The sequence below is a fragment of the Lynx canadensis genome, chromosome A3 (assembly GCF_007474595.2).
Source record: "Lynx canadensis isolate LIC74 chromosome A3, mLynCan4.pri.v2, whole genome shotgun sequence".
Taxonomy (NCBI): Eukaryota; Metazoa; Chordata; class Mammalia; order Carnivora; family Felidae; genus Lynx; species Lynx canadensis.
In genome coordinates, this window is record NC_044305.1 from 35,689,313 (window position 1) to 35,833,491 (window position 144,179).

A 144,179-nucleotide genomic window follows, 5' to 3' on the forward strand; every position below is an offset into this window, starting at 1 on the left:
GGGCTGAATACGTAAATATGAGGACATTAACACATAAATGCCACTCAAGGTTCTAGAACTGGATAAAATCACCAAGAAGTGAGTGCATAGATAGGAGAAAAGGTACGTGACTGAGACTATAGAGCTGGGAAGATGAAGAAAAGCCAGAAAAGGAGAACGAAACTAAGATCCTTCTGAGTGCTAATTTAGTAAGCAGGACACCTACTGAGATTGTTAATTAAGAATGTAAGAGATGAAGAAGAGTGGAGGAAACCAACTGATGCATATATATGTTCAGTTTGACATACCTTGATCCTACAGATGAGAGTATTCAGTAAGAAGCTAGGAATATGACTCAAGCTCATGAGAGAAGATGGGACTGATAACATAAAATTAGCAGTCCTACATACATAAAGAATGCTTAAACTCAGGGGGCATGAATCAGATTCTTTTAAGATAACATGTGAAGGAAGGAATAGGACATTGGTTCCTATTTTCCTACCATGAAGACTACAGGAGTCCAAAAAACTCAGTCAGAATTCTCATGTATTAATTTAGAATTAAAATAGAATGGCTCAGTCAGTTAAGCAGTTAAGTGTTGGACTCTTGATTTTGGCTCAGGTCACGATCTAACGAACCATGAGATCAAGCTCTGCCTCAGGCTCTTGCTGACAGTGTACAGCCTGCTTAGGATTCTCTCTCTCCCTCCCTGACTACCCCTCCCCCACTTGTGCATGCTCTCTCTAAATAAATAAAATTTAAAAAAATTTAGAATTGAGATAATAATTGCTTGTACATATATCGCAGAGAATTGTGAGAATAAAATGAGACCATGTGTGTGATAGTGCTTTGTAATTTGTACAGGCCTTTACAAATGTGAGCTGCTAAATTTTCTTCTCTTTGGCTTAGAGTGCAAAAGTTTTCATGGTGGAGAGTCAGGACACATTACATGGACAAATGGAGCTCCCAGAGGGCTTGTGTGGAGCTCAGGAAAATGAACAGCTTAATCTGCTGGGCGCCACAATTCTGCTGCTTCAACTCATTTGCTATGGAAAATGAGGAGTCAACAAACAAGGGAGAGAAACAGAGATGGGGGCACTTCATAGAGCACTTTAAGAAATGGAATGAGCAGTACAGAGTGTCAAGTGAAGGCAGAAGTTAAGAAAGATGGGAAGTCCATTGGAAATGACCAGGAGATCATTGACATTACCTGCTGAGATATTAAACTGAATAAATGTTCTGGTGTTAGGTAGCAGAATTGTGCTGTCTTTCATGGCCAAAACCAATCGAATAGTTTCAGATATCCTTTGTACATTCCCAGACATATCCTGAATTATTCACCTTAACCCATCTCACCATGATTTTCACTGCCTGAGTTCCTGGCTCCTGGAATAAATTCTTTTTTATTTGTTTATTTATTTATTTATTTATTAAATAAATTCTTATTTAAAATCTCCTATCGTTCCCTCAAAACCAATGGCCAACCTTGCTGTTCTGTTCTGACTTCCTCGACTGACTCTTTCAAGTACATTTTGACTGCATCATCTTGACCCAATTCTTATTTATGCTCCTTATTTGGTATTGATCTCTAAATTCCTTCCTTGATTATACTTGGCACTCTTCTCCTTTAACTCTGTTGTTTCTGTTTACCCCAAGTAATCATCTTGCCAGCCTAGATCCGTTTCTTGGAATTCATCCCAACCAAACCTTGTGGTCAGTGTCCATAGACTCATCCCATTAGCAATGGAACCCTAAAGCTGTTAATGAAAAAAGTCATACACAAGCCAAAATATGTTGAGGCAGAGAGGTTAGCTGTAAAGGGAGGATCTGATAGTTAATTTTATGGGTCAACTTGACTGGGACACAAGGTGCCCAGATATTTGGTCAAACATTATTCTGGGTGTTTCTGTCAGGGTATCTTTGGATAAGATAAACATTTAAATCAGTAGACTGACTAAAGCAGATTACCCTCCCTAATGTGGTCAGCCTCATCCAATCAGCTAAAGGCCTAAATAGAATAAAAAGTCTGAATCTCTGCTCAGCAACAGAAAGTTCCTTCTACCTAATTGCCTTTAAACTGGGATACTGGCTTTTTTCTGTCTTCATATTCAGACTGAAACAACATCTCTATCCAAGGCTCAAGTTTGCTGGCCTTTGGACTGGTACTACACCATTGGCTCTCTTCGGTCTCCAACTTCTGACTTACACTGCAGATCTTGAGGCTTATCAGCCTCCATAATCATGGAAGCCAATTCCTTATAAGTCTTTTTGCATACACACACACACACACACGCACACACATATATATACATACATATACATACACAGAGAGGGGCAGGGAAAAGAGAATACATGTGTGTGTATTTGTGTGTGTATACATTCTATTGGTTCTGTTTCTCTTTCCCTGGAGAACCCTAATACATAGGGAAGGAGTCTGATGGGGCTGGAAGAGTCTGTACTAAAGCATAATGATTATAAACTTGAACCATGGGGTTCAAATTCCAGCTGTACCATTTATTAGCTGTGCCTTTAGTCAGGTTATTTAGTCTTCAGTTCCTTCCTCTGTTTTACCTAAACTCCAATATGTGGCAAGCATATGGAAGGTTTTAGATGTTGAATAAATGAATGAATTCAAACAGATGAAGAAACCAGGGCCCAGATGAGTTAAATGATACATATCTAGTCATTAGCTAATGAAAAAAAAAATCAACCCTCCATATTAAAGCAGCAGTTATGAGTCATTACTTAGAGAAAGTTAAAAGTCTCATCAAATTGATAGATTTATTTTATTTAACCAATACTTCATAGTGTCAGATACGATGATTCTAAGTACTTCACAATTGCCTTGTGAGTTGATTATAATTATTGTCCCCATTTTACCTATGAGAAAACAGAGAGATGACAGAATAATAAGATTCTTAAAAGATTTCCTGAAGGAATACTGTGATCTCTTTCAAATAGCCTTTTTAAGTTTCACTAATTTTGACTATTATGTTCTCCTTCCTTGTATCCCTGGTTGACACAAGGTTCTTCCACCCTCCTTGACCACAGGCACATCTTGGCATTGGAGAGAGTTCTAGGGTGCATTCATGTACAAAAGAGAGCCTACAATGTAGATGTTTTAAGGAATAGGAGCATGGAAGCACCTACCCTCTTCTGGCTGATGAGGACTCTCCTCCTTTCCTACAATGCTGTTCTTTGTAAAAACCAAAGTATTATTTAAAACTCTGGGTGTGCAATCTTATTTCTTCTCTACATGGCAAGCCAGAAACAGAAACCAATACTCCTGGTTCTTTTTCTACTTCTCACAAACTATGGCCCTACCTCAATGGCTTCAGGTAATAAGGAAAACCTGGGGAGTTTAGAGCTACAGCCCTTAAGCTTTCACCAGGTACTATTTATTCACTTTCTGTGACTGGGGTGGGGGCTGGGGTAAGGGCTGGAAGAACATGTAATGAAAATGCGGTAAACACACCACGTGGAAAGTAAACCAAGGAATCAAAACAGTTGATCTGTCAAATTGTATATTCTTGTGCCCAAGCCTTGTGCCTCATGGTGTTTTGAAATATAGTCACAGGATGCCAGGCCTATCCCAAAGGTGGCCCTTGGAGAGGGGGGGATTCTGAACTGAGCAAGTAACTAAACTATTTGCAAATCGACTTTGGAAAGATCATATGATATAAAGTTTTATTAAAACTTTTATTATTATACTTTTTGAAGTAGTAATTTTTTAATCAATCATACATCTTGTACCTTACCTGGGAAATACAAGCTAAATACCTTGATCTGGACCTATTACAAACTCGAATACTTTGGGGCATGGTGTACCAGAAAAAGCTTTCAGAGACTGAATTAGCATAGTGTAAATATCCATCCAGCAGAGCAGGTAATTTTCTCATTACTCATCAAATGAGATCCTAACCATTAGTTACTCTACATGTTGGTTCTTTGTGTTGGTTCACAGGCAGCTGAATCATTTCAAAGCAAATTTTCCATCACCTTTCTTCTGTGGTTTAGACCTTTATAGACCCTGAATAACTTAAATCTGTTGGTTCCCTACTGGTAAGGATGACTATTGATATATTTTTTTTTAATCAAGCAATGAGAAAACCCTGGGGGTAGGGGTGGGGTGGGAATCTTATTATCATATTAAAAATATATTTAGGGCTATCTGATCATCCTTAGTAGACTTATATTTATCCAGTGTTTATGTCTCAAATCAGACTCTGCTACCTTTCCCAGAGCAAGATGAAGAACCTCCTAACCTGTATAGTTTTCAGCCTAAGCACAGGAGAGTGGAAAATGTTGCCACCATCACAAGATAATCCTTTGGGCCTGTGGTATTTTCTGTGAAGCTTTGAATCAGTCTCACTCTTTCCTCTTATGTGTAATATTTAAAGATGTCAGTGTGGGGCATCAGCAGTTGAAAATTCAGAATACCAAACCGGTCCTCCCTGGTGACTACCACATCACTTTTGCCTGCAGGATGAGCCTTAGTCAGTGACGTACTTCCTTTATTTATTTGTCCTTTTAAATCTGGAATATCCCCCAAGTCCTCCATTCTTTCACAAAACTTTCTGCATGAATGACTTCCAGTCTGAGGGCCTTACACATATTTTGTTTCTCCTCACTGCAGGCTTTTCCCCAGGAAGATTCTATGTGCTAAATAAATGCCACATTTTGGAAACAAATCCTGACTCTAAAGGATTTTGTAGTGACATTGCATTTGTCACCACTTCCCTGAGCCCATTCCAGCTTGCTTTATAAAGAAAGTGAGAACTGTAACTAGAAATTTTATTGCCAATTAAGTATCTGAGGACCGTGCAGATTTTCTTCTTCTTTATTGTATAAGAATCTTAAATGTTTAATGAATATTTCAGCAACATGCCTTGTTTTAGGAATCCAGCTTTAATAAAAACCCAAACAGTATTTGTTAATTATTATTGAAAACATTAATATTTCAAAATACCCTTTGGGTCAGGGAATCTTTAAGAAACAATGACTTCTACTTATTTCAATTAAAGGCATCCTTTATTTAATTCTTACAGCTCTGCTGGCTCTAAACGCCCCCTTATAACTCTGCTTTCCTTCTTTCTTTTCCTAGGATTCTCTCTACAATAGCTTGCAATTAAAAACTTGAGCTTGGTTCTCAGGCCAGATAGCCGGGTGTGCTGGGGGTGGGGGGGTGGGGTGTTTGTGTGTGTATGTGTGGTGGCAGGGGTGGGGGCAGTGCGTTGTTTTTCCGGACTCGAGACCAGGATTTTCCATCGCCTGAAAGAGGCCATCAAGTTTCCACATTGCGAGGCACGACTTCTAATCGCATCCTTCCCGGAAAAGTACAAACAGTTCCTCAGCCGAGGTCCCCCACCTCCCACGCGCTCCCCAGCTCTCCCTCCCTGCGGAGAGCCCCGCGACAGCCTCCCCAACACCTGTGAATCATCCGAGAGGCTGCCACCGCGGAACCATTTGCATACCCCACCACCCGCCCTCCCTCAGTGCCTAATACACAACAAAGGAGGACAGTTAGGATTATTGCTTTATGATTATTATTGTTAATCTCTCATATGACCAGCACAAGTAGCTTTTCTCTCCCACGCCGTTTTGAGCGGCCCCCAACCTAGCCTGGGTTTGCGCACTGAGTGAACCACCAGAATTTTGTAGTGTCCCAGAGGTCCTTGAATCCGCAGTCCTCCACACTCCCCTTGGAGGTCAGGACGGTCCTATAAGGCGCGTATGCGACTCTGTGAACTATTCCTAAGAAACCCCAACGTAAAGCCCCAGGCTCCGGTTGCAAATTCAACCGAAAACCAGCGTCATCGATTTTGCCCTTTATAAACAACTCTCAACTCCAAGGCTTGAACTCCAGCAAACCCACGCTGGTTGGGTTAACTACTTTTCCTTCCCCCGTCTCCCAATTCATTTTATATCTCCCAGAGATAATTGCTCTGACGTATTTTAAAATAACGTGTACGAGTCTGTCTCCCCAACTGACCACATTAATGCAAACTCCAAGCACTCGATGCTGCTTTGATAAAATGAAGAATTCACTCATAAAAATAGCAGCCCACGTAGCCTGGCCATATATGGAGCTGGCAAGGGTTGACAGGGATGCCCCTTCCGAGCCGCTTCTTTAGAAAAAACAAATTGCAACTGAAATCTTCTCGACTCCCTCCCCGCCCCCTTCTACTCCTCTGCCTTCCCCTCCCCTTCCATGACTCAATCAAAGACAACTCAGCAGGGAGAAAAATTATATATATCACATGTTTATCGCATATATAACACACATATAATATATGCACAGATACGTATGTACAGACACACGCACACACGCAGAATATCAGAAAACCAGTCGCGAGATAAATGTATTTGCCCGAGCCCGGGTGTTAAAATGGAGTCATAAGAATCGTCCCGTTCAGGTGTTTATAAAAGACTACAATACAAAGGTTTGCAGTAAAGCGCCCGGGGAGCTGAGTCAAGCAGTCCGCACATCTCGGCTCCTCCCCTCCCACCACCAGCTTCCATCCTCCCTCCGCCCTCCCCTCAACACACTTCCTCCCCGCCCCTCCTGAAGAGGGCTATTAAAAGCTGCTGACGTCAAAAGGGACGGCCATCTTTGATGAGGGCAGAGCTCACGTTGCATTGAAGACGAAACCTCGGGGAGGTCAGGCGCTGTCTCTCCTTCCCTCCCAGCCCCGCGGCTCCTCCACACTTGCGACCTGCAGGCGCCGGGCGAACACCACCCTCTGAAGAAGCCAAGGTAAGGAGCCTCCACCTCAGGTCGTGGTTCTGGTTTTGGATGGCTGCATACCCAGAGGGGACCACAGCCGCGGAGACCAAGTGAGCTTGAGCAAATACAAGTATTTGTGCACCTAGGGTGCGGTATTCCGTGTGTGCGCGTCGGGATAGCTCCTGTCTGGGGCTTTATAAAGTATTTTCGAGGTGAGCTGCTTAGGGAAGGGAGGAATGGGGACACTGCAGATGGAGCGATGGGGAGGAAGCGCAAGGATACGTACCGAATAATAACTTACTCTTTCGAAACAGTAGTGGGACTCTCTCTCTTCCATCTTGCGATGCAGTTTTCAGAGGTCTTTAGGCTGCTGGTTTTTTTTTTTTTTTTTTTTTTTCTGTAGACCAAAACAAACAAACCCTGACGTTCTGACCCTGTTAGTTTGACTATTGTCGTTAAGGCGCTATTATCCAGGGAAGAATTAAGGAGAGGGCAGGTTGTGGGAGCTGGGGAGGCGAAAGGAGAAGGGGGAGTTCCCGCCCCGGGCTAGCTGAGCTGCAGCAGCGGCAGCAGCCTCCATGCCCCGCGGACTTGATTTATGCCGCCTGCTCCACGTCAACTGCAGGCTGGCGGGAGGCGGGCGGGTCGTGCTGTGTGGGAGGGCTCTGCGGAGGGCTGGCGGGGGTGGGCTCGCCTCGGGGACTGCGGCGGCCCGCAGTCAGCACCCTGGACAGCAATACCGAGGGACCGCACAGGCGCCCGCGACCTTTCAGCACCGCGGACAGCGGTCGGCAGCAGCCCCGCATCTACCTGCCGCAGAGATGCCTGGCCAGAGCTGGGTATTCAGGGCTGGAGGCCAAATTGCCTCTGTGAGACCCTGGTCTCACAGAGACTCCCTCATAGAGAACGCATAGTAGGTTAAAATTTTTTAAAAAGGGGGAAAAAAATCCTTCCCACAGGACTCCTTTGCAGGTAGTTACCTGCTCCCATCCTCAGTTCCTGCATAGCTTCAAAAAAATGAGTCTACTTGTGGAAAATTTCATGTTACCTTCTACCCCTTTTTTAGGTAGGAAATAAATTTTAAAAAAAAATCTGCATTCATTCTCCAGTCGGATATGAAGGGTTTTGTTTGTTTTTGTTTTTAACACAGAGTATATTTGTCTACAGACCGCGGGTGCACATGAATGAGGTATATATGAAGATGCCAACATGATCTGTTTACAAAAGTGATATATTTCCATATATATTTCTATTTGATAAAAAAAATATATGGGGGTAGAATCAACTTTAAGCAGAATCAACTTTAAAAATGAAACCCACTACCTCTTCCTTCTCCCCCATCCTTGTAATTAGGCATGAACATAAGCACACACTCACACAAATACATCTCTGAGAAATATTATTGGTCCTGTAGGGTGTAGATTTAATCTCCTTGGCCATGGTTTCAGAGTGAGTGGAAGTGTTTCCTATGGACATTGGTTATCTCAGGCTGATAGTTTTTGATTTTGACATCATTAAGACCGGTTTTCCTCAGGAAAATGCAACTTTGTCCTTCAGGGTAATGCAGGTGTTAGATTGAAACCGGACTCTGACCTAAAGATCTACTGCAATTTCTATTATGGCACTGCGGGATTTTGCTGAGGCAGTGATAAGTACTTTAACCATTTTCTACTCTGAGGCTTGGGGCCTCTGAGTGAACACAAATTACCACAGGGATGTTTCCTGCTGTTTGATATAAATAAAATAGGCATAAAATGACCAGGAGCAAAACTGTGCTATTTGAATAGTTGTTAAGTAAGAGTAACAGCGTCATATGTAAGAATATATGCAACGCATTAAAGAAACGCTGTCATGATCCTTTGAAAAGCCTCACAATAAGATCTTGGATTGTTTTTGTTCGTCATAACTCTGATTATTTCTATACTAGAGCTGCTAAAATGCCCTGTCCATATAGATAAGATATTTTCATTCCCAGCTATTTATTTCCTAGTGTTTCTCAATTTTATAAATAACCATGTGTTTCCACATAAATATATGTTTATCTATTACTATATATGGATGTAAAATTAATTTTCAGGGGTATGTAACTGCGTGGAGGAATTTTTTAACTCTGCAATCCGCAAACGAAATAAACAACTGTGTTTTAGTGATGGGAGGAGGGGAGAAAAAAAGGGTAGGAGGCTTTTAAAATGCTTTGACTTCATGCTGCATGTCCAGACAGCTCTGCGTAGTTGCGTCAAATGAAAAAGCCTAACGCTGCCAGAATTACGTGCTTGGACATTAGTAATTACCGCTGGGTTTGTTTGCTAGTGGAAGACTGGGGGGGATGGGGGGTGGAGGTAGAAGACCGCAGTGAAGCTGGCAAAGGGCACATATTTGGGAAGAAGTGGCGATGTGCACAATTATGGAGCTAATTCTAGAACAGCTTACTGAGAAATTAAAGGAAAACATAATTTAAGCATGAATTTAACATTTATATTATTGATAAGCTTCAGGGGGGAAATGAAGAGATTTTTCTATTTTAAGTTTAAAATTTTAAACATCCAGGGCAATACGGCAAGAAGGGGCAGGAACAGATGGACACAAGGATGTGCCAGGAAACATTCATGCAGACCCTCTGATGCTACCTGCTTGTTTGTTCATTGGCATTTTCTGCATTATCACCTTGGCATTCAGAATACGAAACCATTTATAATCTCCTTAACCTCTCCATGGTAAAATCTCCCAAGAATTTACAATTTTTTTCTACTCTGTTAAACATGTACGACCACACATACACAAACACAATAAATTGCCCCTTAATTAGCTTGTCTAAAGACATTCCTAAACTCTAAGTGCTAACCCCAGAGTGATGGTTATCAACCAGAAAACTGATATTTCTGCCAGTGGCACCTCTTTTCATAGCAGCCAGCCTTCAGCAGAACATGTAGGTTTTGATGATTAGTAGAAATGAGAGGTAACTTGAGAAAGAGGTTGAAAAAGGAGACATGAAGGATAAAAATAGATAAATCTGCTTTTTATATGATGCACTATGAATAAACTATTTTTCTCCCATCATGGAACTGCTTTTCAGTTCTATAAAGGTAAGAAAATTGGTGTTGTCAGCCTCAGCGTAGATCCATTTCTGCAGTGTCACCCCTTGTCAGCAAGGACCAACCTAATAGGAAGATATTGACCAATCAGTGAGTACCAGATACATAAATGAACCCCATGGAGGATATAAAGTCTCATGTTTATATGGTCTTTGACCTCAATAAGTTTAGCATGTAGTAATCTTAGTAAAAACAATAAATAATAAAATCAATAAATAATACCAGAATGAAAATATAATACAACAGTGGAAGAAAAATCATGAGGGAATATATAATTATTTGCCAAGTGAATGTGACCAGAAATAAGGAAGGTAAATTCTGAGGAGGACATTGTTGCAGTGGACTCGAATGATCTGAGCAAGGAGGCAGGACTCCAGTTGGCTTTTGGAGGTTGAAGGAGAGATCTTCTCAGTAAAAGTTACAGCGTAGGCAGAACTACAGGTAAGGTAAGCCCAAGTTATGGACAGCAAATGCCATCCATTTGAGTAGTAGGGAGCTTACGTTGAGGAATACACTGGAACAGAGACTTGATGCCTTCTATGGAAGGCCTTGAATATACCATGCTGGTAATTTGGTGTTTTATCGTCTAAAGTTGATGTCAGAGCAGAAGCCGATATAATAAAGTAATCAGGTCCTTTTTAACATCTGAGAATTGCTATTCACAGATTGGATTATATATTTCTTCCAGAAATAGAGGGGAGTAAATTGGTATAAAGGATGATTAATTAAAAGAAAAAAGAAGTAAGTCCTCATTGAGGCATCTTTTAAGATCCCTTTCAGGATACGCATGGACTTATGAGTCCTGCCCAGAAGTTAACTGTAAGTTTCAAAATTTTCATTATTGACTAGAACAAATTATACAAGATGAGCACCTACCAGAGAGATTGAAAAGCAGGTCAGGAATCCAGGAATTAGAGGTACCAAGAAAGTACACTTGAATAATAAACCTGCAGAACACTCTCTCACACCTTCTAAGTATTCTGTATTGTCAAATACATTGGCTACCTATATGAAAATAGGTGCCAGTTTTTCTGTGCATGTTTCAGGCAGCATGACGCACAGAACCAGCCCCAAGTGGCTAAAACTGAACAACAACAAAAGAGCTGTAGTAAAAATGTGGAAAACTGAGGTGAGTTAGACAGAATATAATATTTCTTTCCCTACTATCCTTGCTGACTTTGGCCGAGTACCCTCACTCCAGGGCTGGCTCAAGGTCTGAACTATACCTATTTTGTTTTTAATCTTGTGGTTACTACTTGCACAGCAGAGCTTCAGAATTCCAAATGCAGACAGAACTGCTGAATTGAAATTGTCAATGGCTTCATGTGGAGGAATAAGTGGTGGTTGCAGACATAGATCTTGTCGCTATTTCAATTCTCACTCTGAAGTGTCAAGGGACTATCCTCATCTGTTCTTCACCAAAACACTGGCAGGAGAGACAGCCTTAGGATAATATGTTGATTTCCAAGCTGATTCCCTGGGGGAAATTTGGAAATAGTGACATTTCAGAGGTCAAACTGGTAGTTCTTAAACTGAATGCAGAGGGCCTTCCAAGTATCCAGTAAGAGGGAGGGAGGAGACACCATGTAGCATTGAGGAAACAGGACATGGTGAGTGGAGAAAGACTTTTGAAAAAAAATTAGTTGTAAAGGGGAAAGGGATTTCAGAGAAATTTCCAGAGAGTTCTAGCTGCAGCTTCAGAATTACGATCATTGCTATAACAATAATTGCTACACATTTCTGCATAATTTTCTTCACAAGGATTTCAGTGCACTTCACCCAATGTAAAACTATAACCAGTTTCTGATTTCTAAATGAATAATGCAAGCCACAGTTATGAGTTCATATATGATATTAGATAACATTTAGTAAGCTATAGATCTGATTAAGAAGAACAGAGATACCCAAAGCAGTGATTCATCAGAATGGGCCTATCGGGGAGAAGAGTGAGCCACTAATTCTAAAAGCTTTTACCTGTACTAGTTCACGGAATCTTCATAACACCCCCGTAACCAGGGTACCATTATTATTTCTATTTTACAGATGAGGGAACTGAGGCAAAGAAAGGGTCAAAAACTTGCCTAAGATCACAGAGCAGAGCCAGGATTTAAAAGCAATCCCTCCGAGTCCAGAGACTAAGCTATTAACTACCTATTATGTGACCTCTTGCATCATCCACATTTTTCATATTGGTCAAATCAGGCACAGAGAATGTATATGATTTCTTTTCCAATATCTTTTCCCCCCTCAGTTGGGCTGCAGGGCATGATGTCAAGGATGCTTGCTGATCAGGAGCCAGGAGACCTGGTTCTAGCCCTGAAGTCTGCTTGTAATTTCCTGTTTTGGAATCACACTGTCTTTAAAAAAGTCACTCAACCACCATTGAAAGTCAGTCTGTTCATCTGTAGAATGACAGAACTGGAATAATATTTTCCAATATCCCAACCATTCAGAAGTTAATGAAATCAGTGCTGAAAACTCTGGGTAATAGATCTGGGTCCAGTGACCTGTTGGTCTCAGCTGGCACTGCCTTAATATTGCTTCAGTACCTGATTCGACTCCCTCCCCCATTATAAGATTAATTTACATCCACAGCCTTGCTCCTCCTCCCCCTCTCTCTCTCTCTCTCTCTCTCTCTCTCTCTCTCTCTCTCTCCCCCAATAATTTCTTTGACACCATTTTTCTGAAGCCTTTCCGGTCAGATTTCAGTAATCCTGGCCTTTTCTCCAAAGCCCTGATCTGAGCCATTGCTGTTGTGGGGATCTTCTTCCATCTCAATCAGATTTATTGCTGTCTGTCAGACTATTTCCTACAACCTGCTTAAACTTTTCATAATTCTTTTTCCAATCTAATTAGCTGGGTCCCCCCCCCCTCTTTCTAGACCCCCTTTTGATGCTCTCCTGTGTCTGACTTAAAACAATTAGCTACTATTGTTTCATTTCTCCTCTCTCTTCTTCTGCCACTTAGAAAAAGAGAAATGGACACTTTCATGGGATCTGTGAGCTCTTAAGTACTTAAAAAGTAACAATTCCATATGACCTGAATCACATGATGTTAGTAGCTAGCTGAAAAACTAATCAAATTTGAAGGATGGGCTAGGGGTGGGGAGGTAGAGTAACATTTCCAAAAAGCTTTGAGGTCAAGGGACAGGAGAAGGGGAAGCTTTAAAGCCTAGGCGATTTAAAGTTCAGAGGCTAGCAGCTGGCAGTACAACGTTTATTAATTAAACTCATAATCACATGTGAGTTAAAGTCCTGTGTTCCAGAAAAGCCATGTTCTCCTTGCTGCTACAATCCCATTCCTACTGCAATATTTCAGCATCTTTTTACTGAAGTAAAGCATGATATTACAAGAGGAGATCCTAACTGTTTTTCTTACCGCTGCTGACTCACAGAGGTTAGCCTCAGTAGTGATTAACTGATGATAAGAATTAATCTGTATCCCCAAAAGGAGACAGGGGGAAATCCTGTGTAAGGGTTCATGTTTCCTTTTAAATGCTTAACAGTCATTCTAGAGAAAGTCAAAGTGAATTGCAATGCCAGCACCGGATTGATGCTGAATGACAGCTGCACTAGGTTTATAGATTGTTTTCTGTGGTCATGGAAAAATATACATGATCCTCTTAGCTGGTAAAGGAAGCCAAATTCTGTTCCATGTGAAGGGGGAACTAGAACAACTCACTAATCTTTTCTTTTGCTTTTGGGTTTTTTTGTTGTTCTTGTTGTTGAACTGATTTGGTTCCTATTACCCAAACATGGCTAATTCTCCTGTCAGAAATTGAGACTGTTTGCACTTTCTGCTGACTCACCTCATCCATCTTCCAAAATGGTCCCTTTTATGCTTGAAGAGCAAGGTTATATTCCTGCTAAAATGGGAGGTTCTGCAAAATGACCATCTGGTCTCATCGCTTCCGGTATCCAAATAACACCAGTCACAGATTTTGAACTTGGGAGATGACTTTTCATGCCTGCAGGCTTGAGTGAGTGGCTTCTATTCTTTACTGATGGCAGCACATCAGAAAATGAAAGCCTCATAGGTACCCCCCTGGCCTCACCCCTATTTCCGAGGAATACCTCGAAATACCTCGGTATAGCTCTGAGAATTCTGCAAGTTGGGCAGATTCCTTTCCAATGGAGAATCTTAGACAAAATTGCTGATTTCCTTTCTTCATATTCATCTTTTGTACAATTTCAAAAAATAATGACTGAAAAATTGCAAAGCAGTCTATTTCTTAAATTTCTCTGCAGCTAGTCTGAGGTTGGTCTGACAGCTAGCTAGAAGTAACTCACACTGAGGCTTCTCCATCAATAAACAGAAAGTAGAGGGAAGTAAATGCCTGTGAGTCTGCCAGGAAGACTATGTAATAGTCCTGTCAAGTGAATTTTTTATTTTAATGGGAAAGCCTATTGTAACTTCACTTAACACTAGAAATAGAGATAGCATTCCTGATTTAGGCCAGAGAAATTGCTGAACATATCCACTTTTTCCTGTTTCAAGATGACTATCCCTGTATTCCTCAAACATAATCAGCTGTCATTATGGCACTCTTAATTAATTAATTAATTCAACAAATATTTATTGAGCATCTGTCATTTACCAGGAAAACACTGTACTGATTACTATAGAGCAGTAAATTAAAAATGCATGTTTCAGCCCTCAGTGCATTTTTCTGGGCATCCCCTTTTGAGGTATTATTATTTTAGAAGACCTGTTTCACATGGTATCCCTTTTTGAATCTAAGATATTAACCCAACTTAGAAAAGAACTTGGTTCTCTATTCAGTATATGCAATTGATTGAAGGTTTTTACTGAGTGATCAGTATCCAGAGAGAGATTGCTACATCATAAACAGAATATGTATTAAGAACCAGCCTCAGCCATCGAGGAATTTAGTAAATATCTAAGATATTCCCTTATGTAGATTTGTCTCTATTGACATGACAATCAACTAGGATATCACTAAAATTTTCTTTAAATATGTGTCTGTATTCCTGTATCCCCATCTATTAGAACCTCTTCCTATATAGATCATTCCCGCCACTCATGGGGAAAACAGGTCAAGCTTTGAGGAACATGGTACCTCCTAGGCCAGAAAAAAACCTAGCCATGACTATAAAGTTCGTGGAGCAGTACAAGAATAAGGTGACAGTGGGGCGCCTGGGTGGCGCAGTCGGTTAAGCGTCCGACTTCAGCCAGGTCACGATCTCGCGGTCCGTGAGTTCGAGCCCCGCGTCAGGTTCTGGGCTGATGGCTCGGAGCCTGGAGCCTGTTTCCGATTCTGTGTCTCCCTCTCTCTCTGCCCCTCCCCCGTTCATGCTCTGTCTCTCTCTGTCCCCAAAATAAATAAAAAAAAAAAAAAAAAAAAGAATAAGGTGACAGAGAAACAGCAGCATCTTTTTGATGACAGGACTTCCCAAGCCAATTCACTTCCCTCCTTTGAGAACTCTGTCTTGTTAAACAAGGTTCAGTGATTCAGGATTGAGTAGAAGTGTGTGTTAGTCCCCCAACTCTTGCTTTTAGAAAGTTGCCTCTTCTTACCAATGAGCAATGCTCTCATCTCCCTTATATGATTTATCACAGTGCTTTGTAATTACATATTTATGCATTTCTCTTCCTTAACAGACTATAAAAGTTTTTGAGAGCAAGGGCAATATGTTAACCATCTTTGAACCCTTGGTACCTGTAACAGTGCCTGTCACACACCAGGTATACAGGAAATGAATGGGAATACCAACTGCCCTTTTGCAGAGAAAAGAATTCTACCACTGTAAGTAATTCCTCCTTTTATTGACCAAATGTTATGCTTAAAACAACTTGGGAAGGTTGATTCACCCTAAATGTTGGAATGAAGTTATGTCCCAAGGAAGCATTTTTGTTCACCCCCTACTAGCTGCCAAATTTCAGCAAATAGTTATTTTTCGGACCTGCTTTTTTATCTCCTGTGAATCAGGGGTTAAAATGCTAATGAAGAATCAGGTGATGCTCAAGCAAAGCATTGATAGGAGCAGATTTATATTCAGAGATGAAAAACCATTGCCTGTGAGTGATTTAAGTCAGTTTCACATACAGAACCAAGCTATTTGACATATATCAAATACACAGTTAAAAAAGAGAGAGGGGCAGAGAGAGAGGGAAACACAGAATCCAAAGCAGGCTCCATGCTCTGAGCTGTCAGTACAGAGTCTGACGTGGGGCTCAAACTCACAAACCGTGAGATCGTGACCTGAGCCGAAGTCAGATGCTTAACCAACTGAGCCACCCAGGTGCCCTGAAAAAAGAGAGTTTTGATGCCACTGCCCATTCCTACCAGAGTCACCAGGGGGATAGATTGGTGGCTTCAGCTAACTCTTATTTTCAGGGTCACATATTTGCTGCTTCTCTGTTAGAATGATGGCATAGGGTATACAAGAGCTCCATGGTGAGTTGTCTTCCCAGAAAATGTCCTCAGACACATCAGCTTCTAACTTTTCCTTTCACGTATCCAGTGTTCTCTTGCCTAGGGGAGAAAAATAAACTGGGGCATGACATGGTAAATCACTCCCATTTGTCTTTAAGAAAAAGCTGTTATCAACTAAGCATTGAATTTTGCATTTCTTTTTCCTAGTCCTTCTCATGAAACAAGTCTAAAACCTCTGGCCAGTTACCCTGCACCCTACTTCCTCCAGCTGGGAACACAGATACCACTTGATAACAATAAGAAAAAAGTAACTGACTTATTGATTGTGGTGTGGTGCACTAGACCTTTGGCATCCATTATCTCATTGAATCTCTGTGGCAGCCTAAATTCTAAAAGAGTTTAGAAATCTTATCTCCGACTGCAAAGTCTATGTTTTTTTACTAACACCTTGTGAATTTTCCTATGAGTTTCCCCATGAGTTGCACGTAACCCATTGAGATCTTGTAACAGAAAGCATGCTCCTGACATGTAGAACATGAGTCAGCAAAATCCAAAGAACTCAGCCCTCTGGACTAAAAAGTCAAGTGAGAAATGTTGGTATGAGTAACCAGGAGAAACTAAGTATCCGGAGAAGCTCATTGAGTGCTGGATTGAGAGAGATGGTTGCGTACCTGGCCCATTTCTGCCACTTCAGTTTTATGACCCTGACCAACTTACGTAACCTGAACTGAGCCTCAGTTTTCACATCTGTAAAAAGCAAGCAATAAACTGCCATGCATATGTCACGTGGCTGTCATGGCACATAAAGGAGCTAAGGCTTGTGAAGTGCTATTCCCTCCACTAGTCTGGGAGCAAGGGAGGAACTGTTGTTATCATGTCTGTTAGCCGTCATTCAGCATACCAGATTTCCAGGGTTCTTTTTTGCAAGTTATGTGAAGGCCATTCTTTTCCTCTTTATAATGTTGAGTTTGCTTAAAGAAACAGGTCTTGGTATCGCATTATTTTTTAGCTTGAGCAGCATGCGTGATAAATTGGGAAAATGTGTCAACAGTCGGATTTTTCTGTTTGGGGGAGGATTTTTAAAAATGCCTCTGAATAGCATCTCTGCTTTCAAAGTGGCTTGGTGATTCTCAGGATAACGTCTGGAGACCAAAGAGGCTCAGTTATGGTTTAACAAAATGCTAGTCCCCTCTTGCTCAGTGCCTTGGGATTTAAGGCCCTTAAGGAGTTAAAAAGAGATGGTATGCAAAATTTCCTACTATTCTTTAGCTTAAGAAAAAGAAATTTGCTGTAAGCTATTTAGCGAATCATTTTTAAAGCTACATCTGTTGGCTTCATTTTGTATTCAGCTTTGTGTTAGATTTTTTGTTGGGGAGGGTTGCATTCCTTACTGAATACTGTATGTCTGCATGTGTGTTTTTGTATGTGCACACAAGATATACAGGCAGAGAGGTGCAAACACAGACTCTCGCAGCCAGCCTTGTGTACAAGATTCCTACGTGTCTCACCTCATTGTCAAAACCTTTAGTTTTATTCATAAACCAATAAATAGAAAGCCTGCACAAGCAAATTATATGAACTGCAAAATGTATGCTCCTGAGTTGCCTTCACAGAATGATTTCTTTTCAAAGTTGGAAAAGCCCCCCAAGACAACACTAACTGTGGCCGTGACCTCAGATTCTGCTTTTTGGGAGAAGTCCTGTAAATCTAGGTCTATACAGAATAGGACAGGTCTCTGTGAAAAATTTTTAAAACCATTATTGTGTTTTGAGGATCTACTATGTAGTGGTTACTATATTATGGTCTATTGTAGCTAGTATTATATTCAATTTGTACAGGAACTTTCCAGGTGGTGGGTGTTATTTTCTATACTTGACTCAGAGAAGATACTGTTTGATCAAGGTCCTATCAAGGTGCTAAGTGCTGCCCCTTTCCTCTCCATGAACCAGTGGATACATAACCAGGAGTCACTGCTTTTTGTTTTAGTCTGATTGGGGAAAAAATGGTTGGGACCAACAGCCAGAATCAGACTAGTTCTGCTCCAAGTCTAGGCATTGGGACCCACCAAAGGAGAAAGGGCTGCAGAGATAGGCGAAGTCAGACAGAACAGCTAGAGTACCTAAGATCCTCCCTCCCTCCTCCACCCATCCACCCCAAAGTACAGAACCTTTCTCAGGAGGTTTGCAGCTTGGAGGAGCAGAAAATGCAATCTTGCTATGAGCAGGCAGATCTGAGAGAAAACAAAAAACAAGTTGGCAAGGAGGAGGCTGGGAGCTAGGATTGCTCACTGCTTATTTCGTTATCTTGCCGAGTACTTAAGCTGGGGTGGGAGGGGCAAATAAAGGAAGGGTTGGAAGGGATGATAGAAGCTATCTTCCCAGTACTGGTCTTCCCAAAGAGTAGAGGCTCCCATTTTAAGGGACAAGGTAGGAATTGATGAATCTTTGAGCATCAGAAAATGATTCCTCCTTCTTCCACACAGCTAATAAGAGAGAGAACTTGGATTTGAATTTAAGATCCTAAGTGCAATATTACTGATCTTCCACAATCAGTGACTCATTACTCTAGGACATTGGTTCTTAGACTATGGACATTAGACCAGCAGCATCAGCATCACCTAAGAGTCTGGTAAAAATGCAGTTCTCAGGCTGTACCCCAAACCTGCAGAATCTGAAACTCCAGTGGAATGGGGAGGGACAGAGTCTGTGTTTTCATCACCTCCAGGTGATTCTGAGATAGGCTTAAGTTTGAGAACCAATGTCCTAGAGATCTTAGTAGCTCCTTCAAATGTTCACATTCATCTTAAACTGGGTCTGATGGGGCTGAGGTGTTTCCACTGTTCTCTACCTCACAAAAGCAGTGACCAGTTACTTAGAGAAGAACTATCCTGGGCCACTGGACCAAAGTCTCTACTCACCCTCTGACTTAGTAATAAAGATGCTGTTTTCATGAGAATGAATTTGAAGGATGAGGAAGGTGAGTGTCCACAGCATGAGGATGGGGGTCTTGGGTGGGGGACAGAGGGCTCCTTTGTTATACTTCTCTCCCCCTGTAACAATGGCTCAATCTCTGGCTCCAAGAATCTTCCTCCAAAAACTTAGCAAAATTTAAAATTTCACGAAATGACAGGACAGCCCCTTTCTTCTTTCTGCTGTGTCAGCCTGCAGCCTCTGAAGGATACCAGAGAGGAAAATGTATCCACTCTGCAAAGGATAAAGCAGTTCCCATTGCTCCTCTTTTGGGCCCCACCATGAACTGTCCTGGTACAGGGAGGGGGCCTGTCCCCTTTCCACACAGCCATGCAATTTCTTATTTTCTCCTCTGGATCACAGCACGAACTGCCTTGGAGAAAGGATCCTGATGGCTCATATCACCCCTTCTTTTCTGCCCTCCTCTCATGTAGAATCACACATTTGGGTTTCTTGGGCAAACCTTACAAATGGCATTGTTGAAAAATGACAAATGACCAGGCCCAGAGATAAATTACTTACCAAAGCCGCATGGTGAGAGCTGCATCCGGGACTCCTGACTCACAGTTAAGTGCTGCTGCTCTTCCTTGGGAATTTAGTATGCCCCATAGTTGTCGTTTTGTAACATTGCGGGGGGTGGGGTTAGAAATCATGAAAGACAAGGTATCCACTCTGTCTCTTAAGAATTTAAGACCCAGGATAAGGGTAGAAGAGGAGGAGGGAGAAAGAAGGGAAGTTAATCTTTATTGTGAGCATAAATGTGCCAAGTATATTACTAGGTATCCTTGAATGTATTATTTGGTCCACAGGACTATTCTGTGAGGTGTTACTATTTCCACTTTACAAATAAGGAAACAGGCTCAGAGAAATCAAGTAACTTGTTTAGAGAAGTCAATTCAATTTGAATTGCAAGCTTATATTCTTTCCGCTATCCTGGGATGCATCCTTTCCTGGATCTTTTTAGGGCCTAAAATGTAAGTGTCTCATTCAAAGAATTGATGTATAATATGTACCACTGTATATGTATCCATGCTCCTCCTCCCCATGCACCTTTAGGTTTACTGTGATTAATACGTATTAACGTATTATACGTTATAATGTAAATAAAACTCTAAATTTAGAACCACGGCAAAAAAAAAAAAAAAAAAAAAAAAAAGTGCTGCTGCTCTTGCCCTGGGCTGCCTTGACGCTACTGCCTCCAACTCTTTCAAATTTCCTCTCCAGCACAAGTCCACACTCCCAATCTGGAAATCTCTCGGTCTGCTGTTACCCTCAGAGATCTTTGGCCTCAAAAGGTGACCCAACAACTGTAAAAGCAAAGTAGGAACATTCCTGTGATTCCGAACTGCCAACAGAGCTTCCTGAAAAGGTTGAGGATATTGCTTATGTCCGTTTGGTTTTGCACATGACAAAAACCCAAAGGTAAATGGTTTAGGCTAAAATGCAGATGAATTGGCTCAAAGAATGTGAATAAATGTTGAACAGCCAAGCCATGGGAAGGACAGAGAGGTGTTTAAACACTATCAAGGCTCTTGCTTTGCCTTCTGTCACGGCTTCTTTCTGTACATTGACTTTACTTTCTCTTGTTAAAACACCAGTTCCTCCTTCCACATACCAGAAATATCGTCACTCAGTTTGTGCTTCCTACACATCCACTATGGAAAGGCACTGCCATTTGTTTTCTGTACCCCCTGTTCAAAAATCTCAGGGAAAGACTCTGGTCTAGCTTGGGCCAGGTGCCCAGCTTATACCAATGTGTTGTGAATGTGGAGTGTTATGGAAGCGTATGACTTATATACTGGGACCACACAATTTGATTGGGGGAAGCACCAGTTTCTTAGCAGACATAATAAGCCATATTATGTGTCCTATATACACAAGCATACTTTATCAGGTTACTTACCAAATAGTTGTATTAATTCAACCTGTTAAGTGTTTAATGACACTTGTTTCTTTTTTTCAAATTGTTCCCCCCACTATGACCTAATTTTTTTAATTTTATTTTTTATTTTTTAAAATTTACATCCAAATTAGTTAGCATATAGTGCAACAATGATTTCAGGAGTAGATTCCTTAGTGCCCCTTACCCATTTAGCCTGTCCCCCCCCCAACCCCTCCAGTAACCCTCAGTTCACTATGACCTAATTTTTAAAACTTCATGGCAGCTCTGGAAGGAAAGATGGTAAAAGAAAAAAAAACAACAACCATTTTTCAGATGTAAAAACTGGAGCCTAAGAATTTGACTGCCCTGGAAAAGGCAGTCAAATTAGTCAAAGGCAGAGCCGGCTCAAGGATGAAGGTTGGCCAGATGTCTAGTTCTGCTCTTAATTTGTGGATGGCAAACTAATGGCCCCTAGGCTTACTACTATCCAGAAACTTACTTTATTTGGCCAATGCTGGATTTGCAGATATCTTAAACATGAATGCCTTAAAGCAGGGTATTTCCTCTCCAATTTGCCATAGAGCCTAACACTACATGTCTTTATACACCTAGTTCAATCCACATAGTTTTATTATCTTCCCAACCCCTGTAGATATTTGAGTTTGCATCTGCTGCATACCAAAGTTATGGCATTCTTGTGGTTCTGTACTGTGCCACAATCAACCACAGGTAGAAGTTTCTTGGGTTATTTTGCCATGGTTTTTCCCTTCAGATGTCTTCATAATTTATGTCAATATTTTGAGAAACAAGATTGGGCAAATAAATTGCACATAAATAAGACCAACCAATTTTTTTTTCATCTGAATAGAATTAGCTTTTTGTTTTTCTCACTGACCCTGCTGACAGTCTGGTGATGCCTATGAATCCCTTTGCAGAGTGACATTTTTTAATGTATAAAATAAAATACATAAGATTTCATATGAAACAAATTGTATTGAAATACAGTTAACGAAAATATTTTTAAAATTTGTGATATAGTCATATATAGTCTTCTAAAAATTATACCATTAAATAGCAGTATTTGGTGGTGAGTCTAATAATGACCACAATTTAAAAGTGGTGATGAGAATACATATTTTGAGAAAGGTGTAACAATTGTGCAGTGATATGAAAACATCTGGTATTTCTACTGGTGCTGCATCAGGCTCAGGCCCCCCTTTAGCCCTCCTAGTGTGGGGGTGGGAGGAAGCCAGTGGAGAGAAAGGAAGGGTAGATCTACATGTCATGTGGGCACAAGTGTTATCTGGGGTTCTCTGAAGAAGTTGTTTCTTGTTATGTAACAAATTACCCCAAAACTTAGTGGCCTAAAACAGCAATTTCTTATTGCTCATGGGCCTTTGGGTTAATTAGGTGATTCTTCAGTCAGCTGATAGATTGGGGTCTTGTTGGTCTGTAACGTCCTCACTTCCATGAATGGTGGTTGGTAATGGCTGCTGATTAGGGTGATGGGTGACTAGACCACTTATCTTTCATCATCCAAAAACAGCGAGAAAGGACGAGCACCAATGTGTGAGCACTTTTCAAGTCTATTTAGGCCACATTTGCTATTGTCCCATTGGCCAAAGTAAGTCTCATGGCTAAGTACAGAGTCAGTATGGGTGGGGGCCACCCAAAATTATGGATATTGAGAGAGGAATTATTACAACCATTTTTGCAAAATTGTCTACCACAGCCCCCACCAAACTTGGGAGGCTGAGTCAGAGAAAGCTCTTCCATCTGTCACAGGCTGGGCACTAGGCTCTCCCTGTCCATCCTGGAGCTACATAACTTCCACTACATTCCATAAACCAGGGAACTTAGGCATAGATTATTATTATCCTGCCAAAGTTAGAGCCCTTGGGGTTAAGTTTTGGAAACATCTCGCTGCATCTCTCCAAGTTAACTAAACAATCACAGACCCAGATGTCTGGTAAATTCAGGGGGTAGTCAAAAGGAAAATGTTCTCTAAACATTGAGGATCTGAATTCAAACTGGAAAAAACACATCACCTTTTTGTTGTTTTGCGATGACATTTCTTTATCTGAAATTTCTCCTGGGCTTGCCTTGGCGAGAGCAGTTGTATTTGAAGTTTTTTTCTTTTTCTTTCCAGAAACCCTCCCCTATTTAAGCAAACTCCACTTTCTCCTCTAATTGCAAGAGCTCCCCATAATGGTAGAAACAATTCTCAGCCAGCCCTCTGCCCAATGAGAGATTTGGAAATGGGAACCCAAGGGAGGAGGCAGTGGAAAAAACCCTGAAGGCTTTTCAACTGTGCTGCTGCGTCATGGAAAAGAAGCCAGGCACCTGCCTTGGTGCCTCACAGCAGGCCCCACCAGAGCCTTGTCTTAGTCATTCCATAGATGAGCAGGGGATGTCTGACTCACCCAGCTGTCTAGTCCGGCACTTCAAAGAGCATTCTGAGTCCTGCTCTCAGTCCTTTTCTCAGCTCACTTTAGGTATCAGATGGCAGACTCCTGAGGATCAGACCTGGAGCAGAAGAACTGTTCACTCTTTCAGATCCTGCACCAGCTTCCTTACTGAGCTCCCTCCCCTGCCAAAAAAAAATTTAAAGGTTTCTAAATTCTTCAGTCAGAATGCTATCTTAGGTTGGGTCCTCCCAGAAGCAGAAGGTGAGGAAGGATGTGAGTGCACATATTTTACCTGGGAGGTGATCCTAGGGATCACAAGTAGGTGAGCAGGGATGAGGAGGAAGAATGAGGAGGAAGCTAATGCAAGGAGTGTTAGTGAGCAGATTACCAGCTGTTGGAGCTCAGGCCTGAATTGCTTTGTTTGAAGGGCAAGGAATCTGGAGTATTTGCGAACCAGCTCCCAGCCTTCAGTGGCTAAGGGCCATTCCCAGGGGTATAAATTTGCATCCAGCCCTGTGGAAGACCAAGCCTACTCCAGAGACTAGAGAAATCCCCCTGGCAGTGAGTCATAGCTTGAGTAGAGAACCTTAGGATGTACAGGAAAGGTGGGTGCCAAGGAGATACAGGTGGAGCATTAAGAATGGCTCCTCCAATTTTGCAGACTGTCATCTCCAGACACCCCAAGCTTCACAATACCTGTCTCCAGCTTTGGCGTATTAATGGTTTAGTCCTGTGTTTGTTCAACACCTATTCATTGGGCTCCTGCTGGGTACCATTTATTTGGCATCAATGTGCTACACAGTAAACTAAGGTTTTTGCATACATCATCTCATTTGATTCCCATGACAACCTGCGAGGAGGTATTATTAGTTTCATTTTACAAATGAGAAATCTGAGTTGCAGTGAGGTTAAATAAATTACCTTAAGTCCCTCAGAGACTGAGAAACGGCAGAGCTGAGATTCCCATCCTGGTCCACCTTCAGGTCTCAGCTCCATCCAGTATATCCCCCACCCAGTCAGGTCAGGAGACCATTCTGCTGATTTGAGAGAAGGCTCAACCACGCCTAGCCCCTGTACCACCATTTTCCAGAATCCTTCCCCTCTCCCCTCTTTGTCCTGTTCTTTTATATCTTGTTCTCAAGCTGGCTTCAGGGAATTAACCCCTGCCTCTTTGGTGTTCCAAATCCTCTCTCAGGGCAGTGGGCTGTCCCTCCCATCCTCCAGGCCCCCTGACCCTGGGCACGATGACTTCTTTCTCCAACCTCATCACATCTTTGACTCTCTAGGTCCTTAAACACCCAACTCACACCCACTCATGATCTGTCCTCCTCCAACCAGCATCCGTCAAGCACTTCGGCAGGTTTTGCTGCTTCTGGTATCCTGCTGAAGGGATCAGAGAACCCTCTCTTCGTGACATCTTGTGACTTTAGGGCTAATTTCACCCATGGGCCCCAAGCAAACAGGCACCAAATGGTTTGTTTTTGAGCAAAAATGCAAGTCCCAATTTACTGTTGTTAATATTTTAAAAATAAAATGGCGTGAGGTGAGGACCAGGAGAGGGAATAATTAATTCCAGCTTGCCAGCGGGGGGTGGGAGGAAGGCATCAGCTCTCACAGTCTCTGGAGGACACCCTGCGGTAAACACAGAGCTGCAGCTTCCAGGTGGCAAAGAAATATAAAGGGGGGCAGGTGGGGTGCAGAACAACACTGCACAGCACCATTTTCAGGATAATATGTCTGGCTTCGTGAACACATCCCATCATTTTGAAAAACAGTGTCAGTAGAGCACCAGTGCCAATACCACGTCTGGTGCTTCAGAGCCAGTATTGGTGAGTGGCCTGTTCTCTCCACCTCTCCAGACAGTCAAGTTGGAAATGTGAGAAGTGAAACAACAGGGCTGAGGCCTGTGATGGAAAATGGCATGTTGTAGATCAGTGAGTGCAAATGTTATGCCAAGGGTCCAACTAGACCATGTAAATGACAAAATCCAAAGTGTTTTAGCAGAGAAGGAAGAGTAGGGGCCTTTGGTCACTCAAGACCTAGTTTTGAACCCCATCTTGGATCCTACCTCTCGAGGCACTTTGGAACCCCGCAGTGTGCTGTGCTAACTGTGTGTAGGTTACATCGTAGCATCAGGGGAGCTCAAGATGGAAGAAATGTTGGGAAGCATCCAACCCCAAACTCTCACTCATAAGTAAAGATACTGTTGTGACTTTGTTAAATTAACCCTTGTTAAGTAGAGTCCCCACGCTACACCACAATACCCATGAGGCTTCCCTAAGTGGAGGAGCAGAGGGAGACTGGAGCAGGTAGAAGCCCTCTGATTTCAGGAGGCAGCACCGGGAATGCACCAAGGCCTTTCTAGAACCCAGATGCATTTCTTATTTATTGCTGTGTTAACACTATTACTGCAAAACCAGAGGCTGCAACAGCACACATTTATTATCTCACAGTTTCCATGGGTCATCAGTCTGGGCATGACGTGGCAGAGCTCTCTGCTCAGGTTCTTACAAGCTACTGGGGCTGCATTCTTTTATTTATTTATTTACAAGTCTTTATTATTATTATTAATTTTTTAATTTAATTTTTTAAATTAGTTAGCATATAGTGCCACAATGATTTCAGGAGTAGATTCCTTAGTGCCCCTACCCATTTAGCCCATCCCCCCTCCCACATCCCCTCCAGTAACCCTCTGTTTGTTCTTCATATTTAAGAGTCTCTTCTGTTTTGTCCCCCTCCCTGTTTTTATATTATTTTTCCTTCCCTTCCCTTATGTTCATCTGTTCTGTGTCTTAAAGTCCTCACACGAGTGAAGTCATATGATATTTGTCTTTCTCTGACTGACTAATTTCGCTTAGCATAATACCCTCTGGCTGCATTCTTATCTGGAGCCTGAGGTCCCCTTCCAAGCTCGCTCAGGTTGTTGGCAGAATTCAATTTCTTGCGTCCTAGGGCTGAGAGCCCAGTTACCTGAGGGCTCTCAGACAGGAACCATCCTCAGTTCCTTACCACACTGCCCCTGACAGGCCCTCTCACAACATTGCAGTTTACTTCTTCAAGGCCGGCAGCAGAATGTTTTTGGGAGGGACCAGCACCTTCTTTTCAGGGCTTTCACCTGATCAGGCCAGGCCCATGCCCAGATAATCTCCCTTTCAGTAGTCTCAAAATCAACAGTTTGGGGACCTTAATTACACATGTAGAATCCCTTTACCTTTTCCATATAATATAACCTAATTACAGAGTGACATCTTGTCATATTCACAGATGCCACCCACACTCAGTGGGAGGAGATTCCACACAGAGCCTGTGTGCCAGGCATGGGAATTGTGACAGTCATCTCAGAATTCTGCCTCCCACACTAGGGAATGCCCAATTCTTCCTTCAACCATCCACATACTTCTACTCTAGAGAGCACCTGGATCCCCATCACACGGTCAGGGTCCTCCCAAATGGCCATTTCTCAGCGGCCAGGCCTCGTTCTGAACTGGGTAGTTTTGATATTTGCAGACCTGCCTGCTGGCCTGTGTTGGGGCCTGCGTGCGTTTTCCTGACATTGATTGCCTCAATCCACAATCATCGTTCCAGAAGAGATGAGGCTTACGGAGTCCTGGAAGAGCAGGCAGGGGGCCCTAGAGGATTTGACTTTCAGTGTTTGCTGTTAGCGTCCTGCAGAGTGATGCCAATGGCTCCGATCACTCTGTGGGGCCAGCAATCACTGCAGGTTTTGGGGAGGGGAGGTTCCTGGCATGAGCTACGAAAATGCCTCTGGGAAGTAGCTGCTGGGGGTAATAGGGATGTCGTGCAGCCTCGCTGAGCTTCCACAGAGCCACTCAAGAGTTCTTCCACCCCGCTCATGGGAGGTCAGTGTGGCTGTGGGGCCCTTAGCATACTGAACCCTGCCAAAGCCAGACTGCTTTGAGCCAGAAAGAGCAGTGGGGGCCTTGGCCAGAAAGACAGGGATCAAGATGGACCTCAAGGGGCAGGCTGGCAGAGGAGGTACAATCAGGACAAGGGTGGTCTCTTCATTCAGTGACCTACAGGTAGCCTGGAACTGCCTCCTGGGCCTCAGAGGGCATTGGGTGGGTTGAACCCTGTGGATCCTCATCACTCAGAGTTAGAGCCCATAGCATCAATTCTCCCTGCCTCCTCCTGGCATTCACCACATATTTACTGAGCATCTATTACACACCTCATGCTGCTATAGGTACTGGGAAAACAGGGGTGAACGTCAGGCAAGAACTCCTCTCGTGGAAATACCATTTTAGTGGGAGGAGACAAACAGTGAACAAACAGATAGACACTGCAGTATCAGATGGGGCCAGAGGCTAAGCAGGAGGTTGGAGTGGGTTGTGGGGATAACATGAGACTGAGGTAGGGGGGAGTTAAGCTGCGGATGAGAAGGGACCCATCATGGTGGGGAGAGTATTTCAGAAGGTTGGCGCAAAGCCCTGAGACAAGAGCAAAGCTGATGTGTTTGTGCATCTGGGGAACCAGTGCACCTGCCAGGAAAGAGTAACAAGGATCTGGACAGGGCACCTCCAGCATCCATTACAGTAGCCATGACTTTCTTGGCTGAGGAGGGGACATGACCAGGCTATGAAGCACTCTGCTGCAAGAAAACACTAGTCCCCCAATTTTTAAAATAAATTAAATGAGCTAACATGGGAGGTCTGTTATAAGAGGAAGCTCTCATTGCCCACAGGTTCTCGTCAAAAAACCTTTAAGCAGTCAGCTCCCACTATGCACTTAAAATAGGGATTGATTTACTGGTGTTCTATTCACCCAGCTTCTCAGGAATAAATTCAGTGCATGCTGGAAGGTGTCAAAAACCAAACTGCATACTAAATAAAACAAAGTAGAGAGATGAGTGTATTGCAAGGCTTTTGATTTGCAAACCAGGAAAACCAAGGCTGTGGGCACAGTGAGTTCCAAGTTGCTCACAGACTAAGGGGTTTTTGTAGGATAAATACAGAAGTTATTTAGTTTTTTCAGCTGATTGGTTGCATAGTGGTCTTCTTTCTTGTCTGGATTGGGGTAGCTGAGTCAGAGAAACAATGAGTCCAGAGATGGCATGGATAGACTTGGAGTTTTGGGGATTGGCTGGGTCCTCTGCTGATTTCGGAGAAGAACTGTAAATTCCTATAAGGGTAGGTTATGTTTCCTTAATGCACCTGTTAACCATATCCATTTTGTCCTTGACATAAGTAACTCCATTTTACTGTGGTTCTACAAAGGTTATATCTGAATATCCGTTTTGCTAACCTAAAAGAAGATTAGGATTAGGTCCTAACCAGTACCTTAGAGTCTCCCACCAGAGAGATCTAAATGTGTTTCTGAGAGTAAATATGAGAGTATATGTGGCCTATTCTCAAGGAGTATGGTTCTAGGAAGAACCACTGCACTGTGATAGCAGAGAAGGAACCAGTAGGTCAGGAGTAGGGCCACCTTAACACAGCTGTCCCTTGTGACTTTACTTAAAAACTGGCTTTACCGCTCAACTGTGTAGCTCTTGAGAATGTAGATCAGTGGGGGATACCTGGGTGGCTCAGTCCATTAAGCATCAGACTTCAGCTCAGGTCATATCTCATGGCTCATGAGTTCGAGCCCCACATTGGTCTCTGTGCTGACAGCTCAGAGCCTGGAGCCTGCTTCGGATTCTGTGTCTCCTTCTCTCTCTGCCATTCCCCTGCTTGTGCTCTGTCTCTCAAAAATAAGTAAACATTGGGGCGCCTGGGTGGCGCAGTCGGTTAAGCGTCCGACTTCAGCCAGGTCACGATCTCGCGGTCCGTGAGTTCGAGCCCCGCATCAGGCTCTGGGCTGATGGCTCAGAGCCTGGAGCCTGTTTCCGATTCTGTGTCTCCCTCTCTCTCTGCCCCTCCCCCATTCATGCTCTGTCTCTCGCTGTCCCAAAAATAAATAAACGTTGAAAAAAAAATTTAAAAAAATAAATAAATAAATAAAAAATAAGTAAACATTAAAAATAAAATAAAATTAAAAAAAAATAATGTAGATCAGTGGTTTCCAAAACCTCTCTGCACATCCGAATTGCCTAGGGTCTTATAAAAATTCCAAAGCCCAGGCCATATCTTAAACCAATGTAATGACAATTCCTGGGGGTGTTTTTAAATAAACTTTTTATTTTGGAATAATTTTAGATTTGCAGAAAAGTTGTGAAGATAGCATACGTCTCCCCCCACAGAATCTATACCCCTCATCCAATTTCCCCCATGGTTATCATCTTACATTATTGTGGTACATTTGTCACAACTAGGAAATTGACCTTAGTCCATTACTATTAAACTCCAAATTGTATGTGGATCCCACCAGATTTTCTATTAATGTTCTCTTCCTATTCCACGGTCCAATCCAGGGACCACATTGCATTTAGTTGTGTCTCCCCTGTCTCCTTTCTGTGACAGTTTTCCCTCTTTCTTTGTTTTTTGTGACCTTGATATTCTTGAGGAGCATTGGCCAGGTACCCAATCTGGGTTTGTCTGTTGTTCTCATCATTAGACTGGGGCTATGGGTTTTGAGAAAGAACATGGCAAAAGCAAAGTGCCCTACTCATCACCTCACGTCAGGACATATAGCAAATCCCTATGACCTCACTGGTGATGTTACACTTGACTGTTCACCCAAGGTAGTTTTTGCCAGGTGACACCACTGTGAAGTTACTATTTTTCCCTTCTCGTCTTTGGATGAGACTCTAATCTTTGGAAACGTGACACTGAGTCTAGCCCACCATCAAGATGTGTGTGTATGTGTATGAAGGGAATTGGTAATCAAGCCCTACCTGCAGGCAAAAATCTGAAGGGCACATTTTCATGGCCACCATACTGTCCTAATTTCTTTGCTTTGTTCCCAGTCACTACAGTGCAAGCTTTCTCAGATGGTCCAGGACTTGCCATGTTCCTCCAGCCCACTGGGAATGAACCAGCACTCCCTGGCTGTATTACCTCGGGCAGGTTATTAGTCCCCTGCCTCAGTTTCCTCATCTGACAAATGGGTGTCAATAGAGTATCTATTTCTAAGAGTTATTGAAAAGATTAGTTACATAATGAATATAAAGTTGTGACTGTCCTGCTGGGCATAGAGCAAACCTGCCATAACTGTTAACTACCAATAGTGGTAATAATACTAGTAATGCCTTCCCTCCTCCCACCTTGTGTACAGGTATGTAGTGTACCTCAGTGACACAAACCAATAAGTTGGAACTTACATTTGAGGACATATTAAACAACTCATTCCACAAAGTTTACTTATTAAATGAACACTTATTTAGCATTTACCATATGCCAGGCACTGTTCTGATCATCTTCATGAATATTCACTCATTTAGTCTTCATAAAAAGCCTAGGAGGTGACACCTACTATTATCCCCATTTTACTGATAAGGAAACTGAGGTACAGTGAGGTTAAGGAGTGTGGCTAACTTAGGCACATGGCTAGTGAGTGGCATAGCCATTTGCACTGAGGCAGCCTCACTCTTTTTTTTTTTTTTTTTTTTTTTAAATTTTTTTTTCAACGTTTTTATTTATTTTTGGGACAGAGAGAGACAGAGCATGAACGGGGGAGGGGCAGAGAGAGAGGGAGACACAGAATCAGAAACAGGCTCCAGGCTCCGAGCCATCAGCCCAGAGCCTGATGCGGGGCTCGAACTCACAGACCGCGAGATCGTGACCTGGCTGAAGTCGGACGCTTAACCGACTGCGCCACCCAGGCGCCCCATAGGCAGCCTCACTCTTAAGTCCATGTTGGTAACCGCTACACTACACCAAATGATACAAATAAGTAGCGTTGTGTGTTGTGAGACTATTTAAAGGGGGGCGTGGCCTGGTGAGGGAGGGGAGCCCAGTCAGAGAAAATATCCATGAAATCTTAGGTCATCATATACCAGGCAAGTGTGGGGTGGGGTAGAGGAAGGAGAGCAGGGGTGTTTGGAAAGATTAAGGAACATTCTGGTTCCCCCAAAAAGGCAGCTGATGTTAGGTATTCTTTCCCTGAGAAGTCTCCTCTCTCTCATCTTCTCACTTGCTTTCTCAATTCTTTAATGTGCACTGGGGAAAATTTGGCATGTCTTTGATATTAGGGACATAGAGAGCGTAGGACACCTCTTTCAATAACTGGAACTGATGGTTGGCATAGAAGAATCTGGACCATTCAATACACACCCTCATGCTTGTCTTCCACACGTACAAAATTCAATCTGCCCTCCTTCATTTTTATGTCAGGAGTTTGGTAATGCAAAGGAAATTCCTGATTGTGAGAACTTAGATTAGCTATCAAAATGTGTTTTGGGAAAATTATTATTCGTGTGAATCTGTGAGACTATAAAAAAACACTGGTTCCCTGGGTTTCAGAGTATTGCATTTAGGTCTTCACCCTGGGGGTGTCCCCAGATCCATATTCTTGCACCCGAATGCAACTACAAACTTGGTGAAGGGAATGCTTTCTTATCTGTCTTTTACACATCCACACACTAAAAATTCCCACACAGTAAATGCTCAATATGTGTTTTGAAGTGGATTTATAATTACATAGACTCATGATAAGATACTGTGACTTGCTTATTATTTCCGTATTTGAAGCTGCATCTAGATTTGAAACCTCAGGAGCATATGCAAATCACAAGCTATGTCACTTCCTTTGTCCCATCGTGTCCCCATATAAAATAGACTTTCTGCTTCCAAAATCGGTAGGAAATAAAAGTATGTTCATTTACATCATAATTAAATTTTTAACATACTTTTGCTGACATCTGAGACTTCAAAGTAACATGTCTTTCAGCCCAGGTAAAGAGTGTTCTCAAGCACTGGTGTTATTTAGTGGAGCTCACTGGAATTCACTTTATGCTTGAATATGTTGATTCCACTTCTGTCTGAAGCCTGCTGGAAAAACTCAGAATTCTGGTGGTTTTGCTGGGGACATACTGATTCTGAACCGATTCTGAGTCATTGTATTTCAAAGAACAGTATCACATTGAATTTTTCTGGTTTGGAATAAAAGAAAGAATGGTGGGCGTACATGTTCTGTGCACGTCTGTATGGGTATGTGAGGTGGGAGTAGAAGATGGAAGGAAAGAGATAAAAGGGGCTGACCTACTTATTGAGAAGGAGAGCAAATTACACTTGCAAGATTCTTATCAATAAAGACTGAAAGATGCTGAACCTAGGAGTTGATGCTTGGCTAACCCATCTTACAGAGTTGATGCAAGTGTTGATGTTTGGCTAACACCTCTTACAGAGAAGAGAGAAAAGAGGCAAAGCTACCCTGACAGTGATGGGTGTGTGAAGGAGGTACTTCTGTCATCATCCACACATAGAACCTGAGTGCAAACTGCTTGCTTGGTGGGATAAGTCACTTTCCAGACAAATCTACTACACTTCCTACCCAATTGCCACTGTTTGAGCTCTAAAGAATTTCAATTCTTTGAACTGAATTTCCAGAAAGAATAGATGTGCTGAGAGTGGCCCTTCAAGTGGAAATAAACACAGGTAGAAGAGAAGAATAAATCAATACTCATCACTAATATTTATTCCCCAAGGGCGCTCAGCAGCCATCCCCCCCCCGCCAGGTGCAATGTCCCTATTAGGGCTCATAGGGTAAGTCAGACATGGTTATTTATCGAACATCTGCCACGTCCATGCACTGTGCTGGCCTCTGGTCCCGATCTGGTTAATGGCAGGTGCTCTGGCCTAAGACCTAGGGGAAAGCTCTTTATTCTTTCTGTTCCTAATTTCTTTGTGTCTAAAATAGGGGTGATGATAATAAGGCTGTAAGGATTCGCACACACAAAGAGGTTAGACACAGCAAGTTAATGGTGTGTCATCTATGGTGCTTCTAGGCACTCAAGATGGAGTAATTCATCTAATTAAAATCTATATGACCTAAAAGGTAGAAAAGCATAAGCAATGTCTCAACAGCTAAGGCAAGGGCTTTCTTACTCCCTAAAGCTGCAGAGAACACCCTGCTTCTGCCCAGATTACTGTGCCTGATGACTCATTAATTGATGGCTATCAGCAGAGTGGTAAAGATGTGCCACCAACAATCACTTGGGCAGATTGACAGTGACATCTGGGTTCAGCCCTGCATCGACTTTTTTTTTAGCCTCCTGAAATGAAATGGGATGACAACATTTTATTTTACCAACTACATTCTTCCTGTCCTGGCCCACAACTTCAGTATTCCTTTTTAGACCAATATAGACATTAACCTGAAAATAAATTTCACCATCAATAGAGGAAAAGACTAAGAATAGAATTACTGGTTGTTCCTGATATGCCATATGAAAAATTTATATTAAGTCATGCTTCTTTCTTTCCTCTTGGCCTATTTTCTTTTATTAAAGGATGTGAAGACAGCACCTTCCATTACCGATGTGCCTTCCAAGCATGCTTTATTTCTGCTCTACTTGCTGCCTGCTGCTTACTCATACTGATAGTTCAACTGTCTGTAAAGCTCCTAACATAAAAGAGTGAAAAGTTTGGCTGCCGGATATGGAAGGCAGAACAGGATGATGACACTATAGCCAACTCTTGAGGTATACCCAGTATATCAGTTAGCTTTCACCGGGTAACAACTTCCCAAATGTAGTAGCTTCAAACAGCATTCATTTATTTAGCTCAGGATTCTACAAGTCAACAATATGAGCTGAGTTCAGTTGAGCAGTTTTTTTCAGTCTTGGTTGAGCTCACTCTGTGGCCTGTTGGTGGGTCAGCTGGGAACCAGTTGGTCTAGAATGGCCTTAGGTAAGATGACTTATCTCATGAAGATCTATCTCATGATCCACTAGGCTAGTCTGGTTCATTCACCTGATGGTTTTATGGATATCTTAAGCCCATGCCTGTGGTAATGAGTTCTAAGAAGTTGTTCTTCCTGACTGATTACATGGGAATGATCAGACTCACCCATGTATGCTCAGAAGCCAATACAAGGTATGCTTGGCTATATGGAAGGGCAGGGGTATAGGGAGACCCACGAGGACCCATGAACTATTGCATACCAAACATAACACCTCATCTACTTCAGTTGTTAACATTTGCCCTCCTTCAACACAAATCATTTTTATAGTGTTTCTTCTGGTTATAAAAGCAATTCATGGTAATTGCAGAAAAAAAATGTGTAAAGAAAAGTATACAAAAAGAACAAAAATGTTCAACAATGATCGGATGGTTCAGAGGCAATAATTATAAATAAATTACTGTATTATATATGGTATAATATTGGCTTTGTTTTTATCTGTACTTAAATATCCAATGATACTATCTGTTGAGCCCTACATTTCAGGCCTTCTGTTCCTTTACATGTGTCACCTCATTTAATCCATACAGTAGCAATGATTTTTGTCATGAGGAAAATAAGTCTCAGAGAGCCTAAACACCTTGCCTGAGATCACACAGCAAGTTAGTAGTAGAGTCAGCATTTGAAAAACTGCAGCCGCACTCCTTAAGCCACTTTTTTCTTTTAATGTTTAGTTTTGAGAGAGAGAGAAAAAGAGAGAGAGAGAGAGAGAGAGAGAGAGAGAGAGAGACCATGAGCATGGGAGGGGCAGAGAGACAGGGAGACACAGAATCTGAAGCAGGCTCCAGACTCTGAGCTGTAAGCAGAGGGCCCAACGTGGGGCTTGAACCCATAAATCGTGAGATAATGACCTGAGCCCAAGTCAGACAGTTAACTGACTGAGCCACCCAGATGCCCTTCCTTAAGCCATTCTTAACCATTTGAATCTTCTGTCAGTCATCGTATTCAGTGTCACTCAAATTTCAGTGTGCATCAGAATCCCCTAGAGGACTTGTTGAAACAAATTGCTGAGCCCCGCCTCCAGATGTTAAGATTCAGATGGTCTGGAGTGGGGCCTGAGACTCTGCATTTCTTTGTGTTTTTTTTTTAATTTCTTTTTTATTTTAGAGAGAGCGTGAGAGAGAGAGAGAGAGGGAGAGAGAGAATCCCAAACAGGCTCCATGCTCAGCACAGAGCCCAATGAAGGGCTCAATCTCAAGACCGTGAAATCATGATCTGAGCTAAAATCAGAGTTGGACGCTTAACGACTGAGCCACCCAGGTGCCACTCTGTGTTTCTAACAGAGTTGCAGGTGATGCTGATGCTACTGGTCCACGAACCACACTGAGTAGCTCTGCTCACAGCAGAATTTAGTTATGTAATGTTAATTCTGCTTCACAGATGGAAAGACAGAAGTTCAGAGATGTTTAGTAAGTAGGTCATGGACACATAGCTGGTCAACCCTGTTATTTTCTTTGTCCAGTTTACTCTCATGGAAAACAATGAGTGGGCTTTTCTTCTCTTGACGCTGTAGCACTCAAGGAAATGGTTCAGGATTTAGATGCAGCCTCTGTGACAGTCAGGCATTTCTGTAAGATGCAAAGATTGCAGTTATTCCTTCTTTATTCATTCATTTCCTTCATGAGGGGCTCTAGCTGGGAAGCCCTGGGATAGATAATGCTGATATTTAACTGTCCTCATCAAAAAAGATCTAAAAGGGAAAAAAAATGCATGAAGATACTGCCTTTTGAAGCTACAGAAAGAAACATGCTCCAAAGACTTCTGTGCTATTTTTAAATAGCAAAGAGCCTGGTAATATTTTGCCAGGTTTCTTATAAGAAAAGGAAAACCCCCTCCTTGTAGTCACCAAGCTTTCATGATGTTCCAGCTAGATGGAGTATAGCTTTTGTAGCCACGTAACATGAGCTGATAGCTTTCTGGGTGTCTGTCCTCACAACTCAAAGTGTGGTCCGGGGACCAGCAGAATCACCATGCGACTTGGTAGAAATGCCAGTTCATAAACCCCACTCTAAACCTACTCGATTAGAATCTCTGAGGTTGGAGTCCAAGAATCTGTGTTTTTCCAGGCTCTCCCAGTGATTTTATGGAGAACCTGCAGAACTAATTATTTTGCTTCCCAAGGACAGCTGGCCTTCTGGAAACTTCTGATTCTGCAAGTCCCAGACTCATGACCATCAGGATCACATGGAGAGTTGTTAAAACAAATTTGGGGGCAGCACCCTTGTACTCCAATTCAGCAGATCTAGAATGGGGCTCATGAACGTGTATTTCTCACAAGTTTCCTGGGTATGCTGACGGATGCTGCCACTCTTGGACCATATGCTAGCTAGCACTCAGTTAGCCAACATTCTTCATAAAGAAAAAAAAACCTGACTTTAACTTTCAAGACCTTTTTAAGATCTCTGATTCTATACTTATGTTTAAAAATGCTGTTTCTTTAGTTAGGGAACCCATTTTCTTCAGACAACTACTTACCTCTAAAATAGTCTTCAACCAAAATCCACAAACTGTTTTGAAATAGAGCTGATTCTGGTGTCCAGGGCATTTCTAAACAAGTTGGTCAAGTCTAAATAAGTGGAAGAGTGTAAAGTACAGCTTCATGACTTCAGTGTTGGGAGATATTGATAACCTTCCATTCGCTTAGACCCAGAGCCCACTGATAAACGGTGCATGGGGATACATTTTCTGGGTGTATTAACCAGGCCCCCACAAAAATAACATCCAGCTGGCCAAGAGTAGTCTCTAAATTCTCCAAAAGAGAAACCTTCATGTGTTTCTCTAACACTTGCATCTGCTCATAAGCCTTCAGTACCAGTGAATGAATGTATGTGTGTGTATGTGTGTGTGTGTGTGTGTGTGTGTGCATATGTATAATTTCTTAAGTTGCTTATTGGACTCTCTAATAAATATTAACATGTTTACATTAATTAATATTAACATGAGAACATATTGCCTCAAAAATGGTCAAAGGAAGATTAGTGCCAGAAAGCTGCAGGAAATAAAGCAACGTATATATGAGTGCCTGCTCAAGTTTGAGACACAGCATCATGTCAAACACAAATGTTATGAAGAAGTATGAGCTATGATTTTTGTCCTCAAATTATTTACTCCATGATTTCTGTGTACTAGCCACTGGTACTAAAAGGGTGCTCTTTGAGAACCTGCCTAGGGTGGTGGGGGATGTAGATAACATAAAGAGACCAATGTAGTACAAGGTGAAAACTGCCAGGCCAGGACACCTGAATCCAGAGGAGCCATGGCCCAGGCTACCAGCCTCCTCTGGGAGATGCCATTTGTACTGAATTTTGAAGGCCGGATGGAAGCTGGCCAGATAAGGAGGGGTGATATTCTGGCAAACAAAATGACAGGGGTTTGGAGGGTTACAGTCAAAGTTAAATAGGTAAGCAATTTTCATCAGGTTTGCTCCTGAGGGAGCAAATGATTAATAAGCATGAGATCTGATTCCTTGGAAAATGTTAAACAAACCTACCACTACCTCAGAAAGGCAACACATAAATCTATTTGAAGGGAGTGATGTTTGCACTTGTGATTAAGGCAGGCTAACCTTTCCCGGTGGCTTTTGTCTTAACATTTTGTTATTCATGAAATCTTTCATTTTTATCACATCCCCTCGAGGTTCTAGCTGCTTGGACCACAGACCCAGAAAAGCCTGTTTGTCTATGATACCCACCTCCTAGAAAGCAAATTTATGGAAATTTTAGATATTTGTATAGCTATGGAGAAAAAAATCTCAAGTATGGTGGAAGAGAAAGAACAGGAACTCAGGGAGACTCAAGGCACAAATTCTCTGGACACAGTGTTTGCCAGGTCGCTCCACCAGTATGTACCAAATAAGAATGTGGGAGAATCACAGACTTGCTTTCTACCATGGCAGCTATGATCTTCTAGAGCCATCTAGAGCTCTACCATTGTTAGGTGGATAAAACAATATGTGCCCTGATTTGCTGTCTGGAAGGGCCTATGGACGAGGACACATCAACTCATTCTGAGATGCACATATGCAAACTCAGTAGTGACAAAATACAATTTCCGAGTTAAACCATGACTCTTCTACGAACATACAGTGAATATATGTCAGGGGTTCACTCATGTCATTAGTGAACCAGGAGGCTGAAAAGCTCATTCACAGAGCATTTGAGGAACAAAGATTTATATAGACAGTCAAGAAAGGCATAATAATATGAATTTCTCAGCTAAGTATGAAACTGATTAATGTCCTATAGGGCAATAAAACTGTAACACTTGGGATTATCTTTTCTACCAAAGAAATCATTTGCATCTCTACTGAATGAAGGTCATTTGCTCAGTTTTCTATAAGGTAACATCTAAATTGATAGTCTGGTCTCTAATTGAGAGTAAATAGTAAAAACTTTTGGGAGTGATGGATTTATTTATTACCTTGATCCTGGTGATGGTTTCATAGCAAAGTACCTATGACAAAATGTGTCACATTCTATGCTTTAAATATGTACATTTATTGTTCATCAATCATATACCAATAAAGCAGTTGAAAGAGAAAGGAAAAAAATAATAAGCAAAACAAAAGCATATTCCCTCAGAAAATTAGATGATCCTTGGATGAGTCTATTAGACAATGTTTTTGTATGCTATAGAAGGATGCTATAGTCCTTTTGCTTCATTTCTAAGTTTTTGATAATTTTTCTTGACACTAATTAAAGCAATTGATTCTATAATAAAAGAGATTTAGGTTTTGGTTACTTGCTAATTGTGTAACCTTGGGCAAAATATTTAAGCTTGCCTAAGATTTTTCCATCTGAAAAATTCAAGATAATAGTGTGCTCCTATGTCACAGGCATATAACTAGGATGAAATAAAATGGCACATGTGGTGCTTAGTAAAGAACCTGGTGTATATTACATTAAGGACCTAATAGGGGCGCCTGGGTGTCTTGTTCAGTTAAGCATCTGACTTTGGCTCGGGTCATGATCTTGTGGTTCATGAGTTCAGGCCCCTCATCAGGCTCCGTGCTGATGGCAGAGACTGCTTCTGATCCTCTGTCCCCCTCTGTCTCTACCCCTCCCTGCCCTGGCTCGCACTCTCTCTCTCAAAAATAAACATTTTTAAAAAATAAAAAATAATAAAATATAAAAAAAGGATCTAGTAAATGTTAGCAGTTCTTAATTATTGTTTTCAAGGAAGAAAGTAGCTGAAGACCCTGAATGAGACACTATGGCAGATAGAAAAACCGTAGACCAAGAATGAGGCTCTGGGGATACTAAGAACTGCGGGATCACTTCACTTTACCCATATCTCTCATTTCTCACCTATTAAACTATAAGAAGAGTAGACAAGGGTCAAAGTGGGATCTAACTTTTAAAGTAGAATTCACTCACTAGGTCTTAAACTGAATATTGATGGAATTCTGGTTTCATCTCATTGAGAATCTGTTCATAAGCACTCAGGGCTGAATGTCCACAGTGATCAGTGGCAAAGACTCTGGATTCAGGCTCTCTAGCTTCAAATCCCAACTCGGCCATTCAGTAGCTGTGGAACTGGAGGCCATCCACTTAACCCCTCTGTGCCTTGGTTTCCTATCCATAAAATGGAGACAATCAAGGCACCTGTCTCACATAGAGTTGCTGGGACCGTTAAACTGTGTTATCACATCCAAGGATCTAAACAGGCCTTGGCAGACACTAAGCATTCAGTGATCATTCCCTATTATTAGGGCCTTTGGATGAGTGGCCGAGTAGCCACAGGTTGTGGACATTTAGGAAGACTGAGGACTTTTTGTCGAACTTCTTAGAGTGATGAAGTTTGAAAATGTAATTTTTACATGCAGGGCAATTCCCCTTTGGAATATCATTCAGTACTAACTCTAAAGGTATATTTGGGGTTGTCTGGCAGTGTGTGCAGTTTAATGACCCCAAAACGTTCTGTGATCTACGTATCACCCACACCCTGGGACTGGAAAAAAGGTGTTGACACCTACAAAGGGTCTGGCCAGGCAGGTTTCGGGGTGACCTGGCCAGGCCTTCTACCCTGCTAACTGGCAAGGTTCCATAAGCAGGATGTGCCCTCGTGTTCCCACAGAGCCCACAGATGGCTTACCACCTGTTTTGGGCAAGACATCTTCTCTCTAGTTCTGAGAACTAGCTTGGCCCAGAGCTGCAGGAAGATCTATCCCCAGAAAGTTCCTATAGTGGACACTGTAGCCCCCCATGACATCCCCTTGGATCCTTTCTACCAGCCCAATGCTCAGATTCTGTAGGTTTTGCTGCTAAAGGCAACTTATGACTTTCCCCATGCAAAGCATTGCCTGTGTATAACCCCATAGAGGATTGCCTCATCCTTACAGGTTTCCAGAAATGCAGGGAGTTTTTGTCGCCCGATCCCATTGAGTGGCTTTCACCAATAACTGACTGGTCCAAAAGCCCAACACACTGGCCTTGAGGTGGGATGTCCTCTAGGGTGTATTTTACATATCAGAACTCCCTGCAGAATGAGATTATCTTGCTTGGCTTCTATCCCTTTCTTGGTTGACTTCCTCCACCCCCTCCCTGGTCTCCCAGGGCAGCAGAGTGGGTTGGGATTACTGGAGTTTCCCCAGTAAACCTCTTGCACTCAGATTCTTGGCTCAGGATTGACTCCTGGAAGAAGACAGCCTAGGGCTACCTCTTTGCCTTACTCTCACTGCCAGTGGAGAAGTGCCTTTGGGAGAACTTGTGGAAGTTTCTATAAATCTAGGGCTTGTTTTGAGCAGTTGGCCCCATCCTGAGCTGCTTGCTTTGTAAACACTTTGAGTACTGGAGGGGAAACAGGAAAGGACGTCTTGGGGCTTGCAGCGGTAAGGGAAACAGCCATTCAGAATCCTCCGAAGAAAAAAATCATGTTTTTAAGGCAATGTGTGGGCGAGTTAGGCCTGCCTTCCTTGAGGCTTTTCCCATGCTATGGGAGGTCCCAGAGCTTCAGGAACTTCTGAGATACAATCTGCTCTGTGCCTCCTTGACCTCAGAAAATTTTCCTCCACCTCCTCCTTCAGCTCAGCCATAATAGGGGGTCTGAAGCTTCTGTTTCTTCATTTTAGGTAAAAGTTTGCTGAAGCACACTAGGACTCTGCAGCACAGTCATCTGCTAGCCAAAGGTCCTTGAAAAGACTTGGAGGGATCCCTTCCCTAGAAGGTGTCGACGCAGCCCATAGCCTGGTTTTGGTAAAAGACCTGAAGGTCTGCTTCTTTGAGTTTGTGAGGTTACAGAGTCCAGGGGGGGCCCTTGAGTGAGTATAATGAACACAACTGCCAATGTGCCAGATTTCCAAAAGTCAGGATGGTCTAACATGGACTCTGGTGCCAGAAAGCACTTCAAAGGTTGATCACTAAAAGGGCCCTGGCCATAGGTGACACCCTTAATTCTTGTCCACCATCTGGCAGTGTATCCTTCAAATGAGCAAATAAGTTCTTGACCAAGACAGATGCTGGGTAGGTGAGGGTGAATGGATCAGGGTAAGCTCTCCTCAGTTTCTGGAACAGCAACACACACTCACATACACACACCTTCCTCTGTCTTCTCGGGGTTATGGGTGAAAATTTACTGAGGTCAGCTGTTTCTCTTTGTAATATGCAATCACTAGTGGTCTGTGTAATGCCTGGCAGTAGGAGAGGCACCATAAAGATTTCTCAGACACAACAAAGTTAAAAAAAAAAAGAGCAATAACTAATGAAATGCAACTCATTAAAAAACTTAGTAGGTAAGTCTGCCTTTCCTCTGATCTAACAGAGGCATCTTGCGGGTGAGGGGGGAGAAGATTGGTGTCCTATATTCATTGAAAATGTTTCTGTTTTCTTGAGTGTAATCTGGCTTTGATGACTTCGGGCTTCATTTAATGATTTTCAATAGGGCTATTAAGCATAGGTCAATGATATTATGCTGACTGTAGAAATAATATTAAAAATAAATAAATATAAACAAAAATACATAAAAATGGATCTCACTAAATTCAGAATTGTTAATAAGTCAGTCTGGGACATTACATAGAAAAACCTTTCTTCAGAGATAATGCAAGGTACAGCCAATATTACACAGGAAGAATATTTAAAGTAGAACAGATGGATTTAGGCAGGTCTGTTATTGGCAAAGCTACAAGCTGCTTGCAGACAGATTAAAGCCATCTTAGAGAGGATGAGCTTTCAAGTTGTTTTTCAACATCTAAGAGTTCTGTAAGGGAGTGAGTGAGAGTTAAAACCACAACTAGATCACTCCAAGAAATAGCAATGGTTAAAATTGAGATAAGAATATACTCAAAATCGTTTGTTACTAGTCTCAGTCTTTTTCATGTGCATCTGTGAGTCTATCCACTATTACAAAGTACAGTTAACTAACCTATATATTTTTTAAAAATTAATTCCAGTATAGTTATCATACAGTGTTATATTAGTTTCAGGTGTACAATATAGTGATTCAACAATTCTATACATTACTCAGTGCTCCTCACAATGAGTGTACTTTTAATCCCCTTCACCTGTTTCACCATCGCCCCACCAACCTCCCACCCTGGTAACCCTCAGTTTGCTCTCTGCAGTTATGAGTACTAATTTACATATTTTATGTTACATACATTAATGGAGGAGGAATGAATTATTCCACAAAAGACATTGAGAAAAGAAGCTGTTTGGGGGAAATCTCAAATTAGGGATTTAAGTCTTTCCATATACACACTAAAATAACTTTTAGCTATATTAAACTTAAAAATGCCCTTTAAGGGAGACTTTTAAAAATGATTTTTTAACTGTTCTTGGCATATGCAAATATTTCATAAATAAATAATTGAGGAAATCATCAGTTTAAAAGTATATATTTATAAGCCTTTGTAGAAATAAATGTCTTTAAAACATTTATTTTCAGGGGCACCTGGGTGGCACAGTCAGTTAAGCGTCCAACTTCAGCTTAGGTCATGATCTCACAATCTGTGAGTTCGAGCCCCGCATCGGGCTCCATGCTGACAGAGCCTGGAACCTGCTTCAGATTCTGTGTCTCCCTCTCTCTCTCTCTGCCCCTCCCCTGCTCGTGCTCTCTCTCTCTCTCTCTCTCTCTCTCTCTGTCTCTCTCAAAAATAAATAAACAAAAAAAAAATCAAAACATTTATTTTCTTTGCCCTATAAATCCAATCCCGGAAGTCCATTGTAAGGAAATAATCCAAGATGTAGATAAAGTTTTTATATAAATATGTTCATGGCAGTCTAGCCTATAATGGGAAAAAAAGAAAGGGGAAAGAGAAAAGAAAACATAGCATTAAAAGTCCAGGAAGGGGCGCCTGGGTGGCGCAGTCATTAAGCATCCGACTTCAGCCAGGTCACGATCTCGCGGTCTGGGAGTTCGAGCCCCGCGTCGGGCTCTGGGCTGATGGCTCAGAGCCTGGAGCCTGTTTCCGATTCTGTGTCTCCCTCTCTCTCTGCCCCTCCCCCGTTCATGCTCTGTCTCTCTCTGTCCCAAAAATAAATAAAATAAACGTTTCAGAAAAAAAAAAAGTCCAGGAATAAGAGATAGCCAGATAAATCATAATACATTTATATGAAACACAATACATTCTTTTAAAATAGCATTTGAGGGACGCACCTGGGTGTCTCAGTCACTTAAGTGTCTGACTCTTGATTTTGGTTCAGGTCATGATCTCACAATTGTGAGATCTGTGGGGCTGAGTGGGAAGCCTACTTGGGATTCTCTCTCTCTCTCTCTCTCTCTCTCTCTCTCTCTGTGCTCCTCCCCCACTCATGCTCTCTCTGTCTCTTTAAAAATAAAATAAACATTAAAACAATTTTAATGGAATTTGAAAAAATAAAAAGAAAATGGCATTTGAGCAATGTTTAATGATTTTAAGTTTTTTATTTATTATTTTTGAGAGAGAGAGAGAAAGAGAGCAGGGAAGGCTCAGAGAGAGAAGGGGAGAGAGAATCCCAAGCAGGCTCTGTGCTGTCAGCACACAGCCCCATGTGGGGCTTGAACTCATAAACTGTGAGATCATGACCTGAGCTGAAATGAAGAGTTGCATGCTTAACCGACTGAGCCATCCAAGTGCCCCAAGCAATGTTTAATGATTAATGAAAATTTTCAAAGTATAATTAATAATAAAAGAAGAAACAGGATAAATATACCTTAGTATGATCCTAATTTTAAAATAAATTTATGTATACACATACATATATTGCTTCTAAGTAGTACAGTGGTTTCAGTCTTAATTTATCTTAGAATCACCTGAAGAGCTTTAAAATATACTGCTGCCTGTGACCCATTCTCGGAGATTCTCGTTGAATTGGTCTGGGGTGTTGGCTGGGTATCTGGAGTTTTTGAAGCTCCTCAAGAGATTTTAATGTGCCCCACCATTCCCCCACCAGGTTTGAGAACCATGGGCATAAGATGTTTAAGATGCTTCACTAAGTGCACTAGGAGAACACATGAATATCCACTCAGCCTTCTGGGGCAAAAAGTTCAGCTGGTGGCTGCTACCAAATATAATGGCATAGTGCCCAAAGAAAAACTCACTCGTTTCTATTATTGAGAAAAATTATCCTAAACTAGGAAATAAGGCAAAGGATGGATGCATGTCTAATGGACCCACTCAAATATTATGTAATTCTCTTTGTTTAACTTACTATTAACTTTTGATTAGGCTCCATACTCTGTGAAGTTACATGTTTCTTAACTGGAAGATTTTTGTGTGCTAATTTAAAGGATTATGTGTGGTAAAAAAGACAACTATAAAAGTTACAGTTTTATTGCCCTATAAGATATTAACTAGCTTTGTGTCTAATTTGGCAATCTCGTTCCAGCATGATTATATATGAATTAACTTCGAACCAAATTTATCATCTTATTGGTTCCCTCATTAATGAGTGAAATAAACCTTTTTATGAGAATCATGTTTTTAACTTGTTGAAATTGTACCTTGAAACTAGCAATGATCAAACACACATTCAATAACAGAAGTGAACATGGACACTCACACTGGGTGGAGACTTATCCAGCATGAACATCTTACCATTTGACCACAGAAAGCTTCCTTCTCTCTGATATTTTCGGTACATGCATAATAATAATAATAATAATAATAAATAAAAATCCCCAGGCCCTCTGCCCACAAAGGCTAGTCCAAAGTGCTTCTTAAATCCACTCCACATTAATGATAGTGAGTGTCAAATAAAGTAACTAAAGAAGCCAAATTTATACACTGCATTAGTTACTGTCACATTAGTTACTTATCTCAAGCAGTGGAGATTTGGGTAAATCTAATTTTATAAATCAGTCTTTGGTTTCCAATGATTTACACAATCACTTCTGAGACACTTTATCATCAGTTGGAACTCTTGTGCCATCAGCCGGGACTCCCGACACTTTGGCCAGACTTTTTAGTTTTTGGCCCCATTCTTTCTGTCAAGTACTTAACAGTCCATGACATGTTATAATGTAAGCTAGGAGCTTTACTATTTGAAGAAACCCTGCAGTGAATTCATTTTTTGGAGCAAATAATTTCCCATGAGTCTCTTAGCTTAACTATTTAAGTAGGTTGGATCATGATAAGTTTGTTTGCAGTGGGATTGTGTTTTTGGGTCCTGGTTGCTTCAAGAAGAGACATAGCAGAACCGTTATCTAAGGCAAGAACATAATAATGATTATCTCCATCGAAGGTAAAAATAATTAAGTCCAGGGTGAATGCCTATATTCTTTGATATGATATTGTCAGATTAATCTGGGAAATAATCATTAAGTTGACATTTTTTATCTTCTCACCTCCATCAAGCAACTTTGCAGGTAAGTTAGCTCCTCCCTGAAACCTGTCCACTTAGGGAATGTCTTCCTTATTTACAACCACAGTGGATCTTTTAATATTGAGAAGCAGATGGTTTTTCTTCCTGCATGGCAAACCTTTCCCAAAAAGGATAAGAGGATAGAATTAGGTCCATCTAAGTTTTCATACACCTCAACTTCTTTCATAGAACCAGAGACCTCAGGTTTGGAAGGGAATCCAGTGTCCCTTTTCTTGACTGAATTTTGGCCACCATCGGCCACTAGGCTTTCCTTGATTGTTTTCTAAGAACGGGAATTCACTTCATCCAAGATTTCCAACCCAGACTTTGGGTAGATCTTGTCAGTGTTCTTTATTGAGCCCAACTCTGTTATCCTATAACTTCCTAGTGTTTCTGTTTTTTTGTTCCTTAGAGTTTGTAGTAAATTGACTTCTGCCAATTTGCTATTTGCCAGTAGTTATTTAATAAATATCTGCAGCCTTTAGTAGTCAGGTGATGTTTATAGCTCTCTTCTCCTATGACTTTGAGAGTGGGTTTTATATTCAAGGGAAACAAGCCTCGGGATGAATCCTTTCCTCCATGCAACACTTTATTTTTTTTTTTATTTAATTAATTAATTAATTTATTTATTTTTTAATATATGAAATTTATTGTCAAATTGGTTTCCATATAACATGCAATACTTTTTAGAAAGAAGCCACACTCCTAGTTGAACAACCTGTTCTACCAATACAATGTCCCAGCTTTCTTTGGGCACTCCAGCAAGCACCTTCCATAAAAGGCTTATCCAGGGAAGATTCAGCAATATTCTAGTAACAGGATTCAGGTGACCTTGTAATCAGATCAGGTAAGAGCAGTGTATTTTTCTTTCTTTCTTTTTTTTAACGTTTATTTATGTTTGAGAGAGAGTGTGAGCAGGGGAATGGCAGTGAGAGAGGGGGACAGAGGATCTTGAGCAGGCTCTGCTTCAACAGCAGCGAGCCCAACATGGGGCTCGAACTCACCAACTGGGAGATCGTGCCCTGATCCAGTCGGACGCTCAGCTGATTAAGCCACCCTGGCCCCCAGGAGCGGTGGTTCTTAAAGTGTGCTTCCTGCACTGTCTGCAGTTGTTATCACCTGAGAATTTCTTAGAAGTGCAAATTTTCAGACACCATTCCAGTATCACTTACTACATCAGCAATCTAAGCTTTAACAAACTCTCCAGGTGAGAACCAGTGGGCAAGAGAATTGCCTAATCATAACAAAATAAAGGACCAAATTTAAACTTTAAGGCAATAGTGTAGATCCAGACCAACTATACACATACACACACACCCTATTTATGTTATGGGGGATGCTAGTCCTGTAAAGTATTTCTAGCCAATTCACATATTTTGAATACTCATTTCACCAGTGAGAAGTCATTCCTAACATATATTTCATTACTTAGCAAACCTGCCAGTGCACCACAGAAAAAGGAAGTTGAAGCTCTTATGGTAGCTCTCTCAGGGATGCAGGCTTCTTTTATTTTAAAGATTTTTTTTTTTACCTAAAAAATTTTCCCTAATGTTTATTTATATTAGAGAAGGAGAGGGGGAGGGGCAGAGAGAGAAGGAGACAGAATCTGAGGCAGGCTCCAGGCTCTGAGCTGTCAGCACAGAGCCCAATGTGGGGCCTGAACTCACAAGCCCTGATATCATGACCTGAGCTGAAGTTGGATGCTTAACCAACTGAGCCACCCAGGCACCCCTTAAAGACTTTTTAAAATGTTTGTTTGTTTATTTATTTATTTTAAGGAGGAGAGGGGCAGACAGAGAAGGGGAAGAGAGGGAATCCCAAGCAGGCTCCATGCTCATCCAGAGCCTGACTTAGGAATGTGGGCTTCTGATTAAAAATCTTTGAAATGCTAACTCCCCAGCCCAGAACTGTATATTTCTGATTCTGGTGCATACAGGGTTTACCAACCACCTCTGGTGTACAGTTTACAAGTAGTATATCCCCGTGCCAAGGAATTTTAAGTTAAATAACAAATAACTTAAGGGTTCATAGAGAACAAGTCTAATGTCCCTTCCTTGTGGTTAACTGTTGAGTCTTTCCCTGCCTTTTCTCTCAGCTAAACACCCTCACACGTTCATTCATCTTTAGTACAGTGTGATTTCAAAGACCTTGACCTCCCTGATCCCATCTCAGCTTCAAGTTATCCACAGTTAATGAATATGATCATTTGATGGAAATCACTCATTTATTCTGTGGGCTCCCAGATTCTAAGATAAAGGTATTTAAACACACACACACACACACACACACACACACACACACACACAAGTTCCACTTCTATGCCCTGGCCACCACACTCTAGATTTTGCTCAAACTCACAGCCCCTTTTTGTCAATCTTCTCTTGCCTGTCTTTGTCCTCTCTACATGGGTCAGACATGTGGAAATGAAGGCAAGAGTATGGTGGGTGACCCTTCCCCATATCTTTAAGCAAAGAACTTCCAAGTATCTCTCTCTCTCTCTCTCTCTCTCTCTCTCTCACACATACACACACACACACACACACACACACACAGATGAGTTTAAGAGTATGATAAAATTTGCTTTTAAAAATCTGAATAGTTGTATGTCTATTTCAATATATCCAATATATTGAGAAAACACAATTCACATATAAAACTTCTCATTGTATAGATATTACTACTTAGAATGAAGTTTGAAACATGAGTCCATTAAAACCAATTTTAAAAAGGATTAAGTTATAATCTGGTGTGCATGTATGCTTTAATTGTGAAGAAAATGCAAGAAGCCCAGGGTTTTGAACAAACTGTTCATATAATAACAGGTCTAGGATATGGGGGACCTGGCTTTGGGTGTCTTCATTATGACACCTTTCCTAGGAAAACAGATCATGATAATCAAGATCATTTACCTGTCAAACTGTTTATGTCTCCAGAAGGAAAATGCCAAAATTCAACTAGTTTAGCGTCACAAATACTACAGGTTCTTTGATAAATCCCATATGGCTCATATGCCTTTTTTTTTAATTCAGGAGATAGAAACTTGTATACGAAGACCAGTACCCGCCAGAAGAGATCTACGCTACAAGAAACTACAGTTTGGGTTTTGTTAGCAGAGAGATGATGGATGATGGATAAAAAGAGCAACTGCCTCAGATTAACAGTAGGAAAAGAGCACAGGCCACATGGGCATTAGTCATGGTGTTTTTATATATTCTGAAAACATTCAGTGAGCTCAGACAAGACTAGTCTCTTCCTCCCAAGTTTTCTGATGTTTGCGGTTGCAACACTACTTTAGGATGAGCCCTAGATTGGGAGTCAAAAGATAGATTTGGGCTCTAGATGATGATGTGACCTCCAGAAAACTACTGTGACTCTCTGAGCCTCCCTTTCTCCTATGAGGATAGTCCTCCGATAACCCTCAAGTTCTAGCCACTCTGTGATGTTTTGGATGTGGATTCTTTCAATTTTGGCTGGACTTACCATTCTTTGGCATGGCTAGGAATACAGGGAATTTTTGTTCTCCCCCCTGCCCCACCCCTTTCCTGATGGAATGATTTGTTCATTCCTTTCAGTACCTGCTTTACAATCATCCGTATTTCATAAAATATAACTCACAAGCCCATGGAAGTTGTCTTCAGCTGGTTTCCTCCGAAGCAGACCCTTGGATAAGGATTTGTATGCAAGTGATTTATTAAGGAAGTGCTGCCAGGAGAAACAAGAAGGGGAGAGGAGGAAGCAGGACAGTGAGATAGAGAGGAAGCCAGGCAGTGGAGTGATGGGAGGAGAGGTCTTAGATCTGGCAGGACCCTTTGGTTGGATGGTCCATTATATTTTAGGCTATGTCTTGCCTTAAGGCAAACACAGCAGGGCTTCTGTTCTGCTGTGCTAGTCGGTCACCACCAGCTGCGGGTCTGCCCTGGGGAGACCCAGGCACTTACATCTCTCAGTGGATCAGGTGAAGCAGCCTTAGGGCGGTCTTACAAAAAGGGGTAAAGTCAGGAGTGAAATATGCAAAAACTAGAGGAGTGAGTCAGGCATGAAATATGCAGAAACTGGGGGACCCCCATATGGAATTAGTGAGGGCAATCCTAGGGGGCTGAACAGAGCACCAGCATCCATTATTTATTGCTGAAGGCAAGACTGTCAGTGAGCATACAGCAGCTTCCAAGTGTTGCCTCAGTCCTGTGGGCATAGAAAGGGTTTGTTTTTTTGTTTCTTTTTTTTTTTATGTTTATTTTTTGAGAGCAAGAGAGCACGAGCAGGAGAGGGACAGAGAAAGGGAGACAGAGAATCCAAAGCAGACTCCAGGCTGTCAGCGCAGAGCTGGATGTGGGGCTCGAACTCATGAACCGCGAGACCATGACCTGAGCCAAAATCAAGAGTCAGACGCTTAACCCCACTGAGCCACCCAGGCGCCCCCAGAAAGGGTTCTTTCTGCTCGGTCTTGGATTTTGTCTGTTCATTCACTCCTGAGTGAAACCATTTTATTTAGGGAGTAACAAGACTTGTTTTTCATGTGGCCAAGTGTTAGTCCTGCATGGATATTACCGTTCTCCCAGGAACTAGCCGGATTCCTTGGAATACAAACATTTTCATCAGTTCCCTCCTAGGCAAGATGGAGGAGAAAACCCAAAAGCAAAAGGCTTCTAGCTAGAGCCCCTAGAGCCATCTCTTAGAGGTGGCCATTCCTCTCCAGCTGCATGCCAGTTGTGGCTGCACTGGCATAACACTCGGTAAACATTGGGTAGATGGCTAACCAATTACTGTGGTTTGCTATGACTATGATCAGGGTAAATGAAATGAGGTTTGGTTCTGCCCTTCCTTTTCTTCCTGGTCAGTGAGTCCTCACTGCTTCAGGCTTCAGTTCCCAAATCAACAATCAGGAACTGTGGCATCATACAAACCCCAGCGCTAAATACCCATTTGGCTGCATTTGCAAAACAAAGGAAACATTGGCACTTTTGAAAGGAGAGATTTAGGCATAATCAGTGTTGGTTGTGGCTGACAGCCCTGTTGCAATTAAGAGATGCCAGAGCTGGCTGCATGGAGGCCGGCTGCTTTAGGGTCCCAGACCAGGACCCTAAATTACAAAGCTGAAGCCACCTATTACCATTGCTGTTATTATGCCCAGAATAGTCCAGGGAAGGGGCTTATCAGGGAAGTCAGAATTTTCTTTTCAAAAGAAACCAGATCAGGACTGTGTTTGTTTATATATCTAGATGTACAGTCACAGAGTCCCATTTAGGAATGGGGCGGAGTGCAATGGTTTGGAAAATAAAGAAGCCAAGCTTGAAAGGAATCTAGCTATAATGTTGGTCAGTGACTTCCTTCAGGGAGACTGGGGAAGCAGTGACATATCTGTGAGCTGGTTGAAATATCTGTCACTTGAGATGGTTTCTTAAGGCAAATTTCCCTATAAGAAATGCATTCGTAGTGTTTAACCTAGCCCATTCTATACCATCAAATATTGTGAAAACATGGTGGGGGAGAACCAGAGGCTGCCACCTCAGATCAAAATAGCCATGCAAATGCAAAATAGCCATGCAAATGTATTTGCATTTTTAGATGGTTTTATCATAGGATGGTTTTATAAGAGTTTCCCCTTGGATACGTGCAAAGCTTTTCACCCTACGTGAAGCTATACATGAATCCCCCCATTCTAGGGAGCATAAGAAGGACCTATGGTTGTTACTGAAAATGCGAATTCTAGCCCCACCATCATCAGTCTCTTCCCATAGGTGCTATAACTGGCAGTCTGCATTTTTACAAGCAGCTAAAAAGATTTCGATGCAAAGAGACCTTAGACCATGCTACAGAGAAGTGCTATCGTGAGCACTTGTGACTCATCTGTGACCTAGATAATGGGCATAAAATAGAAGTGAGGTGGTAAATCCATTTATTTATGAGCCACTTGTTCTTCATATCTGAAAGATATTTTTTTATTCAGCTAAGCAATCTGTTAAAACCAGGAGTCCCACAATGAAGAGAGAAGGAAGTTGAATTTCATGCACAGGAATATTCAAAGGAGAATAACAAGGAGCCAAGTCCAGTCCCCACTTTGAAGAACTTATACCACCATAAACACTGCAGATTTAAGAACTGGCCGTTTTTAACAATAGAAGCATAAACAGAACCTTGCCACCTTGCTAAAAGTTATTCTTTGCTCTGATCCTTAGTTTGGCATTAAGACCTATAAAATTTAATTATCATCATTTTCAGAGGAAGAGTTTATCAGGACTACCCAGCTCTAATCATGTTAAACAAGTCTTAGCCTTCACAGACTCTGTTACTTGAAGGAGGAAAGTCTCTGTGTTCTTTTCCTGATAAGCGTCTTCCCTTTGTTCTTTGAATGAAAGACTATCTCATGGAAATTAGCCAGTGTGTCCACCCTTCAAGTGCAGGACACTGTTGTGAGACATTTGGAACCCATGGCCCATGGAGCTTTCCATTCATTTGGGAAGCAAATGCTGCTGGAAATCGGCAGGTGGTGTAGAAAGGGGAAAGTGAAATATGGAGCAGACACTGAGTCTGGCTCCCCACGTTGGGACTCTCATCCTCTCCTGGCTCTGTGATCTTGGGTTATTGAGTCAACTTGTACTTCATCTTTTCTTGCTTAGTATGGAGATAACATGGTTCAGGGCAACACTTCTCAAACTCCTGATGCTAGATGACCTTGTTCAGGAGGTCTGGGGGTGGAGCCCATGGTTCTGCATGTCTAACAAGCTCCCTGGTAAGGCTGATGCTGCTGGTCTGGGGACTGCATTTGGAGTAGCAAAGGTTTGGGGGTTCCTATATAACTCCCATAGCTTTGTACAAAATTCCTAGTTTGATTCCTGTCACATAGCACATTCTCAGTAAGTGATGACTATTATGCATAATATTTAGGCAATGAGAGTTATAATGACATAGCATGTTGGAATCGATGCAGCTGATTTTTCTTAACTGAGAATGGCTGCTTTGAACCCGGGACAAATTCTGATTATTCAGAATAAATAATGCTCCTGATGCGGTTGAGGAGTCTTGAGGACTTGTCTCAAATGCAGTAACTGCACTTCACTATTTCCCTAGAATAGGCACTTTGGATCTTATGGTTGCATCACTTTCAAGGAGAAATTTCATCCAGTAAAAATAATGGCATTAGGCCCATTCTTGATCACATTCTCCTATCACTGTAGTTGGGAAAAGAGAACCAAACATTGTAGTTGGGGAAAGAGATTCTGCCTCCAAACACATCCAAGTACCAACTCCTTCTTGAGGGTAAGGGCAAAAACTCATAGAAAACAGGTGACTGCCTCACTGTTTGATTCTGAGTCATGAGCCACATGAGAGCTCCCACATCTGGTATGTTGTTACTATTGTTGTTTGGGTTTGTTTTAGAAGATGGAAAGGATAGGACTAAGACGTATATTCCAGACCCTTGAGTTTAATCAAAGTTGTGCACCATAAATATAGTGAAGGGGAATGGGTGATACAGGCTTCCAGGTATAGAATGAATAAGTCATGGAGATGAAAGGTATGGCATAGGGAGTATAGTCAATGGTATTATAATAGTGCTGTATGGTGTCAGATTATAGCTGTACATGTGATGAACGTAGTATAACTTACAGACTTGACAAATTACTATGTTGTACAGCTTAAACTAATGTAACATTATATGCCTATACTTCAATAGATAGATAGATAGATAGGTAATATAGTGAAATGGGGAGTATGGGTGCAATTCTATTATTTAATATTGATAAAAGCTACAATTTACTATGAAAAAGTAGCTATCATCGGCTATTATATGACAGTTCTCCTGCAAAATATTAAAAAGAAAAAAATGGGCTGAAATGTAAGAAGAAATGATACAGTTACAGTACCGCAGGGGTCTTGAATACATGTAGATCAATAGATCCAATTGACTAAAGATTTCAGGGAGTTTGAAAAACAAATTTTCAGCTTAATTTGATGTAGGTTGGTAGCAAGATAGAGTCAAACATAGAATAGACTTTCTTTTTAAACACAAATCAAACATTCCCAGAAATTGGCCATGGTCATGGATACAAAGGAAATCTCACCTAAATTCAAAAACCACATCATATGGGTCACCTTCGCTGCCTATGGTGGGAAAAAAATTAGAAATGACAAGCAAAATACCTCTATTATTAAGCTTCTTTTCTATTATTTAAATTTTAAAATCATACTTTCAAATAACTCTTGAGTTGTTTGAAATTAAAATTGAAACAGAAGAAATTTGAATAAAGGAAATTAAAACTGAAATTTAATGCTATTTAGAAATAAATAACAAAGGCTATAGTGTACGCCCCAATCTTTAGGATAGGGCGACAATAACACAGGATAATTTACAGTAATAAGTATACTGTACCAAAAACAAGAAAAATGTAAAATAAATGAATCTTTTGTCAATTCAAGAAGATATAGAAAGAACAACACAGTAACATTTAGGAAAAAGAGAGAGCTAAAATAAACATAAAACTGGGGCGAGGGGGTGGGAAGAAGAACTGGAGATTAAATGCATGGGTAGAGGGGTACCTGGGTGGCTCAGTTGGTTAAGCTTCCAACTCTTGATTTCAGCTTAGGTCATGATCTTGGAGTTTGTGGGATCAAGCCCCATATTGAGCTCCCTACTGACAGTGCAGAGCCTGCTTGGGATCCTCTCTCCCTCTCTCTCTGCCCCTTCCCCTGCTCATGCTCTCTCTTTCTCAAAATAAGTAAATAAACATTAAAAATAATAATAAAATAAAAGCATGCATAGAGATGATAAATGATATCAAAAGCTGGGATATACTGAGATGTACCTGCCAAACCAATCTATGTTATTTTCCAATCTATAAATTAGACTAAAAATAAAATAGTTTCCAGTTTTTGATTAAAAGACAAAATTAGCCACACAATGTCCTTTGAGAGTAAATATGCTTTGAAAATACACTTTTGAAAATGACCCAGATTCCTGATCTGAAATTTATCTGTGTGGTTAATAGAGTTAACTTCTAAACATGTTTCCTAATTTACAAAATGGGGATAGTAAGAATTTGCAGACCGTATGTCATTTAAGGTCCATGTAAGTTATTATATGAACAGCACTTAAAACAGGGCCCAGCTAAGAGTAAGCCCTCAGTCAGCGTTAGTGTGATTTTATTAATAATTAAGGAGAGTTGTCCAACTTGGTTTATAAAGTCCCTTTATTCTTCTTTGGGCACAGTTGAATATAGTGAATCTTCAATAAACTTTTTTTTTAATGTTTATTTTATTTTTGAGAGAGAGAGACAGAGCATGAGCAGTGGAGGGCAGAGAGAGAGGGAGACACCGAACCTGAAGCAGGCTCTAGGTTCTGAGCTGTTAGCACAGAGCCTGACGCGGGGCTCGAAGTCACAAACCGTGAGATCATGACCTGAGCCGAAGTCAGACACTTAACCGACTGAGCCACCCACGCGCCCCTCTTCAGTAAACTTTTGCTGAATTTTAAAGTGTATCTCCACCAGAAAGCAGGCAGGTTCTGCAGGAGGAGAGAGAGAATACCCCAAAGAGGCCTTGTTCAAATGGATTAGCAGTGCAAAAAGACACCAAGTTGTAGGGTGCAACTCTGTGATAATTCAGCCAATAGATGTTGATGTATATGGGTTTGCCGGTTTGTCTTATTAATTAAAAAACAAGCCATGAAGAGAAATAGGTGTTAGCTCAGGGCACACTCCCCTTACATCTTTCCCAAAATGTTCCTGCCTGATGGCACTCGAACTAATGGCCAGTGTCCCCAGCATAATAGCTATCCATGTCACTGTTGACCTTGCCTATTAAAAACAGACATCTCATATTTCCATGCTCACCTCTTTTCCTGGGTCCTAACCATGTTTGAATCCAGACTCTGCATTGAGAGAACAGTGTTAGCCTAATGCATGAAAATGAATAAGCCCCTTGACAGGGAAGAAAGGGTTGTCTCTGTATTTTATTTGCCCCATGTCTAATGTGAGTCTCAAATAGACTTGCAGCATTGGAAAATGAAGGGCTTTGCAAATTATACTTGACATCAAGTTATAGCTTCAGCCTGCCTACTTTGTACCACATACCGTGACAGCCACGGCCTCTCAGGTGTTTCTGTCTCTAGTGCAGTCCATTGCTGCCCCTGGGGCTGGAGAACCTTGGCTGGCAGCTGGGCATGGAAATTAGGAATCTTTGTGAGAGCTGTGCAGGCTTCCCAGAACCTTGTGATGAATGACATGGATTAAATCCATAGTTTATAGTCCTAAAACCCTATACAAATTGTCAGTCAAAAGCGAATTCGTGTTCTTTTTTTTTATTTTTAAAAAAATTTTTTTTTTCAACGTTTATTTATTTTTGGGACAGAGAGAGACAGAGCATGAACGGGGGAGGGGCAGAGAGAGAGGGAGACACAGAATCTGGCCATCAGCCCAGAGCCTGACGCGGGGCTCGAACTCACGGACCGCGAGATCGTGACCTGGCTGAAGTCGGACGCTTAACCGACTGCGCCACCCAGGCGCCCCACGTGTTCTTTTTTAAATGAAAAAATGACACAGGAAGCTCCATGAGGAGGGACTTTTTCAGACAAATATAGACAGAAGAAAACACCCCACACTGTGTCTGTCTACAGGAAATGTACAGTACCCTGAGGGTATGGGAGATGGATAAGGAATGCTTTAAGGATTTTGTTTGACTTGATTTAGCCCAGGGATCAGTAATTGCTTTCTGTATAGGACCAGAGGGTAAATATTTTTGGCGTTGAGGGCCGTGGTGTCTCTTGCAACCACACAACTCTGCCATTGTGGCCTGAAAGGACCATTGATGATAAGGAAGCCAGTGGGCGAGGAGTGTGACAGTAATACTTTATTTACACACCCTGAAACTTGAATTTCATATATTTTTACATGTGCAAAGTCTGCTTCTTCTTTGAGTCTATTTAACCATTTAAAATATAAAACCATCCTTTGCATCGAGCCAACACAAAAATGGGCATTGAACTGGATTTGGCTGTAATTCCCTGAAGCCCCTGGCTGAGCCTACTGTTTTCCCCGTCTGGGTAATTGTGGAGCTGCCTCGCTTCCCATGCAGCTGGTGGCTCTTACTAACATTCCAGGAGACGGTTCTGTATATCAGAGCTCAGCAAAAGTGCTGTCTGGGCCTATGGCAGCAGCATTGCCTGAGGCTTATTGGAAATGCAGAACCTGGGACGCCCATCTCAGATCAACTGACTCAGAATCTCTGAGAGTGGGACCTAGCACTCTGTTTTAACAAGGTTTCCGGTGATTCTGATGCTCATTGCAGTTTTAGAAGCACTGCCCTAGACCACACCTGGAAAACTGCTGATTTAGGGACATTAAATGCCACCTGGAGAGTATCAGAACAGCTCATTCTTTCACTCAACAAATCAATTAACATGAATTGAACACCTACTAGGGGCCAGACCCTTTACCAAACACTGGTGATTTGAGATAATTAATAGGATACTGTTAGACCCTTAATAGCATGGGAGATTATCTTACATCAGAGCCCCAGGGAACAATTTTGAGTGGCTCTGCTTCTAATTTCTTCACTTAACTAAGCGGGCTTTGCTGGCTGGGACCACACTACTAGCTCCAGCAACACACAGGAGGGAGGTCCAATGTGCTAACATGATGAAATGTTCCATGCCGCCTAGATAATAAATGCCATTTCACTGTTAACATCCTTTCAGCTGGTGAAATTGCTGTTCATCAGTGTCTGTATGCCTCTTCAGGTGCTATCTCCTAGAAGGTTAATATGCTTGGGTTTGTGGTTTGTGAGGAGAATTTATCAAACACTAGCATTAAATACCCCAACAGAGGGTTTGGAGGTGTTCTTCATGCCTACTCTCCCTCTCTTCTTATTAGGAGAGTGGACATTGCTCTTTCAGCTTGGAAATGCTGTGCATTTGAGATCTGTCAGATTCATTAGCCCTCCTCCCAAATCACAGGCATCCCCCACATGTTAGGGCAGGACTAAGGTGTGGGAGTTCCTGGGGAGACCGTAGAAGTGACAAAAACAAAGGTATCCACCACATGGCTTCTCTGCCTTCACCCCAACTGTCCCTCAGCCAGGTCCTTATCGGCTGCCGTCAGCTTGGTGCCAGGGGACCCTACAGCTGTTTTTCAGGTGTTGAGAATAGCAACTTGAGAGGAGATTGCCAAGGAAACCCACGAGACATGAGTGCGTGTGTGTATGAGACAGACAGAGACAGGGCGCCTAAGAGAGCATCACGAGCAAATAAACCTGGAAGAGAGAACTAGCAATAGTACTACACGTCAGAAAGCACGGGACCAGCCTTCTAATAAACTAACCTATTAGGAGGAAAACTCAGTTGCTTGCTTGGACTGAAGCAAGATGTTTCCCCGAGGAGCCCAACAGCAAAATACAAAGATGGAGAGCTGGGCCCATGTGGCAATCCTGAGAGGTGCTGCTTTGAGACTGGAGGCTCCGGCACTTTGCTGGTTTCCCTGGTTTCAGTGTCTGCAGGTGCTTGGCGCCCCAGCAACATGCCTCCTGCCCAGCTGTTTTAAAGGAAAGCTAATTAACACACATTAGAATTGTTCCACTCTTAGCAAAGGGTATAGGCTTAACCTGAATGAGTGAGGCTTTCTGAATATTAAGCCCCCACATCCTTACAAACAATGTTGATCAAAACTTTCTATAATATATTCCTCTCAAAAAGCCTATGAAACTGGTATCATGTGCCCTGTTGAAAAAACTGAGGCTCAGAGACAGTGATAGATTTGCCCAGAGTCGTCCAGCAACCGAGTATCAGAGCCAACAGTCTATCTAAGCTCTTGGCTACTACACTAGGCTACGGCCCGCAGTCTACTCAACATTTCCACTGATGCACCATTTTACTCTAGAGGGTAGATCCCCGTCACTCAGAAGAACATGGAATCTTGTTTCTGCTTGTTTCAAGGTTCAGAAGTGGTTTAGTGTAAATTCCTTTCCAGTTTGTGTTTGCTAGATCTGTAATTTCTAAAGTGGAGACCCATGTTTAAGTAAAACACAAAGCATTTAAAGCTCTATATCATATCATGAGTACATATTCTGGTGACCAGAATTGGTGTTCAAAAATTAACAGGCTCGGGGCACCTGAGTGGCTCAGTCACTTAAGCCTCCGACTCTTGATTTTGGCTCAGGTCATGATCTCACAGTTCATGGAATCGAGACTCATGTTGGGCTTGCTGCTTGGGATTCTCTCTCCCTCTCTCTCTGCCCTTCCCCTGCTCTCCCTCTCTCAAAATAAATAAACATTAAAAAAAAATTAGCAGGGGGCCCCTGGGTGGCTCAGTCGGTTGAACGTCCGACTTCGGCTCAGGTCATGATCTCACAGTTTGTGGGTTCGAGCCCCGCGTTAGGCTCTGTGCTGACCGCTTGCTCAGAGCCTGGAGCCTGCTTCAGATTCTGTGTCTCCTACTCTCTCTGCCCCTGCCCCGCTCACGCTTTGTTTCACTCTGTTTCTCAAAAATAAATAAATGTAAAAAAAATTTTTTTAATTAAAAAAAAAAATTAGCAGTCTTATGGTATGATACCCTGTTGAAATTTTAAATGGCTGCCCATAGAACCAACCTAACATAAGCTTACTACCTTTTTTTAAAACGCTGGTAAGTAAAATGTAGCCCTGAAGCTTTTTTCCTTATGTTTTACTGTGATTCCACACTTGATGATTTACCCAAGAACCACGGGCTATAAAAGAACAGTGAAATCTATTATTTACAAAGAAGATTCACTTTAAGACTCCTCCTATCAGGAATCTTGAATAGTCTGAGTTACTTCACAAAAGTAATACATGTGGCAGAGTCTAATAATATGTACTAAATTAAGATCCCAGAGGAATCCACTTTAGCTGTTGAGAAAACAGTATAGCAGTGAGCCTAGGAGATGGGGTCATTGAGGGCCTGCCTCTGTGAACCTGATTATGTTGATGAAGAGTTTTTGTTCTACTTTTGCCAAAAAAAAAAAAAAATGCTTCTCATACAAATAATAATAACAATAATAATTACTATAATACTTAAACATTGCTTCAAGGCCCTAAATCTAAATTCCTTTCCCATCTTCAGTTTTTAATAGAAGAAAAAACCCAGATGTGTTTTTCAGTTAGGAAATCATGCTCCTATGCAATATTTTTATTCCATTTAAAGTCTCTTTAGGCCTTCATTAGTTAGTGTAACATCAGCTGCTATAACAAAACAAAATCCTTACATTTTCAATAGTGTAGCACAATCGAAGTACACTGTCATTTCATATGAAGGTTCAGGTCTTGGTGGTTAACTGTCAACTTTCCTCCGTGCAGGGATTCTAAGGGTCCAAATTCTTGCCGTCTCATAGCCTGGCCATCCTCTAGGGTCCTGTTTTTTCTTTTCTTTTTTTTCTTTTCTTTTCTTTCTTTCTTTCTTTCTTTCTTGGCAGAGAGGAAAAGAGAGGGCATAGGAGGAATGCCTGTTTTTTTTTTTAAGTTTATTTATTTATTTTTGAGACAGAAAAAGAGAGCAAGCAGGGGGAGGACAGAGAGAGGGAGACAGAGAATCCCAAGCAGGCTCGCCCTGTCAGTGCTGAGCCCAATGAGGGGCTCAAACTCACAAACTGTGACATCACGACCTGAGCCGAAACCAAGAGTTGGATGCTTAACCAACTGAGCCATTGAGGCACCCCAGGAATGCCTGTTTCTGAATTGCCTTAGCCTGGCAGGGATGCACATCATTTCCACTGTAACTCCTACACCACCTCTAGCCACATGGCACCACCTCCTTGCAATAGAAACTGGAAATGTAATTCCCAACTGGGCAGCCATTTCCCTAAAACAACACTCTACAATGTAAGAGGGAGGAAAAATTCCAGTGCACACTTAGCCATCTCAGCCACAAAACAAGAGCCCATGCCTTCTATAATTTCACTACTCACAGAGAAGGTTTTATCATATCAAATATTTATCCTCTTGAACCCTTCCTTAGGCTCTTTATCCCATTACCTCTGATGGCCTTTGCTGGGGACATGACTTCCTCAGGGAAACCTGCTATGACCCATGGGCACCCATGGTATATCCCCAAATATAATCAGTTTCACACTAAGTAATTTAATTTCCTTATTTTACTCCCATCTTTCTAATTAGGCTGTTGCTCTGTGATAGCAATGAATTTACCTGTCTCGTTCATCAATATCTTTAGTGCCTAACACTGCCCTGGCATATTATAGGTACTCAGTAAGTATTTGAAAAAGAAGGAAAGACAAGATAAAGAAAGAAGGGAAAAAGGAAGAGTGAGAGGGTGCTGGTTGGCTCTGGAGGGAGCTCAGTGTGGCTACCTGTAATTTGCATCATATGGGATTTCAAGAGTATAACCATAAAATGGGCTGGTCACATTTCAGGGATAAGGATCCAACCCTTTTTGGGAAAATAGTTCTGCATAGTCAATAAGCCTTCTTGGCAAACTCTGATAACAACTGCAAGAGACTAAAGATTTTCTGCCTGGAGCTCCTTGCTGGAGGAGGAAAAAATTATCTGTCATTCAGGATTCCTTTAGCTGGCCTAAGAATTAAATGCATTTGAGACCGATTAACAGGAGAAAATAAAATTTAATTATGTATGTATGGGGAATCCATGTAGACATGAGTTCCAAAGACAGTCAGTCAAAATGAGGTATATATGTCACCCTGAACTAAGGAGAAGGGTGTAGGGATCTGGGACTTGAAAGGGAGAAATTTGCAGGAAGATTAAAAAAAAAAAAAAAAAAAAAGAAGAGTAAATGTTTGCTGGACCATACAGAAACAAATGGCATAGGGAGGAATTTTAACAATCAGACTTCGCTAAATCCTTCTTGGTCTACCACCCCTAGTTCTTGTTATACTGTAGTTATCTATGGTGATAACTCCTTTCCAGGAGGAGGTCCTCTATCTAAATTCTTGTAGGCAGTTAGGGAGAGAGTCAAATTTCTTCCTGAGTCTTTTGGGCCTTGATTGTTTTCAGCTGTAAATAATCTGTATGCCAAAGTAACACATCTTCAGGTAGCCTCCCCTTAGCCCTATATTCTAAATGCTTCTAAATGCAATGGAATACTACTCAACATCAAAAAGTAACAAACTGTTAATACATGCTACAACATAATCTCAAAATAATTATGCTAAGTGAAAGAAATGAGGAAAAAAATGACACATACAGTATCATTCATTTATATAAAATTCTAGGAATTGCAAACTGATTTATAGTAACAGAAAGCAAATAACAAGTGTCTCAGCCCTGGGGTAAGGTGAGATTGAATGTGTGGGTAGGATTACAAAGAGCATGACCAAATTTTGGGGGGTGATGGATATATTTTCTTAATTGTGGTCATGGTTTCCTGGGTGTATACATATGTCAAAACTTTTCAAATTATATACTTCAAATATGTGGGGTTTATTATATGTCAGTTATACCTCAATAAAGCTCTTAAAAATAAAATAAAAATAAAAAATAAATATGAGGTTAAAAGCATACTAACCCAGAACAGCATCCCTCCATATTGTCATTCCAAAATCTTGGGTGATTTGTGTCTTAAGAATGTTTCATAGTTATCTGATATCTTCGTAGGTATCTGTCTACATTGTAAAGTTGGCAAGTATACATTCATAATGCACCCTTTGGAGAAACAGCAAAATTCTGTTGATCCTGGTCTGAGTATGGCTTCCACCTTTCAGAAGATGACTGAGTTATGGAGAAAGAGTGTGGGCTATTGAGATCTTCTCCTATTTGCACATACTACATGCGCTCATATAAACCCTTACATGTTCAAATCTGTTTCTTTCAGGTTTTGTGTCCAAACCCATCACTGACCCCCCAGCCCAAGCACCCAGCCACCTCCCCCCACCACCACTACCATGGCTGAAGACGCGGACATGCGCAATGAACTGGAGGAGATGCAGCGAAGGGCTGACCAGCTGGCTGATGAGGTGAGGGATGGGACACAGGAAAGGAACAAAAGATGGGGAACTGAGTAGTTTGACTTATTCAGGTTCAGATGGAAAAGGTCTTCCAACATTTCAATTTAAAAAACAGTGGGGTATGACTTTGATATTCAATATACCTGATACCTCTGCAGACAGGAATGGTTTGATAAACCTATGTACAAGTAATGACTTACCCTAAACTCCCAATTTCTAGAAATCTAGAAAAGTCAAGATCTTCTAAAAAAAGCAATGTCTCCGGATATCTTATAGCCTACAGTGTGCTAGAGCTGGCCTAATTCTGAGAGGTGATTATTACATTTTCCAGAATTTTGCAAACTGGTACTAAAATTGAATTATATAAACTGACAATTAAATAAATTATATTAAAACCAAAATTAATAAATACTCAAAACTCATCACATCCTAATTATTTTACTGTATTTTACTTCTATCTATGATTTCAAAGTTCTTGACTTGTGTTGTATCTATAGTGTAGGAATACCATGTAATGGTACGTTACTGTACATCTTCCCAAGTTCACCTTCAGTGACACCATGATATAGTTAAAAATCAGACAGATTAAGAGTATTTATATCCCAGGAATCTGCAGGCACTACAAGTCAGGGCTGACTTACTGTTTTATTGTTTGTCTAGACTTATGAAAGTAGAGAAAATATATTAATAACCTTAAAAGTCTGCCTGTCTCTAGCCATTATTCTTCAATTAACACAAAAAAATGGAGGCAATCTTCCAGTATTCAAAAATTTTTGTTCTCGTCAGTAAAGAAGTCACCTGCATCACTGACAAACTAGTGAAGTTCCAACATGTCCTCATTGTTTCACATTCCTTTTATTCATTAATGTAAATGAAAATATCAACCAACATTCCTGTTAGAACTACACTTGTTCTTTGCACGCTTAGCATTGGACACAAGAGTTCTGCAAACCTTAACAGAAACTTTCTGGGAGAGAATCAATTGGCTATATGGAATTATTTGTAAACTTAATGCTCTCCATCCCTTATATCAGAAAAATAGTAAATTTAAATACATATATACATATTCATATATGTTTTCCAGAGAGCTGTTTGTTTAGCATTTACTAGCATACCACTGCTTACAGCCATTTATTTCAAAAAGCAGCCTCCTGACAGCTCTTCCAGGAAAGTTAACATTCTTCACATTTCTGCAGAATCTTGTCCAAAATAAGTTTGTCACTTAAAAGCAAAGCCTTGAGAAATCACCCTGGTTGCTGGAGTCTAGTTGTTAGTTTCAAAAGAACTGAGAAAAAAGCGACAACGCTGTGCCCGAGGGACCAGTGCTGACTTCAGATTTTCCGTCTCACTTTGTCTTATCTAAGGATGAAGATAATTATTATAGCTGTCTCCTATAGGCTAGTTATTTCAAACATGCTTGATTTTTTTTCACCCTAAGGCGACAGCTTAATTTGTATTGATAAGAACTTCCAATTGTGTTTCTAGGAGCTTTATGAGAAACTTGATGTTAGATTCATCTCAATTCATGAAAAATTATGTTTGTGTTTAAAATTCAATATTCCTGGTCCAGGGAGGCCAAATTAGTCGTCTGAGTATTTGAGATAATTTTTCATGCATCCTGCACATGCAAAATTATCTTTTCCAGATTACTTTGTCTTTGATATCAAGATCAGCTTCATATGGTTTTGATTTTAGAAGATCAGCTTTAATGTAATTGCTTTAGGGAATCTTATTATGTAGAAAGACTGATAGGAAAGAGATTGAAAATGTGTTTCAGTTATAAACTTAAAAGAATATGTGATAGTAACCCTTTGTGTTTCTCAAGTAAAGAGAATAGTTCTGGTTTTCCAAGACCTCTGGATTCTGCACTGATAATATTTATGCATTTTTTTTTAAATCTCAGTCACTGGAAAGCACCCGTCGTATGCTGCAACTGGTTGAAGAGGTAAGGAGTGGCCGGATTTCAAGATAATGAATTCCTTTTGCTGGCATATTCTTTTCCTAGACCCTACTGCCTTTTCCTAGGCCATGATCCCATTGATTCCAGAGCTAATGAAGTCTACCAGGAAGCCACGTTAATGAGGGAGATGTCAGGCAGCCATTAAACTATCCCCTCTCCCTCCCAGCCCTGGCTACCTTTATAGTCTGGGAAGTAGAGATGGATGGTATTTCCAAGTAAATGCTCCCAAGAAATCTTCATATAAGATTGAATCACTTTAAGCAAATATAAGGAATTATCACATAAAAACTTCCCTTGTAATGACTTTGATGCCTCTAGGTCACATCTCATCTTGACATTCTGTTTTGACTTAACCACATATATATATGACTTTTAAAAATATATATCCCAATAGATACAACATTTTCAGAAATTGTAATATTGAGAGTCAGGCAGTAAAATTCATGAAATAATAGGAAAATTTTTTGATAAAAGGAATTTCAAGTCCACAACGCACATATAGAAGCTCTTTTATGTTCCTGACTCTGGATTAAACATCCATTTGCGAGGCATGGTTAATGAATCCCAAACTATTTTTAAATGGGTAAAATAGGACAGATAGCAATAATGGAATCAAAAGGGCACTTACAATAAACCTTGCTTTTTCCAATTTGGTAGAGCAGCAGTCAACCAGGAAGAATAAATGGATTAATTGAACTTGTCTATTGGGAGAGATGAAGTGGAAAAAGAGTGGGATGGGCTATATTTATCTGAACTGAATAAAACAAGCCTAATAGTTTTTATTCAGTGAAATGCTGTTTTAGCTATGCTTTGAAACTGCTTATCAATTCATGTGTGGTTATCATTTTTCGAGATCTTCCGTGTTCTCAAGGAGAATGATTAAATGAGCCTATTTGCCTCATGCTACTGTAAATTGCTTATGCAATGACATGAAAGGAAAAAGATCAATTTTATAAGGCTAAAAGGAAGTTCAGCTGCCTCTCACACTACAGAAGCCAATGTCTTCCCTTATTTCTGCACTTTCAGCTTCTTACCCAGAAATGAAATACTGGCTACATGTGAATTGCCACAGGAGGAGTGGGGAGAAGGTAGTGCCGTGGGCGCCCCAGGACACTGAGGAAAGGGTGAGAGGTACACATAATGAAATCGGTTGTCATGAGAAATGAGAATTTGAGCCTGTAATGTAGCATAAATTGGCCCCTATAGGAAGGCAGGCCAACAAAGGAGCCCTCGGCATCACATGAAGCAGCTTTCTATCTCTAAAGGAAGAGAAATATTGTCTTTGCTCTACCCTGGGAACACAACTCATGCAGAAATACTTGAGGACCAAGAAGGAGGCAGATATTCTAAATCTAAGAGTGCTGGTGAGGCTTTCTAGAGTTAGCTTATTGTCCCTCAACCCATCATGAGAAGAAATGAATCACATTTCTGTGACATTCCCACGTGAGTTCTCATGTTGAAATGAAGCGAACCCACATGTCAGCTGACATTATTATGTTCTATGTCTTTATGACCTTCAACCATAGCCTCCAGGCTCGTTTTTCATTTTTGTTTACGTGTATGCATGTGTCAAGTAAATTTCTAAAGTACCAGAACTGTTACCAATTTGCCCACGTATGCAAGTTGAAACACTGCTTAGAATGTGGGAAAATGGTGGAGCAAATGCATTAAAATGCATCACTTTGAACTGGCCCCTCACCCATTAGAGTCTTTGGGCCAACCAATATTTTTTTGCCTCTTCTTAACTTGCAAGTAGTGTCAGTCAGTCTTGAGAAAGAAGTGTCTGCTCTCATTTATTCTAACAGAGGGAGAGTCTCAAAAGCTCTACGGATTAAAGTAGGATACTTAAATCATACATTTTTGTTTCTCTTAAGGTATTTCTTGATCAAGCATGAAGTTGCATCTTATAGCACCAGGGGTGAAACAGACAGAAGCTAGTCCCACCTCTATAAATGAAAGGAGGCTATTAGACTTTCTATCCTCGGGAAATTACGAGCAAGGCATTATTAGAGTAGACTGATTGCTCTTACTTCCTCCTGGGTTATTTTATATTGATGGTCAAACACCCCTTATGTCTAGGGCAATGGCTATTCAGATGATAGTCTGCTTTTCAATCAAAAAAGAAATTTTCTTTAAAGAGAATCAGCATTAAATATTCATCAAGGGCAGAAATCATTTGGCAAATACGAGCACTGAAATACCAGGATCTTCCCCATGATCCCAGAGTGCATCAGTGCTATCTAATTTGAATTGAGCTGAATTCTTATTGAAATTTAGTCTCAAAGACAGGAAAGGTCACTACATTTGTAAAGTCTCCCTAAGGCAGACAACCCCACTTTCAGTTCAGTATATGACTTTGTGCCATCCCTCATAGACTTTAGGGTGTAACAGAGTGGCAGGTGTAGAATCTTACTTTTTAATAGAAGCCATTATTGGCATTTCAAGGATAGTGTAAAGTTACACATAAGTCAATTGGGAAAGTTCAGAAAAGCTAGATACCATATACAGGTAAAAAGATTAGAAATCATATAACACTTGGTTCCCAGCCTAGAGTTGCAAACTGGCTCTTCTGATGGCTGTTCTTCAACAAACATGTATGGAATTCCTAACTTTGGAGGTCTGAGGGAAGATATAAATTTGTATCATGCAGGAAACCAGGTATGAAAATAACTCTCCAAATTCAAGGCCTTACCTGCCTTTGGAGCACATAAGAGGGAACAATTAATTCTGGTAATAAAGTCATGAATGTCTCTACAGTATTTGGTTCTGGGCGAAAAGGCTAACTCTGCTGACAATAAATGCTGGAAATGAAATCTACACATGAATGCCTTGAGCTATGAAAACTAGCCCCAGGAAAGCCCCACTGCTTTAGGGCAGGCCAATTCAGAGGCACCACACAGAGCTTTCCTGGAGTGATAGTTACTGAGGCTCTGTGTGGTGTTTTTTGCATGGATTTTTTAAGCATCTTTTCTTTTCATCCCAATTTATCTTTCAAGACACTCTGGTAATGAGAAGGGAATAAGCATTCTAAAGCTATGTCTTTGTTATGCCAGACTTTCTACTAAAACTGGAAAATTGAGGCAGGGCAGTTGTTTTCCTATAGGTAGATATGGGGTCTTTTGGAATTCTAGCAGTTAAGATAGTGCCTAGACAGTCCTGGTTTTAGTTCAGATGTGTTGGGCTTTGGGGAAAGCATCTCAGAATGAGAAAAGAAAGACTTTAAAATGTTCTAGAAACATGGTCTTAGTTCATCTGCGAGAAAGGGAAAATACAAATAGAGAAAGAAAAAGAAAGAAAAAAAATTCCTGACATCTCCAACTCCCTGGTTTTTAGGTAGACAATTTTCCCAGCACTCTCAAACAGAAACCAAGAATAGAGCTAAGACAAAAATGGAACCATCTTCTCTCATTCCTAGCTATTAAAACACAATACTCCTTAAGAATAAGAGAAAAGTAATATTCTGCCTTTCCTGAAATATTATCCCCATCCCTGCCCTTCTCCCTTGCATTTCTAGTATCCCCAAAGAATAATCCAGTTATTTTGATAAAAACTGTCAGGAATACAGTGGAGTCAAATGTAAGTTCTAAAATTTATTGAGAACCTACTATGTGTAGGGTACTATACCTAGAGCCATCATCATCAAACATATATAATCTAACTTAACCCTTGTAGGTAGCCACCTTTTACTACTATTCTGATCTCCATCTTACCAAGGAGGAAATTGAAGTACACAGTGGTTAAGTAACTTGCTTGAGATACCCAGCTACAAATGGTACACATGAAATTAAAACCCAGGTCTAGTGAATCCCAGATCCCAGACTGTGAATTCTTACACACAGCACTCCCCTTCCACCAGCAAACCCTACCATATTTACTTTTTCCTTTGAGAATTCTGCAAAAAGCAAAAGGATCTGAAAAAACAAACACAGCAGCCCATTCTAAACTGATTGAGATTCTATACAAATTAAATCCTTTATCTTAATTGCTTTTTGTAAATACAGCCTCCCATAGAGTGAACTTTTAGAAGCCTTTACTTTCTGAGTTCATTTTAATCTTTATAAGTACTCTGGGCAGTAAGGGAGCTGTTTCTTTCCCTGTCTGACACCTAGGGAAGCTGAGACACAGAACAAGTGACTCTTACAATAGAACTACAAAGATAAGTCTAAAATTTGAAATTATCAACTCCCAGATCCCAACTCTGTCCACCTAACCAAACTGTGTCTAACTCTGTGAAGCAGTTGAGAAGCCATATGCTTGGCCCTTACCTTAGTGCCTGGAACAGAGTGGAGGCTCAATAAATAATCAGTGAATGAATGAATGAACAAATGAATAAACAAATGAGTGAATGAACACCAACCCAGTAACCACCCAGTCTTCTTTGGCATCTTTACCCTTATCTTAAACATGGGGAAACATGCTAAAAATCAAGTGACTCTTCCACAATCTCATGACTAGTTGCTGATTGAACTAAGAGCGCAGCCCAGTGTTCCTGACTCCCTGATTAGGTACCCGCAGCTTCTATTTACCCAAATGGGAGCAAGCTCTTGTTCCTTCAGATTAGTTCTGTGAGTCATTCCAGCACTGAAACATTTAGCAGCAAATTGAACAAATGTGAAGTTATACTTGCAGACTTCCATAGAAAGTACAACAGAGAGTGTGAACAGATGAGACCTGGACTGTCCAAACTGAAGTCACTAGCTGCTTCTCATCCTGTGTCCCCAGTAGAATGGAACAGGGATTTCATGCATGGCTTTGAGTTGTGTCCTATAAAGAGAAAATGCTCTCTGAGGTGATTCTGTCCTCACCAGTAACCTTGTCACATCCATATGCTTGAATAAGGCCATCTGCTTTTTACAATTTCTTCTCTTAAGCAAAGGCTAAAATTTGCAGGAAAAAGGGCACAGAAATTGTTAAAGTACCAGCTAGTGTAGACAAATGTGTTTTGGGGTCTGGAATCTTGCTGTTCAGCGTGTGTCTGGGCACCAGCAGTATCATTAGATGGTAGAGCTCATTCAGAATGCAAACTCTCAGGCTCTATCCCAGTCCCACTGAATAAGGATCTACATTAAAAAAAATTTTCTTAACATTTATTTATTATTGAGAGACAGAGCATGAGCATGGGAGGGGCAGAGAGAGGAGGAGACACAGAATCTGAAGCAGGCTCCAGGCTCTGAGCTGCCAGCACAGAGCCCGACACAGGGCTTGAACTCATGAACGCAAGATCATGACCTGAGCCGAAGTTGGATGCTTAACCGACTGAGCCACCCAGGCACCCTAAGGATCTACATTTAAACAAGCTGTTTCCTATGCAGGGGATACATATGCACTTGAAGGTTTGGGAGGTAGTGGTCAGGAAGCTTCTGATGGTAGTTGGTAATGATGATATTTTGCATTTGCCTAGATATCCTTTTATAGACGCATTTGCTGAGGGTATTTATTTTATATACACTTTTGTCATGCTAACTGTAGGCCAATCACCAGTCTAGCATGTGGGATGTACTATTTCACTTAATTCCCATGACAACTCAATGAGGTATTAACTATTATTATTATATTACAAATGAGGAAAATGAGGCACAGAGTAATTAAGACATGTACCCAAGGTCCCACAGCTAGGAAATGAAATCACCAGGATCTCAGGGCAGAGTCTGGCTCCAGAATCTGTGCTGTTGAGGACTCCTGAAGTCATCCTAAGCTCTACAGACTACACCCTAACCTCACAACTAAAGCCTATCAAAACATGTTCAAGAGTAACTTGGCTTTTCCTGTCTAGGAGAGTTAACTACACATTCTCTGAAATGGTGAGTTTATAAAATTCACAAAAAAACATTTTCAGTGTTCTATTTTTTAGAAGTCCTATTGGAACTGAGCTGTTAAAATACTATTAAAAAATAATAATAATAAAAATAATAAATTAGTAAATAAACTACCTCTGTTGACCTCCACTAACTTGTCTTTCTTTCTTAGTTCTTGGTTTAAGATAAATCCCTGGAAAATAAATGGGGCCATGAGAGATGTCTTACTTTTGAGCTTATTCTAGGGGCCACCATGAGCATTCCTCAAAAAACCAATTAATCCCAACTATTAGCAATGCCACTTTATACTTATTAACAATCACCCTATGAAACAAAGGTCTTTCCTTAACTAGTTTGAATTCCCAGGAATGATGGTTTTTAAGGTTGGGCCATGAAAATATCTGTGTTCCTTTTCCCTACCCACCAACTCCTACTCCCATCCCCCAAATGGTTCAGGTATTCAATTTGTTTAGATCATAAGGAGTGAAGTGAGGGGTGCCTTTTACAGACTTCTGCACAAAATAACTGCAGTAAAGCTTGTGGCTGAATTATTTTCTCATTCTCTTACTGTGCAGAATTTTAGATTTCAGAATAAAGAGCCCTTATTTCTCATCCATCCATCCATTTTCTAAATCTCACAGAATTTTCCCCTGTAGAGAGAAAATGGGAGAGTGAGTTCTGTTTGGGCCTGTATTTCTCAACCTTTGTGAAGCAATGATCTCTTTTGATCAACCTAAAAATTTTGCCCCAAAGTTTCTTACTTTCCACTTGGTCATCCCTTCCCTATTCACTTGAGGGTAACTTCCTGATGTATCATGCCAGAGAAGATTTAGTCTAGATTTTGGAAGATTTGCTTTCCGTGGATGGTGTTATAGAAACTATAAGGCATTTTTGTTTTCCAAGTACTTCACAGTATAATACTAAGTTGTGTATTCCAGTTCCATGCCAAGCCCCATCCCCAGCCCTACCTCCATGGAGACTGAGCTACATCCCCTCTTCTATCCTAAGAATCACTGAGAGAGCAAGTCCATAGGTGACCCCTTCCTCTGATCCCTCCCCAGCCCTTAATACTCTTGCCCTATTTCCTCCCTCTCTTTCCTTTGGTCCTTCTTCATTTTCCATTTCTTGGGCTAATTGTCCCCTTACTGATTTCTGTTTCTCTCTTTTCTCTCTCTAACTGCTTTTCAACTTTGCTACCATTGTTGGAATGTAGAGTAAAGATGCTGGTATCAGGACTTTGGTTATGTTGGATGAACAAGGAGGTAAGTTGAGATTTCTTCAGTAAGAACAATTCCTCATCTGAATAAAGTGCATTTTCAAAAAATTATTTTTGCATACACAGGTGGTCCTTTTGACACGTGTTACACGCATGTAGGAATATGAGGGTTCTAGAGTTTTCATCGTCTTGCTTTTCTCCCTTTCTTTGTTGAAAACACTGGTAAATGTATGGGAGTATTGAGGCCTTCATGACTGATTGAATGTTACTACTCTCCCTGTTATATATGTTGGAATAACAGAATTTTGAAGGCAAAACTCATGTGTTTGTATTTTCTTTTAATGGTAGTATTTTGGACGGTTTGAGAATTCTCTGATTCCCCCTTATCCCCAGTTTTCCCCATAAATTTAGTTTCTTGTAATAATCCCTAGATAGAATGAGAGAATAGTATATCACATTGTCCATTTCTTCTGACCATCCTAATTCAGTGTCTGGCAGTTTTGATTTCCACGTCATCATGAGGATTCCTTAAATAACTAGAAGCTGTCTTTAACAGGATAGAAGCTGAGGGAGATTATTGGAAAATGGGAAATTGAACCACTTAAAATATTTAAATTGTATTTTAAATTATTATGGAAATGCTAGAAGCAATGAAAATCAGAGTATCAAGGAAAATCATCTCTGTACTCTAAAGTGGAAGCTAGAAGGGTAATATTTTTTTTTCTCAATACATCTAGTCATATGGCAATTTTTATTTAATGCTAGTCACAAGTTAGTTACCTGATTCTATTCTGAATTCTTATCATAACAAACAAATTTTTGAGAACTTTTTTCTTGTTATTTATATTTTTGAAAACATTAGAAAATTCTTAGGAATCATGAGAAAAATTTTTTAATGTCAAAGATAAAAACATAAAATGTATTCACAATATGGGACACCACAAGCCAACTTCTGAAATAAATGAACCTCAAAGGAGGTTCATACAGCCATTAAGATAGCAGATAGCAGACTTAAGGCATTTCCGTAAAATACAGACAGACCTGCATATCATCAAAGAAAAGGGCAAAACCTACAAGCAAAATGGATTTAAGATATAAATAAATTGTCAATTTATAAATAGATGTATGAAGCCATGCCTGAACCAACAACAATAATGAGATGCCACTCTTTAGAACAGACTGATACAAATTTTTAAAATTGATAATCACCAATGCTGTGAGTGTTTTGATAACACAGAGATTCTCAATGTACAGATAGGCACTGTAAACTGATAAAAATTTTTGAAGAGTAATGTCATGATCCTTTAAATTATGAAGTGCACACATCTTTGACCAAAACATTCTACTTCTAGAATTATATGCTGTAGATATACATTGACAGCTAGAAGAAGAGAAATGTACATGCCTAACCTATAATAGTGTAAAACTGGAAACGGCCTAAATGTCTATCAGTGGGGAGAGCAACCAAATTAATTATGTTCTGGCCATAAAGAAATATTCTGCAATCATTACACTAAATGAGATAAATCTTCACCAACTTCTGAAGAGTTAGGGCTGGGACATGGAGGAACTAGTGGAAGGTATCATTTGGGATCCTCTGGGAAGCAAATGCCAAGAATCAGAAGTGTTTGAGATCTATTATGGACACCTGTGATGAGTCAAGAGACGAGGAGCAGGAGTAGACAGGGACAGCCAGTCAGATTGACACAGGTCTGACACTTGTAAGAGGAATGGAGGGGAGGAAGTTTGGGGAGGAAGAGTCTCAGACTGCAATACTGCTCTGAGAAAGTGTCAGCCAAGCTGACGGGGAGCCCAGTAGCTAAGATAACCTAATGATAGTCCCGTGATGGGCAGGAATACCTCATCTTTAGTGATTCCATTGTGCTCAGCTCTAGGCTAGAAGCGTCCCAGGGATGCTTGAAGCATGGTCTCCATGCAATTGCTTTGGCGGATCCCATAGGTGCATCAGCTAGAGATGTGAACTAACTACAAATTCCCTCTTGAAGAGAGTTCTGAGGGGCACATCTTCATGACTGTCATATAAAGGCTTTTGTTTCTATATTATGTATTTGTATTGAACTTTGTCAATAAATAGATACCAACCAATTAAAAAAAAAACAAAAGAAAAAGCTTTTAAAAGCAATTTAACATCAAGCCCAACACTTCCCTGCAATTTTTGAAATACGAATTATCAAAAGGTGTATGTAAGTAAGGGAGTCTAGTGAAGTAGTTGTATTTTGAAGGAATTACAGTAGCTGTGGCAATCTTCAGAACTCCCCAAATGAAGTTGTTATAATTGTGAGACTTGCTGGCTTGGTCTGTGTAACAATGTGCCAGATTTTGAAACTCAGGACATAGCAAATCATTTTTTAAAAAAATTAAACAGCAGGTGCCCATGTAGAAGAGCACTACCTCATTTCCAGAGCTAAATTGATACATATATACCCAAATAATTAGGAGTTCCATCTTATTAACTGTTTTCGTTAGTAATTTGTATGTGAAGGGAGTAAAAAAGGGAGCATGATAATTGGAAGGAAGCTTTCAGAAAGGCTCAAGATGATGCTTTTTTCCCCCCAATATTATAATGCATTGACATGAAGACTTGGAAAATAATACATACAAATGTGGAATCAAGAGAAAAGGGGCGCCTGGATGGCTTAGTAGGTAGAGCGTGAGACTCTTGATCTTGGGGTTGTGAGTTCAAGACCCACATTAGGCATAGAGCCTACTTAACATTAAAAAATTAAATAAATTTAAAAAGAGAGAAAGCGAATAACATACTTACTTGAGTTGCAGATTTCATTGCACTTTGATGAAGAAAATCTAGAAATAAAATTTGCCAAAATCTCCACACAAAAATATATTATTCATAAGCACAAATGATTCCCAGGAACATCTATATATTATTCTCTGAGAAAGAAAGCAGAATAACAGATTTCCCCCCCAAGATAGTTAATGTTCTCAGCTCAAACATTTCATTTGTGGCCACATCACAGTAAATGCTGAATTCTTTGGTTAAACATATTTTCTAGAATAGTTTTGGTTTTACCAGATGCATGGTAATTGCATTGGTACTGAGAAAAAAAACATGCAACTGTAAAACCTCCAAAAGCAAGTGGCTTCTGCCTGGTCTTTAGTGGTACACACGTTCGTTTATACTATAAGGTGATTAGGACCTTTTAAAATGACAGATGAACATATCTTCACAACTATCTTCACTGCCATGGTAAATGCATTTTAATTCTGTGTATGCTGTGTTTAATTGTTTAGATCAGTAACTGCTTTAAAATGTCTCTCCAGTTATGCTCTACTAATTTTGTCTATGCCTCAACACCAAAAATGTTGATTGCTTCTACCCTGCAGCTGCACAGGAGTTTCAAGAAACAGACATCCTTCTAAAGAACCATTCCAGGTTGTCCAGCCAAAGGCTTGCACTCGGCAATTCTTTATGGGATTCTTGTTTTATACCCAGGTATCAGGAGACACCAAGGAGCACTGAGCATGACAGATGGCCCTGGAAATGCACTGATTCCTGGGACTTTTATTTCTCTAGAAAACTTGTCTCTAAGTGAAATCCCCATGAAACCAACCTCATCACTAATGTGGGCTGATTTAACCTTTCACCTCCGTATCTCTTATTCCTTTTGTTGGCCTTTGCTGGGTTATGTGTTTGTTTCAATGCTGAAGACTCCGCTCTTGAGACAATCCCATGGGATCAATTTCAAACTAAACAGGGAAATCTTTGACCTTTGCCTGGCAGAGTAAAAGCAAAGTAAGGCCTCTCCCAGAGTGACTGCCGACTTTCTTAAAAGGTTCATGGAGGTACAAAGTAGCATTTGAGAAAACATTCCTCTTGCTAAAGTCTACACACCAATATCTGTTATGAATGACTAAAGCTGCACTATGGTAGCCACTAGCCACACGTGACTATTTAAACTTATTAATGAATTTCCATATGTTCATCAATGCCAAGGAAAATGAAAATCATGTAGGCAGCATCTGGTAACTGAATATACTCAGGAAGTCTTGCACACTGGGTCAATAGCATTGACATCTTGCTATTCTTCTACTGTGTGTTTTTAAACCAGGTCGAGGATTCTAAGGGCCTCATGTTGCCTTACTTAAATAAGATTAGTAGGAAAGGTCTCTAAACTTAGATCCCTGAGCATCCTGCCATTGCTGGATCTATCACAAGTAACTATGGCAAAAGAAAGTACTATCTCTTGCCCCAACATATAGCATCATCTACTGGAATACTTCTCCTAACCCAAAATGTTCCTAGTCTCCAGGAAGAGACAGAAAACAACCAAAAAGCAAGCTTAGGGAGGTAAGGAACAATCAACAATGGACAGTACATTGCATCAGTCAGTTGGATGCTACTGTCCACCCTGGAATGGAATGAGGATATTGATTACTTTCAAGGATTTGCTGAGAGATTCCTCACAGAAATCCATTGAAATTGTATGAAGTCCCGGGGCGCCTGGGTGGCGCAGTCGGTTAGGCGTCCGACTTCAGCCAGGTCACGATCTCGCGGTCCGTGAGTTCGAGCCCCGCGTCAGGCTCTGGGCTGATGGCTCAGAGCCTGGAGCCTGTTTCCGATTCTGTGTCTCCCTCGCTCTCTGCCCCTCCCCCGTTCATGCTCTGTCTCTCTCTGTCCCAAAAATAAATAAACGTTGAAAAAAAAAATTAAAAAAAAAAAAAAAAAAAAGAAATTGTATGAAGTCCCAATATGCCAAACATCCACAAACATAACAGTACACTCTAAAAATGAAAAGTTAGAATACCTATGACAAAATGGTTCCACATGTTTTTAATTAAAGGTTTGACTCAATTTGGTAAAATGATCAATTCAACCAATATTGGTAGCTATAACATAGTTTTCTGAATCAACTTTTCCGTAAGAGCTTTGGCATCCCTCTCTTCGCTATGACCTTTGCCTAACAATCTGGCAACCCATGATAGAACCCAGCTTTTAGGAATACCGATTGGGACCAGCCTGTTTGTTTTTATATTTTATTTTGAATTCCTGGTTCAGAAATACAACACTTGTGGACCAATTCACATTTTTATTTTATTGCCTTTTTTTTTTTACTGCCTAATCCCTGGGGCTATGGTGGGTGGGGCTCCTGAAATGTTGTATTTTTAGCCAAAATATTAACTCAAGAGAAACTCCTTGGGAAGGACAAATGCCGGAATATGTATGCCCATGCCATAATCTGCGTGTATTTCAGCTGGTATTAGTGGAATGCAGCTTGCTTTCCCTCTGAGTCCAGATGTCTTTCAATCCCATCCTAACCCAGCACTCCAGAAAGCTATTATCAATTATTCCATTGGGATTTCTGTCTGTACTTAACATGGTTCTTCTTTTGACAATGTTGAGCTGTGCCTCTCCCTCCCAATCCCCTCATTCAGTAGTTATTATTTTTTTTTTAATCTGCAGACTAGTTTATTACATTCTTTAACGGGAACTAGAATAAAGTCTTTAGAAAGGTACAGAATCTTCTAGGATGTCAAGAGTTGTCATCAATTTTTTTTAAAGTCTTTTTAAAGATTTTCTTAAAGACATTACTATACCTATACATACTCAGCAAAAGTTCACCAGCACAACACTGTTATTTCTTCCAGCTATCCAACACTGGAGAAACACCTAAATTTTGCCTTCATCCATCATTTGAGGTGCATAGCACAGGTAGCAGATTCCAAATAAGCTGGATTCTATCCTTTGTCCCACAAGAGAGAACACAATGGACTCTTGATTTCCAAATGGACAGTTTCCCCAGTTTGGGTCAGCAAGGAACTTAATCTTCATTTTTTGGAATGATAATCTTCACTCTACAATTTAATGTGAAATTGTTTTTAAATGACTATTTATGCCCTTAGACTGGAAATGTATTTATCAGTTTTATTCTAATCAAGCCTTTATTCCCAGAAGCATGTGTACATGGAAATGTAGATGAAAAGAGGGATGGAAGTGTAATTAGGTTTTGTAACTAGATAGGCATTGCATTGTTCCTTCCCTTTAACAGTCTTAAAAGCTGTTTTAAAAACCCCTTTACTGAACATGTAATTTACTCAATTTGGTGACAACTGTTGAAAAATTAATCAGATTAGTGAATGTAACCCTGGCAACCCAGAAGCACAAGCCGGTTTTATGGCTATCGATCTATGTCTCAGATACACTTGGGTCGGCTTTGCTGGGAGTGATGACTCTATGTTCCAGCCTGCCACCCCTCCTCCAGAGCCCCAAGCATTTGTTTTCCCTGCTGTCTGCCTGGGTTTGGGATCTAACATGCCCCCCATTGTAGAGACTGGGAAATCAAGTAAAATGCCTTCCAGAATTTGCATAGCAAGTAAGTCAGGATGAGAGAGGAAGTTAAATGTTCTGGTACTTGGCATATTACTCTGTTGATGTTGACTTTTTTTTTTTTTAACAGTGTCTATGGATTAAGTATTCAAAACCCAAAACTGCCCATGGCCTACCTTTGGCTAGACAGCCACTACTAGGGGAAAAAAGACCCGATACCCATTGCTAATTATCGCTGTAATTATTTTCCCCAAAGAAGATTGATTCTGTTTTCTACCTGTACCTGATCGAGGATGCTTAAAGCCAAAAGATAGAGATAGTTAAAATTGAAGCAGATACCTTCTCTAGTGGCATGAAATCTGAATGCCTAAAACATAAGCTAACACCCCGTTTTTCTTTCTCTCGGGTTTCACTGGTGTCTGAGTAAGTGAATATGCTGTGCTGTTTTCCTGGACACTCAGAATCAAACAGGCCTACCTACCCCATCCCATCGTGTCTGAATTACAAACTATTTTGAGCATCATTTCTGTTCGTTTCCTTCCACCTATGCCTGTGTAGGGCAGCAGCACCAGTCTACAGCAATGCATCCTCTTGGACCATGCATTGTAATATCTTTCTCTTTCAAATTCCGTTCCACATAGTCATTTCTCATGTTCTGTTGGAAACCCCCAAAAAATTCATTCCACACTGTCATCCCTTTGTCCTAACCAGAACAACTCGATCGTGTCGAAGAAGGCATGAACCATATCAACCAAGACATGAAGGAGGCCGAGAAAAATTTAAAAGATTTAGGGAAATGCTGTGGCCTTTTCATATGTCCTTGTAACAAGTAGGTACTGGGTACCAGCTCTAATCTGTGGCGTCCAGTTTTCTTTCTTTCTTTCTTTTTATTTTTTTCTTTTTTAATGTCAAAGTGAATGTCTGAAGTTTTGTCTTTTTTTTCTTTGTCCTTTTCCATCTGCTTCATTCTGTGGGGATAAAATACTTGTGTTTAATCAGAACAACTGGAACGCATTGAGGAAGGGATGGACCAAATCAATAAGGACATGAAAGAAGCAGAAAAGAATTTGACGGACCTAGGAAAATTCTGCGGGCTTTGTGTGTGTCCCTGTAACAAGTAGGTGCTGCCTGCCTGCCTGAAGCTTTGGTTTCCCAAGGCCCATCTCCAAGCCTTGACAAGCTCATTCCTGCCAAGCACAGAGGCAGGATGAGCATGTGGCATGCAGAACAGATCAATACCGTCTCCAATGTATTCATCTCATAGCATAGATGATATTAGTAGGAGTTACTGTTGATGCATTAAAAATCAGGCATACTACAGTGAAAGCTTCACTGTCAGCAACTTTTATTGACGAACGTTTCAACATTTTCCAGAAAGTGTACCTTGAGCCAGAGACCAGCCTCAAGAAAGAGGCGCCCAGGGAATTTTCTTTTCCCCCAACCCCAAAAGCCAAAATTGCAGAGTTAGAAAAGACTGGGGGGTGAGTTTGGAAGTGGAGAAACACATATGTCATGGTTTGATTTTTTGGAAGAAAAAGAGGCCAGTAATTTGGCCTAAGCAAACATCCGTAAGATAGAGAGTATGAAAGAGATTCCCCTACCAGTTACCAAATCTGTCCAGAGATTAGACTATAGATGCCATAGCTGCACCCACTGCAGAGGCCATGAGCCCTTCAGCAAGAAGTGCTCAAGCTTTACTCAAATTGGACCCATCCCTCCGAAATTCTTCCTCTTGGAAGATCTACCTGTACACTGCCTAAAATGTTGAAATGTGTAGATTTTGCATGCACGACGTCACAAAACATTCAACTGTCCTCCAGGTTCTGCAACGCTTTTTTGGAATGTAGCAGAAATGTGACATGTGGTTATAAAGGTTTGCAACAGAAGGAACCTGAAAATGAGGGTTCTGGAAGATAGTCTCATTTGACTAGCGGTGAAAAAAAAATGCATGAGTGGATTGTCCAACATGCATTTGGAAAATTAAACCCGTACCCAATCTCCCTCACTCCTCCCACCTCCCTTTGAACAGAAGCCTTTTTCCTAAAAGCTCTCCTGATCCTAGCTTTTAGAACAGCAATTGATGTTATTTCTAGCTGATTATATGACCATTCACATCCTTTAAACTTTGAGGCTGATTTTAAAATATCCCACTTCCTATTTAGGAGGGGGAGGGGCTCAATTTACAAATAAATTTAAAACTGTTTTAAAAGAATGATCTACGGTAAAGCCTGATTAACTGGAATCTAGCTAACCGGAACCTTCAAATGTATTGATACTTTTGCTTCCGTCCACTTTTAGTAAAAAGAGACAATTGAGCAAAGTGGGGGTGGAAATCACATCAGAGACTTAAAATGGTTTTCCTTGAAGGGCAACCTGGGAAGTTTGCATTCTGCCACTCAGTCTACATCCTATAACTTCCATACCTAAGGGAACCAAACAATAAGAGTTGATCTTCAGAAGAAAGGCCATCAGGCACATCAGGAGAAACTATAACCAAGGAAAAAGTCAGTCATGTTCACTACCCTAAAACTCTAAAGCAGGAAAGTGGCTTGAGAATCTAACAGATATTCAACAATCACCCCTGAAACAAAATTTTCCTCCATGGCCCACTGTTAATTAAGAAAGGCATTTAATTCACCAAGATGACTCATTGCTATGCATTCCAGTTAGTCAAGATTTACCTGTATATCCTTTTCAGTGGCCACTTGTCCCCCCAGGTGAGATTTCCACCTGTTTTGCGATGAATTCCAACAGATACAATTTCCCCATTCTTCAACTGTGTGGAGAAAGTGTGGAGGCAGGCCCAACCCCGGTATGGATTCTAATGTTCAGATGAAACGATGGCCCCTACGAATTCCACATAGTAGTTGGCACTAATTCCTTATTGCACAAGAGACCCTAACTGAGCTTCAAAGCTTGACTGAAGTGTTCCCTATTGTGTGTAAATAATGCTTTAAAAACCATGTGTCACAATGCAGTGGCTGGTGGTGCCCTGGACTCTCTGAGGGCTTCGCCCTGTCTCAGCATGTTTCGAAGGACTATGGTAGATGTACGGCAGTTATGTGAGTCTATGTGCAGCATTGTGGGTGCAGTGATTCGCCTTCTTTCAGAAACGCAAACTTTCCCACCCCCTTGACTTGGCCAAAGATGGTATACCAGATATTTTACATAGCAGAAAACATCACAAGGTCCATATAATTTCTTTTAATGGGAGGAGGGAGGGGATGGGGAGTTGGAAAAAAACAAAGCCAGACTCTGAGCTCTATTAAATTAGTTTTTGGATGCTGTCCCACTGAGTGGGCCCATGGCTCTTTAGCACAGTAAATTCTGACAGCTCAGGGCTGTGGCGTTATACACTAGATTGTGGGAATTGCTGAAATTCCATTTGTACAATTTTCCAATTTATCTCCAGTGTTGCTTGGTTCTCAATCTGCAAATACTAGTATTAGAGCCAGTTTTAATAGATGGCTGTGATTCTCTAGTGCATGAAAAAAAAGGGGGGGAGGGCTAAATTCTGTTGTCTTATAATGGAAAATGTGAACATGGGACCAAAGGAAACTCTCTTGTTTTTTGGATGAAAAAGCATATGGTTTCTACTATGCAAAGAACCTAAAAACATCTTTGATTGCCTTAATCCAACACACCCACCAAAATATGCTGCACATGTTTCTATTGGGCACAACAGGTATGCCTGGATTTTAAGTTTATCTCCAAGGCAGCTCAGTGAAATATGGCCCATGGAGACCACACCAGTTCCAGACCACTCTCCCCTGTCACGCCCCAGGATAGCCTGAAGTAGGAGTTTGTAATCACTCCCACCCTGCCCACCCCCCAGCCTGACAAAGAAGCTACTGAACCTGCGTTTCAAATCCTCATGAAGGCTATTACTGTCCTGCTAGTGCCTTTTTCGAGAATGGTCAACTCCTGGAGTAGTTTGGCTTAAATGAGAATGCTTCACTTTCTACTCATGCCTGTAGCTGGTGCATGAAGAAGACATAGAGGGATTTCCTTTTCTGGTGCTAGATGGCTTGTTCTCTCTTCTATTTTCCTGCATTCATTTCACTATGCCTCTTTTACTTTTTGTCTCTGTGGACAAAGGTTTGTACATCAACTAGATGTATAGTGACTGTTTGGAAGTACCGATATATTATCTAATTCAAATCACACTAGAGGCAACTCAAAGACCACCACCCTTGGCCAACCACCAGTCCATTATGTCCTTCATGCAGAGTTGGAATAGCTAGTTCTGTACATGCATTGGGGGGAAAATTAAAACAGGGAATCTGCATGATGGTGTGTAAAAACTCAGTCAAGTGTGTTTTTCTTGATGACAGTGTGTTGCTGTGGTGTGATGTACACACTCTACTTGGCAGTCTTGTTATGTGTCTGTCTGCCAGTATGTTTTTCTGTGTGTTTTGTGTCTCAAAATATAACCATGCCACTGAAATAGAACTGAATGTCCTCCAGCTACCTTAATCTTTGTCTTAAATCCAACGAAACTGCAAAAAGAAACCAAAACAAGAACAACCTTTGGGACAAAGGTTACAGTCTAGACAATTGCAATTGGCTCAATTGGAAATGAAATGCTGAGTAGCTGAGGCATGGTGGTGGCCAACTGTTTCGGTCCAGATTATGATATATCGGTATTCTCTAATGCCTCAAATTAAAACCCATTTGCTTGGTTCGGTTCTTCGCTTGAAGAGGTAACCATTGTTGTGAGCTTGACGCTCCACCCCCTTGCCTTGTCACTCACCCTCTCTTTTGCATAGGCTTAAATCAAGTGATGCTTACAAAAAAGCCTGGGGTAATAATCAGGATGGAGTGGTGGCCAGCCAGCCTGCTCGTGTGGTGGATGAACGGGAGCAGATGGCCATCAGTGGTGGCTTCATTCGGAGGTGAGCTGTGTGCAGCCAGTCCTATAGCAGTTATCTATTATTGAGTAACAAATCACCCCAAGCTGAGTGGTTCTTAAAGCAACAACCATTTTACTGGTTACTTATAAATATGTATGTTGGCTGGACAGTTCTTCCAAGAGCCCCTCTTGGGCTCCCTCATTACATGCAGACTGGCGCGGGATCACCCAAGATGGTCTCACTCAGTTGTCTGTTGGTTGGCTGGGCAGGGCACCTCATTCTCTTCCGTGTAGTCCCTCCAGCAGAAAAGCCCTGGTTTCTGACGTCGTGGTGGCAGCATTCCAAGCATTGTGCTCCAACGCACAAGCACTTACCACAAACCTTGTCAGCTTTGCCAGTTTCGTCAGACAAAGCAGGTCATGTGACCACATCCAGTATCAGTGCAGCAGAAAATGGGCATCTATCTCATTCCACAAACTTAATTGAACAGAACTTACTAAAGAGATTGTTTATAGAGGCATGGGCAGGGCTAATAACAAGCAATAGTAAATCACTTGTGGACTAGCAGCAGCAGGAAGAGTCCTAAAGGGACAGGAGCTATTGTTAGAACCTGACAATAGTTACCACTGTGGGTGAGAGACTGTAGAGAAATGCAGCTGTTGCAAAACCAGCAGGAAACGAGAAAGGGAAATAAGTGCCCTCACTCCTGTCTCCTCTTGCCCTCCAGTATCTCACTGGTCACCACCAAAGTCTAGCTGGAGGGTAAGAGAAGCTGGGTGATGTAGTTGTAGAGAGGCCAGCATCTCTGGGGAGAGAGCAAAACCAGTCAGACAATGGATCTGGGGGTACAAATAGAGAATAACAAGCATACCTGACTTCTTATTTCCTTTGAGACCTGGAAGCAAAAGCCAACTTAAATACCCATTTAAAAATCTCAAATTACACAGATCTGCCTATCCAGAATTCAGCTCTCAGGAGACTAGGAAACAAAGTAATAATGACAAATATTCCTGTTGTTAAAAAGAAAAGGGAAAAAAAAATGATTCCCTCTTACAGGCTACTATGGAGCACAGCAGTGACTAGGGTACCATTGACTAGAGTGGTGTACAGATAGTTACACATCTATTTGTTCCTGGACCATTGTAGCTGATATTACCAACCAATAATCCAGATTCAAGTGACAGCTTACTGTCACTTAGGTATAAGGTCTATAAAGCCTCATAGTTGACAATTCTATTCTTGCTTCTATTTGCTTCCAGGGAAACTAGACCAAGCGTTCTCAATCCTGGGTGCACATTAGAGTACCTGAGGCTATTTTTTTTAAAACATCGGGACTTGAGCCTAACCTACACCAACTGAATCAGAATCTCTAGTAGTGAGACCCAGGCATCTGTGGTTTTTAAAGCTCAGGTGATTTGTTGAGAATCATAGAACTAGAAGTAGGCCTTAGCTGTTGATGATCATTAAAATAAACTTTTATGTTAAAAAGCTAGGAAGTTCTCCTTTAATTTCCCCTGGTCTCGTCTGCTTTAAAAACTTTAATGAAACAGTCAACTCTGGAGGTTACCATGGGGAATGGGTTTTTTACCCCTCTGGACATTTTTAGGCTATCACCATCTGCAGTGGTAAAATGTTAATTAGCCAGTACATTCTAGAATGAGTACTTACCACTTGCAATAAAGAGCTACTACCTTTGTAACTTTCAAGCTGAGCTATGAAAAAAATGGCAAGATGGTAAGGCACTTTGAGAGCCAACTCCTTCCTCCCCAAAATGGGACAATAATCTTTTATCGCAATTTCTTCCCTTGAAATCACCCATTTGCAATGCCACCAAAACCCCCATTGCATTGAAATCTGAGCAAATAGAAATCATCTTGAACAAGTAGCTCCCTTTGGAGTTCTTGGGAGCAAGCTGGATTAAGGGGCAGCCTGTAATTATCATTACCCTTCCCATGGATGTTTGTCCCAAATGGGGAAGAACATGAGCAGAGAAATTCTCTGACTTAACACAATAAGCCTTTTCTTTCATTCTAAATTTAACTCTTGGAGACGTTGGTTGACATCTCAGAAGGAAAATACAGTTTCTAACTAGTTCCATCTTCATTCTCCGACTTATAATGCTCCCAACTAAAATGACTTTATTCCTAAAAAATGAAACTTGAGATAAACATATGAAGAGAGGAAGCGATGAGCTGGTGGAAATGAGAGAAGTAGATAATCTATTTAATATGCCTTCTTTATAAACTCAAGCGTTCAAAAATGAAATTTAAAGATTATTTTCTATCGTAGGGGCACCTGGCTGACTCAGTCAGTGGAACATGTGACTTTTGATCTTGGGGTTGTGGGTTCGAGCCCCACGTTGGGTGTAGAGATTACTTAAATATTAAAAAAAAATATTTTCGGGGCGCCTGGGTGGCTCAGTCGGTTAAGCGGCCGACTTCAGCTCAGGTCATGATCTTGCGGTCCGTGGGTTCGAGCCCCGCGTCAGGCTCTGTGCTGACAGCTCAGAGCCTAGAGCCTGGAGCCTGTTTCAGACTCTGTGTCTCCCTCTCTCTGACCCTCCCCCGTTCATGCTCTCTCTCTGTCTCAAAAATAAATAAACGTTAAAAAAATTAAAAATTATTTTCTAATGTATAAAAGCTAAAATGTTCTCATATTGAACAGAGTGAAGGTAGATAGGATTGATACCTAGGCGTCTACAGATTTTCCCTAAGCTTTGAGTCCTTGGTATTTGAGATTTTTCTCACATTCTGCCTTCTAAAAATTGCCATTTTGACTCCCAGGGTAACAAATGATGCCCGAGAAAATGAAATGGATGAAAATCTGGAGCAGGTGAGCGGTATCATTGGGAACCTCCGTCACATGGCCCTGGATATGGGCAATGAGATTGATACACAGAATCGCCAGATCGACAGGATCATGGAGAAGGTAAGCTTGTGGCAGTTAACAAGTTTCCACTGTTCATTACTTCTTCTGAAATAACCACTGAGGAAGGATGAAGGACATAATAAGACCCTCAAGCCGTGATACTGGGTTCAGGCACACCAATAGGTGGAAGTTTCCCCTTATTTTCCAAGACACAAATTCACCAACATATAAGTAAACAAGAGGGTAGAATCTAGCAGATATTCCTATTTCAAGCATTGTGCTAGGCACCAAAGGACATAAATATGAGAAGGATATCATCCCCACTAGTAACAAACTCACAGCCTATGGGAGGCAGTGAGCCTCCAGATGAATTTATATAATTTGCCAAGAGAGCCACACATAAAATTCAAAGTAGGGTTAGATGAGGGAAGATTTCAAGAGTTAAGTTATAGGACAGTCTCCCAAATAAAAGTCAAATTGAGCCTTGAAGGTTGGTTAGGAGCTTGTCAAGAGATGATGTAGGAATATAATCAGGAAATATGGGAAAGAGTACTTACTTTAGTTTAACCAGAAAATGAATATGAGCTTTGATTTTATAAATGCCAAAGCTTTCATGATAGTTCAAAAAGGCCCACATTCCTTTTCTAGTTCAGCAGTTCACATGTCCAGGTCTCAAAATCGAGAGCATAATCTGGTGAAGTTGAATTCACACAAGGACACCAGATGTGGCTCTAAGACTGAACCCCCTGGTGTCAACAAGAGGCATAAGGAAAAGTGGAGAGAATAGAATGGGAAGGAATGGGTTTGGGGGCTTGAGATTGGAAAAGAACAGAAAGAAACACTTGGTAGCTTTTATAAAAAGATTTGGGGCACCAAAACCTGATATCCCACACTATACAAATCTGACATACTTTCTATGATCTTGTATTCTGTCCCCTCCCCAATCAGTAGAGTCCTGAATATTGCTTATAATCTCCTAAAATGTCAAAATGACAACAGGAAGAAATAGATACATTATAAGTTTAGTGGCCATCATGCATCTATAATCAATTCTAGTTGGCTAATCTTATATTGTATGAGTTTATTCCCTGGAGGATGTTGAAGTTCTGAGCCTGAAGCCCTGAGTTTCTTCTAAATAATTCATTCCACTTTGGTGAGCAGAGAAGGATGCTTTGAATCAGAAGGCTAAATACTGAGTTTCTTGGAACCCAAGACTTGAAAAAGGAAGTAGACATAAAGGGAATACTTTGCCTTATTGTGCTCTATGTGCCCCATATTAAAAATATCTGATTGCATAATATTTTGCCCGATCAATATTGAGCTATATAAATGTCAGTGCTGGTTAGCAAAAAGCTTGTGCTTTGCTGACTTTTGCAAGTCATGACATACTTATCCTTGCTAAGAGCCTTTGATATGCTAAAGCTTTTAAAGCTGTGCAAATCAATAGATTTTACAACAATATTGAGAGTTTCAAAAAGCACTGGAGCCAACACAGACTGACCTGCCCATGATGGCCCAGAAAAATGAACTAAGAAATAATTGCTGAACCACCTTCCATCAGGAAATGATTTGAAAAAACAAGAAGTACTCATTTTCTGTCAATGGACCCAATTTACTCATGGATGTAGAGAGATAATGTACCTCTAACTCAATTAGAGTTCCAGAAGGAGAACTTTTACTAAGAGAGAGGGGTCAAACCTTTATTGATGGAGTTGGACTTTAAGCACAAAAAGTGTTCCTGGAAAGGCAAGTGGCATCTTAATTTTGCCACTTTGCATTTCTAGTTCTCTTCTCTAGGGAAAACCTTTCATTTGGGGCCCAATTTACTACAAGGGCAAAGACATATGCAGCCATGAGGTATAATTGGAAGGCAGGCAAGTGGATGGGAAATAGCCGTTATGGTTTGTATCATCCTTTTAGGTGTAGAATTGCTTAAGAAGTGAGAGAGGGGTCTAGTTGCCTTCGAATAACCAGCCTGGGTCTTACTCCCCAAATCATAATCTAAGCATGATTAGATAGAGTCCATTTCAACCCAGCGTTGCCCCAAATGATACATGTTATATGAGCTGCACAATTATTAATAGACTTCTACCTTCTCATGTAAATTCTCACTTCTGATAACAGGTAACAGTTTAGAAGGTCTCCTGCATATTTAAGAGTAAATTAAAATCACACTGTAAGAGTAAAGAGAATCCTCTGATGTTTTTCCCATATTCTCTCATGACCCCAACAACAACCTTCACCCTACCCCATCAATCATGATCCTTTCTCATCACTTGGATTGATAGTGAAGTTTGGGAAGTCCAAAACAATGTAATTTTTTTTATGTTTATTTATTTTTGAGGGAGAGCAAGCGAGCATGAGTGGGGGAGGGGCAGAGAGAGAAGGAGTCAGATGAGGCAAAGTGGGCTCTGTACTAACAGCAGAGAACCCAATGTGGGGCTCGAACTCACAAACTGTGAGATCATGACCTGAGCTGAAGTGGAACACTTAACCACCCAGGTGCACCCAAAGCAATGTAATTTTAATACGTCCCCGTGGACTGTCAAGAAATTACTTTGTCTATTTAAAAACCTTGCTTTCTGCTTTGAGTTATTTATATATATACAATCTTCTAAGGTTAAAGTGGTACAGTTCTTTCAGAAAACTACTAAAATGGGGCAAGTTTATATTAGTTGTTTTATGTTGCTCAGGAAATAGTGGTATTCAAACTTTGAATTTTTTTTAATGTTATTTATTTTTGAGAGAGAGAGAGAGAGAGAAAGAAAGAGAGAAAGCATGAGTGAGGGAGGGACAGAGAGAGAGGCAGAGAAGCAGGCTCCAGGTTCTGAGTTGTCACCAAAGAACCTGACGCGGGGCTAAACCCACAAACTGTGAGATCATGACCTGAACCGAAGTCGGACACTTAACCAACTGAGCCACCCAGGTGCCCCGGTATTCAGACTTTGATTTAAAGTTGTCAGTGTTGGTGGTAGGGGCAACTGGGTGGCTGGGTTGGTTGAGTGATTCTTGATTTCAGCTCAGGTCATGATCCCAGGGTCATGGGATCAGGCCCCACATGGGGCTCTGTGCTGAGTGTGGAGCCTGCTTGGGATTTTCTCTCTGTCTCTGTCTCCCTCTGCCACTCTTTTCTGCTTGTGCATTCTCTCTCTTTCTCGCTAAAAAAAAAAAAAATTAAAAAAAAAACAACAAGAAAGAAAAAAAGGAAGAAAGTATCTCAAGTTGTCAGCAGTAGATGCCACACACACAGTGAAACACAGTGAAGCTGAAGCTTTTAGCATTCCTTGAATTCTCCTATCAATGAGGAAACAGCATTTGAAAACTAAGACCTCAGGTTCCAACTGCACTCACCAGCTTTGTGACCTGATTGTTTCATCTGGAAGATAATAAGGAACCAGTTCAAACCTCAGATGAGAATGGGCTGCCATGTAGGGTAATAAACATCTACTTCTGGCATTCTGAGCAGGGGCCTAAAAGCTACCTGCCATGGTCTGAAGCTGATATTTCTAGAGTGTTCAGAAGGGTGGTGGGCTAATGAGCTCCTTCTAACTCTTACTGGCTCAGTGGGGGGCAGGGGGGGTCATCCTTACTTTCTCACAGGGCAAATCATGTAGCATATTGGGTATGCCAGCAAGCTTAAGATTCTCTAAATAGAAATGTGAAAACTGGGGTGGGCTATATTCCATAAATACAGTCCTAAAGCATATAAACAGAATGAACACAGGCATTCTCCAAATACCAGGAAGACATCTAAAAGGAGATTACCTCAGGATTTTTTTCCTAAAAGATCCTATTTCTGTTATACAATAAAGAGGTAGAACCTTTTGCATCAGATATATGGGCTTGAATTTTGATTGCTTCAGAGAAAATTTAGGTGGAAATCACAGATGTTTATTGAACATAGGTCTGTTCCAGAACCTTTGACGATATCCAAAGAATAACCTCATGTTATACTTCAAAATATCCCTTTTCACCACCAGGTGAAGGCTCACCAGTGCATTCTTAATGCAAGAGTTTCTACAATGTTTACCTCCAGAAATGCCACCCATTTTCAAATGAATGATTTTCTTCATTTGAGCTTTCCTCAGTGTATAGTCTGGAAAAAATAGTATAATTCAATCTGCAGGAACATTTCACACTGGTCTGAGCCTTTAATTTTCCTTTGCACCAAAGGGTCATTATTTCTGATAGAATTTATAGCTAAAGAGGGAAGATTTAAGAGCCAAGTAAAATTGGAAAGAATACCTATTTTCCAAATCAGTAAACTAAGGTCCAGAATATGAGTCTATAGATCAAAACAATCAAGGCAAATTAATGTTCTTACCTGTTTTGAAAGTCAACTTTTGGTTATCCAAACAGATGGTAGGAAGCTATTGCCAGATAATTCAGAATTACAGTAATCTAGCAATATTTCTATTTTAACTTGGCAAATTTCTAGTTGAATGTTGGTAACTCTAATTGTGCTGGGAATTCACAATTAAACTGAATAAAGAATATCCAATTTGGTGGAGGCAGGAAAGTACCAAGTACCATAGTAGATGCAAAATCAGTAATCATTGAATAAATACTGGTTGATAGAAAAACAGTTGTTTCCCACACTGCCTCTTGGCTTCCTGCTTCTCTTCTGAGGCTGGGGAGGGGCAGACACCATTACCAATCACGCTGGGACAAAACAACAGCCTAAACAGAATCTTCATATTTGCCTCTGCTTGCTGACTCATACCTTTCTCAGTGGTGTTGGGAATACTTCATTTTCTGGGGTTTAAAAGTTTATTATGGTAGCAACTCTGGGTTTCATGCTATATATACAGCAAAAGGTAACCCAGGCAGTGAGATCAGTCAAGGCACAAAATTATGATAAAAGTCCCCTTGTTAAAACAAGTCAACGAATTATAAGGGGCACCTGGCTGGTTCAGCCAGTAGAGCATGTAACTCTTGATCTTGGGGGCATGAGTTCAAGCCCCATATGGGGCGTGGAGCCTACTTTAATAAAAAAAAAAAAGGCAATTATCAGGCTTACAGGAGTGAGTCTTCAGAAATGAGGCCTAAAATAATTTTTTTGTATTTATTTTTGAGACAGAGAAAGACAGAGGTGAATGGGAGAGGGGCAGAGAGGGAGACACAGAATCCAAAGCAGGCTCCAGGCTCTAAGCTGTCAGCACAGAGCCCGACGCATGGCTCAAACTCACAAACCATGACATCATGACCTGAGCTGGAGTCGGACACTTAGCTGACTGAGCCACCCAGGTGCCCTGAGGCCTAAAATTATTAAACATCCCTAAAACAAGTCAAGTTTTCATCCAATAACTATAATTGCAAGATAAGATATATTGAGTACTTAATCTTTGTAAAAAATTATTCTAACATATTATATATATAAATTCATTTCATTTTCACAGCAGACCTAGGTACTATAATGATTAACATAATGATTACCAGTGTGGACTCTGACTCCAGGCTGCCTGGTTTCCTCATTGGGAAAAATGAATTAATAATAATATAAAAGAATTAATAATAATATACATCTCATAGTTGATATTAATCTTGATGTTGTCAAAGTTGAATGAATGGGATATAATAGACACTCATGGTTGTTAGCAATATTCTTTTTTATTCCCAGCTTATGGACAAGAAAGCTGAGGCCCCAAGATGTTATGTAATTGGCCCAAAATGATACTGCTAATAAGGTAGCCATGATTTGAATCCAACTGTATAAGTGGTGGTAATTCAACTCAATCCAATAGATGTGAATACCTAACATAGAAGTCATTGGGTGTCATTCCAGGATAGAAAGATAAATGATGTAACACTGTCCTTAAAAGGATAACCTCTGGTAGGTTTAAACAGTCATGAGAGCTAAGATCAAGCTTCTTTGATCATGTCTAAGTAGAGCCACAGGAAATGGTTCGGGAATCACAAGAGAAGAGAGGGTTAATTCTGACTGGAGGAGTTTCAAGATGCCTTCATTCAAGAAGGGGGCACTTCAATAGACCAAGAAGGAAGAATGGAATGTCAAAAGGTAACCTGAATTCTGTTTTCTTTTCCCTTTTTCTAGGCTGATTCCAACAAAACCAGAATTGATGAGGCCAACCAACGTGCAACAAAGATGCTGGGGAGTGGTTAAATGTGCCCACCTGTGTTCTCTTCCAAATGCTGTTGGGCAAAATAGCACCTTCATGCTTTTCTCATCGTATTACCTAGTAGGTCTGCACACATACACACATCAGTCCACTCCCATTGTGAATGTTGTCTTGTGTCATTCATCACATTCCTAACAATATTATGTGTTTTGTTCTTTCTGGGTCTCTTTCTTTCCAAAGGTTGTATATAGTAGTCATTTGGTGGCTCTAACTCCCTACATAAGATGTCCTGGGTTTCATTTTTCCTTTTCTCTCCTCAGTGGTGTTTGCTGAATGACAACAATTTAGGAATGCTCAATGTGCTGTTGATTCTTTCAATACACAGTATTGTTCTTGTAAAACTGTGACATTCCACAGAGCTACTGCCACTGTCCTTTCCTTGGGTGTCAGGCTCTGAAACTCTCAAAATTTGCTGTCCTTGGTTCCTCATGGCTGTCATCTGTCTTTATGATTTCATGATTAGACAATGTGGAATTACATAACAGGCATTGCACTAAAAGTGATGTGATTTATGCATTTATGCATGAGAACTAAATAGATTTTTAGATTCCTACTTAAACAAAATCTTTCCATGACAGTAGCATACTGATGAGAAAACACACACACACACACACACACACACACCAACAGAAACAACAAAACAACAAAGCATGCTCAGTATTGAGACACTGTCAAGATTAAGTTATACCAGCAAAACTGAAGTAGTGTCACTTTCTTTCTGTCAATATATAGACTTATTAATCATAATCATCCTTTTTTTAAAAAAAGAATTTAAAAAAAAAAGATGGATTTGACACACTCACCACTTAATCATTTCCAGCAAAATATACGTTTGGATGAACTATGTCAAATGAATGTAATATAGGATTTGTTTGCTGCTTTTGAAGGCTATGTTTTGGAGAAAGCAATCTTGCTGTGAAACAGTGTGAAGATGTAAATTTTATAAGGGTGACTCTTTTTAATCACCATTTCCCCCTGTGGTTTGTTATCAGTACAATTCTCTGTTGCTTAATCTAGAGCTATGCACACCAAATTGCTGAGATATTTAGTAGCTGATAAAGAAATCTTAAAAAAAATAATATAAATGAATGAAATATAGATAAACTGTGAGATAAATATCATTACAGCATGTAATATTAAATTCCTCCTGTCTCCTCTGTCAGTTTGTGAAGTGATTGACATTTTGTAGCTAGTTTAAAATTATTAAAAATTATAGACCTCAGATGTCTGCTTTAATTTCTTCATGGACTCCGTCTGATTTTGCAATCACATGAGAAGGGGAAGCCTGGCTCCTCCATCCCATTGCTCCGAAAAAGCAGTTCTGCATGCTGAGAACACTGTATGGGGGGAAAAAAAAACACTGTATGAAAAAAAAAATGTTCCTTTTAGACACGATTCCAATGGCGGGTGACACTTGGCTTGATTTTTATAATCTGTTTCAGAAATACTTGTGTGTCGATTCAGTGTCAGCTATGTGCGAAAATGTAGTTTTCCAGAAGATAGAAAAAATGTCTATGGAAAAAATCTGTGGTACTCAGACTTGACCCAACATAGATTTAGGTATATCGGGTATCAATCAACTCTTCCTTCCTCTCCCACACACCAAAAGTGAACCCTCCACAACCACATTGCTGACACCGCCGCTTTTTTTTAACAGCTTTATTGATGTATTATACAATTCACCCATTTGATGTATATAATTCAATGGTTTTTAGTATATTCACAGAGTTGCACAATCTAGTATTAGAATATTTTTATCACCCCAAAAAGAAACCCCATACCTATTAGCAGTCACTCCCATACCACTCCCACCAGCCATAGGCAACCTCTAGTTTATGTTCTGTCTCTATAGATTTGCCTGTTTGAACATTTCATATAAATAGAATTATACAGTATGTGGTGGCTTTGTGTCCAGCTTCTTTTACTTATCATAATGTTTTCAAAGTTCATCCATGTTGTAGCATGTAACAGAACCCCATTCCTTTTAAGGCCAAATAATATCCATTGTGTGTGGCTACCACATTTTGTTTGCCCATTCATCCATTGACGGACATTCAAGTCGTTCCCACTTTTTGGCTATTATGAGTTAGGCTGCTATGGACGTTCATGTGCAAGTCTTTGTGCAGACATGTTTCCAGTTCTTTTTACGTCATCATTGTTACCACCATCATTGCTTCTGTCACCATTGAAGCCAACACTTCCACCACCATCATCTCCACCAGCACCTGTACCACCCCTCCCCCCACCATTGCCACTACTTGCCACCTTCCCCTTTCTGCCTCCTCTGCAACTTCATCATCTTCCATAACACCTTCAGCATCTCCACCGTTATCACTGCTATCATCCCAGTCACTACAATCACATCCACCACCTGCCACCACTGTCATCGCCCTCACCTCCACCTTCGCCATCACCACCATTACCTCCCTCACCTCCACTACCTCCTCTGCCTCTCTCTCCTGCCCCGTAATATCAATAGAGATGAATTCATCCTGGTTGCCTTGATTGGCCACCAGATAATTTCATCCCTGAAAGCAGTTCTGGATGTTTGCTAAGAGAAGTTAAGGAACGAAAACAGTGATGACAAACTCATTCTCAACAAATCTTTGCAGTTCTTCACCCTCTTGCCAAGCCTCAAAACAAGTTCTAGACATACCCAGATACTCAGGGAAGTTATTCTGAGAAATAACTATAACGACATATTTCTTCTTTAAAGTTAAAGTAGTAGAAAGGATGCTAGAATATGGAGAAAGTGAATAAATATTCCGCATATATGAAAGCTGCTAAGGGGTCAACGTATGGGTCATATTAGAAAGTTCTGTCCCCGGGGCGCCTGGGTGGCTCATTTGGTTAAGTATCCAACTCTTGGTTTCGGCTCAGGTCATGATCTTGTGGTTCGTGAGTTCAAGCCCCACATCAGGGTCTGCACTGGCAGCAGAACCTGGTTGGGATTCTCTCTCTCTCTCTCTCTCAGAATCAATAAATAAACTTAAAAGAAAAGAAAATTCTGTCCCAAATTCCATATCCGCTCAATCATCTCTACTCACTCAGGTGAGTGAATGTTTGTGTTATTAAAACCCCATACTGGATACATGAAAAGTGAGATACAAGCATTTTGCTTTAAGCCTATGACATAATTCATTCTCAAACACATTTTCTTGGATAACTGAGTTTGTCCAGCCTCAGCTAGTATGCAGTCAGTTTCTTTTGGCTAAAGGAGTACATGTTCCCTGGGGATGAATCAGCTCTGGGTAGGAACCAAGTCAGGAAGTACATTAGAAATATAATTACTGGGGCAAGGCTGAATCTTCTGTCTCCCTCATCCATGGCCCTTCTACAAACAACTAGAAAGTGAAAGGTGGTCTCAGGTCCTAGGAGCAGTGTCCTTTCCTCTGGCCTATCTCTTCATTTGTAGTTTCAGTTTCCCTTTTTTCACATTCTCCCCCAGCACCCCCTTTGACCAATGTTCCTGATCTTTGTGTCACTGATTTGTCAGCAAACTGATAACTGCACCCAAAATTAAGAGAAAAGGGAGAAGATTCATACTTTGTGATCATCTACTACATGCCAGGTGCTATGTTAAGTGCCTCATTTATGTTGACTCATTAAACCCTCTTGAAAATGCTACAAAATGGGGGTCATTAGCCCATTTTGCAGAAGAAATTAATAGTTTATTTTAACAAGACTTCTCAGCTAATAATTGATGATGTAGGCATGATTCAAACCAGATGTGTATGATTCCAAAGCTATAGGGAGGCCTGGAAGATGAATCCAGGATTGTGCCTCTCTCAATTCAACCAGCCAGGAAATTCCAGGAGACATTTGGCTTCACAAAGAGCAGCAAAGACAAATTTACTGGACTTCTTAGCCAAAAGTCTTGGTGAACACCTTTGATTCATTTGTTCATTCATTCATGAAATATTTATTGAACTTCTATGCCAGGCCTTGTTTTGAGTATTGGGAGTACACAGGGCAGGGGAAGGGGAGAAGGCAGCAGGGGGAACAGGGAAAATTCTCAGCATTCATTGAATTTATATTCAATCTGGGGGAGATAGATAAACCAACAAGTCAAATATGAAGTATATCAGGAGATATGTGTCTCACAGAAATGTAAGCAGTGAAGGGGGAAAAGAGTGCAGACAGTGGAGAAGGTATTATTTTAAGAGAGAATGATTGGGGAAGACCTCACAGATAAGTTTAAGTAAAGAGTTCTTCAAGGTTTGGAGTAACCAAAATGATATGTCCAGGGTGAACCCATTTGAGAAGCAGATTTGGGGAATGATGAAACAAATTACAAATTATATGTTTTCATTTAGTAATACTGGAACTCCTCCTCTGCAACTCAATCAGTCCTGGTTTTAACTATTTCCCACATTGTCTGGAAGAAACTTGCAAATATCTTTGGCTCAAAGAGGAAGGAGGCAAGCCCAGAGGATGAAACAGTGTGCAAGGAATGAACATCAAGTCAAATTGTCTCAGGAGAGTAGAAAATGTTGACTTCAAGGTCCAAGTGGTCTTCATACAATCGTTGACATACTAGTTTATCTTCAAGCAAGTTAGTCACAAATCTCAAATTCTCTACCTAGGATTTGGAAGCCCAAATCCATCTCCTAGAATGTAGGACACTTTGGGAAACAAGGAAACCAAAGAAAAGTAAACTATTAACAAGTCATTTAACCTCACTACCTACAGCTAATTCCAGGATGAGTTGCCAAAGTATCCAGACATTTAACTATTCCAGTGTTCCAATCCTAAATGGGGTGCCACCATTTTACCATTCTTAGCTCCTCCAGCCTCTTGCCATAACACAGCTTCAAGACCATTCTGTTCAGGGGGCTTACTGCCTAAGTTCATGATCCTCTTTCTATAAGAAACTCAGAAAAAAAATGGCCCATAATCCTTCTACTAGACAATGCTAGTGCCCTGCCCATATCCTCTGAGCTCTTACCTCTACTCACAAACCACTGTTTGCAGTGAAGAACACTGCAAATCTCTGCCTTGAGATACAGAACACCAGAACTGCTGTTAATGTTCTGGGAAGCAGTCCTTAACCAAGGATGGATGGGGATTGGTGAGTAGATGCCCAGTTTCTTTGGCCCCAGTCTGGGTTAACTCTGAGCTGTGTGCTCTACACTGTTTCCCAGAGTTCCTGCAGCAGAATCAATCACCAATCCCTCACATGATACCTTGCCTGGTAATTATCACTATCTTTATTGGCTGTCTTTTCTGCTCTCTTTCCCACCTCGCTGTTTCCTGGAATATCTTCTCAAATAAACTACTTCCCCTGAAATCCTTGTCTCAGGTTCGCTTCTGGGGAAACCCTACCTCAGACAATACATTCTCATGAGATACATGCCAGTGTCTGAACATCTCCTCCAAAACACTGCTATAAAGAAATGTGCTCTAATTTTTTCACCATTGAAAGGTGAAGGGTCAGTCTTTCTGACCTGTATCCAAAGGTCATAAAAGTCAGGAGCATTAATATTGTTTTTTGCTACTGTTCATGTGCAACACAGGAATTATTCCCTGGATGTTATGAAAACCAAATGAGTTGTATACTTTACAGTTCTATCCTAATATTACATGTTGTTATCATTGCTGCAAATACTATTAATAATATTGAGGCAAACTAGAGGGGCACCTGGGTGGCTCCATCAGTTGAGCATCTGACTCTTGATTTCTGCTCAGGTCATGATCCCAGAGTCTGGGACTCTGTGCTGAGAGTGAAGCCTGCTTGGGTTTTCTCTCTCTACCTCTCCTCTGCTTGCATATGCTTTCTCTCTCTCTCTCTCTCTCTCTCTCTCTCTAAAATAAAAAATAATTCTTAAAAAAATGAGGCAAACTAGGCTAAGAATCCAAAGAATACGGTGGGGGCTATGAATCTTCTATACAGTTTTCCACTGCTTTGTAACAAACTTCTCCAAAACATGATGACTTAAAACAATAAATATTTATTCAGTTCACAGTTCTGTAGTTTGGCATTTTGAGCTAGGCTTGGCTGTCAGTTCTTCTGGTCTTGGCTGGGTTTCTCACATGACTATAGTATACTGCAGGTCAGCTGGGCAACTTAGCTTCTGAGAATTGGCCAGCTATTGGCTGAAGCTCCTCACTTCTCTATGTGGCCTCCATTCTCCAGCAGGTCAGCCAGGACTTTTTCTCATGGTAGAGTCAGAAAGAGTGGAAGCCTGCAAAACCTCTTCTAGGCACACTGCTTCTACCATATTCTATTGGCCAAAGTAAGTGACAGAACCAGTTCAAATTCAAGACATAAGGAAATATACTCCACCTCTTTCCTGGTAAAAGCTTCAAAGTCATATTGCAAGGAGAAGGGTGAATAATATGGCTATCTTCACAATCAATCTAACCTCAAAGAGGCCTATAGAATCCTCCTTTCTTCTGTGTCTTTAGAACCTGATGCAAACAAAAGGTTAGGGTGAGCCCTTCATGCATCTTAGAGTGGACTCATGCTAGTATTCTTCCCTTTTAGTAATATTCAAAAGAAAAAGCATAGGGCTCAGCAGGCATTCAGCCCTAGGGAGGATTTGAGAATTGTGAGCAGAATGAGAGCAGAATGATCGTAGGACTGAGGATTGCTGACAGGATGTGGCAGCCTGTCGTTAAGACTGACCTTAATCCTGAAATAGGGAAACTAATCCCTCCTATTCAAAGCAATAGGGTTTCTGCACCATCATTAACCCCTAAACAACAGAACTTGAAAAAACGATTTTAAAATGTTCAAAATAGAACTGGATCCTCAACCAGCACTTGAAAAATGCCCTCATTCTAGAAGCTTCTGTAGTTCTTCCTTGCCATCTTTTATTTGTTGCTATTTTGTGGGAAACTTCTTGGCGGGGGGGGGTGAGGGCTTTCTTTTATTTTCCTTTCCTCCCTATCTTTTCTATACAAAAATATACTGTTCTCTTTGCTAAGAGGATAAAAAAGACTGATTACTCAGGGATGAAAAAGAAATTATGTGTGTCAGAGACAGCTTAAGTATACACAAGATGTATCCTGGGTGTCTGGGGGAGTGGGGGTGTGGGAGGTGACTGCTGTCTTCTGAGGCACTGTCTTACTTTAAAGAAACTGTGACAACCGCCAGTTTAGGAAAGATGAGGCAAGTGCTAATGGTGTGTGTTTTTAAACTTTCAGAGGCTGTGGAGATAGAAAGCCCTAGAGACCTAAACCCATATTCTCATCTGTTATTAAAGGCAAAACTCCAAACTAGGCCAAGTAGATTCTCTAAGGGATTAGAGCTTTTATACCTCTCCGCTAAAAATCCACTTTGTTTTCCAGACCTATCGATTTGACCATGACAATGGCCCATTTCAATTTCTGCCCACTGAACTTTCATGTATGCACCTGAAATGCAAACTTCGGCTCCAAGAATAATGAGCAGTTAGTTCTTCAGTCAAGATATCCCCACCAACTATCTCAACATAATTTTATTCCCCAGCATTAATTTCAAACCAAAGAGAATCACTGGAGTGCCTTGGAAGTGCTTTTCCCACCCCCCAGGGGGTTGAGTTAGGGGTGTTACTGGCTGGCTCCTCAGAAAACAAAGCCTGAGACAGTGGCATAAGCCTAATAGTTAATCTGAGAGTGTGATTCTGGGGAACAGGAATGAGTAGAGGGAGGATGAAATGCTGAAGGAAGGAGAGCTAATGCAAGAATGCAGGACAGAGTTAGGCTTTGCTCTATAGGCACCTACCTGGGTGTTTAATTCCCACGAGGCAGCTGAGAAACCTTGCAAAATGTACATCAGGACCATCTTCCTGGGGCAAGAAAGGGAGATTTACCCATCTGCTTCCATCTCCCTTTGGTCAAGTATAGTCATGGGACAGGGCATTAACTCCCCTGTACTTCTGGGTTGTGCACATGTATGTCAAGGGGTTCTTTCTGAGGATGTCCTGCCTTAGAGGAGCAAAGAAGTTCTACAGCAGAAGCGAGACGTGGGACTGCGATAGATAGACACTGTCAGTTCATACTTATACGAGGCTGGTTGAGTCTGCATAAAATTGGTTGCCACTGCTGTGACCGGAATATAAGACAGGGAGAAGAGAATCTGAAGGTATATTTAAGAAGTATCTAACATGAACTGCATACAGTTGTGCAGGTTACATACTGTTCAGCCATAGGGGGCATTATTCACATTGTAACAACTCCACATTTTCCCTACTCGATATATAGGGTCAACTGAGATTTTGTTTGAAAGAGCTTCCACTGATAAAAAAGAAAATGCAAAAACAAAATAAAACAAAAAATAAAACCTTCAAAAGCCACTGTTCCAGAATAACTTGGAGGACAAATTTAAAAAGGCAAATTGTAGGATAGATAGCAAAAATGAAGTTCTAAATATTGGTGTTGGAGCATGGGTTTCAGAAGACAGCAGAAAAGTAATAAGGGAAACGTTGTTGTTGATGTTGTTGTCTTTTTGAATCCTGAAGACCCAGAGGATAAGGGTCAGGATTCAGCATAAGGAGGAAGAAAAGAAAAAGGGACCCCAAAGAAGATAAGACTGAACAATGCTGGCAAGGTGATAACAGAAGAAAATGAGGGCAGGAGTGACATAACTAGTTAAAAGGGAACAAGAAAGAAGTATAAAAAGGAACCTTTAAATAAAAATAGTGACTGGAAGATTGGAGGACATGGGGCTGGTTAGAGATTTAGTTCCCTGTTGCCACTTCCAGGCTATGTCTCCTTCATATTCTCGAAACAACTCCACCTGTGTTCCTTGGTCCTCCCTTTATTCTCATGGCCATCGTCAAGGTGACCTTGATTACAATTTTCTACAGCTTGAAACTGTTCTCATTCAAGCTGTTCGCATCTTTAGTCTCAACGCATTCAACATTTCTCCAAACTCATCCTCTGACCAAAATATTTCACACCTCTCTTCTCTCGTGGTCTTACATCTCCGCCTATGCCCTTCAGACTTCTAGTTCCTGCTTCTAAGTTATATCTATCAATAAGTCCAGCTTCCGATGTCAGCAAAATCCCCAGTGCACGACGCCTTCTACTCTCATATCGGCATCTTCAATTTTCTGCCCTTCAGCCCTGGACTACAAACCCCAAACTATGGATCAATGTAGTCCTCTGCCTGATTCCCCCTGTGCTTGGGGTTCTTGGGAACACAGGTGAAAATCATTCAGTGACCTGGACTGATGCCAATAAAAATGTATGGCCCCACTGGAACTCTCACGCCCAGTAGGTGTCGCTGTAAATTGGTACTACCACTTGGAAAACCATTTGGTAGTATCTATGGAAGCTAAATGTGTACATACACTATGATTTGGCAATTCTGTTCCTAAGTATCACCTTTTTGTTCATCAAAAGACACATCCATAATAGGATGTTCAGAGCAGAAATATTCATAACAACCTCAAACTGGAATTTACCTAAATGCCCATTAATAGAATTGGGAAATCTTACTATGGTTGTTTACCCATGTGGTACTTACAGCAACAAGAATGAGCAGAGTGCAACTACCTGCTGAAGCAACATGCATAAACCGTGCTAATTCAGGAATAAAAGATGCCTAATGAAAAGAATATATTGTTTGATCCCATGTATATAAAATGCAAGAATAGGATAAATTAATCCATAGCGTTTGAAATTAAGATAGTGGTTTTCTTGGGTTTTAGAGAGTCAACCAGGACACAAGGGAACTATCTGGAGTATTCGCAACATCTTATTTCTTGACATGGGGGCTGATTACATGGGTGTGTTCAGTTTGCAAAAATTCACTGAACCATGTAATGTGATAAGTGTGCACTTAAGGGGATATATGTTATACCTCAACAAGAAGTTTTTGAAACTGGAGCGCCTGGGTGGCTCAGTAGGCTGAGTGCCCGACTCTTGAATTCAGCTTAGGTCATGATCCCAGTGTTGGGGGATAAAGCCCCGTGTTGAGACCCATACTGAGCATAGAGCCTGCTTGGAATTCTCTCTCTCTCTGCCCATCTCCCCCTCTCACTCTCTCTCTCTAAAATAAAACAAATAAATCATTAAAAAAAGTTTTTGAAACAGTCATAAAAGCAGCAAAATACAGTCCCAAACTTCATCTGGCTCTCCTTTCCACCGCAGAAGTCTTTCAAATATAAAGAAACTCCTCCTGCCTCACTCATTTACCTCCCTCTCTCTTAGCATGACTTTATCTTATACTTTAAGGGAAAGCTGAAGTTGTCAGCAGGAGCACAGTTCACACAATTCCATCCCAATGCGAAAGATGCTTCCCAGAGTAGTGCAACTTGGCAGTCTGCAATTATCAGACAAGAATTATTTGCATTTCCTGTCCCTTCAGTTTCAAAATTGTCCCTTTCCTCCTGTGTTGTACCGTCTTCCCATATTAGTCAGACTCTTAGAGGGACTGAATAATGCAAGGAGAATGTCATAATAGGGACTATTTATGAAGGTGTGGGCAGGTGTAGAGAAACCGGGAGGGAGATACAGTCCCCTGGGACTAGCAACAGTGAGAAACCTTTCCCTTCCTTATTTCGAAAGACATGAGGGAAGGGACCAGTTCCCTGAACCCGGAAAGGCTGGCTGTATAACATGGAGAGGACTGCCTGGCTAAGCTTTGGCTTTACCTGGACAGATGGAGCTAACTTATAGCAATGTGATAGAAGGAAGCTGGGGATAAACACTATAGTTTCCCTCCCTTCCCACCTTCTGATCTCTGGCCTTTCTAATGCTTCCCATGTGCTAAACCCACCAGGAGCCAGGGGAAGGGAGGAGGTGATGAAGTCCACATAAGTTGGCTTGCCAGATCCAGACAGGGTGGAGAAGGGAAGCACGTTGGTTTAGAGGGGTGAACAATGGCATCAGCACACTTTCCCTCCACAGATCACTCTATGGAGGCTATTGTGGCTACAGGAAATTCTCACTAACGGTACTACAGACCAGGGGCACCTGGGTGGCTCAGTCAGTTAAGCATCGGCCTCTTGATCTCAGCTCGGGTCTTGATCTCAGGGTCATGAGTTCAAGCCCCATATTGGGCTCCACTGGATGCAAAGCCTACTTAAAAATAATAGTAAAAAATAAAGGTACTGTAGACAAAAGGAAGGGAGAAGTTTCTCACAGTGAAGGGTCACATGACTGGAATTAAAAAGTCAAGGAGAATACAGGACTCCTCTGAGCCCCACGGAAACTCCACCTCTGTCTCTTTATGTTCTTTTGTTAGCTCACTGCTTTTGTTCTCTCATGATGTTGTTGCCATGTTTTCTCTACTCCTATCCGTCTCAATCTTTCAGTTTTTGCTCTCATTGCTTATTTTATTCTCTAGATATTTTTTAGTCAAATTCCCAAAAACAGGGAAACCAATTAGCTCCTCCCCTATATTCACAGAACAAGCAACACCATAGGTTGCTGACCAGATCATGTTTGGTTGGTTGAGCTCAGTCACGTGCTCCCCTTGGTCCAATTAGCTATTGTTGGAGGGTAAGGTCATGTGACATGAAACATGGCCGCCTAAGCAGCAGAAGCTTTAAGGAGAGGGAGTGCAGTGGGTGAGTACCTATTGATATCCATACATTTATCTTAAATCTTTAGTGTAAAAGATTTCCTTTTTAGTTTAGAGTCTCCCCAAACACAGCCTGAGATACGGACTTGGTTTCAAGTAGTTTATCTAGGGAGTAATATCAGGGAGCAGGAATTAGGGATCCGGTGAGGAAGAAAGGCCCGTATAAGCATGTGTTGTCAATATCACCACTCTAGTTAATGGGGCTTAATTCCATGTGACCTCAGAGAAGTTTACAGAATCCTTCTCAGAATTTGTCCACTCTAAAGATGAGAGGCAGGCATTTTTTCCCCAGCTTTATTGAGATATAAATAACATATAACATTATGTTAGTTTAAAGTGTACAAGGGGATGATTTGCTACATGTTTATATTGCAGAATGATTACCACAATACAGTTAGTTAATACATCTTCCTCTCATATAATTATAATTTTTGTGTGTGTGGTAATGTTACCAAACAGAGAACTGGTTCCGAACTCAGATTCAGCTGTTCACTGCTTAAAAATCAGTACTTGAGAGCCTATTGAGGGTGGGAAAGCAAAGTTTGCTTTATTCAGGAAGGTGACCACCTGGGAAGATGCCGAGCATCTTAAAGGGGGAGTCAGGGGAAAAGGGAGGGGGCTATGTGTGGGAGAAACACGTGCCCAGGTGGTTAGTCGTATGTTGATAGGACCCTGAACAGACTTGCTGGCATCTGTAGCAGCTGTTTTCGAATGTGGCCAGGCATTATCTTCTGGGAAAGTTTGATCCTTCACTCCTCAAGGCCAGCTTCAAGGAAAGAAGGGTAGTTCTGCTACAGATTAAGGGACTTAGGTTTTAGGGACTTGATGCAAGGAGTGCAGAGCTTAAAGCAAAATAACCCTTAAGACTGGTTGGAGTGCTGTTACAGTGATAACATTTAAGATTTACTCCTTTAGCAACTTAGAAGTATAAGATACAGAATTTGTTAACAATAGTCACCATGCTGGATATTAGACCCCTAGGACTTACTCATTTTAATAACTGGAAATCTGTACCTTTTGACCAACATCTCCCCAATTCCCACACCCCCTAGCAACCATCATTCTATTCCCCATTACTATGAGTTTGTTTTTTTGCAGGTTCCACATATAAATGAGATCATACAGTATTTGTCTTCCTCTGATTTATTTCATTTAACATAATGCTCTCAAGCTCCATGCATGTTGTCACAAATGACAGAATTTCCTTCTTTTTTATAGCTGAATAATATTTCAGTGTGTATATATACCACACTTTCTTTATCCATTCAAATGTCAGTGGACATTTAGGTTATTTCCATATCTTGACTATTATGAATAATGAATGTCAAGCATTCATTAACTAGCTTGCATCCCCATAGGTGGATGATTATTATTTCTCCCACAGAGACATCAATTCCCCCATACTTCCAAGCTTGCATGTACTGGGCTAAGCAAGCTCTCACTAGTGCTCAGGACACTGGAAAAGCCCTGGGCAGAAAGGAAAATTCAAAGTACATACCAGAAGCCAGATGCTGTCTGCTTGAAGTGAGTCACAGCCTATACAGAACTATCTCCCTATCCATGGCTGAAGTTCGAGCTGCAGCCAAGAGACCACAGATGGTTCTTCTACCAAGCGGTAGTTAATATCCATTGTTGTCTCCATTTCCTTGTCTACTTTTGCAATACACCTCTCATCCCTTTTGGCCTTTGATTCAGGTCACCATGAAACTCATCATAGTTTCTGGGTGCAAAACAAACAAACAAAACACTCTTCAATCCTCTATGCTCCTACCTCCCTGAGATACGTGATACTGCTAACCTCCAAAGCCCTCTCTTTGTTTTATGTGCACTTTCCTCTGTGTCTTCTCTTTCTCTCTGGCATCTCTTTCTTAGTCTCCTTTGGTTTCTCTTCCTCTGCTCATCATTGAGGGGTCAGTGTTTCCCTAAAGTACAAAATTTGGGTTGGTTCTCACCTACATAAACCCAACCTTGCCTGTAATAGCTTCAGCCACTGCCTCCAAGTGGATGATGCCCCAAAGTATATGCCTGCTGCAGGCTCCTCTTCTGAGGCCCCAAACTGCTTTTCTGCCTACCTACTAAACACCTCCTTTCAGCTCACCCACAGGCACTTCAAACTCATCGTGACCCACATTGAAATGCTTACCACCTACCCCTTCCAAACTCTTCTGCTTTGGAACTAAAGCCAAGTTCCACCCCCTCGTTATATCAGCTGCCAAGCCTTGTCTGAACCACCTCCTAATATTTCCTTCCTCTGTCCTCTTCTTTCCCACGGCCATATCTGGAGGAGCACAGATTCAAAACTAGCCACCCTGATTCCTGCCTGGTTCCACACCACTTCCAGTGTGCGCTTAACAAACCATCAATCTGATTACTTTATGCCTCTTTAATCTTTTAGTGGTTGCCTTTAAGATAAAGAGTAAGATAAAGTCCTTTAGCAGGACTTATGAAGTGATTCATGATCCAGGGGCGCCAACAATTAGGACCCATCCATTACAACTGCTTTCTAGCTTACCAAGATTTCACATTTACCGGAAAAGGATGTGGTTCCCCACCCCAGCGTCAGTCTTCCAACCCATTCTGGAAAACACCATCTCATTCTTAGGACTTCATTCAGGCATCACCTGAAGTCTTCAGCTTCCCTGATCACCCTGAGGTAGATTTAGGCCCTCCCGTCTCACTCTTGTCAGAGCCTTAAGCATAGTATGTATCATATCGCACTGCAAAATTTGTCTTTCACTTTGTCTTTTTCACCACACTGTAAACTTGTATCAGTCACTATTGCTGTATAACAATCACACAAGCCCAGAGGCATACAAAAATAAATATTAATGTCTCACATTTCTGCAGAGTTCAACTATCTGAGCTGGGTGGTTCTCCTGGTCTCTACTGGGCTCACTCATCTATGGTCAGTTGGGGTTCTGTCTGGGCTGGGTTGGGCTAGGCAGCTTATCTAGAGTAGCTCTCTTCCATGTATCTCTCAGTCTTGAAAGCAAGGATTTTGTCTCATTTATCATGGTGCCTGATGTTGAATTGTTGAATCAAAGAGGCAATGAGATAGCTAGTTAATATTGTATATATTAAACAGAAAGTACTAAATTGAAACCACTGGGATCCTCTACTCTTCTCAAATCCTCCCACCTACCCAGACCTAAGGCAGCACAGTATCCTCTCACCTATCTTCATAAGGATTATTTTTTCACTATTATATACTATTATTTTTCACTATTCTAATGATTATGATATAAGACTTCTATATTTCTTGCAACCTTCCGGCAAAACATTCAAAAACCAGGTGGTATTTTATCGACAGGGTAAAAATGATTTGCTGCATTCTCTGGAGCTATTTGAAGGAAAGGCACTCAACTCTGGTGGTTTAAAATATATCTGCAGATTCTTTGACACTTCCTCAAACAGGTGCAGCTGAATTCTCTTCCCCTTAAGTGTGAGCATAGTGACTGACTTCTAAGGAATAGAATAGTGTGTAACTTCTGAGACTAGGTAATCAAAGGCCTTGTGGCTTCTTCCTTTCTTTCTCTTGGATCACTTGTTCCAGGAGAAGCCAGCCACCATGTCATAAAGGCACTCAAGCAACCCTGTAGAGAGGCCTATATGACAAGGAACTGAGGCCTCCAGCCAACTGGCATATGAATAAGCTTTCTTGGAAGCAGATAACTCCAGGCCCTTCTGAAGATTGTAGTGGCCTCAACCAACATTGGACTGCAACTTCATGAGAGGCCCCATGCCAGAATATGCTGCTGCTTTATCCTAAGTCTCAGAAACTTTGTGAGTTAACAAATGCTTGTTGTTTTAAGTCTCTAAGTTTTGGGAGAGGCCATTACGCAGCAATAAATAACTAATTCAGCCACTTTGTGAATCAATTATTAAAACCTCCCACGGAGCCCAGGTTTCATAATTACAACGTTACAAGTGGCTTCCAAACAGCTTACAAAGGGGAGAAAATGCAACCACACCCCCACCTTGGAGGCTCCCTACCTGATGTTAAAAAAAAAAAAAAAAAGACAAAATAATTATCTACCTTCCTTGGAGGCTAATAGAAAGAAAACTGTCAGGTTTTAGAAGAGACTGTCAAATTTGACTATAAATGTTGTCCAGGAAGTCTGAGTTGGAAAGCAAATTTATAGAGGAAGAATTGAAAAGGCTCTACCATCATCCCCTTGACTGAAGCCCAGTCCTAATTTTCAAATTCCACGTTTAGCAGCCACCTCCTCAGAGCAACTAGATCGCTAGAACGCTAACCTGACCCCAGGTTATTGAACTTGTCACTTGCTTCACACCCCTCATGTTGGCCCTGAGAAATAAAATACTGCAGGCCAACCCCTATTCTAGCCCCGAAGGTGATAATGAGGGAAATCATGCGACTCCTCAAAATAATGACAAAAGGGAACAGCGTTTGAGGTTGTGAGTCACGGCTGATTGGGAGTCAGGAGAAGGAGAGCAGAGAGAGGAGATGAACATAAGAAGAGCTGAGCAGAAAATAAACACGGGCTCTGCAGACACGAAGCCAAAGGGAACACAACCAGGCCTGAGGCCTCAGAAAGCTTCAGAGCAGGCTGGGCTGGAAGGCTGGACTGGTAGGATAACGGGGGAGAAGCCTCTACAGGGCATCTCAGCCAGGGGAGTTACCGAATGTCCAGTCAGGTTTGGCCAGTGATGTGAGGCCTCACGAGCCTCTGATTCTCCCCTTTTAGTCACTGAACAGCAGCATCTACTTACTTCCTCTTCGTGTCAAGAAACAAATACCAGGAAGCCACTTTTCACTCAGCCCTGAGCCAGGACCAGGGAATATAGACATGAATAAGACCCTAAGGATTTAGAATTTCACAGGGAGATTGACCTGGGAAGGTCATAGAAAAGAACGGAGCAAAGGCAATGAGAGAATATTGTTCAAGGAACTCTGGGAGACAGACAAGGGGTGTCTACTAGATCAGTGCCTGGAGGTGGTGGGATGAAAGATCTAGGAGGCTGCCTAGAGAGGTAGGCATGTGAGCTGCAGAAACAAGCATCACTGTGATGAAGTATGTGTTGTGGGAGAGGGGAAGGCACCCAGGTAACTCCAGAAACAGGTAATATAACAACTGCTCTCAGTTTTCTAGGGCTGCTACAACAAATTACCACAACTGGATGGCTTTAAACAACAGAGTTTTGTTCTCTCACTGTTCTGGAGGCTGGATGTCTGAAATCATTGGCTGGCAGAGCCAATGTCCCTATGGAGGCTGGAGTGGAGATTCCGTTCTTGCCTCTTCCAGCTGCCGGTGGCATGCTTTGGTGTGCCCACATCACTCCAATCTCTGCCTCTATCTTCATATCAATTCCTCCCCTGTCAAGTTTTCCTCTGCCTTGAAGACACTTGTGATAGCACGTAAGGCCCATTTGCATAGTCTAGAGCAATCTCTTCCTCTCAAGATTCTTAATTATTTTGTCTACAAAGACTCTTTTTCCATATAAAGTAAGATTAATCATTTCCAGAGAGTAGGACCTAATATCTTTGGGATCGCACTACTCAGTGTACTACAACAACATAAGACCTGGATGTGCAAAGATCCTGGTGAGCAGATAGTTCAGCATTCGTTGGGCTTAATAGGAAGTGAGAGATAAAGTAGGCCATTACATTATACACCAGGTGAATTACATGTGTGCAGCCTGGAGAGAGCGGGCCCACGTTCTCTCTGCAGCCATGAAGGTAGATTTCAGTATCAAATGACATCACTATGGGCTTTGAGACAGGGAAGTTCAGCCCCTGACCTTACAAATGCCTAGTGCCTAGAGTATGTGCGCAATATATGCTTGCTAAATTAAATTTTAAAAAGTGAACTTTTACAAAGACTATAGGAACCAGGGTGGAAAATGGGGAAAAGACATTGGGGTACTAAAGGCCAGCCCCCTATGGTGAGACAGTTGTTAGTGCCTTGGAGTCAGGAGCCCTGTGGAATCAGGCAAGGCCACAGATGAGACCATATCCTTGTTATACTCCTGCCCTGCTTAACCCAGTCATAGGTTCCTCCCCAAAACTCCTTCTAAATAAATCACTTGCACAAGAACCCTCATCTCAAGCTCTGCTCTAAGGAATCTACCCTAACAGCTTCCCTTCCTGATGATGTGGCTCTTAGGAGTGTCTGAGCTAAGCAACGGGTTAGCAAGCAGATGTTCAAACCAGTCATCAATGAGTTCTGGGAGGATGCTAATTTGGCACACACCAAAATGAGGGAAGAAGGTTTATCAAAAAAATCGGTATTAGTAAGTACATGCCAAAAATCCAGTGGTCTGCACCAAGTAGAGTGGTTTTTTTGTTGTTGTTGTTTTTTACCCAGAACTGTTTGGGTTTTTTTAGTATGCATGTATGTATGTATGTATGTATAATTTCTATACCCAACATGGGACTTGAACTCATGACCCTGAAATGGAGTCGCATGCTCCCCTGACTGAGCCAGCCAGGCGCCCCTAGAACTGGTTTCTAATTAAAGACTATGCCTCTGTCGCTTATCTCACTCTTCACTGCACTAAAAATTTCTGTTTTTGTAACACATATTTTGTTTTCACCAACTAAATTCTTAAATCTTCATGAGTGAGGCCCTGCATGATGGGTTCTTTTTGCCATAATACCTGTCACCATAGCTGGCATTCAATAGGGGCTTAATGAAAACTGAGAGGTCACATTCTCCTGAATTTGTGTGGGCTTTAATGCTTATGGAGCACTTCGTATACCCAAAGTGTGCTCCATGGACTAGAAGCATCAATATTGTCTAAGAATTTGTTAGAAACGCAGAATTTCAGCCCCCAGCCCAGATCTCTGGGGTAGGGCCTAGAAATCTGTCTTTTAACAGGACCTCTGGGTGATTTTATGGGCGCTAACATTTAAAACCACTAACATATGTCAGCTTATTCAACTTGTTGGAAGATGGATCCACTGGAGGGAAGATGGTTGTCAGAAAGCCACAAAGAAGGAATGGAGCCCCCAACAAATTTGCCTCCATCCATGCATGTACCATGTGAGTGCTAGGTCAGGCCTATACTGCCCCATCCCGCCACTGGGACTCAGGCGCCAGGTCCAATACTGGCTGTCTTGGGCAAATGATTTGTCTCCCTCAGCCTTTGTTTCCTCATCACTAGAATGGGAACAATCTTAGCACTAGCTCATATTGACTAAATAAATTATGGTACATTCGTACAAAGGAATACTCTGAAGACTTAATGAGGTAGGCTTATATCTGCTGTTGCAAAAAGATGTTCAAGTTATATTTTTAGATAATGCAAGATTCTAAAGAGCAAATTGTGTATGTGTCAGGTTAAAAATAAAGGACTCATTACATATATATGTGCATTATACACATACAATAGATTACACACGTGTGTCCCACATATACATTAGTATGTATGTGAACTTAAAGAAGACTCATTAACACATACATATATTGGTAATGTATGAGTTTCCCATAGGAAACTAATATATGTATATATTTTTATGTACATATTATATACATATATAAAATGTGTGTGTGTAAGAGTCCTCCAGTTTTAATGTCTCATACACACATACACAAAGCACTGACTGTAGGCGAGGTGCTGAAAATACCAGGGAAAATAAGAAAATCAAGATCCTGTCTATGAGAAACTTACATTCTAACTAGGAAGGCAGCCAACAAAACAAGCAAATACATAAACAGGATAATTACAGATTACGATGAATGTTATGAAAGAAATCATCTAGATGCTCTGATTGCCACTTGGAAGAGGCCTGTTTGATACAGGAAGAGAGGATCTCAGGAGGATGTGATATTGAAGCAGAAACTAATGAAGGACATAGAGCTGGTGGTTAGCATTGCTGGGGAAAGGGCATTCCAGGCAGAGGGAGCAACAAGGACAGAGGCTCTAGGAGGGGAATGGGCCTGGCTTATTTGAGGACACACAAGAGCAGAGCAGTGGAGTAGGAGACGAGTAACAGTTTTAGAAGTTCCAGTGAGGAAGCATGGTAGGCAAACCTTGAGAATTGTGTTAACATATTGGACTTTATTCTAAGAACAAGGAGAACCCATCAAAAGGTTTATCCAGGAAACTAACACCATCTGATTTAGGTTTTTAAAAGGTCCCTTGGCTGCTGAGTAGGAACAGGCTCGCAGGGAAATGTGAGGGAAAGCAGGAACCCTATCTAAAAGGACATTACAAAATCCAGGTGAAATATGGTACAGGTCTATACCGACTGGGTCAGTGATGGTGGAGAGAGATGAGCAAACTCGAGGATTACATTGGAGGTAAAACCAAAACTGAACAATGGATTGAAAGGTACAGGATTAGTACAGGAGTCAGTTGGCTTTTGGTTGATCCAGACTGTCTTTACCTAGGAGAACTCAGATGGAAGCACTCAACTTTGCCCTATGTCTTTCATTCTCCAGTAGGATGGCCTGGGCTTCCACTCATGGAGACAGCAGAGATACTCAACTGTAATAGAAACGAATAAGCATTTTCTCAAGCCTCTGCTTGAGTCACATCGGCTAATATGCTATTGCCTAAAACAAGTCGCATGGATGAAATCAGAATCAAAAATCAGGGAAATAGGCTCAATCTCTTAATGGGGAGGCTATAAAGCCACATGGCAAAGGGAATGGATACGGGAATGGCTGAAGAAGGGGAAGACAGTGCTTTTCAAAGCACCGGCAGCTCTACATTAACAGCCAGGGACAGGAGAAAACAGAGGTTAACGCAGTTGTGAAATGTTGAAAATGATATGCTCCTATCACTGTCTGTAAAATCAGTGAGCTTAGGAAGCCAAGAATCAAATTGATAAATAAATGCTAGACTGTGCTATGCCCTAGGGCCTATGTGTATGCCAAAATTAGGGATGCTGTGCTTCCTGGCCAATTCTGTTTTATCACAGTGAAGCAGAAACTGCAGGACAGCATGAGATAGATTGACAGACAATTTCATTCTCTCTTTAGTTGAAGTTCTTCTCAGCAACTGGTGACCCAGTACCTTCCCTGACTGGGATTCTCCTGGAATCTCTGAGCTGGTTTATTGCCCCCAGAAGCCCATAGTAATTTCCCTAGAGAAAGCAGAATTCCTGCTACTGTCCCCAGATAAACCATTCCAATAGTCAGGTGGGGATAATGGTGGTAGTGGTGATGGTGATGGTGGCGGTGTATTTTCACTCTGTTTTTGTTTTACTTTGTTTTGTTTTTTCACTTAGGACATAAATTGTGAGCCCTTGAACGACATCAATCGTAATTTTCAACTGTATTGGGACAAGTAGGGATAAGCATCTCCCTAATTTCTAGAAATATAAATAGCAAGGAAACAGGATACTTAAACAAATAAGAGCTTTTAACAGAAGGTCTGCAGATGTTGCCTGCTTCTCCTCATCACTGTAGATCTGTGGTCCGGCTCTGGGAAGAGGCAGGAAGCCTTAGGGCGCCTTATTCGAGAACAGTAGATAAAAGTCACGGTCTGGCAATCCCATCTGCTTCCTTGAAGAAGGAAATATTATAAAATAGTAATGTCAGGGCCCCAGGCAACACAGTTTCCCAAGGGTCTCTGGGTTAACTCAACCAACATGTCCTCTTACATGTAAACTTGGACTCATGATGGGGGTGGAGCAGACAGCTGAGCACACTATGTTGGCCCGCACTGCAAGTGAAAAGGTACCATCTGTGCTGCTGCTGAAAAATGATGATGCAGAGATGTGACGTTTCTAATGTTCCATCTGGGTACAATTGAATTGCTTCTTTAAAATAAAAAAATCCATATTTGATATCCATCCTTTCTTGTAATGGTCTCCATCTATCTTTTGTTGTTTCTGGAGGATTTATTTCATGAGAAGTATGACATGAAATATGAAAAGCTAAGAACAAAGGTCTTTGGGGGATGACTGTGGCATTTGTTGTTTCTTTGGCTGACTTGTTCTTCATTTTCTTGTCATTTCAAAAACACCTTCCATATGCAAAATGTCCTCTCCCCGCCTTGGGAAAAAACACCCTGACTAGATAACTGGATAGACAGGCAGAAGGTGAATTATCAGTCTGTTATCTACACACAGAAGGAAAACAGGGCGTGATTTGCCAGAATACCCAGTTGCCCACATTTCCAAACCAAGAAAAGCCGCAATTAATTTTCTTTCCTAAAAATCATGTTGGTTCTGAAGAACATTCTGAGAATAATAAAAAGGGTAATTAGAAGCACAACTTGAATTCAGAGTGACTTGCTTCTGAAGCATTAAAAGCACAAGAAGGAAACAATAGTATATGGAGGGACTCTAACATGCCTCTTGCCAGGTACAATTATAGATTTGAAATCTGTTGTTATCTTACCATGGCAACCTTCATACTTAATTTCCCAAATGTTGAACTTTTGTCATCCTTCTCCTCTAGGGGACCCCTTCAACTACTGCTTTCCCTGAATTCATGTCGTGTCCTTGCCTTACAATACCTAGCATTCCTCCAAGCACATGCTGTGGGCTCACTTCCCTAAACCAAGAACAATAGCTAACACCAGGAGAATTGGGTTATGCTCTTGGCAAAAGCACTTAGATGTGTTCTTTCTGTATGATAGAAACCAACGATTGAGCATAGCTTCAAAAGGTCCTTGCCAACTTTATTTGGCCTCTTGTTCTATCCTGTGCCATTTTAATAAACACTTATTGTCTACTGTGTGCTGGGAGCATTGGGAAATACAAAGATTGGAATAAGCCATATTGTCTGATCTCCAGAAGTTCATAGTGTAGAAAGAGTAAAATCCAGATCACCAGAAAACAGTTCTCAGTGTGTGATCCCCACACCAGCAGCATCAGTATCACCTGGGGCTTTGTTAGAAATGTAGATCTCAGGGGCGCCTGGGTGGCTCAGTCAGCTGGGCATCTGACTTCGGCTCAGGTCATGGTCTTGCGGCTGAATTTGAACCCTGCATCGGACTCTGTGCTGACAGCTTGGAGCCTGGAGCCTGCTTTGGCATCTCTCTTTGCCCCTGCCCCACTAGTATCTCTCTCTCTCTCTCTCTCTCTCTCTCTCTCTCAAAAATAAATAAACATTAGGGTGGGTGATGGGTATTGAGGAGGGCACCTTTTGGGATGAGCACTGGGTGTTGTATGGAAACCAATTTGTCAATAAATTTCATAAAAAAATAAATAAATAAATAAATAAACATTAAAAAATTTTTTTTTCAAAAAAGAGAAATGCAGATCTCAGACCCTTTCCCAGACCTTCTTTTTCTCTCTCTCTCTCTCTCTTTTTTTATATTAAGTATAATTTATTGTCAGATTGCTTTCCATCCAACACCCAGTGCTCATCCCAATGGGTGCCCTCCTCAATGCCCATCACCCACTTTTCCCTCTCCCTCATACCCATCAACCCTCAGTTTGTTCTCAGTATTTAAGACTCTCTTATGGTTTTCCTCCCTCCCTCTCTGTAACTCCACCTCCCTTCGCCTCCCCCATTGTTCTCTGTTAAGTTTCTCAGGATCCACATATGAGTGAAAACATGGTAACTGTCTTTCTCTGCCTGACTTATTTCACTTAGCATAATACCCTCCAGTTCCATCCACTTTGCTACAAATGGCCATATTTCATTCTTTCTCATTGCCAAGTAGTATTCCATTGTATATATAAACCACATCTTCTTTATCCATTCATCAGTTGATGGATATTTAGGCTCTTTCCATAATTTGGCTATTGTTGAAAGTGCTGCTATAAACATTGGGGTACAAGTGCCCCTATGAATCAGCACTCCTGTATCCCTTGGGTGAATTCTTAGCAGTGTTATTGCTGGGTCATAGGGTAGATCTATTTTCAATTTTTTGAGGAACCTCCACACTGTTTTCCAGAGTGGCTGCACCAGTTTGCATTCCCACCAACAGTGCAAGAGGGTTCCTGTTTCTTCACATCCTCTCCAACATCTATAGTCTCCTGACTCGTTCATTTTAGCCACTCTGACCAGCATGAGGTAGTATCTCAGTGTGGTTTTGATTTGTATTTCCCCAATAAGGAGTGACGTTGAGTCTTTTCATGTGCCTGTTTGCCATCTGGATTTCTTCTTTGGAAAAGTGTCTATTCATGTCTTTTGCCCATTTCTTCACTGGATTTTTTTGGGGGTGTGGAGTTTGGTGAGTTCTTTATAGATTTTGGATACTAGCCCTTTATCTGATATGTCATTTGCAAATATCTTTTCCCATTCCGTTGGTTGCCTTTTAGTTTTGTTGATTGTTTCCTTTGCAGTGCAGAAGTTTTTATCTTCATGAGGTCCTAATAGTTCATTTTTGCTTTTAATTCCCTTGCCTTTGGAGATGTGTCGAGTAAGAAATTGCTGTAGCTGAGGTCAAAGAGGTTTTTTCCTGCTTTCTCCTCTAGGGTTTTGATGGTTTCCTGTCTCACATTCAGGTCCTTCATCCATTTTGAGTTTATTTTTGTGAATGGTGTAAGAAAGTGGTCTAGTTTCATTCTTCTGCCTGTTGCTGTCCAGTTCTCCCAGCACCATTTGTTAAAGAGACTGTCTTTTTTCCATTGGATACTCTTTCCTGCTTTGTCAAAGATTAGTTGGCCATCCATTTGTGGGTCCAATTCTGGGGTCTCTATTCTATTCCATTCGTTATGTGTCTGTTTTTGTGCCAATACCATACTGTCTTGATAGGGTCTCTGGGAGTGGGCAATCTGTATATTCAAAGTTCTTCCAGATAACTAAGATGCTCCCTAAAATGTGAGAATGACTGGTGTAAAGCATTGGAGCACAAGCACCATAAGAGAGATACAAAGTGTTTTGAGTAAAGGGAAAATCACATCTGTTTTGGAAGGAGGGGATTTTTAGGAGTGATATAATTTCTGTGATGCTTTGAAAGTTAGCTAAGATATTGAAATGTAGGCAGTGGAGTAAGAAGAGGACATTCTGGGTGAGTGAAACATGAGCCAAGCAACAGAATTAAGAAAGCAGAAGGCAAATCGAAGAGTCTAGATTGATTGGCATGGAAGGAGATGGAGGTGAGAAGCAGAAGATATAAGTTAGGGTCTCAAGCCCCAAGCTGAAGAGCATGTGGACTAACTCAGTGGGCAATGACAAGCCACTAAGGTTTTTAGAGGAATAACAAAATTAGAGCAGTGCTTTTGGAAGACTTATGTGATGGTTTCAGTAGGATAACTTGAAGTAGGAAGATACACAGGAAGTGGGGAACCAATCGAGTTGACAACTGTAATATTTTGGGTGGGTAATAATGAAAGTTTCAACTAGGGGGTTTACAGAGAAAGTATGAGGGAATTAATTGGAGAAAATGTGAAGGACTAAATCAATAGCATTTAGCAATTGATTCAATATTAGCAAGAAAATGAGAAGACTCAAAACCTTGATTAACAAGAGATTAGTCATGTCATACACCAAAGATTGAGGCAATCAGAGGATGAGTTGGTTTTGGAAGGGATTTGTTTAGATCATAGTTGACATTTTGTGATTTGGTGCATCATGAAGCTGGGAATGCAGGCATGGAGTTTATAATAAAATCTACAATATTTGACCACATAGGCTAGGTCTGGCTAGGCACATGAGCTAGGCACATGACTTATATCATGTAAAGCTTATACTAACTTTATGAGAAGACATTGTTATGCCCGTTTTTATTATTTAAATTAGATTCTGTTGCATATAACAGAAAATCCAAAATGTACAAAACAGTGGCTTAAACACAAGGCTTATTCTAGCATGCGGAAGAAATCAGGAGGTGGGCAGGCAGGATAGATACGACGGCTTCAGCAAAATCATCAGAGGGCCAAGTTCCTTCTAATGTCCTTCCGCATCCTCCCCTGGGGAATCCTACCTTCCAGGTACTTCATCAGTCAAGATTGCTGCTGAAGCTCCAACTGAAAGTATGGGAATGGATGCTTGTTGAGAGTATGAATATAGAGTAGGAGGTTGGAAGAAAGAACCTTGGAGGATGACCACTAGGAAGGGCCAGGAGGAGGCATAGGGAAGAGAGGAGGACCACGTCAACAAAAGGCAAGGAAACACAAGGCTTAGAACGGCAGGGGAGGTGGGGAGGTGATGTTGGATCGTGCAGACCATGAAAAACGCTTAGTGGGTTGGACAAGGTGGGGTCCTCAGTGACCTTCAAAAGAACAGCATCATTCAAGAGTTCTGCGGCAGCAGCTCTTAGAGTTAAGGAAATACTAGATGATGAAGTAGTGCAGCAGTAATTTCTCTCCCATGAAGTTTGGTGATACAGGGAAACAAAGAAACAATGGTAGTGACTGAGAAATCCAGCAGCATTGAGGTAATGTTTCCTAGACTAGTAGGCCTGAATACAATTTCCCTTTATGATGTCAGGTCTCCTGGAGACCAGATTTAAATTGCTTGAGCGTGTGGGCTGAGACAGCGAAGCACATCTTCCCTGATCGCAGCCCCCGTCCAATTCCTCCCAAGAAAAGTAAAGCGAGTGTTGGCTGATACTGTAGCATAATAAAGGGCTGATACATTTTCTAAAGGCCGTCTGATAAGCTTCATTAATTCATTTTTGGCTTTCCCTCCAAAAGCTGGATAGAAGTTCCTCTAACTCTGGCCTGTGCTCTTGAAGAAAAATTAAATTGCAAAAGTGAGGCTGTTTCGTTAGGCCGCACTCCCCCCAGGGTCAGCAAAGGCTCTCTGGGCGCTTTGCAATGGCAGAGCTGCGGCTCCATTTCAGCAAAAATAAATATCAGATTACACACATTGTTTTTGCAGCTGAGGATTTGGTGGAGTGGCTATTGCATTCTGCAGTTGCAGATAAAGAGAGCACAGCGTTTTTGCATCCTTTCTTTATGAAGCCATTTTCTCCCCTCAAGAAGTGCATCCCCAGAGGATTTTTTCCAACAAATGCCTGGTGCTTCTGTGATGTTCATCGTGCATGACTTGCTTTAGAGGTTGTTAAAAATAAAGACAGATAGTTGGGTCAGTTCTCTTGGTGCCTTTCACTCCTCCCTTGTTAGATTTCCACCCCACCCTTACCTCCCTCCCTGGAAAAGCCCTTGTGCTACAAAATTATGAAAGAATGGCAGAGACTGAAACCACAGCACGCCTTTGCAATTCTAACTTTCTAACCTGAAACCAGTGAGCCATAAAACTCTAGAAGCTAAAAGCCGCCTGAGGCAAATCCAAATCTTCTGGCTTTAAAATAGCAACACATCTTTTACCATTTTAGCTATTTTGAGGTAGATTTTCATGCGCAGGCATGCTTGTTGAAATTAAATGTGTTTCATTTGTATCTTTTTTTTTTTTTCTTTCTGAAGAAATAGCAGGCTTGCGAGGTACTGCTTTCTGCGTCTTAAATTAAAGACTAAATTTGAGTGCCTTGAGTAGGTATTAAATTACCAAACTGGGAGTTTTCTATCTAGATTGGATAGGCCTGGTACCACTCTGGAACCTGGGTACATTCAGGAAAGTTGCCTTACTTGAGCCTGTCTTTGAGTATTCCTGTATTGTCACAGCTCTTAGTCTGGATGCCCCAGAAACAAACCCTAAGATGAGGTTCTGAGGGAAAGTAGTTTACCTGGGAGATGATTACAGGAAACACTGTAATGTGACTGAACGAAAGGGAGTTCGCTCCCTGATGTATCACGGAAACTGCATGAGGTGAGTTGTCGCACAAAGAAAACTTTATTTGGAGCAAATAAGATCACAGAGAATGGCTTCCAAAGCCATGACTCCCTGAGAGAGGGTAACTGGGTTCCTTTTGTTTAGGTTACGATGAATATTTAGATAGGGAAGCCATGTCATCATATGTAGAGGTGGTGCACATGCACCTTAAGGAAACCTATACATAAATTGTATGTTATGTAAATGAGGCTCCTCCTTGGGTGGAGATTTCAGCATTATAATGAGGTAAAGATAAGTACCAGTCATTCCAAGGGGTCACGCCACAGTCCATCTGCGCAGGTGCAAGTCATTTAGCTCAGATGGTCAGGGTGGACTGGGCTGGTACCTGTCTTGTCAGGCCTGTTGCCATCACCTGAGGGGTGGTTTTGGGTTCATTTGCAAGAGTTAAAAGGTAAGGCAGAAAGGAGATCTTAAGTAAAGATGTAGGACAAAGGTTAGTGAGTTTGTACTCACTACTGCAGGTACCCACTACCGCAGGTGGGCGGTAAAGGTCAGGTCTTAGGGTCTAGCTGGTGACAGTAAGAGGATGGGGAAGTGAGCAGAGAAGAGAAAATAGCTCAAAAAAGGTGCTACTGTGGGCAACTGGTGCTTGATCCTGCTGAGGACTCTGGGAAACACTGCATAACATGAACAGATATGTCCTACCTGAGGGCTGGGAAAGCTTGGGTATTCATCAGCCAACCCCCATCTGTCATTGGTTCACAGTCCTGACCAGAGATGTCAATTCTTTCCAACATCCTCTATAGATTCAATGAAATCCCAATCAAAATCCCAGCAATTATTTTGTAGATATCAACAAATTGATTTTAATGTGTATATCAAAAAGCAAAAGACCTAGAATGACTAAGACAATACTAAAAAAGAACAGAGTTGAAGGACTTATACTACCCAATGTCAAGATTTAATATAAAGTTGTTATAATCAAGGCAGAATAGAAGTGAGTTGGGGGAAGAGTAGTGGAACAGAATAAAGAGCCTAGAAATAGACCCACAAAAATATAGTCAATCTATCCATGACAAAGACTCAAAGGCAATTCAGTGGAGAAAAGACAGTTTTTTCAATAAATGGTTCTGGACACTAGATACTTATACTTTTCACAAAAATTAACTCAAAATGAACCATAGATCTAAATGTAAAGTGTAAAACTATAAAAGTTGTAGAAGAAAATATAGGGGAAAATCTATATGATCATGGATTGAGAGATGAATTTTTAGATGCAATACCAAAAGCACAATCTATAAAAGGGAAAATTGATATGTTGCATTTTATTAAAATTTAAAACTTCTTCCCTGTGAAAGACAGTTAAGAAAATGAAAGAATTGGAGGAACTGCAAAACACGTATCTGATAAAGGACTTGTATACAAAATATACAAGGAATTCTTAAAACTCAACAATAAGAAACTCTTAGAGCTAAAATCTTTTCTTAGAGCTAAAAATCTACAACGATTGTTGATAAAAACAGGTAGAATGTGATTTTGATTTTGTAAACAATAATCACAATACACGTGTAAATAAATAATTTCTCAATAGTCAAGTCTTTTATTATCCCTTCTTTGGAAAGAGAGTTGTTAACTATAAACATTTCCCTCCCCAGCTCTTAGTCTTTCTAACTGAGCAGAAGGGATTATACAGTGAGAGAAGGAATTGCAGGAGAAACTGACAGGCAGATAGAAGGGGAGCATTCCTTAAAGGGGAGGAGGTGCCTAGGAGCTGGAGGCCCCTGTCCGTCCCATGCCTCACTGTACCCATAGGTGGTGGTGAGGCCTGAGAGGGAATCTCAAACACACACTGAGCCTCCCATCCAGAGGAAGACTCGGTGCTCCTCTGGACCCTGAAGGCAGTCCCTGCCCTCCTGACCCACTGGACATTAGACAGTGATAAAGGCTGCCATGTTGGGTTGAACATCAAAGACATCCCCCAGCTTTCCAAGCAGTACATAAGCCTCCCATTTTTCTCTTTGACCCTCAAGAAAGATCAAAAGCCCCAGTACTTACAAGGATCTTCTGACAACCTTGTAGGACATGAAGGTCAGAGGCAGATTTAATCTGATTTGAAGAAAATGGAGAAGTGTGACATTCCTTAGAAAACTGAGTTTATGTGCAGGCAGTCATACACGTTTTTGATACATATAAATGAGAAAACAACTATAAGAGTAAATGCCGAATTAATGATAGGTGTTGAATTCTGAGTAATGGGATTATAAGTGATTCTTATTTTCTTTTTATTTACTCTGTGCTCTTTGATTTCCATTCAAGGAGAATGTATTACCTATGGAAAAATGGGGAAAGGCTAGGTGGTACAGTGTATAGGGCCTGGGTTTTGAATTACTAGTGCTTCTTATTTGCTGGGTCAGTTTGATAAAGTTATTTACAAGTCTTTTTCTTTTTCTTTTTTTAACTTCGGTTCACATTTTATTGCACTGATCACATGTCATGACTGAGAAGACATTGTATATTGTTGGACTCAGTTTTTGAATAAAATGCAAAACACAGTCTTCACTAGAGCATAATGGTCAATTCTTAAGCATTCCCAAGGTAGTCTTAGATGAGATGTTTCCTGAAGATATACGAAAATATGGCTAGGATAAGAATATGTAATGCACATCCTGACACAAGAAGGGAGGCAAGAAAAGGATCGTGCATTGAAATGATTAGCAAGTTAACTATTTTATGTATTTACCGGTAATTTGAGGCAGACGTGAATGAACAGGAATACTTGGAGGATGATCGTGATTGAAAAGCATTTCAATGTGGGGCACTTGGGTGGCTCAGTGGGTTAAGCATCTGACTCCTGATTTCAGCTCAGGTCATGATCTCACTGTTCATGAAATGGAGCCCAGTGTTGGGCTGTGTGCTGACAGTGTGGAGCCTGCTTGGAATTCTCTCTGCCCCTCACTCTCTGCCCCTCCCCACTCACATGCATTCTCTGTCTCTCTCTTTCTCAAAATAAATAAAAAGAAAGAAAGAAAACTATTATATAGTATAAATGACTGCTCAGTGATATTTCTACTTATTTTACTTATTTCTACTTGTATTACTTTTAGTAATAAAATGTTTTTTTCTATGTCATACATGATTGAACACATATTTTGCTTTAAAATTAACAGTCACAACTGAAGAAACAATGGTTTGTTTTTCTGATGAAGTTACCAACCTGCTGAATCTTAAGGCGTCAACAAATGTTGTGTTTCATTTTCCCTGAACAGTAAGACCTTCTATTTTGATTATCCAGTAAAATAGCAATTTTGTTTCTCTAGTTGTTTCCATTTGCCAAACAGTCATGACAGTTTAACATGGTGGCTACTGCTTTCAGGGGATTCTATCAGGGGAGTCCTCATTTCCATCACAGCAGCTTCTGGCAATCTTTCATCTAAAGTCCATCCATCAGGACTTTTCAATGGTGGTTGGCCAAGGTGTCATGGCTGCCATGGCTTCATTCTGCTGAATATGATTTTCCTGAAATCTCCCAGATATTCTTAGTGTTATATAAAAATATATCTGTGAGCAATGTTCCGAATGGGTGGTCTCTTTGGGTTTTACTTCTCTTGCTGTGAAGTCTTTAATGCAGTCAGAAAAGCAGGTTTCTGTAAGCTTATTGTAGGTTCCAAGAAATTCTTTAAACTGTTTTATCTGATCAGATTCTGGTATTTATGCAGCCATATTCTTTTGGTGTGTTTATTAATCACCTTTTCTGATGCATGAGTTTCCTTCTTGTTCTGGAAAGTCAGTTGTCCAACCTTTGCTTGAACGTCTCCATTGAGACCTGATTTCTTAAGCACAGGCTCTCACATCAGACACAAGTGCAAGGCTGAGCTGCCAGTTGGGTCTAGGGGCAGAGGGTCTTGGTCAGGGCAGGCACTGCAGCTGCGGGATGGAAGAGAACACCAAGTTATTTACATTTCTAAGCCTTATGTCTTTATCTATAAATCCCAATGGTGTCAACTTTGTAGTTATCAAAGAGATTATAAAGAGAGCAGAGTAGTTTGCCATATAATTGCACACATAGATACTTATGATAAGTGTACACTTTAGACTGGTGAACGTCACAGTATGTAAATCTCAGCAATGTGAAAAAACACACAAAAAATACTCATGATGCTTTTGTGTGAATATTTAAATCAACTATGGAAATAGCTAACCTAGATACCCTGATGAATATTTATAAGGTTGGCATATGTCCATCATTTATATCTTTAAATTAAATACAAAAATAAAAACATTACTTTTTTCAAGCTTGTTTCATAATGCCAACTGAAACTCCCAAGAAGTTCTGCATTCTAACAACTCTTCTAAGAATGACTTAAATCCAAAGTACAGGTTATCAATTAGAGGTGATGGCTATGTTCCTTGATGGATTGTTCAGAGATCACTTAATCCCTGCCCACCTGACATTTTTCTGCTACTAAAATGAAAAGAATGGTCCTTGTCATAAGGTGAATTATATCCCCCCCCCCATTTATATGTTAAAATCTTAACCCCCAGTACCTCAGAATGTGACTGTATTTAGAGATAGGGTCTTTAAAGAGGTAATTAAGTTAAAATGAGGTCATTAGAGTGGGCCCAAATCTAATATGACTGGTGCCCTTATTTAAAAAAAGGAGATTAGGTCATAAACATACACAAAAGGAAGACCATGTGAGACACAGGGAGAAGATGGCCATCTACAAGCCAAAGAGAATCTTTAGAAGACACTAGCCCTACTGACACCTTGATCTTGGACTTTCAGCCTCCATAATTGTGAGAAAATAAATTTCTGTTGTTTAAGCCATCCAATCTAGGATACTTTGTTATGGCAGCCCCACAAAACTAATATCGTCTTTTTGCTTGTCTGAATTTGGGGTGTTGGAAGGAATCTGAAAGACATTTAGGAAAATCTTAAAACTCCTTTTTTTTACAGAAGTCTAATAAAATTATTATCATTTGTGATGCACCCATACTTACAATTATGATGTGGCAGCTATTCCTATTCCAATATATATAGCAAAGATATTTTCTCTTTAAGTTTAAAATAAACTGTGGCATGGAGGAAGGTAATCAAAATTACATGTTTTTGGGATAGATTTCTCCACTCCCTTCAAAGGATAAAGGACATAGTATTTGCTTGGTTCAATGATCAACACTTTGTGCTGAGAGGTGGAAGAAGAGAAGACCCGAAGAAGTTAAGATAATGAAATTACTTTTCATAAATACAAAAACCAGAAAAGAGGGGCTGTAGGGAGAAGAGCTAGCACAATGGAAGACTTTGGGAGAATAAGTGAGAAAGAGATTCAGGAGCTTTGGGTGGGAGAAAGAGGTGTGTAAGTAGGGCTCCTAGAAAGGTATGCTGGGCAGAATGAAGTGCAGTGTCTCCTCATTCTTCAAAGAAGAATTGTCATAAGACTTTCACATTATTCTCCAAGGCTTTTGATTCAAGGACCCCAAATTCACGGTGCTTTTCCTGACATTCCAAAATGTTGAAGAGATTGTGAGATTAAAACAAGGTAGCTTAAAAGATAGCTCATCCATTTAGTCAGTTTCTCTTAAAATTTTCCACGATGTGAAATGCAAAGTAATGTGTATAAAGACAATGATTAAGCAAAGGGTATTTTAAAGTTTACTTTTCTTTCCATTTGATTTCTCTGCTTTCAAGTATCTGCTCCTCAGTCCATCTGTTGTCCTATTTTGATTGTTTTTGGCAAACAGATGCAGGAGAACACTATTGCCGTTTCTGTTTTATAAAATCTCAGAGATAAGAACATAATGTTTGTCAGGTTTTCTTTTGTGGGGAAAAATTGTGAAGTACTGAAATACATCAAAAAAATATTACTGGATGTTTTCAAAGGAAAACTAAGCATTGTCTAGCATCCCCCTCCAGCTTATTGGTTCTACGGTGTCTTTATGACTTTCATTATATTGGTGTTATTTACAATTCTGTAAATTGTACATAACTGAAAGAGATACAAATGATTCTTATCCAAAAATATGCAAATGAATTTGAAGGATGTTCCATTAATTTCCCTCCCTCTCTGTGGAAGAAGCCATTATGGCACAAATTAAGCAAATTCATTGCAACATTCCTAATAGCCTTCATATGCATTTTTTCTTTGGATTTTCCTTCGAATTGGTTGTAACATCTTACTGGTTCCCTCCTTAATTAGTGAGTTAAATAAAATCTTTGACATATGCCCATTTTATATATGTATGAGATGTGAGTTTATCTTTTCTAAAAAATTATCCTTTAATACTTTCATGAGTTGACTGTCTTTCAGCCTTTAGAAACCCAGCTGAATATTAGTCTTACCTGCGTTTCAACTGGACACAATATTGAATTAATCTTTTGGAGTGAGAAATAGCAGGGGATGGCTGGGGAACAGTGTAGTTGAACTGACCTCTCTATACCTCAGTCAAAAGTCTCAACTGCGTGCATCTCCAGTGAACCCAGGGGACCTGAGCCATGATCTGCATGACATTTTTATCTCTGACATTCAGTTTGACTTTCAAGTATCACAGAGTAGCAAAAAAAAAAAAAAACCAACAAAAAAAACCATGAATCCAAAATGAAACGGAATATTTTTCAACTTGCCACTATACCATCCAGTCTAATGTGAAAGAAAATCCATTTCATTTTGCCACTGCCTGCTGATTGGCATGAACTCAGCTGCCCTTCAAAGGTTCAGCCTCTTGAAAGCAGTTTTAGTCATTGCTGTGAGCCAAAGGGAGAACAGGAGTTAACATTCTCAAATTCCCCTGAGAGTTGTTTTTGGATGGGTGGGAGAGAATGTATTTGGTGAATGGTTTTAGCTTACACCGAAAAGGTACTTTAATTTTGGTCCATTTTTATGTATGAAAGTAAAAGTAATATCAGAGAAATGTGTTGACAACTTCCAGTGAGTAAAATATCTGCCATCTTGAGATAAGTGTTGCCAGAAAATAGAAAATGATGCAAGAGGTTTACCCTGTACACATTATCCTATCAGAATTAGAAGCATATGCCATATGTTTTTGTAGGGGAGGAAAGAAATCATTTCCTTCTACTCTTCTAGGTTCTCCACTGGGGGACCCTGTAACAACAGAGTATAACAAGAGAAACAGAAGTTTATTAACATGTATATATCCCATATACATGGGAGAAGCTCAAGGATGAGTAACTCAAAGAGATGGCTAAAACTTGAACCTAAATGCTGTCTTCAACTAAAACAAAGGAAGAAGGATGTAAAGGAGGTAAGTTATGGGCAGGTAAATAGAAAAAGTACAGTAAAGAAGGGAAAGGTTTGTTATGTAAATTTTAGTCTATGCCTTTTCTATTTGTAAGAGTCTCTTGGGATTTAGAGTCACTACAAAGAGGGAGACACTTTTACAAATGAAGATTTCCTTTATAAATGTAGATTTCTCTTACAAAAGAGTAACTTCTACTGTTTTCAGAACTTCTGCTCCTGCTGTTTCTTTTTCTTTTTTAATTTTTTTTATGTTTATTTATTTTTGAGAGACAGAGACCGTGAATGGGGGATGGGCAGAGAGAGAGGGAGACACAGAATCAGAAGCAGGTTCCAGGCTCTGAGCTGTCAGCACAGAGTCCAATGTGGGGCTTGAACTCACAAACCATGAGATCATGACCTGAGCAGAAGTCGATGCTTAACCGACTGAGCCACCCCAGTGGCCTGCTTCTGCTGTTTCTTAAAACAGCTTATAATCAGCTCTAAATAAAATCATCATTAGCAGCAGCAGCAGCAGCAGGAAAACAACTGGCTGTAAATAGTACTTATACCAAAAAGGCATTTGGGGGGGGGGCATACTCTGGTCTCCTACAGTCATATTTTGGGGGGGGGGGGTACATTCTGGTCTCCTACACTTTCTGTTGCCAAACTTGAAGCCGCATCCTGGCATTTAGGTTGAGTGGTTGATCTGTCCAAGGCAACCATGGCTTCTTGATCACATTCAGATAGTTTTTACTTGTCTTCAGCTCTTGGTTTGATTGTTTGGAGTCTCAAGCTGGTTTTTGAAGTCAAAAGGAACACTTCTTCCTTTCCTTCCCTGTTTATAGAATTAAAGGACAAGAACATGGGGCCTAATTCAGGTAAATATATTAACAAAATCTCAACCAAAGTATCATTTTCAAAATGTTTAACATCATGCAATTCTCATGTAAAATCAAAATGAGCAGAAACCAAAGTTTTATTAAACTCATCAATGAGCGAAGCAACGGGATGGTGAAGTTGGTTCAAGAAAGGATACAAGGAATTGATGATTATATCATCAATGAAAGAAAGGAAGAATACAGAAATAAGTCACAAGGTTAGAGGCAAAACTCATCATTGTTCTATCAGTAATAAGACCATGGTCTTTGGAGTTAACTTTTCTACACAAGAAAAATCATTCGTGTTACTATCAGACAAAAATAATTGTCATTGATCCCAGACAAAAATTACTTTCATGATATTGGGCAAAAATAATTTACATCTTTGAGAACAAACTGAAGGTAGATGGGGGTGGGGGAGAGGGGAAAAAGGGTGATGGGAATCGAGAAGGGCACTTGTTGGGATGAGCACTGGGTGTTGTATGGAAACTAATTTGACAATAAATTATATTAAAAAATAATTTACATCTTATCAGTTTCTAATAAAGAAATATTTAGCTTTACAGAGTTGAAAATTGTCTGAGCCCTAATCAAGAGCAATGGTAAATCAAACAAATTCGTGTATCATGTGACTCTAGGGTAGGAGTCAATAAACTATAGCAGGCCTAGCTTACCTTGTTTTTGTAAATAAAGTTTTGTAGGAACATTGCTGCAGCCATTTACCTATGCATTGTAGATGGTTTCTTTTGCTACAGAGTTGAATAGTTGCAACAGACTAGATGGTTCTACAATCTAAAATATTTGCCATATAGCCCTTTACAGAAAACAAAACAAAACAAAACAAACTTGCCAGCCTTTGATCTAGGAACACCAGGAACAGGGCACTGCCTAACAATGGAAACAGAAGTGACATAGTCTTTTTTCCTCCTTACTTTCAAGTTTTAGATAATATTTTTTTCTTTGCAACAGTGTTAATAAAAAATACTTGAGAGTGAAATCAGACAAACTTCTTCAAGGAAAAGGCACATCAGAAGCATGTGCCTTCTGATCAGGTACGTATTACTGAAAATTATGTGCATCGTAGCCACACTGTACAATGAATTCTGCTTGACAGCATTATAGATTCTCAGAAACTCCTTCAGAATCAATTACACACACTGAAAGCAGAGAAATACCAAGTTCTTTATTTCTAAGAAAAAAATCTCATGACCCATTTAAGTTCTCAGCATTTTGAATTACTCACTTCTCTTCGATTAAAAAAAAAAAAAATCAAACCAGGGGCACCAGGGTGGTTCAGTCAGTTAAGCATCTGACCCTTGATTTTCACTCAGGTCATGATCTCACAGTTTGTGATCAGGTCATGATCATCACAACTGCTCCATCCAATTTATGTGTCCAGGGATTCTCACCACAGAATCCCTGCTTGGGATTCTGTTGCTGCCCCTCCCCTGCTCACACACTCTCTCACTCTAAATAAATAAATAACTTTTAAAAAATCAACCCAGATTTTGATATTAAGTTCATCCATATCCTGATATTTTCCTTTTGCTATATGTGGCCCACTTCAAGGGGTTGCACTTTCAAAAAAAAAAAAAAGTCGCTTCTGACTACCTTGGTAACCTTATTTACAAAAATAAATATATGAACTCACACAGTTGATTATTATTTGGAAATGGTATTGGAGTAAGGATTTTAAGTTTTCTGTCTAGACTAATCCAGTTCGTGTTGCCTCTTTAGAGGTCTTCCTACCATCACTAGACCACAATCAGTGTGCATTACAGACATTTGGGAGATTTTATGGACTGCCTGGTCCCTATCTGTAAAGCGGGTGTAGGCAAAATGCCATCTTAAATCTAATTCAAAAAAGTAAATATTGACAAAATTTTACCTAGATTCTACTCAGGGCTGAGTTTCAGCCACTACCTTTAGATAATTCTCAGATTATCTCAGTCATTCCAGCCTCTCTCCCTTGAAGTCCTAGAATCAGTCAGCTACTGAAGGGTTAACTCTGCATAGAGTGGAGAGCCAACATTCAGTTAAGAGTTCATGACAATTGGCTGGTGTCCTCACCATGTTGTATGCTACATATTTCCATGGCACCCCCCCCCGGCCCCCCCCACCCTGCGCCCCATGTAACATTTGCCATATTACCTAATTGTTCACAATCCCTTTCCAGTTGCTACCAGCACCCACCAGCCACCACACAAAATCAATGCAAATCTCTTTAAAACTAACAGGGGCAAATCACAAGGAAAAACAGGAGGAACAAACCAAGAATGGGACATCAGTGTTACCTGAATGAGGATAGGTTGTGCAAACTATTCTTTTTTTTTTTTTTTAATGTTTATTTATTTTTTTGAGAGAAAGAGCATGAGCAGGGGAGGGGAAGAGAGAAAAGGGGACGGAGGATCTGAAGCAGGCTGCATGCTGACAGCAGACAGCCCAATGCAGGGCTCGAACTCACAAACCGTGAGACCATGACCTGAGCCGAAGTCAGATGCTTAATCAACTGAGTCATCCAGGCGGCCCTGTGCAACCTATTCTAACAAAGGGCTCTAGGCATAATCAAGACATGACTGAGTAGGGAAGAACTGTACAGCCTAGCCTAATGCAAAGAACTGGAGCATTTATACACCCATCAGCTGAGAGGGATCTCAGGGAAAGAACAAAGGAAATAGAAAAACAACACAAGGGAGCTTTAGGAAAAAAAACTGATTTCATACTTCTGCTCCATCCAACTTATGTGCCCAGAAAAGCCCGTCCATTCTGGTTTTAGCTCTCCCTGATGATTGAGTTATACTTGCACACACTGAAGATCAGATGCTGCTGGCATCCCATCTGCACCCCTCCACTCCTCTTTATAGCTCAGTGCACACTGGTCCAGCTTTCAACAGCTAGCCTCTACATTTTGTTCCTCAAGGGCCTTCGCTGTTTTCTGGAGCCCCATCTACTAGTTGGTGTAAAATGTCCCAGTTCCTTTGATCCTCGTGTAGGATGATCCTGACATGTTCTACACTGGCTTTCAGAGTTTCCCCAGCAAAATTGGGCTCCAGTCATCCATAACAGTAGTTGGCCCAATAAGGCATATATCACTGGCTCTTTTCCCTTCCCCTGTCTCACTTACATAATCCCCACCCTATGCTCCCCTCACCCCCCAAATTACGCTCAAATCATTGTCTCAGGATCTGTTTCCTAGGAGTACCCCTCCGCCCACCCAAAACACAATAGATGTGCAAGAAATATTCATTCACTCATCCAAGCCTTTTGAGTATTTCTACTTTTTGAAATTTACTGAGGATTTTGGTGCCTTAATTTTTTTCAGTATGGCTCATTTTCATGAGTATTTCATGGGCAGTTGGAAAGAATGCATATGCTCTATTTCCAGGGTACAGTTGGGTATACATTGATCGGTTCTACTTTTAAACTGTGTTATTTAGACCTTTCATATGCTTTCTTATTTTGCATCCACTCAAACTATTACAGCTAAAAGAGTTCATTTGAAGTCCTCTATTACCAGAGTGCTTCTATTTGTCTTTTTATCTTCTGTATTTTCTGCTTTATGATCGTTGTTATTTGATACCTAGATATTCATAAGTGACACATTTTTACATGTGTTACACCTTTAAAAAACACAAAGTGCCCACTGTTTTTTGAGCTGAATTACACCTTTTCTGATATTATGTTAATAATTCATTGTTGTTTAAAAATGTACCTTTTCTGGGGTGCCTGGCTGGCTCATCGGTGGAACATACCACTCTTGATCTTGGGGTTGTAATTTTGAGCCCCACGTTGGGTGTAGAGATTACTTTAAAACAGTCCAAAAAATGTTTTTAAGTGTACCTTTTCCTAGTAGACTTTGCCCATCTTTCTATTTTTGACTATCTTGAATCACTTCAGTGTGATCCTTAGATATGGCATAGTTTCTGTTTCCTTTACAATCCAATCTAATCTAAAATTCTTCTTTTAATATGTAGGTTAAATCCATTTGCACTTACTAAAATGACACACATATGTTTGGTCTCGGTTCTGTCATATTGTTGCATATTTTCTGTCTTTATATGTTTTAAGGACTTTTCCTATGTAGTCTGTTTCCTTTGGTTTGCTTCCCCTATAGCTCTGAATTTTAGGTAGCTTTGCAGCTCTGTTCTGGTGATAACCCTTATTAATGCATTTAGTCAGTGCATTATAGTCCTTTACTAAGAGAAATAAAAAAATGGTGTTTCCTCTTTCTTCCCCATGCCCTTTCTCTCCACCACCCAATTTAAATCAATAATATTACCTTTCTTAATGTTATCTTTATACTATTTAAGAGTATGTATGGGTGCCCGGGTGGCTCAGTCAGTTGAGCATCTAAGTCTTGATTTTAGTTCAGGTCATGATCCTAGGGTCATGAGTTCGAGCCCCATATTGGGCTCCACCCTGAACATGGAGCTCTTTCTCTCTTTCTTTCTCTCTCACCTCCTGCCCCTCTCTCCAACTTGTGCACTTGCTCTATCTCTCTACAAAAAAAAAAAAAAAAAAAAAAAAAAAATTAAAAGAGGAAAGAATATGTGTATGTCTATTACTTGATTAGTCAGCTCTTGATGTCATTTATTTATTTATTTTTTTTCATAGGGGCGCCTGGGTGGCGCAGTCGGTTAAGCGTCCGACTTCAGCCAGGTCACGATCTCGCGGTCCGTGAGTTCGAGCCCCGAGCCCTGCGTCGGCCTCTGGGCTGATGGCTCAGAGCCTGGAGCCTGTTTCCGATTCTGTGTCTCCCTCTCTCTCTGCCCCTCCCCCGTTCATGCTCTGTCTCTCTCTGTCCCAAAAATAAATAAACGTTGAAAAAAAAATTAAAAAAAAAAATAAATCATAGTTATCATAGATGAGATAACCAACATATCTATTCTAATTCCTACCTCCTTCACTCCAGTGTGTAAGTTGTAACATTTCTGTGTTGTCCATGGTCACTTCAGGGTTTAAAACTAACAGGGGCAAGTGCATTCTAACAGTGCTTGCTGAGATCTGTTTTTCTCCTGGGTTCTGTCACAAGTCTCTTGTTTTTTCCCTTCCCTTTCTTTTTTCAGCTGCTGCTCCGCTCTTCTGCTTTATTTATTTTACAGTCTGTGGATCATATTTGTCTCCTACTTTCACATGGATGGACTCTGTGGGGAGGTGCTTTTTCATTCTCCTTGAAGATTTGGGATCGTTTTCAGGAATTGAAGAAGAGAGGCTTATTTATACAGGTTTGTGGACACTGGAGTTCCCTGGGTCTGTGTTTTGCTGTTTTGTTTTTTTTTTCTGGTCACGTAACCCTTACCCATGCACATTTAGGATTAAGCTTTGCAGAAACACAAAAGGAGTGACAATAATCATAGGAAGTGTAGCTGTTTTAACAAAACAATGAAGGAATCATTGGCAGAATAACCTTTTCATCACTTCTCCAGACACAGAGGTAGATGGCTCTGCAATCCACCTAGACAATTATCTGGGCCATCTTCTGACCATTCCTCATTCAGTAATAACTATTTTCATTCCGGCTCAGTTTTACAAATCTAATTTCACAGAATTATAGGTCATTAGCAGTCTGAGAGATGAAGTTCATATTCTTGAGGAAATTTCAGCCATCAGTGTGTTTTTCTTGGAAGAGAAATGTCTTGTGCTTATTCTTGATTACTCAAAAGAGTTTTAAAGTTTGGACATAATTGTAACTCTCAAGGTAAAGATGACATTCAGTGAACATTTCCATTTGAGTATTTTGGGAAAGTTAAAGAAGATTAGAAAGTGTTGTTTGTCTATAAAGTCAGGGAACTGAGGAGAAGATAACATACGTTAGGTTACTTTTACTTCACTGCTTAATTCTCCCCCCTCCTGAAATATTTGCCCAAAGCCTATGAAGTTGTAACAGAGGTCTGATGGCAGTTGACTAATAAGGTAATTCAGGTCACTGGCTCCTACAGGCCAGAGAGTCTGACTTTCAGCACAATCTTAGTGACTAACTTTGCCAAATGCTGCGGAATATTCCAAAAAGAAAGGCTTTTTGTGCCTTGATATTCTTGTGGCATCACAAGAACTTGAGGGATAAGGGAAAACAATCTGATGCAGTAAAACAAAACTAAGCTTTCGGAGCCAGGAGCCCATGTGTTCACATTCCCGCTCCGCAACATACTGGGCCTCAGGTGCCCACCTATAAGACAAAGAAAATGTTATCGACCTCATACACTCGGTGTGAAGACCGAATAAGATCATTTCTATAAAGTACACAGGGAGTAGTAGGTCATTAATAAAAGTCAGCAACCCTCCTTTGGGCTTCCCGGCCCTCCCCACTCCCTCCAATTCTTCCTTTCATTGCCTTCAGCTTCAAGTAGGGAACTGTTTTGTTGGGGGCAGATGCTTCTTTGTCTAACAGAGTATATGTAGTCTCCTAGTGATCTGGAATGCAGTGTCCCATTTTTGCTGCTGGATATCATTTAGCTCACTAGTGACTTGCCCCAATTATGGCATTTCCCACATTGTTTTATAGTTGCTTCGTGCATTTCTCTCTCCCCTCTCCATTTCAAAATATTCAAAAGCAACGGCCCTACATTATCCTCTTCAAATCTAGGATGCCTATTGCATTGGTAATCTATTGATGCATAACAAATTACCCTGAAAGGGGCACCTCGGTGGCTCAGTCGGCTGGGCAACCGACTCTTGATTTCAGCTCAGGTCATGACCTCCTGTTTGGTGGGATCAAGCCCTGCATTGGGTTCACACTGGCAGTGCGGAGCCTGCTTGGGATGCTCTCTCCCCTCTCTCTGCCCCTCGTTGTGTTCACTCTCTCTGTCTCTCAAAATATACAAAAAAACTAAAAAAGAATTCTCCCTCTCTCTCTGCCCCCCACTCATTTGCGCTCTCTCTCTATCTCTCAAAAAAAAACAAAAACAAATACAAACCCAAATTACTCTGAAATTTAACAGCTTAAAACAACAAACATTTATTTTCTCATACTCCTCCAGAAGTAGCTTAGCTGGGTGGTTCTAGCTCAGGATCTCTCATGAGATTGCAGTCAGGCTGTTTGCTGGGACTACAGTGAGCGTTTTTCATATTCTGGTCTGTGTTCAATATAATGTGCAACAGATTCTCTCTCCCTCCCTCTCTTTCTCTCTCTCTCTCTCTCTTTCTCTCTCTCTCTCAAGTTTAGGTTCTATATGAGATAGAATCACTTTTGAGAAACCTTTCAAATTACCCCTAAAGACTGTATTCGTTACAAGACATTTAACAAAATTAAAGACCTGGTTAAAGGCTACAGTAATTGGCTTAGAATCAGAGGACATGTTGTATAAAAAATTATGTACTTAAACACAAGAATTATATTCAATTCAGTTACGCTGAAACACACACACACACACACACACACACACACACACACACACAGCATTCAGGGACTTAGGAAGCTGAAGGAACAATGATATACAAAATCTTTTAAATTGGCACCTGCCATTTCAGTGATTGAAGGTAAGCCTCATGGTCACTGTGAGATGGGAATCTTCCTTCCCTCAGCTCCCTAAGTCCCTGAATGCCGTGTGTGTGTGTGTGTGTGTGTGTGTGTGTGTACGTGTGTGTACTTTGCCAAATTGAATTTGCATAAGTTAAAAACATGTATGTTCAATACTGACATGTTGAAATGTAAAGAAGTTTTCTGATTCATTTGTAAGCACCAAATTATTCATTTTATAGGGCTTGATTTCTCACCTTATGCTTTGTCCTTCCAGCATTTCAGAACTTTGCTCTGTTTTTGATCCATGCTAACCCAGCAGGATTCAAAATTGTTTCAGTATTAGAGCACTTGGAGACCAAACAAAGTGCATTTTGCAGAATATGATGAAGTATTGGTGTGTTTTATTTTATTCATACAAATAATACTTGGGCACAAAATTATACGTTTGGTTATTTTAAGTTTATATTGATTGAGGTAATTAAATTTATACAATATAAAAGCCGATTGAATACCATAATCACAAGTATATCAATCCAACCACAGACACAGAGGCAAGCTTTTGAACCAAATGTGTTCTTTAATATTGGCTTGTTATGTGTGCATTTTCCTAGTTGGCGGCTAGTCCTCCCTGGAAGATAATCAATGGTGCCTGTCAAAAGTTTAAGAAGCATTATATTTTTTTAAAGTATTGTTGAAAAACAATTTTGGTAAACGTTTCCTTGATTTATTTTTTTTCCACACTGTAATACTGTTCTATTTTAGCAGATCGCCTTGTGCTTGCTCACAGAAGGTCAGTGTTCCATTGCAGCCGAGGGGACAATCTCAACCATCCCACTAGCTGAATAGAAATCTGAGGGTCTGGGCACCTGGGTGGCTCAGTTGGTCGAGCATCCAACTCTTGATTTTGGCTCAACTCATGATCCCAGTGTCGTGGGATCAAGCCCTGAGTCAGACTCTGCACTGAACCTGAGGCCTGCTTTGAGATTTTCTCTCTCTCTTTCTCTCTCTCTCTCTCTCTCTCTCTCTCTCTCCCCTCCCCACCTCTGTGCCTCTCCCCAGCATGTACTCTCCCTCTCTAAAAAAAAGAAAAGAAAAAAAAGAAATATCTGGAGATATCAAAAAGAAAAGAAATCTGAAGGTCACAGAAGTCTTGAATGTGTTCCTTCCATTATGCTTATTAAAAACTAGTATTTCCTAATCTGAAAATTTAGAGTTTGCATTCTCCAGGGAGAGTAAGTTCTTCCCATATCGTTGTGCAATCTTCATTCTCTGAGTGATTCTTTATCACCAGTTGTGTTTAATAATTCTGATACAGGTTCTGATACAGGTATAGGCACAAACACATCTCAGTTAAGGGTAAAGGAATGTTGAATAAACTGGCTTCTCCTATGAGAATATTGCCAGAATGTAAGCATCATGGGTGCAAGGGTCTCTGTTTTGCTCATTCATGTTTTCCTGGCGAAATGCCTTGCACATAGTAATGTTCAGTTAGTATTTGTCAAACAGTTTTATGGCTGAAACCATCTCTTATGTTTCTTGGCTTTTGTCATGTTTTATCTTAATGCCTCTGTATTATAGTGTCCTAAGGCTGCCATAACAAAATGCTACAAACCGAGTGGCTTAAAACAACAGAAATGTACTCTCTGGAGTTCTGAAGGCCAGAAGTCTGAAGTCAGGTGTTAGCAGAGCTACAGTCGCTCTAAAGGCTCTAGGAGAGAATCTCTCCTTGCCGCTTTCATTTTCTGATGACTCCAAGTCCTCCTAGGTTTGTGGCAACATCACTACCGTCTCTGCCTCCATATTCACATGGCCTTCCCCCTCTGTCTGTTTCTTCTTGTCTTCTTCTAAAGACATTTATCATTAGATTTAAGGTCTACTCTATCAATCCAGGATGAGCTCATCTCAAGAGCCTTCACTTAATTACATCTATAATGACCCTTTTTCCAAATGAGTTTACATTCATGGGTACCAGGATTAGGATGCAGACATATGTTCTTAGTGGCCACAATTCAACACACTATAACCTCTGGTCCTGTTTTCAGATTCTAGTCATTCAATCCATGTTTACTAAGTGTTTATTATGTGCCTGACACTAAACAGTGAGGATGCAAACATCAGTATGCTATGGCCACTTTCTTTAACAGATAATAACTTATCAAAGGTTTTTATTCTAAATCACTCAGATTCAAAATAAAATAAAACTAAATTTTATTTAAAATAGAATAAACTTTAAACTCATATAAAAGGACTGAAATCTACTCTGAAATCTCTTCGTGTTAATTTTTCCATAAATTCTAATGAACACTCTTCATTGATGTTAACTTTTCATTTGCCAGACTATTCATCATTTCAGATGTTCTTAGTTCAAAGTCATCCCTTTCAAAAAATTCCATGATGTGAGACACTTTTAATTAGTTTCAACATATTTTATTTCACCACAAATCAGATTTGTGCGGGAGCATTAAATTCAGGGAGAGCCCATTTATCTGTGTCATTTGTCATTAAGGTATCAGCAACATAACTTTCGCTGAAGTTAACAGTATTCTGTCTTCACCTGGTTCCACAGAAAGCAAGCCTGCAAAAATGTAGGTAGTTTATTTGCGGAATAATGCCTGGGAGCAGGAATGCGGGACAGTGGGAGGGCATCAGAGCAAGAGAGAGAAACAATGCAGGACTATGTTGCCGAGAGAGAGAGCCTCTACTGTGTGGTAACTGATGTTTGAACCCATAACACTTTTTGAAGAGTTTTATAACCCATATCTCAGAAACAAAAAAGGGAAGTGTTTACCCACCCATTGGCCTCCATTCCCCATTGGTCAATGGTCCACACTGCCGCTCACCCGGTTGCAAATGTGTAGATGCTGAGCAGTTCCCAAGGGTGTGTATACAAAAGGGACACAGCTAGTCTGAATGAGATTATCCCATAAAGCTGGTCAGGGCGTGTCCTGAACCAGTCACATGGTAGTGGGTGCAGTAAGAAGAGGTGCCAAAAGGTTTTGTAGATGAGCAAAAGAGGTATCCAATATACTTTCCCTCCCCCACTGCCAAGCAGGTTATCTTTGGCTTATTGAGACTTGGCAAACTTGGGGGTAGTATAACCTAATGAGTCACATCATTGAATTTTGACATGAAAATACCAGGCTTCTGATGTTGGAGAAGTCACTATGTGCTTCAACCTCCTAATTGGCATAAGAGGATATTGATAGCCACTCTTACCTGTAGGGATAACCTCGAGGACAAGATAAGATAATATACTCAAAGTGCTTAGCCCAGTTGGTGTACTTTCTGATACCAACTTTCTGGTATCAGCTGGGTGTCCTACAGTTTAACTCAGTTCTGACATTAATTACCTGGAGTTAGCACAGACTCCATGGGTTAACTGCTCAATCCCACAAGACTGCTCCTCACTTCAGATGCCAGCTGCAAGTCCTGGGTGAACTCAAACCACCTACTTCTGCCTGGCAAGCTACAGATTCAGGGCTTCTCATACCTCTGCAAGTTTAATAATTCACTAGAACAACTCCTAGAACTCAGGAAAACAGTATACATAAAAGGGTTCTGAACATAGGAGTCAGGTTCCACTACTCTGCCAGTACATCTTGTTCACTGACAGGAAGCTTCCTGAGCCTAGTTCTTCAGAGTTCTTACTAAGGTTTCAGTAAGTATACTGTAGGTATGGTTGATTAAATCAGTAAGCCATGTGATTGAGCTCATCTCTAGCTGGGGGAGGGGGCTGAAAGTTCCTACCATCCAATCACATGGTTGGTCCCACCCCCCTATCCTGAAGCTGTCTAAAGGCCCTGTTTTAATTCATTTCATTGGCATAAACACAGGTCTGGTAGAAAAGGGGTCATATGAATAGTAAAAGATACTCCTATCACTGAGGAAATTCCAAGAGTTTTTGAAGTTCTATACCAGGAACTGGGCACAGAGACCAAATGTATGTTTTATTTTTAAAAATTTTTAAACATTTATTTATTTTTGAGAGAGTGCGAGTTGGGGAGGGGCAGAGAGGAAGAGGGAAACACAGAATCCAAAGCAGACTTCAGGCTCTGAATGGTCAGCACAGAGCCTGATGCAGGGCCCAGACCCACAAACCAAGAGATCATGACCTGAGCTGAAGTCAGACACTCAACTGACTGAGCCACCCAGGCACCCCTAAATGTATTTTTTAAATTAGACTACAGCCTGGTACATAAGAAGCACTCATTGGCAATAATTATTCACAACTTGAGGAAGCTCTGCCATGTACCACCATCAACCACCACCCCCAGAAAAGCTTTGCTCTATTAGCTTTTTTTTTTTTTTTTTTTTTTTTTTTTTTAAATTTTTTTTTTCAATGTTTATTTATTTTTGGGACAGAGAGAGACAGAGCATGAACGGGGGAGGGGCAGAGTGAGAGGGAGACACAGAATCGGAAACAGGCTCCAGACTCCGAGCCATCAGCCCGGAGCCCGACGCGGGGCTCGAACTCACGGACCGCGAGATCGTGACCTGGCTGAAGTCGGACGCCCAACCGACTGCGCCACCCAGGCGCCCCACTCTATTAGCTTTTCAAATAAACAAGTAAACCTTAAATTTTAAAAAAAAGGTCAGGGTAAAAGAGTTGGAAATGGTTAGAGAAGTACCAGCTCAATTTAATTTCCTCTAGCAAAATGTAGGAAGCATATGTTTAAAGCAAAGAACACAAGCAATCATTCTTGGAGAGCCTCCTAAAGGAAGACATTGGATAGAATAGGGTGGGATTACCTAGAAGTAAAAGCCCTTGCTCTCAAGGAGTGAAAATTCCAGGTGGGGCAAAGTGACATTAACATGAAACTGAACAGTTTGAAAGGTAAATACATGGTAAAGTGAGCAAGCAAAGTAATATTGCAGAGCAGTTCTTGAGCAAATTGATAAATGTATTCCACAAACAATAAATGCCAGTGAATAATGACTACAGGTTTAAGAGATTAAAGGATTGTTTACAGGCAAGTTTCAATACCAGGGTTGGTAGAGTGTAAACCTTTTTGGGGAAGAGAGAGGGCATTGAAAGAGGCAGAAAAGCAGTAGCAAAAACCTAGAGACAAGAAAGATGAAATGTAGTCCTAACTATTGTCTTGACAATTAGTGCACCCTTGCTGATGTTTTAGGTTTGAAGGGAGCAACACATATCTAACAATAGCTATATCAGATTAAGAAAGAGCCTCATGTTTATTCATGATCTTTACACTAGGTGGAGCCTGTATAGATCTGTTGGGGATTTTATTGTTATCAAAGGAGGGAAAGATACCGAGGTCAGTTGTAGAAATGAAATGTATGAAGCCAGTGAATTCAGGGGAATGTATTCAGGTCATCAAGACTTTGTGGAGAGGTAAAAACGAGGAGGAGAAAAGTGTGAATTTTTTACATTCATGAAATCACAAAAGTGAATTGAGCCAATGGGAAAGTAACCCTATGGGAAAAAGAGTCCCATGGAGCCTGAACACACACAACCACTTGGGGTTGCCTTGGTGAGGACCTGTGCTCCCCCATGTGCTAATGAGAAAAAACATAACCTAAATGAAGGAAATAGTAGTTGTGTTGTCAAAAACCTACTTCTGTGCTCCGGTGCCAAAATATGAAATGGGAAGACGGAGTTTGGTATAAAGAAGGAAGATAGTTTATTACTTTGCTAAGCAAAGGAGGCTGCCTCAGGCTAATGTCTTCAAAACTGCAGACCCGCCAAGGTAAAAGTCTGAGGGCTTTTATAGGAAAATACAGGATCTAGGCTGTTTCAACAGGAATCCAGTCCTTGCTGCCAGCAGCATTGGGCATGTCTTCAAGGTGGACTTATGACTGGTGCTGGCAGTGGCCATCTGAGTCTGATTGCTAAGTATCAATATCGAGTTCCTGGAACAAAGGATTCTACAGAAAAACAACTGAAGGGGAGGGAAGGGCTTCAAGAATGAGGAAGAGAAAAATTTGTTCAGTTTAAAGTCAAGCATTAGTGTGCTTTAGTGTGGAGCATTAGTGTGTCCATCTTAATTTCCATCCATCTTTACATTTCTATAGTGGTTTCAACTGGACGTGGAGGTAGCAGGTCTCCACAGCTCCCACCTTGGGTTTTAGGTCACAAAGGATGAAGTAGAGAGGAAAGCACTCTGATTATTAATAAAGAAGCTAAATTGAACCTATCTGAGAGTTTCTGGGCCCACGTGATATTTTCCTTCCTTGGTCAGTGTCAGTCTCTAATAAGTCGAGTGATGATATATCCACATAGTTTTGACTATTTTCCTACTGGCATTGCTACATGGAAGGAACCTTAAGCAGAGAAACGGCAGGCTTATTTCTCCCTTCTGAAGAAGGCCGGCTTAGGATCTATGATGTGTGTATAATAAAAAAATATTTATTTGGGTGGGTCTTAGTCCTCCACACCAGGCACAGAACTCCTAAAACCCTTGGAATTTTCTAAGTGTCTTTTGCTACTTTAATGGTTGATTTTTTATTTAAGATTTATTATGTTTTATTTTATTTTACATTTTATTTTATTTTATTTTATTTTATTTTATTTTATTTTATTTTATTTTATTTTTAGAGAGAGAGCATGAGTAGGGGAGAGAGGCTGAGGGAGAGAGAGAATCTTAAGCAGGCCACCCTGGGATCATGACCTGAGCAGAAGTCAAGAGTAGGATGCTCAAAAGACTAAGCCACCCAGGTGCCCCAATCGTTGACTTTTTAAAAGCCCTTAGGTCACCTAATGATGGGGACTGATTGCCAGAGCAACCAAGTGCATGATTAAAGTGTTAGAACTTTTAGTCCTCTCCATCTCCCAGACCCACCTGACCTGGGAAGAGGACAGATGGGCTATAGATTGAGTTCAGTCTCCAATGGCTCATGATTTAATCAACCTTGCCTATGTAATACATCCTCCATAAAACCCAAAAAGAACAAGGTTCAGAGAGCCTCCAGGATGGTGAACATGTGGAGGTTTGGAAAGAGTGGCATGCTGGAAGAGTAAGAAATCTCACTCTCCCCCCTCATGTACCTTGCCCTATGTCTCTCTTCATCTGGCTGTTAATTCAGAGCCTTTCATATCCTTTGTAATAAACCAGTAATATGGTCAGTAAACTGCTTTCCTGATTCTATAAGCTGCTTTAGCAAATTAATCAAACCTTAGGAGGGGATAGTGGGAAGCTCTGATTTATAGCCAGTTGGTCAGAAACACAGGTGGCAAGCTTGGTGATTGGCATCTGAAGTGAGGGGCACTCTGGTGGGGCTGAGCCTTATAACTTGTGCAATCTGATGCTGTCTGTGGGTGGATAGGGTGAGAATTGAGTTGATATATAGGACACCAAGGTTGGCGGTGTGGGGAGAAACCCACACATTGGAACTGAGTGCAGATGCGGGATCACAGCAACTGCAGTAGCCTGTAACCCTTACTTTCACTCAAGAAGATTGAGCCTGGGGCGCCTGGGTGGCTCGGTGGTTTAAGCATCCGACTTCGGCTCAGGTCATGATCTCACGGTCCGTGAGTTCGAGCCCCGCGTCGGGCTCTGTGCTGACCGCTCAGAGCCTGGAGCCTGTTTCAGATTCTGTGTCTCCCTCTCTCTCTGCCCCTCCCCTGTTCATGCTCTGTCTCTCTCTCTCTCAAAAATAAATAAATGTTAAAATTTAAAAAAAAAAAAAAAAAAAAAAAAGATTGAGCCTACCCAAAGAAGGAACTGGGAATAGTGTGTCAGTCAACATGCACAGCTGTCATTTCATTTGAGCTTTGCAACCTCAAGAGAAAAGAACAGTTCTGTTGTTCCTGTTTGACAGATGAGAAAACTGAGCCCCAGAAAGATTAAGCAGTTTTAATAGTGATGTCTCTTCTAAAAACTAAAGCACATAAGTGCTCTGAGATGAGTCTAAGAAACAATGCTGTGAGCTTTCTATGAGTGAAGTCTTTTTATCCAGTTCATTACTAGTTTCCATGATACACTTGCTGAGTCTATTTTCCGTATTTAGTGTGTTTAGGACATGAACCAAGAGGCCAAGATCATCTCTCAGGAAGACCAGCATATTTTTCCTTCCCTCAAGTAAAGTTTAATTTTGCTTTGTTTGATCAATAGTGCATTTCTCATTTCTAATTTAGTAAAACATAATTCTTCCCAGACAGTGGGAAGATTGAACCAACAATAACAAATTTTTTTTTTTTTTATGGGCAGAGATTCTGTAAAGGGATACTGAGCCATGAAATTGCTGTGTGAAGAATCAAATTTTATAATATTGTGGGAATTTGTAAAACAAACAAACAAGGCCAATACAAGGTGTGTTGCCCTAAATCATATGGTCTTATGTAATTGAGCACCATTCTAATTGAGGCAGCTCTTGCATTAAAAAAAAAAAAAAAAGTCACTAACAGCTTAAATGGAAGCTTCACATTTGAGTCTTACTGCTTCTAACCATGTGATAATAGATGGGACACTGGACCTTCATTTCATCTTCAATAAAGTGAGGATAATAATACTTACCTCCTTGAGATATGGCTAAAATTATACCAAATATGACATCACAATCTCCACCATGTTACCATCCCCTGGCCATCATCACCATAACCAGCAACATCTCATAACAGATAGCAGGAATAATAATTAGATGGGAAAAAACCCTACATTTTAATAATAATACTGTAGTCATCCTGAATATTTGATCCTCTTATTATTTTTTGATTCACTTAAATTTATTTCACATTACTAGAAATGAATTATTTAATTTGTCGTTTGTTGGAAAGACCTTTGCTTTGGACTCCAAGTTAGTAAAATTCATTTTTTTATAAAGCACAGCATAAAGATTTATATAAACTATACGTTGTTTATGTAGTCTTTTATGCTTCCACTTTACAAAGCAGAAGATTCCTGTGGTCAACATGAAATAGAACCAGAGAATTTTACTTAAAAACTTGGAAGACCAACAGGCTTGAAGAAATTAGCTATGGTGAAGAATAATAAAGTCTGATAATCATAATCCCTAAGTATACATCATCCCTAGAGAGCTAGCTATACAACCATCCTGGACATTTCATTTAGAATATTATAAATGCCTAAAAAGCTTTAGGAACTTGGGATCAAATCATTTGGTTTTGCTGTCATTTAGATGGCATATGTGACTCTTGAGTTAAGAGTTGAAAACAAAAGAAACCTAGCCAATAGGCCTATACCGAAAGAAAAAGAATTTGTCTCAACTTCATTCCAGAAAATCTGTTCTTGAAGTGAAATGTGGGAATGAATGGAGCTATTCATTGAATGAAGATATTCATTTATATCTATGGCCTAATCATCTAATTTGATCCAGTGTTTTTGGTCAAGATAATTAATTTTTGTTTGAAAATGGTGAAACAGCATTTATAGAGCCCAGCAGGAGTGACAATTTTGTAAAGAAGAACTTACCTCAGTGGTTTTCAAATTTTTCAGGTGACAAATCTGAAAACCATGATATATTTTCAAATACTATGAAA

General features: G+C 40.8%; 1 protein-coding gene across 2 annotated transcripts; it reads left to right on the plus strand.

Annotated features, from left to right (window-relative positions):
* Positions 1–6,589: 6,589 nt before the first annotated feature.
* On the plus strand, positions 6,590–93,309 carry SNAP25 (synaptosome associated protein 25). 2 transcript variants are annotated; one of them, XM_030310097.1, is made up of 8 exons: positions 6,590–6,736; positions 62,819–62,960; positions 64,855–64,896; positions 71,920–71,968; positions 78,938–79,055; positions 82,996–83,121; positions 85,863–86,007; positions 92,003–93,309. In XM_030310097.1, exons 2-8 carry the CDS (start codon positions 62,889–62,891, stop codon positions 92,069–92,071), a joined length of 621 nt encoding a protein of 206 aa, XP_030165957.1. In that variant the 5' UTR covers positions 6,590–6,736; positions 62,819–62,888; the 3' UTR covers positions 92,072–93,309. The 2 variants fall into 2 exon arrangements, with proteins under 2 accessions (XP_030165957.1, XP_030165956.1); XM_030310096.1 differs by lacking the exon at positions 78,938–79,055 and adding an exon at positions 79,226–79,343.
* Positions 93,310–144,179: the final 50,870 nt, after the last annotated feature.

Excerpts from the sequence above, each read along its gene's own strand:
- SNAP25 (XM_030310097.1), top strand. The coding sequence starts at position 62,889 with ATGGCTGAAGACGCGGACATGCGCAATGAACTGGAGGAGATGCAGCGA. Across the intron at positions 62,961-64,854 it reads CTGACCAGCTGGCTGATGAG|TCACTGGAAAGCACCCGTCG; the intron begins GTGAGGGATGGG and ends TTTAAATCTCAG. Across the intron at positions 79,056-82,995 it reads TTCATATGTCCTTGTAACAA|GCTTAAATCAAGTGATGCTT; the intron begins GTAGGTACTGGG and ends TCTTTTGCATAG.